General features: G+C 36.8%; 2 protein-coding genes across 7 annotated transcripts; one reads left to right on the forward strand and one right to left on the reverse strand.

Annotated features, from left to right (window-relative positions):
* Positions 1–5,255: 5,255 nt before the first annotated feature.
* Positions 5,256–119,963, reverse strand: PIAS2 (protein inhibitor of activated STAT 2). Of its 6 annotated transcripts, none has more exons than XM_063076605.1 (16): positions 119,813–119,963; positions 111,244–111,332; positions 108,875–108,983; positions 98,437–98,911; positions 81,734–81,818; positions 50,237–50,287; positions 50,019–50,109; positions 41,763–41,897; positions 39,884–39,989; positions 39,214–39,287; positions 31,190–31,350; positions 23,402–23,535; positions 21,694–21,865; positions 14,640–14,779; positions 8,962–8,999; positions 5,256–6,240 (listed from the first exon to the last, which is right to left on the reverse strand). In XM_063076605.1, exons 4-16 carry the CDS (start codon positions 98,906–98,908, stop codon positions 6,058–6,060), a joined length of 1,842 nt encoding a protein of 613 aa, XP_062932675.1. In that variant the 5' UTR covers positions 98,909–98,911; positions 108,875–108,983; positions 111,244–111,332; positions 119,813–119,963; the 3' UTR covers positions 5,256–6,057. The 6 variants fall into 6 exon arrangements, with proteins under 6 accessions (XP_062932675.1, XP_062932671.1, XP_062932673.1 ...); XM_063076601.1 differs by lacking the exon at positions 119,813–119,963 and adding an exon at positions 119,399–119,609; XM_063076603.1 differs by lacking the exon at positions 119,813–119,963 and adding an exon at positions 119,078–119,286.
* LOC134361623 (uncharacterized) lies at positions 119,052–120,874 on the forward strand. Its single transcript, XM_063076638.1, has 3 exons — positions 119,052–119,319; positions 119,352–120,004; positions 120,109–120,874. The coding sequence occupies exons 1-3, from the start codon at positions 119,052–119,054 to the stop codon at positions 120,115–120,117; spliced, it is 930 nt and encodes a 309-aa protein (XP_062932708.1). The 3' UTR covers positions 120,118–120,874.
* Positions 120,875–129,665: the final 8,791 nt, after the last annotated feature.

A 129,665-nucleotide genomic window follows, 5' to 3' on the forward strand; every position in this document is an offset into this window, starting at 1 on the left:
ACTACCATCCCTTGAGGTATGTGGTATGAGAACACAGCCCACACTGGTGAGAGCTGCAAGGGATGGCAGGACCTTGGGTGACAGCCGAATTTGTTACAGCCAAGCAGTGAAGATAAAAATCAAAAGAATGAGATGTAGCCATGCATGGTCTAGGAAGGAGGGAGAGGGTGGGCGATGAGGAGTGAATAGCATGTGCAGAAGGGAGACAAGTAAAGGTGAAATGGATGGCAAGGAAGGTTTATAATTCTTAAAAGACAGCAGGAAAATCAGGGATGAGCCTCAGGGCTGCTTCTTTTCTGAAATCTCATGATTAATACCAAACTCATAACTGTCTCCCCTAAATGACTAAAGTTCATTCTAAATTGCCTCCTGTCTGTAAATAGTACTATTATCCTCCAAGTTACCCAGGCTTGAGAAATGGACTCAGTCCTTACTCCTATATACAGTCACTCAATCTTGAATCTTCCTTTGAAAGGGCTCCAGTATCCCACTCCTTTATTACTGTAGCCATTATCTGAAACAAGATCCCACAATTTTATGTCTAGATTCCTATACCAGTCTCCTAAATAATGTAGATAATTAATATCACTTCAGTTTAGTCAGAGGGCTTTTGAGGTAGGTCTAGGTCAGCTCCCAAGTCCACTAATCATCCACTGTGATTTTGGAAAACATCTCTAAATCTGTTTCTCCATTTGCAAAACAGGGATAATTCCACTTTCCTTTGAAAGGATAGTGCAAGGAATGAGACTTTTTTGGAAAGTTCTAAGCATAATGACTGTTACTAGGTAAGAATTCTTGATTTTTGGAAACTTTATTATAAGCCTGTTGAAGCCTGGAACCAGATCTTTTATACTACTATATCCCACATACACTTAGAAAACATAATAAACGTTTGTTGAATAGTATGATGAAAGCCAAAATAAGAGTTATTTTATAACACAACAACACTCTTCTTAGTAAAAGAGTTAAACTTTGAGGGGGATTGGCCTGTTGGCTCAGTTGGTTAGAGCACGGTGCTGATAACACCAAGGTCCAGTGTTCAATCCCTCCACCAGCTAGCCACCAAAACAAAACAAACAAACAAACAAAAAAACCAAAAAAGAAAAAAGAGTTAAGCTTGGAGAACACAAAGCAACGTTTTAAAACCCATTCAGCAATAAAGATGTTTTGGAAATAATGAATGTTGTATATGCCAATCAAGAAAATGCTACACCTCCAACATCTGAAGATAACAATCAGTTTTTTCTTTCCCCACAGTCACCATTATAAAACCAAGAATAAGATTTCACTGGAAACATAAAATATAAAGTAAAACAGGCAAAACTTGGCCCTCTTTGTTGTTTTAGCCTTACCACTTTTCCAGTTTGGGTTGGACTGCCTTTGGCTCAGTAGATCCTACTGGCATTAGGAAGCTCAGAAAGGCCAAAATGGAGCCTACAGGAAGGGGAGAAAGAGAGCTGGCTACTAAGGGTTGGCCCTAGACAAAAACGGTGGGGGATGAAGGGAAAGGTGTAAGATTTTTGAACTAAAAATGGAAAATGTAGTCTGACAAATATTTGTACTACTACACAGTTAAAATAAAACCATGTGAAAAATCATGTGTCCGTACACAGAACACGGATGTCACATACAAAGCCTGGCAAAATCCCCACCAATTACTTTTAAATCAGCCCAGCTCACCAAGGGCAGAAGGGCAGGACTTAGTGCAGATGCTTGCATAAAGAGAAAATGTGTATTCTTGGAAAATATGACTAGACCACCCTTCTCATACCATCTGGCTGGAATATAAATTAGCATAACCATTTGGCAAAGTGATATGAATCAAGAACTACAAAAGTGTTCATAGCCTTCACCCAGGAATTTCACCTCTAGGAATTTACCCTAGGAAAATAATTTATGCACATAGATTTTCACTGTAGCATTATGAGGTGCAATCTAAAATGTCTATTGGGGAAAGGTTATATGAATCATGGCACATCCATACAATGGAATGTCATGGAACTAATAATAGTTGATGTAGTTCCTAATAACATGGAATAATGCCTGTAAATTGACAGAAAAACCAAGATACAAATTATATTGAGAATGAATGAAACTATGTAAAGACATGCACAAGCAGCAAAAAGACTGGCAAGAAAAAAGCAAAAATATTAAGTGATGCTTTTTTTTCTGGTGATAGAATTATAGGCAATTGTTATTTTTCTTTATACTTCTCTATACTGTCTAAATTTTCCACAATGAGCGTATTCTACTGACATAAACAGAAAAAACAAAAATAAACATTATCCAAACAGGCAAGCATTAAAGAAGAATGTGCATTTTTATATAGCTTTGTTTCCTTTAGGTGCAGTGTGGTTCCTAACCAAAAACAAATAAAAACAAACAAACAAACAAACAAAAAAATGGGGGAGATTACAAACCAGTCATTTATTTGACAAGATCATCAAACTCTTAAAGGCAGAAGAGAAAGTCTTAAATTCCTTTCCACAAGTTCATCATATTCATGTAGAACTGCAGCAGAAAAGATGGTGAATCAGGTTGAATCATCAAACACCGATCTAAATGACAACTCCAAGCTCCCACACCATTATGGAGCCAGGGCCACTAAATCCAATGTCAGACTTAAGTTTAAATGGTGTACTGCTCTATATTTTCTAAGATGGAAACAGCTTGGAAATAATGCATTACGACAGTCCATAAAAATGGAGAAAACCTTACATGAAAAAACTTAATAAAAGTGATTACTAAAATAAAGAATAATACAACAATTAAGTGCTTTTTGTTTACCAACTGGAGGTTAGAGAGAAATGAATGGCATATCTGAAAATTAAACTGATGCTTTGTAAAAACTGACTTTACTTAAAAATACAAATGTCAACTAATAAATACTTTATTGGCCGAAGAAAAAGACAACTTGATTACTAAACAGTGAGTGTCCAGGACTGGTCTGAAAGCAGAATGTCTGAAAGGTCTGAATATCAAAGTCAGAATAGTCTATGTTCAATCTACTTTACCTAAAATCCAACATCATGCCTCTCTTCAAATTCCTTAGGACTACCCTAAGGAAACTTGTTTTATACCAAGATAGGGATCAACTTAATCATACTTGCTATCCCTTACCTATGCATCATATTTTCATTCTAGCTTTTCTGAAACACATTAGATAAATGCCACATACCTAAATTCACCTCATTTTCATTTGGCCTTTACGTTTACCCGTGGACAGATGCCAAGTATTTATAACTTCTGACCAGAAATGGAAATAAAATCCTAAAGTGGTTGACCTAAAGGTCAGAGAGTTAGTAAGTAAAAGTAGACCTTAGGCACGAAGTTATATTCAGCACCAATTATACTGTTAGGAGTTACCAAAGCAAGAAATGTCCTTAATATTTCTAAGAGAAGAAAGAAAAAACAGAGGTTGGCTAAGTGACTGTAAGAAATTAATAAATGCAGTTCCTTTCTTTAAACAAGATACCTCAGATAATCTAAGGAACAGCTAAGGTGACCTCATCTGTAACTCCCTTATACTTGGTTAGGCAGAAATCTGAGCTAGCAAAATAAACTATTAAAAAGTCAGGATGTTGGTAAAAATAACTAGTGATCATATTAAACAAAGGATAATGGCTTCATAATCCTGCTGCTGCCATAAGGCCAAAGGCAAAAAGGAGAAAGTACTCACCTTCCAAAATACATATACAACGTAAGCCCCAATTTTAAGATTATAATTTTAAAAGAGTAGTTTTTAAGATGTTAGTCACCTGTATGATAAATTAAATACTTAGATAGTTTCGGTGTAAAGCACCAAAAATAAACAAACTTTTCACATAAAATTGTAAAAAAGAAACAAATCACAACTAAAAAAGCACAGAGGTATCAGTAACAGAACCAAGTAAATAAACTAATTTCTATTAATATTTTCATTTACTGTATAAAACTCTGTTGATTAAACTGGGGGAAGGGAGTCTCTAAGAATCTATAGGGTAACAAAATGATAACAAATATACATCACTTCTTTATTAACAAATGATAGATACCACACTAATCAGGTTACTTTTTCTATCTGAATACAGAGTCAACAGAAATTGCATCTGTATTTAGAGCAGCAACAGAAAATCTTACTAAGAAGAAATTCTACATCTGGACCAAAAGACTGTAACAAGGACTAGAAATCTAATGACTACAAAGGCAAAACTGACAACTACAGTGTAACTACTCTTGAAAGATTCAGGTGTTATTTTTCCTCCCATGTCTTTAATAATAAACAGCCCTCCCAAAGGATAATACATTAAATAAGGGGATAATGTAGCCAAAGGGATGATGTAGAATACCAGACGAAATTAAATCAGTCCAAAAAGAGCACACAAAGGCCACAAAACCTTGAGAAAGTATAAAACACCAAGTAGGGATAAGTCAGCTCCCTGGAGTTACACGAACCCTAATGTGTCCCTGTTCTAACTAAATTGGAGAGTCCTCATCTGGGCAATTCTGTTTGAGAATCAATTAGATAAGCCATTAAAAAAAAAAAAAAAGTCTGTTTTTAAAGCAGATACAGCCTAGGGAGAGAAAGCTAAACACTAGAAAAGTACTAAATCCTTGAGAACTCAAAAATGATTTAAGAACCCAAATGAAGCAAACTATAAAATTTGGATGAAAATGTTTCTCTAACAGTAAAACTCAGTTTTTGGAGTGATTTAAAATCAAACACTGTTTAGGAGAGTGGTTTTCAAAATGCAGCCAGTAAAACCACAGGGGTTACCTGGAGTGTTTGGTGGTGGCATGGAGTGAGACATGAAGTGGGCTTCAGGCACATCCTCCCTAACCCTTCCCTCACTTTAACTCATACATTTCTAATTTTTTCATCTTTGTGTTTTTAGGAAAGATCTTCTTTTTTAAAAAGGGGAGGTAAGGATCTGATGCTGTCCCCATCGATTGCTATTATTTGTTTTTTTCCCGAAGTTTGAGAATCATTGCTGAGGTTGAAATTAATTGGTAAGAAATATGATCAGAGATCTAAAACAAATGTTCTATTTCAGTGCTACTAAAATATGAAAAGTTTCAAAGATTTTATATATTATTCTATAAAATAAATGAGCAAATTTTGGGGAAGAAACTAAGTTTTGTTATTTCTACCTCCCAAAATCTGTTCTTTTGCTGCCTCCAACCTATCAATATTTCTTAACAGTGTGAGCAAAATTCTAACAAACACCCCAGCTACACTTTACCCCCAAAACATTTCATTCAATGGCTACACAGAATTTCTTTGAGAAGACCCAAATTTATAGAAAACTCTAGAATGAGAATGTACAGTTACCAAAAATAATACATTGTGTCAGGACAGAATCTGCACAGAGTTCCTAAAACATAATCACTAATAAAGAGCAGCCAAATTCTAGAACTTTACTCTGTATCCACTAGCAAACAATGTCAAAGTGATAACTGATAACCAGGGAAAAATGTGTAACATAAAGCCCATTTTTCTTTGATGGGATCATGAAGAAAAGTGGAACTGCAAGAAGAAAAGTGGAACTCCAGCTTTGGCCACTTACAGAAACTTCATTATTTCAACAAAATAGAACAAATCTCCATGGAAAGGACTCATTCGGCAAACATAACTTCTTTCCAAATACTTTTTCCTTCACAGCAGGCTAAACAGAAGTTGGTGTCATTCTAGAATCAGTGATTACATCTTTTTATTTTTTAATTAGAAAAGAGTTTACTTGAATATTTACATAATTTTTATTGCTGTTTATTGTAACAAAAAAAATCTTCAACTGATTTGTAGGATCCATCCAGTAATGTATGAAATTGAAATCCATCTCTTAAGAAGGTACAGTTTTGGCTGAATGTATCCAATGCTCAAAGTACAGCACAAGTAAGAAAAATCCTTCCATGCCATTTGGTTCTTGATGCAGTCATCTGTGTTCTCTCTCAGAAAGCAAAAGAATCCATTTGACATTTCAATAAATACCAAATTGTCAAAAATATAGCTTCCACAAACCAGAAATCCAAGAAAGAGCAATTTTGATGAATGATTCCCAGAATCAAGTGAGTCCTCCTTTAGTCCAACGAGATGATGTCAGGAATGTTACTTCCACTGCTGGTTATGACCCCTGTCTCACTCCTGCTGCTGGATGAGCTAACATGAGTACTGCTCTCATGGGGGCTGGTGGTGGTGACAGACGTACTGCTTGCTGTTAAGGGTGAGGTGAGACTATCCAAAAACATAGGAGGACAGTACTGCTTGAAACAAACAATGATGCTGATGAGGAAGAGACTACATTGATTTTAAATAAAGAGACTAGAAATACTTAGATATGCACAAGCGATAGCCACATATTTAAATCCCACTGGGATTTAAAAGTTTCCCAAAACTTCAGATTTTTGGGTGGAAGGTGGCATGAATTTAGCTATTTTACATTATTTAGTGAATGAAGCATCATCTTGAGTCTCTCAAAACCTGTGGAACTTTTTGTTGATCATATACACAGGTAAAAGTACAAATAATGTCAACAATAACAAGTCCTTTAATACTAAAAATATTGGCCCCACAATTATGACTCATACTTAACTCAGAAAGAATTTGCTCACTAAGTGTATTTAGATAGAATTTAAATCACACCGTAAAAGGCTAATACTTATTTTTAATGGTATTAAGCGAAAATGCTAATGTAAAATTCAACAATCCTTCCAAAATTTCATAACAAACAGACCCCTTTATGAATAAAAGTTTAGACTGACCAGCTTAATGATGGTGTTGGACTCCTTTATACATACACATAACAATACTTGGGTAATTAGAATGACAACCTTCATTCTAAAACAGAGGCTACATGGTAGTTAACTACCATGGAATGCTTAGGACAGAGAATGATCTCATGCAATCACAAAATTTTGGAATAAATCTTAGAGATCTAATCTATCTATCTTGTGATGCTTGCTTGACAACGCTCTCCAAGAGTTCACATTTCAAGTCCCCTTGCCATCCTGGTTGCAGATTCCCAAATAAATGCAAATGTGAGTGTAATACTCAAATATTCACCAAGAGGATAGAGAGAAATAAGAGCTAAAAGCTTTATTTTATACCGCCATAGAATATTTTTTGTGAGAAACAACTGCACAGACTTTAGCAAAATAAGCGAGGTCTACTAATAGACTGCAAGAGATGTCTTGAGTTTATCTTTAGTTCGACTGTATGAAAGATCAGTAAGGATATCTTATTAATATAATCATTCTATATATAATTCAGTTTATCATTAGAGATACTGAATTATGGAAAAGAAATTTTAAATTGAAGTTGTTTAGACTACATGATCTTTAAGGCCCATAAAAAAAATGGGAACAAGAGTCCCAGGTTTAAGCTGCCAGTCAGAGGAAGAGCAACAACTAAAATTCAGGTTGCCTTTCAATAGTTATTTAATGTTCTCAATGAATAACTGTCTTGGTTTATCAATAAAATGAATGCCATCCACAAAGAGATTTAAGGGACATTGATAAGGAAGAGGAGAATTGTTCTTAAAGAACTTGCAGGGACCTCTAAAGACAGTTGAATTGTCAGGTATTAAAATTCCTTTCTAAAATCAAATCAATTTCTAACTTTCCATTAAAACTGGGGGAGAAATCTGGAAAAAAAGACCAGAAACTTACGTTTTCTTCCTGCTACCTCTCGTGCAGTTTTTGACTACCCCATAGGAAAAAGGTACTTAAAGAGTCCTAGATGCTACACTCCTGGCATCAATGGGCTCCAGGCCTTGAATTCCTACAGTATTTGGGGTGCAGCCTAATTTTTACTCCTAATTCTATATTTCTTTCGTACATATAATGAGCACATACCTGCACAAGGATAATAGGGATTAAGGGGCAATATGGAGGTAAAGTAAAAAACCTAATTAAGGACCCTAGGTGGACTGAGGGCACAAGCTCATCCTTCTACTCACTATCAATTAAATTAGCTTATCACCAAGCATGTCAAATAGAGCTATCAAATAAAAACCTCCAGGTTCATTTTTTAAAAAAGAATTGTTGACATAAATCAGTAATCCTTTAAATCTGAAGAATCCATTTCCTAGAAAAAGATACCTTTGTTATAAAATATACTAATGTAACAAAGTCAATTCAGGGTGACAAAAATTCCTCAGTCTGCATATGACCTTGGAACCAAATTTCCAGTGCTGCTTATGCAATTAGAGTACTGAAACAGGAAGCCGATACAAGACCCGTGGTTAGCTGATTCTGAGCGGCCCAGAAAGCAGTGATCCATGGTTCTTCCTCTATCCCTCCTCCCTACTCTCAACACCTTTCAAAACCTTTCTTTCTTTCTCAGTTTCACTCTCCTCATGCCTTATCCTCGAACTCTGTTCTGCCTCTGCTATAAGCAAAGTGGAATCCATGCCCACTGCAAGGTCTTCATGTTGAGACTCTGGGATACTACAGCTTCTTTAACAGAAAAAGCAGGTGTCCTCAAAGTCTGAATCTGATTGTTTTTAAAAACAGTGGAGAATCACTGTTTTTAAAATGAGTCAAGCCTGTTTAATCAGCTTTAGCTATTGATTTTCTACGTATAGAATAGGCGTTGTATCTATAAAATAAAATTTTATTTGTAAAAATTTTAATCTCCAGCCATGTGGCACCACTTCCACTGATTATTTTTTTGTTTTTACACTTATTTTAAATTGAAGCATAACTGATTATAACCACTCAAATGCTTGCTAAAAATGTCGACTGATCAAGCTAAATAAAATATAATTTAAAATTTAGGTATTAAGGACAAAAATATAATAAATTGAAAAACAGCAACTTTATTCCTCCAAATAAAATTGTAAAAAATATATATATTACTTCCTTTCCAACAATGTAAGTAATTGAGAGTTGACTGTCCTGATTTTATGCAACTGGTCATTTTTAGTTAGTATAACATAACCAACAATTTAATACAAATTAGTTGCTTAAATTCAGGATACATACCTGGGGATCAACTGGAATAAGGGAAAGAAAATCCAAACCTAAAACAAAAATGCTTTGTTAATAGTTGTCTCATATTTTGGAGTCCAGAATTATTTCCCCAAATCATACTGTATTTATCATAAGTCACAAAACATTTGAGGTAAGTGCTTACCACACTCTGCCATAGGGAGGTTCTACACAATGATCAGTGACATTTAATGTGTATAAACCGGAAGATGAACATATTCCCTGACAAAACAACTGGAAAAAACACCTCCCAGTGCCTCAAAGGCAGCAGTCCAAAAACTTCTGGAGAAGTGGAACTAGTCAAAGCAAATGCTTCCCCTTTGTCACTGAACTGAATGAGAAGCAATAAAAATAAGATAATGATCTGAATTTGGACCTTTAAAAAAAAAAAAACACTTAGGCTCTTAAGATACTTCACATTTATTTTTCAGAAATACACTACATTAAGGTTCACCTAAAATATCACTTCTTAAACAGATGTCTACTTTATTGATGGCTCTCTGTCCCCCTGGTTCCCACATCAACAGAACTACACAGTCCAAAGCTCTGCACAAAGCAAGCACCTGGTAACTGCTGCTCACTAATAAGCTAACGACTATCAAGGTTTACGGGGTTCTAAGCTAATACAGTTTTCTAAACCAAAGAATAGATTCTCCAATTATGTTTTAGAAACAGGAATGTGGAAAAGGTTGCCCAGTAATATCATTTTCAAGTAGTAAAGGAATAACCATAAATAATAAAAAATTTCATGTCTGAAAAGTCCAGCAATAAATTTCAAAGTCTGTTCCCCTAGACCTCCCCCTCTGTGTGACTAAATTATTTTCAATTACTTCAGAACTTTAAACAAGAAATCACACACTAGGTATAGGTAATTAAGACAGGCCAATTTCTATTCAGTTCCATGAATTTGTATATGTTGGCATTCAATGTCACCCCAATATAATAACTACATAGAGTGAAGGTCTAATACTGCTACTTAAAACAAAGAATATTAGTGGGGATATTTAAAATACTTAATAACCACTATAAATAATAACTCAAAAATGTTAAAGTATATTTATTCCTTTATAATCTCTAAGTAAGAGGTTTATAAAATGCTTACCAAGTGATACAAGCTGTAGCACCAATCATTTGAAAGAAATCATTCAAATGACTAAACACATTTTTTAAAATTACTGCTATATTTTTTCATTTCATAACCGTCACTAGCCATATGATACAGCAGTTTAAACCAACACTGGACAAAGGGAATCACAATGAACTTTTCCAGTGAGTTCCCCATTAAAATGATAATCAATAAGTGACATGAATCAATAAGCAGAGTTTCTCTTGACATCAATGATATTGTTCAATTAACCCTCTCTCTGCTTCTGACAAACAGTAATCCAAAATTTGTCTATCCCTTATAATACCTTCTGGGAGTTTTATATATCCAATATTTGTATTATTGACTAAGCCACAAAAAGTTTATTGGACTGTTAATTGGCTTAATTTAGCAATTTTATTTTGTTTTGCTTCAAACAGTATAATATTTTCTTCATTTTTACAATAGCTTCTACTTTTTTTTTTTTTTTTTTTTTTACCATTTTAATCATTTTTAATTGACACAAAATCAAACATATTTATGGGGAACATTTTTACTGTTTTAGTTTTTCAGTTTCATATGTTCAGTCACTTTGAATGTTGTATCACTCAGTCTATTTTAATAACTGGAAACTCATGTTATAAAACTAAAGAAATTATTGACATTTCTGCTGGGATATTGTGTATTGAAGCCAAATCACTCAAAAACACTTATTTTATAGATGTTCACCATTCCCATTTTATAACTTTAATTAAAAATAAATGCACGGGTTTTATATACTTAGAAACTATTTTTGCAGCTCTATCATTAGTGGATGCCCATCAAGGTCCAAAGACTCTTCCTATTTTCATTATTTCAGTTTCCAGCTCTTCAGATGTATTGTAATTTTCTTTGATGATTTCATGTATGCCAGTAAGTATAAAGTCTATTTAGAAAAGGTTTAAGAGATTTACTTGATATCTTTTGATACCTCATCCACAGATAACTGCATATGGTGACTTATATTAACAACATAATAAAATGGCTAGAAATTTTTCTAAAATTTTCGTTGAAACTCTAATTTGCCTTCCAAGCATCACAAAGTTGCTATCTATATAAAATCCAGTACGGTTTTAATGTAAATATTTCTCACTGAAACCATCTTTTCTCAAACACTAACAGTGAAATTTGATATAGTGTTTCAAATGTTATTCCTTCTAATAAAAAACTAAACTATCAAAGTCTTGCATTTTAAGATTATTAAAACTCCTATGAAACAGATGAAATTCATCCACAGTGATTAAAAATTTTACTGCCTTGTTTTATACGTTTTGCAAAATGCTATTTACTTATTTCACCATAAGTTTCAATTGCCACACATCATACTGATATATTTTTATGCCCTCCGAAGTATTTCATGGTTGAAAATGCTCAATTATTTTTAACTAAAAAGCAGGTAGTGTTAAAAATTCTGATGGTACAATATAAATGCTTTTATTAACACTGATAAAATTGTAATTTTTAAATTTTAAATGTTTCATTATGGGAAACTGACTCATTTAGTTTTTTTCCCTTATTGAACATAACATTTTCTTTACTTGAGCCATAAACTTTAACAAAACATGATTGCTACATGATTAAGTATGTAAATGTTTAGCACTTTCAAATTTTAATGAAACAACTTTTGAGCACCATTCACACCTGACAATATGGCACTAGCAATAAGGCATTCATATTTTTTCTTGAAATAATCAAGCTGTTTTCCATTCCATAAATACAAATTATTTGTTTTATTTTGTATTCATTGTTGCACAGTATCAGAAGATGTTCCAAGCTGCAGTTCATTATTAATATCATTTCTTCTTTGTTCTCCTGCAGATTCAGAAGATTCATGTTTATGATGTTTAAAAGGAATGTTAAGAAATTTATTAAAACTGTCATCTTTCCATTCTTGGTGTTCTATTTAATATTTTATTATAAATTATTAAATTTATCAATACCAAAAGTGCACAGTATGACTAATTACATAAAAATTATGCACAAAAATAAAACCAAAGTAATTGCTAATTACAAAAGAGCACATTAACAATAAAACCAAAGTAAAAACTATTTAGATGTAGTAACTGCTACATAATTCGTAGATGACGATAAGCTAGCAATTCTAAAGCACAACAGATCCTATTCTATTCAATCTACCAACTGGTAAAACAGCTTTTCAACATTTTAACAACCAGTATCACCATCATGGTTTATATTGGCTAAATATCAGCCCTGGATATTATGGATATTATTATTTCCTCAATACCAGATTGAAATGCATTTTAGTAAATATATGGTTCAGACATATTTCCCTGCATTTTTCTCAAATCTGCACATTTTTAAAAAGAAATAGTCTCACTTTTTGCCCAAATTTTGAAATAATGAAAATTGTCCCAAATTAAAAATCCATCCAGGCTCACATAATATGAAAATGAACAGAGCAAGCCATTTATAAATTGTCTATGCTATTGCTAAATGGCCAGGGTCATTTTAATAAGCAAAAATGTTCATTATCTTTTTTTCAGGATTGATTTTTAATTCAAGGTCTTTAGGAAACAAATCCCTTTAGAATGCTTTTTTATAATACATACTGAAATGACATGTGGACACTCTTCAAACTAGCCAAGGTTATAGCAATACACGGCATTTAGGAATGAAGAATCTCTGAATTTCCATCTTCATGATGTGCCACGAAACCTCAACTTGTACCTTAGCATCAGGTTTTGTATACAACCAATACTTTACAACTGGTGCTAGCTGGGTGTGCTAACTTTTAAAAATACCAGCTCCCAAATTACATATGGAGTAAACACATTTAAGAAGCAAAAAGGGGCCGGCCCGTGGCTCACTCGGGAGGAGTGCGGTGCTGATAACACCAAGGCCCTGGGTTCGGATCCCATATACGGATGGCCGGTTCACTCACTGGCTGAGTGTGGTGCTGACTACACCAAGTCAAGGGTTAAGATCCCCTTACCGGTCATCTTAAAAAAAAAAAATTAAAAAAAAAAAAAAAAAAAAAAAGAAGCAAAAAGTATTTTTAAAAAGTTTTTTTGATGGATACTATATTTAGTCTATACTTTTCCACTAAATTTTATTCAAATAAGGTAAATAAATTTCAAGTGGCAAAATTATACTAGGCCAAATAACACAACTATTAATTGTTTCAATAACTCAAACTTTGCCCAGAAGAATAAGTACTGTGCTTAAAATATAGACCTCACTAAGGGGAGAAAGAAAAATAAACCATGGGTCAAAACCAATTTCATAAATCTAGAGAAGAAAATTACAGGAAGAGGGAATTGTATTCTAATAAAAACAGCCCTTCAGGGAGAGGAAAGTCATGAATACTAGAGGCACTGGTTGCAACTAGCTCAAATTCAAGTGACAAAAATGTCCACAAAAACAATGGTGGCTATGGAGAGACAAAAGAGTAAGAAGGGAGATGTTTAAACTTTGTATAATATGACCTTGGTTGCATAACTCCTGGTTAAGGCAATAAGTAACCTTGAGTTTTTTAAGTGTTGAGTTATTTTACAGTAGTCTCCCCCTTATCTGAAATTTCACTTCCCACGGTTTCAGTTTCAGTTACCTGTGTGCCCAACCACAGTTCGAAAATATTAAATGAAAAATCCCAGAAATAAACAATTCACAAGTTTTAAACTGCATGCTGTTCTGTGTAGCATAATAAGATCTCATCCATCCCACTCCATCCCACCCTGGACATGAATCATCCCTTTGTCCAGTATATCCATGTAGTAGCTGACATAGTTATCAGATAGACTGCAGCAATACTGCAGTGCTGTGTTCAAGTAACCCTTACTTTACTTTACTTAATGGCTCCAAAGTGCAAGAGTAGGGATGCCAGTATATTGCCATAATTGTTCTATTTTATTATTAGTTATTGTTATTAATCTTTTACTGTGCCTAATTTATAAATTAAACCTTACCACAGGTATGCACGTACAGGGGAAAAAATAGTATACATAGGGTATGGTACTATCTGCAGTTTCAGGCATCCACTGGGGGTCCTGGAATATATGCCCTGTGGATAAAGGGGGTCTACTGTATATATAAAAGATATACCCAAGTATTAAGCACTGCTCTAGGGACACTGATGGCAGATCCTATCTTTATATGGGGAATAAAATCCACAAGGTAAATGCTGGTAGACAAAATTGGCCCCAAAATACATCAGTATATTCTGAAGATCTGATGCGCTACCAAGAAGAGAATGAGAAAATACTCTCCCTAACCTATGAAGCTTCTATGATAAATAAACCAAAAAAAAGAAGTCTCTGAGTACAAATTCTCTCAAGGGAGAATAAATTCCATAAAATTTTTCTACTATTCTACTTATTTCTTATCATCAGGAAACTATAGATTGCTCTGAAGTTAAAATAACAACTGAATGTTAGATATATTAAAACAGATACAACCTTTACATGAAGGCTTTAAATTTCCTTAGCGCTTCTATTTAAAATTTTAAAACTATATTTGCTCCACCAAGTAAGATTAAAAATAAACAAAAGCTGAGGAAAAAAACAAAAGAAAACAAAAACTCTCCACATACCTGGCAAATCTGATGACATGCTTGATATTGGCGTGTGGTGGAATGGTACTGAGTAGTCTGTTAATGAAGGCGGAATAGCAGCAGGATCAACCGAAGTCACACTGGGCACCCTTACAGAAGATGGCTGATACATGAGAACCCTGTTTTAAATAGCATGGGAAATTACAAACAGTCTGGCTGTTAGTTTGCAGGAGAGAACAGCAGCACCACTGGGCAATCTCAGTCATAGGTTCACTAAGTTTCAGCATAACTATTTGGCAACTACTCACTACACAGTACTCCGTTCTACTCTCCTCTCTCATAACAGCCTTCATTTTAACATGAACGTATTTTGGCTCTCAACAGCAGCTGTGACATAAGAGCAAGTTGACATTAAAACATAACGTATAGTGCTGGAGTAAGACACAACACTTTCATCCACAAATAGAAACATACTTTACATACACTTTTATTAACGTATATATAACATGTATGTGGTTATTAGTAATGTTATCTATAAAAAAAAAATAAAACTAGGGCCGGCCCTGTGGCGCACTCAGGAGAGTGTGGCGCTTGGGAGCACAGCGGGGCTCCCGCCGCGGGTTCGGATCCTATATAGGAATGGCTGGTGCGCTCACTAGCTGAGCGCGGTGCGGACTACACCAAGCCAAGGGTTGCGATCCCCTTACCGGTCACAAAAAAGACAAAAAAATAATAATAATAATAAAAAAAATAAAAATAAAAATAAAATAGAGGACTCCTAAGATTTGATTTAAATCAAGGCACCTTTATGAGTGAAGCTACTTGCCATAGCTCAACTAGAATTTCTTCAATTCTAACATGAATTGCATACATTATTTGCAATCTTATCTGGGAATCATCTGAACAAAGTTAGCTGATCCTAAAGCCAGCCAACTTGACGGCAGTAAGGCCACAATCAGAAATTAGAATAAGATGATTATTCAGGATTGAAGATATAATATCCAGAAATAAAAATACCACATATTCTTAAAAGAGGGTTTATGACTTTGAAATTAGCTGTTCTTGCTACTAAAAATACAAATTAAACACACAAATGAAATACTTTACAATTGGTACTATATAAAAATATATACACACTATATAATTATAACTTTATAATTTCAAGCAGTATAATTAAACATACTTTTGAAAAAGTTCAGATTTAAAGAGATGATTTTGCATTCTTCCTATATAATCTGCATTTTCTCTTAGCCCAAGGTAAACAAATAGCACTTCAGAGAAGAGAAAAACATCTTGAATGAATATAAAAAACTGAGCAACATTACTACTGATGCAATGGTTGATGGTGGCCATCTTGCCAAGAAGTAATGAGATGTGAACAGGGTCAAAACATTAAGGTGTATACATCTCAAATCACTGTCAGACAACTACTGTAAGTTTAATGACTGAGTCACTGAATTCTGTAGCTGGAAGGGACCATTACAAAGATGAAGTAAGTGCAACTTTCATAGAAACTTAAAGTGGGACCATGTTCACAAAGCTTGACTGGAATGACAACTCAAGACTTCTTGGTTTAAAACACTTCCTATTATTGCTCACATTATTAAATATAAAATGATAACATTCGCATGATATTCTTCATATTCTACATAAGTGACAAACTATTACATAACTTCAATTTAATAAATGTCAAACCATTTAAATAAACACAACCTGTTTAGACAGTAGAGTCCTTCCAAAACAGGTTTGCATTATGACATGAGGACCTTGTCTAGCTGTTATTCTGTAGTATTTGTCAAAAATATGGAGCCACTGGTAATGTGAAAAACAAAGTCATCTTGAGAGTACATATATGGTTGTGTTGGCAACTATGTTAGTTTCAGAAAAGTAGATAAATGACATAGGTCAGAGTTTAGAAATATTAAAAACCAATCCATTTAGGAAGTATGTGAAACATAATATGCTCAAAGCTATAACATAAGCCTGTATTTTAAAACATTTTCCAGAGGTAGATGAAAATAAAAAGAAGTCATCTTACAAAGATCGACCTGCTTAGGTTAGAATCAGGAGGTTTCTTGACTCCCAATTCTACCTGAAGACCTAAAAGCACAAGCAGGATGTGAGTGATGTTAGAAATGGCAGACTTGGGGAAGAGAGAACTTGGGATGAAATTAAATAAGTTATGTTGTATCTAAAGCTCATCTCTTTCTGGAGGTTAGAAAACAGTGGTCCTCTACAGGGATGAAAGCAGAGGAACAAGAAATCACCAAGTGTTTTCAAATGACACGCGTCCACCTCCCACAAAGGAATGCATATCAGAAACTGGGGAAGGGACACAGAGGGTAAGAAGGGGAAAGAGACTGGGTATGTGTTAGCGCTGGGAAGGAAGATAAAAAACTGGCTTTGATTATTCTGGCTACCTCACAGTATTAATACCTTAGTCTTACTTTTTTAAACGTTTAAGAGGCAAGCTCTTGAAGACCAATTTATACACAAATATGCAATGAGAGAGACTGAGACTGATTCGTTTATCTTTAAAAGTTCCTATTTAAAAAATACATTTAACCTATCACTTTTTCTCTGGCACTGAAAGAAACTAAAAGAATTGTAGGTTTATAAAAAGTGCCTGTCTTCCTCCTGCCTCTTAATTGCTGCTTATGTCCAGTTCACATAACAACATGAAACTTTAAACAATTAAATAACTATTCCTTTTTTCTCCAATACCAAAATGTTCACTGTCAAAACAAGCGAAAATGCCAAAATCTAATGGGGGTACAAATTATTAAATCAACATCTAAAACCTCAGCAAACATATGAAAAGCTAAACTATCTGGTATTGGTTAAATCCTATTACCTGAACTTTGCAACCACTAACACAAACTCAGTTTTATATAGAATAACTGAAATGAGTCGTTAGTTAGGATTACCAAATTATATACTGGTGGCAGATTTTTGTTTTATCAGAATCTTCACATTCAGAAACATAAAATATCTTTAGAGCCTATGCAAAAAACAAATAGATTTACATAGATGAATAAGAAGTTCCATAAAGAAATATAAATATCTATGTCTGGTGCAATTATGGGTATAACAATGTGATGTTATAAAGTAATAAAAAAATTTTTAAAGCTATTAAAATCTGTTGCTGTCTCCTTACAGAATTGGCAAATACACACACAGGCACATGTACGAATTATTAAGTGTAGATATATATTTTAAATTTTTGTAACTTTATCCACAATATCACAGCACAAAAGTAAATTACTAGAATGCTGCTAGAGAGCAAATATTAGTATTCCAGATTGTGTATTAGATCAGAATTGTATGGAGTTCATATTCAGCCCAGACTTAAATGTCTGAAAATGGGTTGACAATTTTTATTAATAAACCAACCTGACGTTTACTGTGTGCTCCTACTATATGATCATAAAAGTATAAAAAAGATTCAATTTTGCTACCAATTCCTAAAGATTCTTAATCCAGGAACATAAATATTTATCTTTATTCTTTGTTTCTTATCTTTAGAATACCTCCTTATTAACAACAAAGTAACCGTTCAATTTCCAGAGAGTGAGATAGGAACACAATATGTAAAATTCTCTCTGAATACAGAAAAACATCAGGTTTTCTGAACATCTTAGATTAATGTACCAGTTCCTTCTGATTAGGTATTATAATACTAAATTTAAAGATTCCAGTAGGTATTCAAGAAAAGGGGCCAGCTAGAATTGCCATCAAAATATTAACAGTGGATCTCTCTAGGTGAGATGCTTTTTACTTTCTTCTTGGTGCTTTGTAAAATTGTTGATAAGAATAATTTTTACTAAAACAATATACCTCTTAAAAAATAGCTGTTCACATAATTTCTGGACTGTAAGTTAAAATAAGTTTTACTGATTTCTCGTTCTCTATTCTTTCTCATTTGCTTACTATCATTGACCAAGAAGTCATGATAAACTTACATAGCCAAGGAAAACCATAAAAATTCTAGATGCTGAGCCATAAAAGAGGATATATAAAGGATGACCAGGAACAAAACCACAAAAGCCTAAGAGTAGGAAGTGATCACAGAGATGATATAACCAAAGCATGAGCCTCCACTATGACACTGTGACAGGGGGGCATACACTCTAATGCAGAAAATATTGTTTTAGCACAAAAAATCAACTTTCTTAATCTTCAGAAAGCACCAACAGGAAGCTTTTCCATGTATCTTTCCTCCATTGTTCCAAAATCTGCTGAATGTTATGATAAAAAATAGATTTAATCCAGCTAGTCAATGACTTCCTTTTTTTTTTTTTTTGTGACTGGTAAGGGGATCATAACCCTTGGCTTGGTGTTGCCTGCACCGCACTCAGCCAGTGAGCGCACCGGCCATCCCTATATAGGATCCGAACCCGCAGCCTCAGCGCTCCCATCGCCGCACTCTCCCGAGTGAGCCACGGGGTCAGCCCAGTGACTCCCTTTTAAGCACTACAGGTAGCTATCACATATTCTCTTCTCACATAGTCTCTTCTCCTGGCTTAACAGCTTCAATCCTTAAACCCATTTGTCCATCATGCTCAGGTTCCTCTGTAGCTTCCCATTCCTCTCCTCTGGCTTCACTCATTTGTTAATACCCTTCCTGACAATCAGCACTGACTAAAATGCTTTAAGTGAGAGCCACATAACCTAAAATGGGACAAAAATGGCGTGGTATATATCCTGAGCACTGTGATTCTTTTATTAATGCTATCTAAGAACAAATCAGCTTAAGTGGTAAATTCTTCATTAAGTGAATTCTCACATGCCTAAGAGTTTCAATCAGAAATGGCAAGTAATTTATCGAATGCCTTTCTAGCATCTATTGAGATGACTACATAGTTGTCCTTATAAAGATCCATTTTATCAATGCATTTCCTAACATTAAAGCATTTCTAGAATAAACTCTACTTGGTCGTAGTGGACGTAATTTTAATATATAATTAAATGACTTCCTAAAATTAAATCAGAATTTTCATTATCTTCCTATGTGAGCCTGTTTCAAAAGGGTTTTTCTGTATGGGTGTTAATGTGTAACTAGTTTGGGTATTAAGGGTTATGTTGACTTCATGGAATGAGCCAGGTAGCCCCAATTTATACAGACTTTTTAAATCAAAACTTTCATGCGATGTTGGTTTAGGGAGAAATTACCACCTACCAATGTTAGTTTTTGTTTTCTTTGTAACCTAAATAAGAGGCCTTAACACCTATCTCTATAGTAGCTGACCACAGGTATAAACTGACCTGACTCCTCTGCATACTGAAGTCATTTCAGATTTTGTCACCTACTGTATGTGCCATTCCTCCAGTTTCATGTCCTCATCCAGAATAAAAATGTGGTAAAAGACAGAGGGTAAATCCTGTGGCATGCCTCCAAGATCACCTCAATTCATGAGTATCACTACGCATGACCTTTTAACCTGGCGTGAATCCAACTAACTACAGTACTTGCAACCCATGTTTTTCCAGTATATTCTAAAGGGTATCATTAGAGTAAAATCTAGAAATACCACATCTAAACATTCAGTCCCCTGATTCTCCACCCCAGTAAACATTACAAAATTATATTTTCATTTTTTGTTTACCATTTAAATTGCAGAAATGCCAACCAAACTGTGTCAAAGGAGCAATGATAAGTATGCCAGAGGGAAAAAAAAAAGCCCACTCTAAGTACTTTCCTCATTTTCTGTTACACTTAAAAAAACCCCTCATTCTAATTAAATAGGTAAAAGAAAATATATGCCCTTATTATGTATAAATCATATCTGGAAATGCATTTTTTTTTTAACAGTAAAGAAGGCAGCTCTAAGGTTTAATTTTTAAAAGAAACTATAAAAGTAGTTTCAAAGTAACTATAAAAGAACTGTAAAAAAGAATGTTGCAAAAGTACAGAATACAGGGCCGAGCCCGTGGCACACTCGGGAGAGTGCGGCGCTGGGAGCGCCGCGAAGCTCCTGCCGCGGGTTCGGATCCTATATAGGAATTGCCGGTGCACTCACTGGCTGAGTGCTGGTCACGAAAAAGACACACAAAAAAAGTACAGAATACAATTCCATTGATATAAAATGTCCAGAACAGACACACTTACATGAAAATATCAGTGGTTGCCTAGATTCAGGGGTGAATGGGAATAAAACTGCAAACACACACAAGGATAGTATTTTGGGTGTTGGAAATATTCTGCAACTGAAATGCAATGGTGATTGTACAATTCTGAATTTACTAAAATCACTGAATTGTGCTATTATATACTTAAGATGGGTGAATTTTATGCTATGTCAATTATACCTCAATAAAGACTCTGGAAAAATAAGTGAACTGAGAGGCCAAAGAGAGGAGACTTGCCCACCCAAGTTTGAAAAAATGCATTCATGTGCCCTCAAAAGAATCCTGTTACCTCCTTGTGTGATCCAAAATCTCTCTGTGAGAAGAACTTGTTGCTAGATACTTGGACCTGTCTTTTACAATAGGTCAGTAATGGCTTCTGCCAGATAAATCATAAATAATACATGCTAGAATACACCTACTTGCCCGTATTCTGCCCTGGAGAGGGTGTGAGGGAAGGCAATCCATTTTTACTGAGAAACTACCATGTGCCTGACACTGGCTAAGTTCATTCATTATCTCATTGAAACCTGACAATAATCCTATATGGTGGGCATTATTTAACCCCACTTTACAGAACAAAAACAGGAGGTTTAAACAAGGTAAGTATTTCATCCAAGATTACAGAATATGTACTTGTCAGATTCCCAGTCCTATACTCTGTTACACTAGGCTTCCTCATGTCAGTCTGAGATGTCAAATTTCCTTACAAATAGGTTTGAGAAAATAACAAAAGTATTACGTATATGAAATAACTCAAACTTGAACTTCCCAAAGATGTGAATATTTTCATCAAAATTTGCTGTACTATAAACAACATGCTTCCTTCAAAATATTTCAACTGAACAAAGGTAAATTAAAATGGCTTTCTATGGTTATGCAACTTCTCAAAAAGACATTTACACACCTATCCCAAGAACAGTTAGTGCAAATGTAATGAACAGTAGTGAACTAGAAATTAACAAACCCTTTGGTTGGGCTGCTTTGTGTTTCTGACATAAAGATGCATTTCCTTTTGGCAGGAGGGTCTTCCTCTTCATCAGAAGAGCTTTCTATTGTTAGGTCAATAACATCCACTTTCTTCTTGCTTGCCTCACTGGCTACAGTCACTGAACAAGGCTTACTGAGGACACTTGAACCTGCATGTGGGGAAATAGAAGAAGGATAAAAAAAAAATCAAAGGTATATAACACCTATAAAATTTAGCTGTAAAAGTCTTGACTATGTAGTATATCCATAACAATATACAGCCAGTAAAGCCACATACTCCACCCCATGGAAAGAAACCAAGTTCCCAACACCAGGTGTTTGTCTGTAATATGACTGCTTACCTGGGGACATAGGGGAGAGCTCTATTCCCTGACAGAGGGTCAAAAGCCTCCTTCAGACAGCTTGCTCTTAAGTCTCTCTCCAGTAATGTCAATGATCTGTGCAGATCCTGCTGCTTACCCTGTCTTCCCAGGTTAGCAGTCATTTCACAGACAGACATCTGGAGTTAGGTAACTGGTCTCAGGCCATGGGACAAGAGTATGTGGTTTCACTGCTGTGTATTCTTACAGACATGTGGTACAGTTAAGTCAGAATCAGATACTTCCATTCTAGCAATCGCACTCATGTCAAAGAATGTACAAACTAGTTGCCATAAGCCACAACTTCACAAAAAGGTGAAAACCCTAATAAGTGGGAAAAAACCCCAAACGTCTCACTTACTTAAACACTTAAAGACTTTCTTATGAATTATCTACTATGTTCTTTCCATCCACTAAGATAATTTCATACACCATGACAACTCACATTATTACAGAAAAGTATATTATTCTCTGTAATCTATTTAAATAAAATAAACTGTTCATTCATAATGGAAAAACAGCAATAACTAATCAATTAAATCACTCCCCATTTTTCCCAAAGATGAGAGAAACTTTGGTCATTGTACTCTTAGGTTTAGCATCAATCACAGGAAAATAATTAATGCCGGCATAAATCCTTTATATTTCTGCTTTCTTTTTTACTCTGAAAATCTATTATCCATTACACTGTTTGATAGAACTTCAAATACAGTCAGAACAAAACCCAAATACAGTAAGTAGATTGTGTTAGATAAAAATAAACTATGTTCAGTTACTCAAACTGCTCTTAGTTTCCCACTCAGTGTGGACAGGGGCAGGGAACTGAAGGATGAGTATACTTTCTAGGTAAACAAAGCAAAGTAAAACTCCTTCCCACAAAGAGACAGAAGGAAACAATTTGTTCACTTTCCTGGCAGCTACTATGACCGCTTTCCCACCCCCATTCATCAATGGATGATGCTGCCTCTCTAACCACACCTTCACATGGGGTTCAGCCTACAGATACTGTAAAAACAACTATGACAAACTGTTCATTTAAATGTCAATTGTAACTTTTCAGTTTGTAACAAACACTATACATTAAAATGATTTTAGGTGACTGTTTCATTTATTTTACATGTGAAAAATATACCAGGAAAAGGCTGATAAGATGGTATAAACCTTACCGCATTTTTAAAGGGAAGAATAAAAAGCATTTGGGGGGAAATTACATATGTGACAGATGATCAAAAGATAAAGTTAGCAAACTGAGCTCCAAATGTAAGGCTAGTGGCCAGCGCTGCACAAGTCTCATTGCTTTGCTCTCTGCGGCCATTCTGCACATACTTTCTATTTTAGTACACGGTTGGCCGGATACTTTCATAGCTTCTTTCTTCGGTCTCATTGGACACCAAGAACCATCTTCTTGGAATTTGATTTCGTCCACATCAGAACAGTCATTGAGAATTTCCATAAAAAGCCTACAAACCAATTAAGAAGCACATACATGGAATCAATGGCTTTGTTCAAAGGTAAAATAAAAAAAGACACATTACCCTAGAGACAAAAGTAATGCAACCTGATCTTTTTTTTATCTGGTATTTCAGTATTTCATACTTTATAACAACTATTATTGTTCCTTCCTCCTAGGTTTTATATCTCTAACAGGCAACACAAGATTAAGTGACTTACTGACTATCATCTAATATATCAGTGGCTAAACAGATAACAGACACCTGGACGGAGTCTCCTAGCTGGGATTGGCAATAAGAACAACCTCCAACACAGCACATAAAACAAAAATAAGTAGACAAAGGTTATTATATAATAAAATAATTTATAAGCTTTAATAACAACAAAAAATGATCAAGGGGTGGGGGAAGGAGGGAAAAGTATGAACATAAAAGAAATCTCAATAAATTTAAAATAACTCAAAGCATGCAAATTATGTTCAATGACCCAAATGGAATTAAAGTCAGTATGAGAAAATAAACTGGAAAATCCCCAAGTATTTGGAAACTAAACACCCCATGAGACAAAGACAAAATAAAAACAAATGAGACAATATTTTGAACTGAATGAAAATGAAAATGTAATAAAATGTGCGGACTGTAGTTAAAGCAGTACTTAGACAAAAATTTATAGCAATAATCTTCCCTATCAGAATAGGTCTCAAATCAATAAATGAAACTAGAAAAAGAGCCAATTAAAGTGAAAGTAAGAAAGGGAAATAAAAAATAGAACAGGAACAAATGAAATAGAAAAAAAAAAGAAAAACAGATATAAATCAATGAAACCAAAAAGTATGATTCTATGAATAGATCAATAAAACTGATAAACTTCTAGTCAGACTTACTGCAGCTCACTTGAAAAGAAATACATAACCCAAGGAGCCCTATGTCTATTAAAGAAATCGGATTTGTAGTTAATGACTACCACGAAGAAAACCCCAGGCCCAAATGTCTTCACTATGGAATTCTATCAAATATTTGAGGAGAAATAATACCACTACTTCCCAATTCACTGTATAAGGCCAGCACTATTCTGATACTAAACCAGAAAGAGACATCACAAAAAATCTACATACACTATGCCCCATGAATGCAAAGTTAGTTTAATATTGGATAGTCAATCAATGTACTGGCATACCTCATTTTATTACACTTTGCTTTATTGAACTTGGCAGATATTGTGATTTTATAAATTGAATACTTCGTGGCAACCCTGTGCTAAGCAATGATTACAGCCCATCTGTGTACAACATGATTTACTGAATATTTTAAGCCCTCTTGTGAGACCTACTACTCAGAAAAAAAGATTTCTTTCAAAATTTTACTGCTCATCGACAACACACCTAGTCACCCAAGAGCTCTGATGGAGATGTATGAGATTAATGTTTTCATGCATGCCAACATAACATCCATCCTGCAGTCCATGGATCAAGGAGTCATTTCGACTTTCAAGTCATCTTATTTACAAAATACATTTTGTAAGGTTATAGATGCTGCAGATAGTGATTCCTCTGATAGATGTGGGCAAAGTAAATTGAAAATCTTCTGGCAGGGATTTACCACTCTAAATGCTATTAAGAACACTCATCACTCATGGGAGGAGGTCAAAATATTAACATTAACAGGAGTTTGAAAGAAGTTGATTCCAACCCTCATGAATGACTGAGGGGACCAAGACTTCAGTGGAGGAAGTAACAGCAGATGTGGTGGAAACAGCAAGAAAACTAGAATAAGAAGTGGAGCCTCAAGATGTGACTGAATTACTACAATCTCAGGATAAAACTTTAACAGATGAGGAGTTGCTTCTTATGGATGAGCTAAGAAAGTGTTTTCCTCAAATGGAAGATTCTACTCATGGTGAACATGCTATAAAGAATGCTGAGATGACAACAAAGAATTTAAAATATTACATAAACTTAGCTGATAAACCAGCGGCAGGGTTTGAAAGAACCGACTCCAACTTCAAAAGAAGTTCTACTGTGGGTGAAACATCAACACACGGCATCATAAACTACAGTGAAATCTTTGGTGAAAGGAAGAGTCAACTGAAGAGGCAAACTTCATGTTGCCCTATTTTAAGAAATTGTCACAGCCACCCCCGCCTTCAGCATAAATACTATCTATACAGAAAATCCTATGTAATCCACAATAAAGCTACTAGAACTACTGAATGAGTTTAATCAGGTTTTAAGATATGAGAACAATATACAAAAATCAACTATGTTTCTATATACTAGCATCAACCAGAAATTTTTTAAAAAACAAATATCATGTCAATAATACGGAACACTTAAGGATAAACTTGACAAAAGATGTACAAGATAAATTGACAACTATAAAACATTACTGAGACAATTAAATAGAGAGATGTGTCAAGTTCATGGATCAGAAGACTCAATACTGTATGTCACCACAAACTGACCTGCAGAATCAATGCAATACAAATCAAAATCCCAGCAGGTTTTTTTCTAAATGACAAGCTGTTTATAAAATTCACTTAGAAATGCAAAAGATCTACAATAGCCAAGATAATTTTCAGAAAGAACAAAGTTGGAAGATTCACATCACCTGATTCCCAGAGAGTCCAATATTGACACAAATATAGACAGACAAATCAATAGAACAGGGTCCAGAGGTAGATCCCACACACATACAGCAACTGATTTTTGAGAAAGGTGCAAAGGCAATTCAATCAGGAAAAAACAATCTTCTGAGCAAATAAATGGTGGTATAACAGTCACATGACCATGCAAAACAAAAAACAACAACAAAAAAAACCCCATCTTAATCTTTACCTTACACCATACACAAAAATTAACTTGATATAGATAATAGACCTAAACGTAAAAGAAAATTGTAAAACACCTTAAAAAAAAAAAAAAATCTTGGAGAAAATTTCTGTGACCTACAGTAAGGGTGAAATGTCTTAATATGATACCAAAAGTGCAGTCCATAAAAGATAAACTTAATAAATTGGACTTCATCCAAATTAAGCACTTCTGCTATCTGAAAGACACTGGTAGGGCTGTGGCTGGTTAGCAAAGCAGGTTAGAGGGCAGCCTTAAAACACAAAGGTCATGGGTTAGGATCCCCATACTGTCCAGCCACCAAAAAAACCGTAGAAGACATTGTAAAGAGATCAAAAAGATAAAACGGCAGAAAATATTTACAAATCACATATCTGATAACAGATTTGTATCTAGAATATATAAAGAACCATCAAGACTTATAATATGAAAATAAACCCAATTAAAAAATAGGCAAAAGTTTGAAGAGTCATTTTACCAAAGACATACAGATGGAGAATAAACACAGAAAGATGCTCAATATGATTAGTAAAAAGGGAAAGCAAAGTAATCTGCAATGGGGTATCACTATATACCACTAGAATGTTTAAAATTAAAAAGACTAACCACACCAAATGTTGGTGAGAATGCAGAGCAACTGGAACTCTCATAATATTGCTAGTGGAAACATAAAACAGTACAACCACTTTGGAAAACAGTTTGACAGTTTCTTAAAAAGTTAAGCACACACCCAAGCATGTGACCAGGCATTCCACTAACCCTAACCCTAACCCTAACCCAAGATAAATGAAAACACTTATCCACACAAAGACCTGGGCAGGAATGTTCACAGCAGCTCTACTTGCAACAGCCCAAAACCAGAAAAAACCCATCAACATGTGAACTGATAAACTGGCATATCTATCTATACAACAGAAAGTGACTCAGCAATAAAAATGAACTATCAGTACATGTGGCAATATGGAGGCATCTCAAATAAGTATGCTGAGTAAAAAACGCTAGACAAAGGAAGCACGTACTTTATGACTGCATTCATATAAAATTCTAAAAAATCTGAGCTAATCTACAGGAACAGAAAGCATATCAGTGTTTGCCTGAGGACTGAGTGATGGGAAAAAGTAGATACATGAGAAAACACTGGGTGTGATGGATATATTCAATATCTTGATTGGGGTGATGATTTCACAGGTATATACAGATCAAAATTTATCAAATTGTACACTTTACATATGTGCAGTTCTCATAACTCATAAAACTGGTAAAAATAAGTAAAAAGGAAAAAATCCCTCTTCCATGAGAAGATGTTTATTTTCCCCAACTATATTGAAAACTTAGTATAATTCCAAGCAAAATTCAAACATGATAGTTTTGTGTAATTTGAGAACACTTTTACTCAAGTGAAAATGGCAGAATATATTGTAATACAAGTTGAGAAAATTCTGAAAAGAAATGGTCTAAGAAATATTAACATATAATCGAGTAACTAGTTTTGTATTGGCCCACTAATACTTTGATCAACGGAACAAACAGCAGTTCAGAAATTAACACTAGTATCTATCAGACTATATTAGATGATACAGGTAGTATCTCAAGGCCGTGAGAGAAATTATGAAATAAATGTTGTTAAGACTACTGACAACCAATCTGGGTGGTAGGCTTGGGTGATCCCTACCTTAATGGAATCATCTACTCCCTACCCTAAAGTTTCTTCTCCATTCCCAGTTTTCCTCACATAGTCCATTCTTTACCTTCGTAGCATGCAACACTTAATATGCAATTTTTTACTGTTTCCCACACTAGAAATGCTGTGTTCACCATTTTACACTCAGTATCTAAGACATAACAAGTAAGTATTGTTACTGTGCATCAAATGCATCTCCCCAAAGTTCACATACTGGAAACTTGATCTCCATTCTAATGATGTTAAGGGGGTGGGAAATCCAATTATGGTATGTGAAAGGTGGGGCCTTTAAGAGGTGATTAGATTTATGAGGACTGTGCCTTTGTGAATGGATTAACGCATTCATGGAGTAATAGGTGTGACTCTGACGGCTTTATAAGGAGAGCAAGTAAGAAATTTAGTTCTCTTTTGCTCAGGCCATTCTCACCATGTGATACCCTGGTAGTTCAGGACCCTGTAAAGAATTCCCATCAGAAGGCCCTCACCAGATGCACACCCTGGACTGTGAACTTCCCAGTCTCCTAAACTCTAAGAAATAAATTGCATTTCTTTATCAATTACCCAGTTTCAGATATTCTATTATAAGCAAAAGAAATGATCTAATACAATTATGTTGAATGAATTCATGAAGAAATACATAAGAAATGAAGAACTACAGAACTGGAAAAAAAATTATTATAAATGTTTCTGATAAAAAACAAATGAATGTTTATATAAAATCTCTAGGACTTTTAAGGGCAGAAATCCAAAAAGAACAGACACACTTGAAATCAAAATGTAAAGCTTCTGAATGAAAAATGAAAACAAGCCACAATAAATAAAATTAAAAGGCAAACCAACTGTGAAAATACATTTGGCATATGTAGACAAAGAATATCCTCAATATATAAGGAGCATTACACTCAACTTTTAGATGTTGTGTATACTGACTTAATGGAGGAACACACATGAAATTAAGAATTTAACAGCTAAATTTTTTTAATTTATAAATTTACATGAAGAATAATTCACTTTTTTGGTTTTCAATTTTGAGTTTCAAGAAGTGTGTAGACTCATGTAATCACCACAATAATCAAGGTACAGAATAGTTCCATCACCTCCCCAAATTTCCTTGTGCTGTCCTTTTGTAGTCAACTCATCCCAATATCCCTAACCCTTGGCAAACTGTTCTCCATCTCTATAGTTTAGCCTATTCCAGGATGTCAAATAAATTGTAGATTACTGTCTACTGTGCAAATGTACCCAGTTTATTTATCCACTCACCATTTAAAGGCCGTCTGGATTGTTTCTAGTTTTGGATGATTATGAATAAAGCTGCTCTTATATTATGATCATCTGCATATCAAAAACATATTTTTGGGGGGGAAAACTTAATGAAAAATTATCAAAACTGACTCAAGGAAAGTTGATCACTTTAAGGGACCTGTAATCGTTACTAAATACATTAAATTAGTACCATCATCAAAATAAACAGTTGCAAAGAAGAGAGAACCTTGGTACTAAACCTGGACAAGGATAGTAGGATAATAGAAAATCATATGGTAATGTCACTTTTGAATGAATATGAACAAAAAATATTAAATGAAATTAAATTCAGAATTGTTTAAAACCCATATGTCCTGACCAAGTAGGATTTATCCCAGGAATCTGGCACTCAATAGCAGAAGATATATCAATGTAATTGACCACTTATCATATTAAAGGAGAAAATATGTATGATCATCTCAGTAGATGTGGAAAATATTTGATAAAATGCTATACCTTTCATGACTAAAAGAAAATGCTTATCTAACTAGAAATAGAAGAGACCTCTTTTAATCTGCTATAGTGTCATCCAAAAATCTACAATACCATTTTACTTAATGATGAAATTTTAGCAAGATTTCCTCTGAAGTAAAGAACAATAGATGGATGGCTATTACTGCTCTTCTTACATACATTATATTGGAGGTCCTACTCCAAAAACCAAATCAGAGCATTTGGTAAGGCTGCTGTGTACAGCACCAACACAGAAAAATTATTAGCATCTCTAGATACAAATAATAACCTATTAGTCAAGATTTGATATTTGTTGTAATTCCAAAGTTTCAATAGGATTTTCCACAGAACTTAATCTGATTCTAAGATACATACATAAAAGTATAAGTGTGTAAGTAACCAAGATAAATTTGAAAAAGAAGAAAGATAAAAGATCTGCTCCATAGCAACCAAGACCTATTATGAAGTGGGACAATTCACCAAACACCAATCTGTCAAATGGCCAATTTAATGAAGGGCCAGTTTGCCAAAAGCCAATTTCCCAAAAGTTAATTTGCTGAAGGATTAACTCCACAAATGACTTATTCACAGAATTTACAAGATGTACTGAGCAGCCACAAATGTGTGTTAAGAAATATTCTTAGCTTTTAGTTATGCTCTTAGTTAGAATTTTAATCAAGAGTATATTCAACATAATAAATACAGTCAAGGATACATATTCAAGATGATATACTTCAAAGATATATTCCTGATGAATATAACCAATAACTTTATAAGATAGTCTTCATTAACACATTCTTATAAACAACATACACAAGAAAAGATCAAATACATACACGAACACAGTCAAGACTATATTAAATATTCAGGAATATATTCTTCATAATTTAATTTTTGGCAAATATAATATTTATTCAAATGCTGCTAATAAAAAATGCAATTTAGGAAGAACAAAAAAAGAGTTTGGGCTCCAGAGTCAGAAAACCTTGGGCATGAATTCCAGTTTTGATCTTACCAGCTGCAGTAATGTGATTGTATCTACCCTACTTCCTCCAGTTTTTTGCATAGACCCTAATTGCTACTTCAAGAAGTTCTAGGTAACCAAAATGACATCACTAAGCAGACTTTTCCCTCTTTCTCATGTTTTTTTTTTTTTTAAAACACAATCTTGAAAGCAAAAATAAAGAATATACACATCCTCTTGTCCCCAACACAAATCATATCATAAAGATAAAAGGGTCACTAACCACAGTTTAAGATTGAGTATAATTAAGTATAAATAAAATATGCAAACATCTGAACTTCGTGCTAAGTACATTTATATCAGGCTGTATTGAATGAAGACATAGCCAACAGCTGTTAAAAGAGATATACTTACCCATCTAATATTAGACTTTCATAGGCAGCTTTTTTGTCACACACAGGACAAATCCAGGTGGGCTTCTTCTCATTCATTTGTAGATAAAGGGCAGCATCGAAACACTGCAGATGTGTACAAGTCACTGCACGGCACGGGATTGTCAGCCTCATTTTTCCTAACTACAGAACAGAGAACACAACACGGAAAACTGGTTCAGAAAGGAGAACAAAGACTCAAATGGAACAGAGCCAGTCAAAAAAGTCTGAAGAAACCATACAAAAAGATCAAATTGAAAAAGAAACACAAACCAGTGTTTATTTTCATCAATATTACTATATATTTTTATCCATTGCTTTATGATTTCTGAAAGACCATTTCACTTTTGCAAAATAGGTCACGTTTAAATCTATGTTATGTATATATAAAGATATATATATAATGAAAACAAGACTCCTCCTCACCTGTCCTCAGTCTCCCTATTAAGAAGGAATCAGTGTTATTCATCTCTTGCATGTCCTTTCACAGATGTTTTATGCATTAAGTGCATATATTTTCCCAGAAATGGTGGCAAACATTACACACAATTCTTCACCTTACTTGTGTCACATAACTTGGTGACTGCTACACACATACCAGTATATAAAAAGCTACCATTATATGAAGGCATCACAATTTATTTAACCAGTACACCAGTGATGGACTTTTAAATTATTTCAGATCTTTTCTCACTACAAACAACACTGTAATACATGGTCATAGGGTAAATTTCTGGAAGCAGAACTTTTGGGTCAAAGGGAAAGTGCATTTGTGATTTTTGTCACATTGACAAACTACGTTCCACAGAGATTATCTGATTTACACATCACATGTATGAGAATACTTCAAAAAGTTCACGGCAAGATTAGTATTATTTTTTAATTTTATCATTCCACAAACTTTTTGAAGTACCTTCATACACTTAACCTCGTCAGTACGTTATTGAATTCTTTGATCGCTGCCAACTCATAGGACAGAAATACCCTATTATAGCCTGTAAACTACATTTTTCTTACTAAAAGTGGTAACTGAGCCTCTTTTTTTCACTTCTAAGAGTCACTTGTATTTCTAAGAACTGTCTATTCATAACCTTTTCTCACTTTCCATTTGGTTATTAATCTTTTATCTACTTATAGGAGCTTCTTTATATGAGAGAAATCAGCCTCATGTGATAAGAACTACAAATATATTTTTCATTTGTTCATTAAAATTTTTTACTTTTATATTCATATAATCAAATGTGTCAGTCTTTCAATATACTTTTATATAACTACAGTGCTTTGGTTCAATTCTTATTCCAACTGATAAGAGATCTACCAACACCAAACACCCAGACTAGATCATATCAGGTTTTCCTATGAAACTCTTCAAACCTCCCCATACATTTCCTTGACAGAAAATAACCCCTTATTGTATGTTCTCAAATGGGTAGAAGAGAGAAGCTCAAATGCTCTCGGCACAAAGAAATGATGAATTTTTACAATGACGAATATGCTAATTATCTTGTTTTGATAACACATTGTATACATGTACTGAAATATAACTCTGTACCCCATAAACATGTACAATCAATACATGTCAATTACAAAACATATAAAAATATATACAAAAGAGAAAAAGAAAACATCCCCATTTATAACCAGCTCTGTTATTTCGATTGAAAATCTGTTTCTCCTTCTAGACACCAAGCTCCATAAAGGACAGGACCTATTTCTCTGTTCACCACTGTAATCCCACTGTCCTACCACAATACTAGCTTGTACTAGCTTGCAGCATGTGCTTGTTATTTGTTGACCAGACAGAAGAATGCACGGATAAAGACTGGAAAGGGGACAGAGAGAAAGGAAGGGAAGAAAGGAAGGACTTTACATGCACTACAAAGTCTAGAAGAATTCACAGCAAACTTATTTACTCTGCCTGGGTGGTAGAATTTTGAGGATGTTCCTTTTTTTCTCCTTTTTGGTTTATCTATAATTTCTAAGACTTCAAAAATGGACATTTTGTTATTTTGTAACTTAAGAAGAAAATAATCTAGCCAAATCATCAACAGCAGTACCTAAGGCTTATACAGTTCAACCTATGTATAAAGTACAGTGTTGAGTACTTTACATTAATTCCAATAACACTTTTACATTTAAACTTAATTACACTATAAGGATGATACTATCATCCCCATTCTAAATCGAAGAAACTTAGGCACAAAGAAGCTAAATAACCTGACTAACATTACAAAGTTAGAAAATGGCTGAGCTACAGCATCCGGGAAATACAAATCAAAACCACACTGAGATACCACCTAACCCCAGTTAGGATGGCTAAAATCCAAAAGACTCTGAACGATAAATGCTGGCGAGGCTGCGGAGAAAAAGGAACTCTCATGCATTGTTGGTGGGACTGCAAAATGGTGCAGCCTCTATGGAAAATGGTATAGAGGTTCCTCAAACAACTGCAGATAGATCTACCATACGACCCAGCTATCCCACTGTTGGGAATATACCCAGAGGAATGGAAATCATCAAGTCGAAGGTATACCTGTTCCCCAATGTTCATCGCAGCACTCTTTACAATAGCCAAGAGTTGGAACCAGCCCAAATGTCCATCATCAGATGAGTGGATACGGAAAATGTGGTACATCTACACAATGGAATACTACTCAGCTATAAAAACGAATGAAATACTGCCATTTGCAACAACATGGATGGACCTTGAGAGAATTATATTAAGTGAAACAAGTCAGGCACAGAAAGAGAAATACCACATGTTCTCACTTATTGGCGGGAGCTAAAAATTAATATATAAATTCACACACACACACACACACACAAAACCGGGGGGGGGGGGAGAGAAGATATAACAACCACAATTACTTGAAGTTGATACGACAAGCAATCAGAAAGGACATTGTTGGGGGGGAGGGAGAAGGGAGGGAGGTTTTGGTGATGGGGAGCATTAATCAGCCACAATGTATATCGAGAAAAAATAAATAAATAAAATAAATAAATAAATAAATATTTAAAAAAAAAAAAAAAAAAAAAAGAAAATGGCTGAGCTAAGATCTGAACTGAGGAGCTCTGGCTGCAGAGTCCATGCTCATCACTGTGCTATACTGCCTCTACCTAAGTGTTTAACTAGAATTCTAAAAGAGAACTTAGAAGTTATAGTGATTCAAGCAAGTTTGCAGCACAACATAAATCATCATTTAAAACAGAAAACAGTCAGAATAAAATTTGACACAACCTCTCTTATAATGTGTGCTTCTGTACTTTTCCTTCAATAACAAATTATCCCCTTAGTTATCTAGAATCTTTAAAGTATACTAAGAGGTTTTACATAAATCTCAAAAAATCCACATAACAACTCTGACCCCAAAAGAGATAACTATGTTTCTATTCTTAAAATGAAGGTGCTGAAGCTAGAAGAGGCTGAAACCACACACTCACAGAGACACAGGTGGTGGAGCTGCAATGCAAATCCAAATGTTCCTCACCTGACTGATACACTCCTAGTTTCATAACATTAAAATGGGGCTGAGTTGTGAGTTGTGGTTTTAGTTATCCACCTCTTTCTATTTTACTATGAGCTTTTGTTCTATTAGAAATGAATGTTGACTAAATAGCTATTCAGCACCCAATGAGATAATCACAGGTTTTTCCATCCTTTCAATTACAAAATGAATAATTCTAACAGATTTTCTAAAATCAAACTATCCTTGCATTGCTAGGAGGCATCCCCTTGTTATCATATGATTCTTTTCAAATAGCACTGGTATAACTATTGGCTGGCATTTTATTTAGGAATTTTCCATAAATATAAGTGAGTTTTCCTTTTTACACAATCAGTGCTTATGAACAAACTGTAAATAATTACAGAATAGGTTGAAAATAAGTTACACTATACCTATTCAGCAAAATACCTACAGTTATTAAAATAAGACAGAGCTACCCATACAAATATATTTAAGATAGCACAATACTATTTTTCCAGTAAATATACATGTGATTATGAGCAGAGAGCTAAATCTAGAAAGATATATATCATACTATTAGTAATATGGTTACATGTACATAATAGGACTTGGTAACTAAAATTTTCATTTTTTATTATTTCAGTTCTACTTGAACAATTTTATAATTTAGTAAGTATTATTTGTCCATTTTAACAATTTTTTTCTTTAAAATAATGCTCCAACAGCTTACTATGGTTTTCACAGGCTACCAGTTCTGAAACTTTTGGTTTTATAACCCCTTTACACTCCTAAAAATTGAGAACTCCCAACAGTTTTTTATGTATGTGGGCTACGTTTAGTAATATTTATTAGAAATTAAGACAGATATTTTTAAAAGAGTACACAAGTACACATTCCATTAGCCATCAGAGCAAAGACATCATTTCCTGTCAGTAATCCCTGTTAAACATCACAGTATACTCATGAGAGATGAGAGAAATTGTGTTAGTATTACAGTCATGTGCTACACAACAACATTTCAATCAATACTGGATCACATATATGACAGTGATCCCATAATTTTACAATGGCTATACCATATAGACTATGTGTGTAGTAGGCTACACCATCAGGTTTCTGTAAGTACACTCTATGAAATTTGTACAATGACAAAATCATCTAACAATCCATTTCTCAGAACATATGCCCATTGTAAAAAGACATATGAGTGTATTATAAAAATAGTTTTGACTTTGTGGACCTCTTCAAAGAGTCTCAAGGACCCTCAGGTAGTCCAGGGCCATGCTTTGCAAACTAGTTTCTTCTTTTAATGCCATTTTCATCTCTCCTATCACTTCTTTAAAATTTCCACAGCATATAGAATGCACTAATACTAACTAGCAAAATCTGATCTATTTCCAAATACTGATAATAGCATATTAAAAAGAATGTGCTAAATTCTAATTTAATCAGATGACACATTTTGAAACTTATCGTTTTTATGAATGAAACAGCTTCTAAACAATGGCAGTATCTAAATTGATATTTGCTTCACTGTAGACTAATTAGTATCAATCTAAATGAAAAATGGACCAAAGTGGTGGTTTTGAACTTTTTGGCAGAACTTTTTAAAAAACATATTAGGTAGAATTCCCAGAGGTAAAAATCAAACCTAGCTTTCCTTTTATATCTCCCAGTCCACCTCTGCAAGACAGACTGAAAATCACTAGCTGACATCACCAAGGTAAAACTCTAATGTAAAATTCAGATATTGTGTTCAGAAATGTAATTATGCACACTCATTCAGATCTCTTTTCAAAAACAACTGTGAAATGACCTTCTTTAGGTCCCAAGGACAGAGGTCTTAAAACTTACTCCCACTATCCAGACTCATATCTACTCTAAATCATTATACAAACATATTATGAAATACAACAAACATTTCTTCCATCATCCTAGGCTGTAATTTTCTCTCATTTTTGCCAAAGAAACCCAGGGCTCACCTCTTACCCTCCCAAGTGCCAAGGATCCATTCTTTTTTAATTTCCCATTACTGCACCAGATCCCATGTTTTTTCTACAGTTAGCTGGGCAGACTACCTTCTGCTTTCTCCAGCTGACACTACAGCTGCCTCTTCCTCAAAAACTACCTTTATCATCATCTACCTTCTGTCATCTATCCATCAAATCTGATCAAAACACCTGTGTTTGGTAATACCACATATTACAATTTAGCTACCCAACTTTTATGTTAACACTACTACAGCCCAAAGAGTACCATTTACTCTTTCCTGAGAAAGTACTCTGAAAAAACCAGGTAGGATAAACCCTGAGGAAAGGCTCAAGAGATAGTCTCAGAAACAGGCCTGTTGTTACTTAACAAGAGGAGAAATAAAACATTTAATAAAACAGGACAAAAAACTACTTGGCCTGTTATTTCATTTCTTCAAATAACTGATGTTAATTTTCTTAAAACTGTCATGTTTGAAAGGAATTGCTCCCTATTCTTACACAGAAGGAACCCTTATCACCCTGATATATGGTTGAGTATCCCTTATCCAAACTGTTTGAGACCAGAAGTGTTTCACATGTCAGATTTTTTCAAATTTTGGAATATTTGCAGAATACATATTGGCTGAGCATCCCAAATCCGAAAATCCAAAATCTGAAATGCTTCAGTAAGCATTTCCTTTGAGTGTCATGTTGGCCTTCAAAAAGTTCTAGATTTTGGAGTGTCTGGGATTTTGGAATTTTGGATTTGAAATGTTCAACCCATACTACTTGCACTATTTATTGAAAGTCTGAGAATCTTTTAGTATGTTTGGCCACTGTGTTTTGTTTTGGTTGTTCTCATACAGGTGTGGCAGTCTGACAGGGGAAAAAACTGGTTCTAAGAAAAGAGGACTTAGAGAAAAACGGCACTGTGCAACTGTAGAACTTCTTAGGAAAAGCCCTTTTTTCTTGAATAGTCTGACATTGTAAAACACAGAGGTGACATGAGTTCCCTCCTCATACAGTGACTGTACCTAGCCAGAAAGTAATTTTTGTCAATATATTGAGTTCAACCATTAAAAACTGTCAATATCCAACTGTTTTTGACCAGCAAAATGGCAATTTCACTTGTTTCAATCTAATATCAATTTTAATATGAGAAGGAAGAAAAAGGTAACGTGAAGACATTCAAACGAACTCATGTCTGAAGGTCTGCACAGAGCTTGTGAGCAAGGGAGGTTGTGAGTCCAAACACACGCTCTCTAGAGCCTCTGCCACCACCTCAGGGCATTAATGTCCTCCCCTGCTGGGACTGCACAACTTCTCCCTGAGTTTGATAATCATAGGTTCCTAGTTTCTATGCAATGCCCATATCAGAAAATTCTACTCTTTTTCATTAGAGGCAAGTTAATTTTTTTAATGATGATAAAAAAACAAAGCTTTAGAAAGAATGATATCTGCAAATACGGCTTTCCAGGGGACTAGAGATGTGCTCTTATAATCAGGACATTTACATTTTAGCCCAATCTGGCAGCATGGTATACTGGAAACAGAACTGGAACAATGTCTGAAGATTAAAATTTTTATCCTTGTTCTACTACTAACTGTGTGATTTGGGTTAGCCAACCTCTTTCAGTCTCTGTTTTGTCATCTGTAAAATGGGGACAACTCCATACAGATTTGCTAAGACAGTTAAATAAGGAGCACACAGCTGGAACTCACATATCATTCCCTCCTCTCTCTGACACAACTTTCTCTCCATTTAAAAATCTGTACATTTCTCACAATGGTAGGTAGTCATCAAATATGCCCAAAACTACATTATAAATTTGTGATCCCATGACTTTCACATTTGAAAGTCCCCCTCAAACACTAGTGATTTTTAAGAAGCCTTCATCCACTATTCTTGACCTCTCCAATCTCTTCTTTGGTACTCCAATAGTACAATTATATATGGTAAGGACATCATGCTGCTTTTTCATGTGAATTGGTTTTATCTATCAAACTAAATTATAAACTTTATGATAATTTCTTAGGAAGTCCTCAGTATCTTCTACCACCATTTGCTCAGTGCCAAGCACATAAGAGGATCTCAGAGTTTCTGACTGATTTTTCCTCCATAGTCTCTATGTGAAAGGGTATTAAAAAAGTTATTTTGCAATTTAAAAGTACATTACAAAGACATCCTAACTCCTTAACCAAGTCTATCAATTAATAGTTATCATGCCCTAGTCATTTTATTGCTAATTTTCAATACCGTGTATATTCTGATAAAAGGAGGCAGCTCTTATTATGTACTTATTATTAGCTGTGGATTATTTACAGCATTAATTATGACAGATTATTCTGAGCCTAAAGCCATCTTCCCTCTTCAACTCAATATCCCTTTAGGTCTCTTGTTTAGTCATTGCCTGAAGAATACAATGGATTATAATGGCTAATCATGAAGATTCCTAAATGGGAAAAGACAAAAGTTCAAAATTCTATTGTAATAATTCACTTCCACACATACTTTTATAGGAAAATTAATTATTCATATAATTCCCCAGAATGTTTGTTGTTTTACTTACAGGGCACATCAAGGATACCCGAAGGCTAGTTGTGGCAATTTCACTATCAGGATCTGCAGTAAGTTTTTCTTTAACTTTAAAAAGAAAGGGAAAAAAATCAAAAATTTTAAAACTAACAGTGACATATCAACAAAATTATAGAAATATATAGCATGTTTTTAAAAAATTTCCCAAGCGCTTTGAATAGGTCAAAAACTGCAAAAAAAACCAAAAAATGTTAAAATTTAATGTATTGAAACACAATCATATTCCCAGTATTTAGGTTAAAGAATTATGAAGGTGCAAACTCTAGATCACATGTTTAATTGAATTTTTAAAATTTCTTTTTAAAAGTAAAACTGCTTGTAAGAAGGAGTTTCAGAACAGAAAGCTGTTTTAAGATTTAAGAGCAAAATAACAATGAGAGGACGCTGGAAAGAAGTAGCAGCTTGAGCTTCGATGCTTTCTAACCATATTCATTACTGTTTTTAGTAGGCAATATTAGTTGTTTCCAACAATTGTTATATTTGCAAGCAGAAAAGATGTTATTCACCAGGTAATATAAGTTAATGAATATACAAGCTAATAAATATACTAATAAAATAAATATAATAAATATTGATGTGTGAGTTTTTTGTTATTTTCCCCCACGAAAGCGTCTCATACGCTCAGTCTTACATACATTACTTACTTAGTGCTCTGGAATGATCAGGGTTTCTAATACCTTTCATTTTTAATCTCTGTAATAACATGGCTGATGTGAGCTGTCGTACAAGATACACAGACATGGAGTAATTCTACAAGGAAAGATAATCTGTATTAAAAAAGAGATAATATTCTCTTTACATAAAATATTTATTTAAGAAAGTCTGGCTTCTAAAAATAACATTCAAGATAACTTCCACAGGAAGGTCAATGACTAGGGACAAAATCAACTCAGCTACTTCAGAGAAGACAAAAGCTCAATCATTTTAAAGGTATCTCTCAATCACTTATCACTTTAAAACATCCACTGGTATGGTACCATAGCTTAGACCAATGGTTTTCAAACTGTTTCTAATTTAGCAAAAATGGTACCTTAGGGGCCACCATGAAAATGCACCCTCCCATGCCTACTTCTAATGAGAACTGTTCTGTTTTCATCTACTTTATGTAACGGTCTCTCATATCTTCATTTAAAAATGGGTTCCACGCAGAAACAAAGTTCAAACACCAGTAGTCTGAATTAACACTTCAAACCCAGAGTTCCAAAGTTCTAATTCTGACAGAAGAGATCATCTGCTACATGGCTTGAGCAAATCACTTAAATGAATCAGTATCAGGTTTCTTCTGTGGAAAGCTTTGACAAATTAACTCCTGTTCCCAAATAAGTACTTTACTGGGGAAGGGGCAGCTACTGTAGTATATAAGACACATGAAGAAATGATGAAAATCCAAAAGGCAAGGCCAGAAAATAATAGTGTTCAATCCCATACCTCTTTGATCTGACACAAGGGAACTTCATTAGCTAGTTATAGAGTTATGAAGAGATAAAATATAATTTTACCTAAATGCTAAAAAAAAAAAAAGTACCTTACTATTTCACTTTATATATTCATTCAATTGATTCTCCACAAACAAAATATTTTTAATGGTTGCTAAACCAAATATTTTAAATATTCTTTTTAATGTTCTTTTAAGTAAATGCCCAATAAATTCAGTAATTTTAAGACAATTATTTTAATTATAAGGAAAGAATCTTATTCCCATTATATGGCAAAACTGCCAAGTCTTCAATTTCTCCAATCATTTATTCAAAAATCTGTAAGCTATTTCCAACTCTGCAATTACATTGCTGGCAAAACAAAAAATTCATGCTATAAACATGTCTCAATTTCTCCATCCACAAAATAGAAATATTATCCTTTATTTCCATGAAATAGGAACATTTAAGGTGATGTTCAGAAATTAACTGAAATCTCTTTTCCACTCATTATTTCAGTTATATAAATTCCCTCTGTATCAATTGGTAGTTCATAATTGATATAATTCATTTTGAGACTGACAATCTTCAGAAAGCCAGGTCAATTACTTGAAGGTATAGAGGAGATAATATAATTCTAAGTAAATACTTTTATATGAGATGCCCATGTGTTATCTGAAATATCAGCTGTTTATGTTAAGACAGATTATTTCTAACTACAACATGAGTACATTTAACTATTTCTCCCAAAGACTGATAAAGCTTTCAATGCTAATCTTTATACTTATCACCCAAAGTCTCCAGTTTATTACAATACTACCTAAACACACACATGAACACAATTGTGACTAAACCATTACCTTACCTTAAGAAATATAAATATGTTACACATTTCCTTTTCAGGAAAATATAGAGATGATACTCAAGAAATCTTAAAATTTTTAACTTATGAACCTCCACACCACCACCCCCATATTGAAAACTACTGCTTTTTAGAGATTACAAACAGAAAACTGAAAAGGCTGAAGCTAGCAGCCTAAGAAAAATACAAAGTAAGTCAACCCCCAGTGGGGTCACACCCACTCCACCCAGAGGAGAGAATCTTTACCTTTCCAATTTCTGATGCCCAAGAAATGGAAATCTGGTTTGGCACAGCTGAAGATAACCTAACTAAAGATGTAATATTCAAGGGGCGTCCAGGGCGCTTCTGTTCAATCCCATTTTTAGGTGGTGGTGCGTAGCCCTATAACCATAATAAAGAAAAATTATTTTAAATTCTCTGTAGGAGATAACACATTTTCTCCAAGATAGTTATAGGATCTTGACTAATTTCAGCGAGACTGTTATTTTTACCTTAGCTGGGAAATCACACAGTCCTATGGTCATCAATACAAAACAGGAAAATAACCTTTGAAAAATTATAAAATATTTCACAAGTACAAAAGATAGAAAAAAAAAAAAATCCATGTTCCATCATTAAAATTAAAGAAGCTGACATCTTGCAACACTAGTTATGAATCTTTTTCCTTTTTATAAGAAACCAAGCTTTACAGATAAAAGTCACACCTCTCTGTAATGATTCATCTTAGGAGGCCCCATTCAAAACGCATTCACATACCGGGGCTGGGAAAGAGGGAGAGCAAACTTGGGGAATTAAAAAAAGAACAAAATAATAAGTTCCATTCATAAAATCTTAAGATAAAAATGCTCTCCACAAAAAAAAAAAACAAAAAACAAATCCAGGAAGTCAATCACTTCCTTAGATCAATTATTTTTACCTCCTGTATGTGGCTTTATTATGGCCCCAATAACATTCAATTATAATTACTTATTACTGATCTGTCAGTTTCTTGCGGACAAATTCTTGACTTAATTTGTTTGTTTGTTTCTCTAGCACCTGCCACATTACCTGGGACAGAATGGCCACTTAATAAATGTTTGTTCAGTTGGGGAAAAAAAAAAAAAAAAAAAATGCTCTCCACTGCCCTTTCCCTGAGTAAAACAAAAACTGTCATCTTTAAAACCAGGTCAAGTTAAGAAATAAAAATAATCAATATTTTAACTGGCATTAAATTAGCCTGATAGCTATCATGATATTACTATTTATGCTTTAATCCTCTGTTATCTAGTCATGTTTTTTTACTTAATAAAAGAAATACATAAAATGTTATAAATTCATTAAACATAAATTTATAAAAAATATTTAATATTTTTAAATATTTACATATTGAAAGCAGATATATTTCATTAACTCTAATATGCCATTGATGTAATTTAATTACGTACCACCGAGAAGGAAAAAAACACTAAGTTAATGATACAACTTAGTGCATCATTACTTATTTTGGTATATACAGGAAGGAAATACAAGCAAAATGAACTGATTAACGTATTCCTTTTGGACATAAAGAAGAATCTTCCTAATCACTTTTCATTCAGTCTTCAATTCATACATTTTCCCAAATACTCTCCTATACACAAACAAGCTTTAAAGATAAAAGTATATCTTAAAATTGTACTCCATTCTACTAACATCTCTCAGATTGCCTTACAAGTCACTACACTCTTAACTGCATGTGTTAATGCTGATACAATCTGGATCTTATGAGAATGGATCAATGAAGTCTTCAGACAACAGCCAGAATTCATGCTCCTTCCTCAAAATGTCCTTAAATTATTTGTTGACTGAAAAGCAGAGAAGATGCAGCTAACCAATTGTGCCATGGAAATAACACCAAACTTATACAAGTACAGGCAAAGACAATATATCACAGCTGGCAGCTTGTCATCAGCAATTGTAAAACTCTTCTGGACTTCAGCAATGTTAAAATATACACTTAGAAACAAAGAAATACAGTATTAGTAGTATTACACAGCAGAGCTAAGGAACACATCCTGTCTACCACAAATTGGGGACACCCTCACTGTTTCATAGGAGGTAGGGTAGTAATTATTAAATGGGAATCCATGAGATAACTTGTAATGTACAATATGCAACAAAAGTTTGAAAATCATTAAAAACAGTTTGAGTAGGGGAGAGTAAAAGACCAGCACAAGGAATATCAACACTGGTATTTAAGTAATTATGAATGAAACTTTTTTGTTTTGGCTGTTTTGGGCCTGGAAAATAATTCTATCTTCTAGTATGTCTACTTGTAGGTTAACTAAATAAAAACAATGGTACGGGTTCTGCCAAGACAATAAAAATAACTCATGAACAAGATAAATGTGAACTCTGTAAACTCAAATTTGAGACACAAGACAGTTTCGTAACAAAAAAGAGCAGTAGGAGTGAGGAGAGCAACAGCGAATGTGAGAATCAAGTGTCGGCACTCGGAATCCCGTACGGGACTAGTCTCAATCACCTGAAGTGTTCTCAGTCAATTCTCTACCTCATTTGAGTGGTTTGACTTCACTAGTAATTCTGAGTTACCGGTTAACTTGTATTCTCCCTCCAACCATCAGCACCACCCTCACCCAACCACCAATGACCTAGCTATTGAGAAAAGGATATCGTTGGAATTTTGTAAAATATAAATGTTTAGCCTTCGAATATTTCTAACAATTTTCTATATTTAAAGCAAAAATAAAACCAAGTTCATTTGACAGAGGATCTATGGAACAGATCCGCAAGCTTACTAAATAGAGGCTACTGCAGAGCACCAGTGGAAGACTTTATGTAGGTCTTGGCCTAACACTTTACTCAAAAAACTTTTTGTGTTACAAGCTATGATGATATCCTACTCTACTTGCAATTGTGACAGAAGTCCACAATATTATTCCTTTCCCACATGTCACCTCTCCCTCAGGGTGACAGAGATGCAAAAGATTACTCAAAGCACATTTCTCCTGAGCAATGAGAGGCCCAAAGGAGTTAAATCCCAGGAGATGACTTCTTCAAGAGAGAAGGAATTCCTGGGAAATGACCTCAAACTAGGTTTTCTCTCGGTTTTTATTGTCCAGGTAAAAGTTACAGAAAAGAACACAGGTGGTTAATCAGTCATGGTAAAAACATAAACAAACTGGCTACATAACAATTTTCATTAAAGCAGGTGCAACTTAAAAATAGTTTAAGCAATTTACCATCAAAGGAGTTATAAAACTAAGCTATGTGACATACAAAAGAACCAATGAGATAATCGTTATGGCAACACTTAGTTCCCTAGGAAACTTAAAGAAGCAGTTGAAGGTGAAATGTGGAACCAACCATTAATTGGCAGAGTAGCCTTGAAGCTTTCAGTACACATATTTTCCCATAATTAGGTTTAGCTGCCCTTAAAAAAAGCACTTTTGCTGTGTTACAATTTTCATATCCACAGCATAGACTTTTTAGTCCTGTGAAAGTTTTCTGTTTTTTCCCAAACTTAGCATTTCTATGTGCAATACTAAAAGGTTAGGTTATTCCTCAAACTACAAGGCTCTGGCCTTGCTAAAACTATGGGGCGGTGGCCCCACTATCCTACAGCCTAAACTAAAGGGCTTTGGCCCTTCTAACAGCTAAGGACTGTTATCCTACTAAGATAAAGATGCTACTAAGCCTAATCTAAGGACTGTGGTCCTTCTAATCTAAGGGCTGCGGCCCTACTAGGCTAAAGGTTAAGGCCCTGTGAAATACATGCGCTTTATTAATGTCAGTACCCTCCACACCCACATTTTCCAATTAGCACTACTAGTTTAATACTACCAACACAGATTTACTTTTCTACTTCATACTAAGGAAATTTTCAAACATTTACAAAAGTAGAGAGAAAACAAATACCCAACAACCAGCTTCAGTAATTAACAACATGTTGACAAGCTTCTTTCATTTGCCTCTGGCCCCACACCCAACCTGCCCCAAAACACATTTATTTTTGTCCTTGGGTATTTAAATTCAAATTCTAGACATGTCATATCCACAGATAATATACATTTCTAATAAGACTTAACAACAAAAAGTATCAAAACCTTACAAAATTAATCACAACTTTAAAAAAATCATCTAATATCCTGCTTCTATTCAAATTTCCCACCTGCCTCAAAGATGACTTTTCCTTTTATCTCTTTATCATTAAGAATTTCAAACACATACAAAAGTAGAGAAATAAGTATAGTGACCCCCATATACCCATCACTCAGTTCAATAATCTATTTACTCATGAACAATCTTTACACACTCTACCCAACCCCTATCCCAGATAATTTTAAAGCAAATCCCAGACACATTTTCTCTAGACATAGTTTTGTATAGAAGATATCCTTTTATTACAGTTTGAATCAGAATTCAAACTAGAGCCTCACACTGCACTGAATTATGTCTCTGAAGTCTCCTTTATTCTATAAACATCTCTCCCCTCCAACACACATAACACTTTTTTTCCAATGCTCTTGTCCTGTTGGAGAAACCAGGACTTTTGAACTGAAAAATGACTTCATATTCTGGATTATGAGACTGCTTCCTCATGGTATGAAATTTTGTTGCTCTCTCATATGCTTTTTAAATTTGTAATTAGGTATACAAGTTTGATTAAATTCAGGCTCAAATTTTTAGACACAAAAACTTTACAGGCAATGTTGTGTACTTCCTATGGTACCATATCATGAAGTGCATGTGGGTTGTCATGTCAAGACTGATCAGGAGGTTCAGAAGATGTCAGCCTGATCTTTCCATAAAGTTCCTCATCAAGTGATGGCCTAATGGTTTTAGCATCCATTGATGGTTAAATCCATTGTATGATTACAAATTGTGGGATAATGGTTTTCTTATTCTATCACTGTTTTTGATTCTATTAGCTAAAATGTTTCCATAAAGAACAACTTGACCACAGAAGCATCTGAAATGGATGATTTACCCTGAAATGGATGATTCTCTTCCTTTATCAATCTTCAGAGTTGGTGCAACCTCTAGTGGTTTATTTTAGTATAATTATAAACTCATTTATATATTTGATTGTTTTGAGCCCACTATAGTCATTACTCTTTAATTAAGATGCCAAAATTATGCCACTTGGTCACAGGGAACACACATGTGCACGCATATGTATGTGTTTTTGAAAAAAGAAAATGATGAGTCTACATCAGACCAGATTACTGTTAGGAAGACCACTGAGGTGACTAACACATAGCACCAGAAAACAGAAATCCATGAACTCAGAAACAGAATTTATTAGGAGAAGGGGTCAGTACTGGTTATGTCTTCTGGCTGCACAAGAACTATGTACTGGAGATTTCTGCCAGCTGAACTGCAGCACACAGCTTCTCCATTCCTTGGAATCTTTCAAATATTCCTTCCTGTCAACACTTCTTCCCCTTCCACCCTTACAGCTCCACAGGTTTTACAGACATTTCTCACAATTTGTTTAAAAACAAAAATGATTCTGCCTCTCAAAATAACTCCCTACGAAAGAAGGCCTTTTTTTCTCTTCTGTCCATAAAAAGATGGAATTTCTTCATCTGGCTGTCAGTCTGTACATTGATAGCCCTGGAGAAAAAGATGGGAGGGACAGTGTCTTTTACAACTTCTTGTGTCCATCTGCACATCATCATCATCCTGCAAGCCCTGCTATGAGCTGCTTACTGTCTTCCCTGCATCAAGAGAACCTGGAAAATCAACACAGGAAGGTGTTTTGTAGAACTCGTCATTTCAATGCAGGTAAAACAGCACACAAGCTGCTTTCATCAGTATGTGATCCTTAAGAGTCCAAGGACATGTTGCTATTGTCAAAATAATACCATTTCCCATTCAGTTTACTTTGTACGTGCAGTAAGGTGGCCAACTGCCATGGGTCCCTAATGAATGGATATTGCAATAAGGTTATCATACACATAAGGACTTGCTCCAGGACACAGAGAAACTGAAACATATTCAGAGCTCTAAAGGAAAATTACATGACCTTGTCAAGCTTATCCCTCCAGGATCTGTTGCTCAGTAAACCAGGATCATAGGCAACGACACGTCGAACTACTTTGTGGCCTGCTAATGCTTCTTACAATTGGAACAAAGTCCCTGAGGCCCTCCTTCCTTCTTCTGAAGCTGCAGCATACTCACACGATTCTCATAAACTTCAGAATCCTCCTTCATGCTAATGAAGACTCCATATTTCATTACCCCAACCAATAGCAATGTGGATCAAGAGGTGGTTTAAGGAGTTTTTCATCAGTTGCATGTGAATTTATATGAGTTCTTCTATAGGAGTTCACAGGACTGAGGTGAAAAACCCCTTGGGAAAAGCTAGCATTTGATTTTCTTTGGGATGGTCCTATCAGGGTCAGGCAAGTCCTCCCCATTGCCTTGTTTCTGAAATTTATCTTTGCCTTTCTCCCAGTGCTCCATTTCTTCTCCTCCTTCACAACTGCCTCTCAAGTCATTGCAGGCTCCTGGCTCCAGCGGTGAGTGCCGAATTCATCAGACAAAGGGTGCTTTATGCAGTAGCTGATATGTTCATAAACAGCCTAGTGTAAGTACTCAAGGGTTAGTTGGTGCTTTGGGACAGAAACCAGCAATGACTGTCTGAGTAGCAATGTCCCAGATGAAGTGCTCAACTGAATAATTTCCTCTCTCTAAAAAGGACTGGAAGAGTGACAAATTCAGAGTTACCCACAGTGGTGCTGTATGCCTCATACATGAAGATATCATCCCAAAACGTGACACTGGCTGGTCCATCTGGAACTTTTGTGCATAAACATCTGTAGCCACATTTTCTGTAGCAATGTCAGAGAGTTTAGGCAGAGTCTCACACACTGCAGACACAGTCTCATCTTTGGCACAGTCACATGATTATACTGGACAGATCTTCAAGATGAGTCAACACCAAGAAGTCACCACAGTTACATCTTTCTTCCAGGATGGTGGGAGGGGTGAATAGTAATGAGTCAACAGTCAAAGAAATCTCAGCACATCCTGGGCAAAAAAATGGATAGGGAAAGGCCATGGGGAGTGTACACGGAGTCATTCCATTATCTGTGATTTTGCCAGGCTTCCTCTGCCATACATCTGGCACCCACTGGCATCCCTTAGCTACAGTAGGGCTGCTTCTTCCCTTGGTTCAGAACTTTGTACACTCCATCCAGATAAAAGACAGCTCCTGAGAATCCAGTTGCTGGTAGCCGGAAACCTGAGAGGCAAAATGTTCCACCTGGGTTTTGAACGTGAATGGGGCCATGTAAGCAGTCCTCCCTAACTATATCTACTCAGCCCCTGAAATTTCCCCTGTCATCCCCAGAGGACTGTCTCAATTCCTTTTAGTCTCACAGGCATCTTACAAAAAGAGTCTGTCAGGGATGCAGTGTTGTTCAAGCCCTGTATAATTCATGAAACAATTACCTGTCAGGTGTCTAAGTCCACAGGCTGCATATGGGACTCCTGACAACCAAGAAAAGTCAGATCCTTTTGACTACAAGGGTCAGCCTGGGCCATGGGCTATCTTCATTCTGGGGCTCAATTACAAGCACCTGGCTCTGGTAGAACCCAGAGTCCTAAACTGTGTTGTCTGCTCATAGGTGTTGCTCATATACTTATTCCAGAGCCAAGCCTCATGCTCAGCAGGGATGTTAAACAGCTTCCACATCTCCTCAATAGTTGCAATGGTGTCTGCTCTGTTGAAATGGCAACTTGGCATACTGGTGGGTCACTGTTCTCACAGCACTTCAGTTGTAGCAAATACACCTCCACTTTGTAGTGCTTGACAAACAGGCCATGCTCTACTATTTTGGGGGGGGATTACGGTTTTGCTGGCCTTCTACACAACTGTACCAACTTAGTAACATATTCCAGGTCTCAATGGAAACCAATACATAGTGTTAGGCCGTCTATTAGAGCTATCTATTAGGCCAGAAACAGGCTGTATATATCCACATCATATATATCGCAGGTGTTGAATCCATATGCTGTTTCACTGCTTAAACAACAGGTTGTCAATCAAATATCATCGCACACCCCACCCCTAACCCCCAAGCATATGTATCATCAAGGTCCACACTTGGAATTCTTCATTTCTGTGGCCAATCACTCTGAGCAGCCACTGCTTTTAGCAATGTCTCCCACTGGCCAGGCCCAGCTAAGCCAGACACTCACCACCCAACATGCTGTCTAATATATGCAAGTGCTAAATCCTGTCCTGCTACTATGTCATATGATATGACCACAAGAGTCTTTCATAGCTTCCATGATTTTTGGAATAAGATGTCCCAGGTTCACCTTCCTCGTCTCCTCCAAACCTAGAATCAGCAATTTATTTCTCCAAGGAGCCATGGAGCCCTCTAGTGGAAAACAGTATTTAATATGGATGCTAAAACTATTCATTGGTACTGAGTTGCACTGTTTCTAGGCCCTGTCAGTGTTTATATAAAACTTATATGCAAATCTGGTGAATAAAAAGCAACTTACAGGCAAAGGAAACAGCTTCCCATTTACTTTTATACATAGGCTATTGGGATAGTTATCTTCTTGAGGGCAACTTGTTTCTGCCAGGCAAAGTCTGCATTAATAAAAGAAAAACAGTTACTCTGAAATAGTGTACTCAAACATGCTTACATATTTTAAAATTCAGGACTATATGTACACAGCAAGTATAAAATTAAGATAGCAGAAGATTTCAAACTCACCTCAACTGAACTTGGACTGTATAATCTCTCCTACCACCTGGCAAAAAATCCCTGTTGGAAAGAGAAAGAAAACACTTAACATTAAAAAAGCAAAATGAGAATTAACAGGAATATTCTCACCTGAAAAAAAAGCATTTATCCATTACTTTTACTCCTTAAAAGATGAACAGTATCCTACCCATAGCACAAGCCTTAATCAAAACACTGTAATGATGATAACCGCCATTTACTTAACTTTTAGCCAAAATTACCTTTATGGTAATTTTAAGGTATTTCCAATTCACAGGGACTTTGATTATGCAATATTTATTTCAACAGACAACAAATTTGCTTAACATGAAAAAAGCACCCCATGATCTGAAAGTTTAATAAATTAATCTATTTGCATGGTGGTTCTTAACATTAGTTGGGCATTCTCATCACTTGAAGACTATTCTTTTCTTTCTTAATGTAAATGTCTACTCACCAGATAATCTTATTGATCTCCAGCACAGCCTGAGCATTAGTAATTTTTTGAACTACTTAGGTGATTCTAATATAGAACCAATATAAGAAACTAGTGCCTAAAGTCTCAGCATCTCCATACCATGGCAATTTTTAAATTATGTATCCAATTAAAGACACAGAACTTCTTACAATTTCTAAATAACAATCTAATAGAATTGCACATAAAATATCTTTGGTACTGAACTCTCCAAACCCTTACTACTCAAAATGGAGTCCACAGTAGAGCAGCACTGTTATCCTTTAGTAGCTTGTTAGAAACACAGAATCTCAGGTCCACACCTACAGTATTAGAATTTGCATTTTATCAAGAGCCCCGGGTGACAAGTATGCAAATTAGTTTAAGGAGTATTATCCCTAGCCATTATCATAAATCTTAGACTTTGTCAGAGAGAGCTTTAGAGAGTATTCTTTTCTTAAGAAACATAAGGAAGTACATTTAACCCTCACCTTGCTCTAACTAGGTCTTCTGTTTCCAATGCTCTATGTTCACTGGAAAACAGTAAAGCATTGTGGTGAGCAGCCTGAGCTCTATAGTCCCAAGCTGTATAACCCTGGGCAAATTATTTAACCTTCTGTACCTCAGTTTCTACATCTGTTAAAGATGAAAAATTACTCCACCTACCTCGAGTTCCTGTTACAATTAAACACATTCATAATATATATATAAAGTGCCTGGATATAAGATGTGCTCAACAACTGTGAGCAGCTGACTGCTATTATTGTTTCCTCTGTTCCCACCATTTTCCTTACCACCGGTAGTCTCCATCCTTCTCCAATGTCTATTCAAAACACCCCAATATCCTAGACAATACTGACCTCTTCTGAGCAACCCACATCATTCACTCATTTGAATCAAGAAATATTTCACAGTCTGAGTGCTAGAGCTTCAAAGATAATAAAACCCAGTATTATCTTCAAGGACTCATATGCTAGTAGGTAACAGACACAACTAAAATAGAAGGTGATACATGCTATAGTAAAATGTGCTCATACTACACTATAATAAAAATTAAGTGCTACAGAAAAAGAGGAAATCTAATGTGTCTTGAAAGTTCAAGGCAGTTATCACAATTAGTTTAATCAAATTAGAAAATGGGGTTTGTACAGTAGATCTATTTGTTTAGTGGCTCCATTAATAACATCAGTAACTGTGGCTCCACTAGTGCAGTGATTCTCAACAAAAGGAAAGCGTGAAAATCTACCTGAGATACATATCAGAATCTTGTTCGGCTAGTGAACATAACGTGAAAAAAGAGAAACGACATGCATGAGATGAGCCTAGAAAGATGGATGAGAGTATGTTGTAAAAGGTTTTGAACAGCTCACTATGGATTTATACTTTATTCTGGTAGGGGAAATTAACACAAACTGGGAAATGCAATGTGCTAAAAATCTTCACAACATTGTGAGTAATGACTAACCATCTTCTGACATTCACTTTCTGACAGTCTCTGTTCTAGGAACTTTCACATGCTGACCTCATTCATCCACCAGATATAAAGTAAGCACTTACTACATGCTAGGCACTGTGACAGGCATTGAGACTATAAAAAACTATTAAGAAATCTATAAATGCGAGTAGTAAAATAAATACAAAAATGCTTTAATAGAACCTAAGTAAACAGCACAGTGAGAGACAAAGGGTGTGTTTGTGGTAATCTGGAAAGGTGTCAGAGGAGGTAAGACCTTGAAACATGAGGTCTGCCAGGCAGAGTGGGGAGGAAGAGCATAGGCAAAGAGACAGAGATGTGAAGCTGCATGGTTAACTTAGAAAATGCAAACAAGAAAGCCTAGCCAGAATACAGGGTGTTAGATAAGAGTGACAAGAGATAAACAAAAAACAGACAGGCAGAGCAAAATGTTGAAGAGGACTGCCAGGCAATTGTGTGTGAACTTCATGGGGTACCACTACAGGGTTTTTAAGCACAAAAGAGAAGAAACTGAATGGGTTTTAGAAAGATCACATGGCTTGAAAGCTGTTTAAACATAAATACCACTGAGTGATATTTACGCAAAAAAACTGGTAGGGGCTGGCTGATTAGCTCAGTTGATTAGAGCACAGTGATGATATAAAACGAAGGTCAAGAGTTTTCCCCATACAGGCCAGCAGCCAAAAAAGAAAAGATTCTATAAACTGGTAGGACTCAGTGACCAACCAGACATGGGAAGGTAGGATAAGGGAAGGGGGTTTCTAGGATAGTGCACAGGTTTCAGAATGGTGCTATGGGACAGATGATGATGCTGCTCAACAGGATAAGAAGAAGAGGTAGGGCGAGTTATGGCATCAACCTCCCCAACCACCCAGTGAGGTGGTAACTGTTATTCAGTTTTACATACCAGGCAAATAAGACTCAACAAGTCACTTGCTCAGATGTACACAGACCTAAGTGGTTGAGACAGAATTCACTTTCCAGTTGTTATTACTAGCTCCCTCAAAAACAGAGCTGCACAGTTGAGTTTTAAATCTTGAAAGTGACACAGAAGAATCAATGGAGTGTAACAAACTAACAGGATGTGGTAAATGAAGAGTGGGATAATAGAAAGAGACCTCTGTCTAGGCACATCCCAACGCCATCAACGAAATGGGGAATATAAGAATATACCAAGCAAAAATCTCAAGGCCAGTTTGTTTTTCAACTTTGCATCCTTGGTGCCTGGAATATTGTGTGGATCATAGTAGACGGTCAATAAATACATGCTGAATGAATGAAAGAACAAAAAAGCACACAGGTTTGAAAAGAAGTCAAGTTCTATGTTTGATGTGCTTGTACAGTCATCAAACTACAGGCAATGAGAAAGATCTTGGGAGTTGGGTGTTGGTGATTTTGCAGCCCCACCATATGAAAACAACAAAGCACTCATGGAAACTGTCACAGAGTAGCAAGAAAAGAAACACACTGATTCCTGAGAAGTCCAAGTGAGGGACCAAGAGAGTATGATTAGAAAGGCAATACTACCAAATGGAAGGAGTGCTGAAGCCAAGAACAAAGCTGAACCCACTGATCAATCTTTGAAAGAGGTAACAGAAAGAACAAAAAATTTGAACCTGAATGTATTTAAGCCTTTAGTCTAGAATTTGCTACCAATATAAGCAAAGGGGAGGAGCTAGACAAACAGCAGTGGTTCTCAATCTGCTGTATGGTTGAAAACACCTGGGGAGCTTTAAAAACCACTGATGTTTGGACTCTATCCTCAGGGATTCTAATTTAATTGGTACGGAATGAAATCTGGGCATTTAGATTTTTAAAAGCTCCCGAGTTGACAATAGTATGCAGTAAAGTTTGAGAACCATGAGGATATAGGTAGTTAAATGATACCACAAGAAGCAATCATTCAAATCCAGAATGTAATAATATGCTACAGTCAGATAAACCACATTTTTTGAAAGGTAGGGAGTATGATAAAATAAAAGTCCTATGAGAGGAACCAGGGCTCCATGGAGAAGTGATCAATTCCGAGGTAGGGGGAGAGAAAATTCAAAATAAGACTACAGCATCTTACAGTGCCAGAAAGTAAAGAAATTCCTCAAGTACATTATGGCGTGAAAGGGCATATCAAAAAGACATAGGACCAACCTTAAAGAACTCCCAACAGTCAAAAGTAGGACAATTTGACCAACAATATAAATTACTATAACATTAGGGTAAAATCCATAGAGCACCTATTAGTCCACACTGATATAAGTAAATAAGTGAATAAATAAAGAATAAGGCACAGCACTTCCTTACGAAATAATCCCAATGCAAAAAAATTTAAGGGCAAGAGAATATCACCACTAAACGAAAGAGTGTTTTTGAGGCAGGATACAACAGGGATTTGCCCCAAGGAGGCTGCTCAAGCTAAAAACCTGGTAGCAGCAGCTAAACCACCCTACCGATCAGCTTGCTCTTCTTCAGAACCCTGTGGTTTTCTGAGCATGAAACAAAACAACAATCACCAAAACCTCCCTTTTTCCTAGAACAGAGCTTACACTTGCAGGAACACCTAAAACCCCTTTTCCTCCCCCCTTTTCTTGAATATTCCTCCCCTTAGTTAAGACAGAGAAACACCCCATCCCAGAACAACGTATAAGCCCTTCTCTTAAGAGTTCACGGGGCACTCCTCACTTGCAAGGATGCCCGTGTACCCTTCTGTGTGTACTTTCTTTGCTTTGCAATAAACTGAGTGCAAGTATGATTCTGCCCTGTGACCGTGGAGTTATTGTGGGCTCCTGACAGGATTCTTCCTTTGGAAAATCCAAGAACCTGCATCTCCAGCACCTTCTGTGTGTACTTTTGTTGGGGGCCTGAAAGAAAATTTTAGCTAAGGCCCCAGCAGGGTAACTGCACTTCCTGCTTCTGCACAGCTACTTGCTCAAGTCCTTAGCTGGTACAATTTGTGTAACCCTAACCACACTGCTTCCTTCTGTACAGCTGCTTCCTCAAGTCCCCAGTCTATCTCACTCTGCCTAGATACAGGCAGGGCCAATAAGAAAGCCTGTATGCTTCCCTAAGAACAGTATAAAACTGCAACCCTCCCAGCACTCGGAGTCCCAGGATTTAGAATTAGAGTTTGCCTGGGTCCCACTAGCATAATAAACTTCCTAACTCTCCAAACTTCCGAGTGTCTGAAGTTTCCTTGCGGAGTTTGTTCCATAACATTTTGGTGCACTGGCCAGGAATCAAATCAGGCCAGTCCCTTGCTCCACTGGTCTGGGCAGGGCTGCCTGGTGGATTGGTGATGCCACGGAGGACTGAGGAGGTGCCGCCCAGACAGTTTGCTGGGACCTCACTGATACTAGGGAGTGCCTGTCCAACTAGACACAATGGAGGGAAGGACCAGCCAGACCCACACGGCCTTCATAACAGGTAGCCCCCCCCATTCCTTTAGTTCAGTTCAGGCCCGCCTCCAGGCAGAAGCGGAGCTTGATCATCTCCGAAAAGGGTCCCTCTGAGGGCCATCTGAGGACGTCCACCTGGGTAAAGGACTTCAGACTGAGGTCCATTTGTGTGGGACCTTGCAATAAGGTTCATCTGGTTTGGGATCTTGTCACGAGATCCCTCTCTGGTTTGGACGTCCATCTGGGTAACTTAGGTCAGGACTGGGGGAGGGAAAGGTAACCTCTATGGGAGTGTGTGACCAATTGTGAAATATTTGTGGCACCAAGTGGTAAACGTGGTGTCCGAGTGGGTCCCAACCTGTGGTTTCACAGCCACATCGTACAGCATAATGGTGATTTCAGTCCGGAAATGGACTGAACCAGGACTGGGGTTTATACAGGTACACCTTAAGCCAAGATGAACCCAATGGTCCCCATGAGGGGCACGGCACGGCCAGGTGGACACCTGTGTGGTCATCCTCCTCCTCTGGGAGAAGGGGAGCTCCCTTTCTTTGTTTGTTTTGCACCACTGGCACAGGGTGGGATGGGGAGGAAGAGCCACATATTTTGGCAAAATTAGTCCCAAATCTTAAAAGAGCAGGGGTCCTTCCCCTGTACATAAAAGACTGCTAAGAGCCTCATTAATGTCTAAGAGCGAATTTTGTCTCCAAACCCTGGGTCACAAATTTTTCAGAGATTAGTGCAGGACTTCTGCTGTCTCAAACTAAGTTCCTCCTTTCGGTCGTCTTCTGCTGACCTGCCAACTGTCCCTTTTGCTAGGACACAGAGTCAAAGGACTGAAGTCAAGGGGGAATTTCCAACAACTGGTTCCACAGCTGGCTCGAGGACCCTTGCTGGGTCCACCTGCTCTGCCACAAACCTGCTATACCTCCCTTTTACTACACTAGCAGTAGGTATAATGAAGACTACGTCAGAGGGACAGTGGATCTCAGCAACGCCCTAGACCACTTAAATAAAACCCAGAGACCAATAGGACCTCCTCCCTTGCAGGACCTCGCACTCCAAGCCCTCCTACAAGGTCCCAAATTCTTCATTAAGTGGGAGTTGCACTGTTTCCTAGAGTGGAGACATCAATGATACCTAGGTCATAAACAGCTGAAATGGCCTGAAAACCATGGGGAAAAGTCAGTCAAAGACCACCATCCTTGAATGTATGCTAAAATACTTTCCAAAGGGGTACTCCAGGGAATATGGAGTCAAAATGACCCCCAGAAAGCTCTGGACCCTATGTAAGGTAGAATGGTTCAGTTTCAGTGTGGGATGGCCCTCAGAGGGGGACGCTAAGCCTCCCAAAGTTCCAGGTAGTTTATGAAATCATTACTGGAGAGCCAGGCCATCCTGACCAATTCCCGTACATTGATTCCTGGTTAACTGTAGCCATGACTTTGCCACCCTGGGTCTGGGTCCAGTTCTGTGTTCATAAGGGAAAGAGTAAGGTCCTCGCTGCAAAAACAATGCAAAAGTCAGAGGGCAGACACTAGGAAACAAAGAGGCCTATATATCAGGGACCCCCAAAAGAAGAGCTCCTGCTACCACCATATGCTGACCCCATGGGGGCTCGAGTCTTGGCGCTTCACTTGCCAGATAGCCCCCTGGCTTTTGCCCCATCGGTCCCACTGGCATTGCTGCTGGAGAGCCCTGCAAGTCCTGAACCAGTGGGGAGGCAACTCTGCTCATCCTAGCAAGTCATGGCCCTTCACATGCCCCTGCAGGAAGCTCACGGCCCCCAGCAGACCAACCCAGATGGCACTGTGCAGCTGGGTTGCCTCCTCATTTACTACCAACCCTTCACAACTACAGATCTTTTAAACTGGAAGCACCACACTCCTGCATATCTGGAGAAGTGTCAGTCACTCACTGACCTCTTGGAATCAGTCTTCCTCACTCACCAGCCCACCAGGGAAGACTGCCACCAGCTACTCTTCACTTTAGTACAGAAGAAAGGTGACACATTCTGACTGGAGCCAGGCAATAGTTGCAGCAACAAGCACCTGGAGCTATGATGGATCCTGAAGCTTGGGCAAGAGACATGGCACTGGATGCTACCCTAGATTGGGACTTCAATGAAGAAGAGGGGAGAAACCAGCTCCACCGATACTGGGAAGCTCTCCTTCAAGGGCTAAGAGCAGGGGCCAGGAAGCCTACTAATATGTCCAAAACAACCAATGTAACCCAAAAGCCAGACAAGCTGTCTTCAGAGATCTATGAGAAGTTATGTGAAGCCTTCTGAACCTACATGCCATTTGATCCAGAAGCCTCCAAAAGTCAATGAATGGTTAATGCAGGCATTGTGGCTCAGTCCTACACCGACATCCACTGCAAGCTCCAAAAACTGGAAGGCTTCACTGGAATGAATGCAATGCAGCTCCTAGAGGTGGTTACAATGTATTTGTCAACCGAGACCAAGCAGCCTAGAAGGAGGCAGATAAATGCCTGAGGCAAAAGGCAGCATACCTGGCAGTGGCACTCAACCCAGACCAGAGCTCTGCACCAAAGAAAAAGAGGAACCTCTGCCAAGGAGGACAGGTGCCCCTAAAGCCTAATCAGTGCGCGTTCTGCAAACAGTTGGGCAATTGGAAAAATGAATGTCCTGAAAGGGGGAGAAATCCCAAACTGCAGCACAAGACAAGACACAGGCTGGAAGAAAGAAATACAAAAAATATGAACCTGAACCAGTGAGACAAGAGGCCCAGGACCTCATCGACTTTGCAGAGCTGGACTCAGACTAGGAAAGACCGGGCTCCCTATTCCTGGGTCCCCAGAAGCTCATGGTCAAGATGATGATAGGGCGCCAACCTGTGACTTTTATGGTGGACACCAGGGCAGAACATTCTGTAGTCACCAGCCCAGTGGCCCTGTCTCGGGTAAAAAGGCCACCACTATTGGTGCTACAGGGACACAAGCAGACTGGCCGATCTGCAAGGCCAGAACCACCCACCTTAGGGGTCAATGAATTCCTATATTTGCATGATTGTCCGGTACCCTTGCTCGGAAGAGATTTGCTAAGAAAATTAGGAGCACAAACAACCTTCACACCTGGAGAAGCAACTCATTTGTCCCTGAGTAATCAAGAACTCTAATGATGGCTGTAACAGTGACTAAAGGAAAGGAATGGTGCCTATACATCAGGTCTGAAGAAGACTCAAACATGGGACCACTGGATCTCTTAAGAGACTGCTTCTTTAAAGACTTTCTGCCTGTCTGGGCAGCATTGGGACCCGCAGGTATGGCAAAGAACCATGCCCCAATAATAATAGAGCTGAAGCCAGGAACCACACCAGTTAGGGTAAAACAATACCAAGTCCCAAGGAAAGCTCAACTGGGAATCCAGGAACACATCAACTGGTTGCAAGAAGCAGGAATCTTAGTGGAATGCCAATTGCTCTGGAACATACCATTCCAGCTAGTGAAGAAGCCCAATGAAAAAGGGTACTGTCTGGTCCAGGATTTGCAAGCCATGAACAAGGCAGCAGTCACCCTCCACCCCACAGTGCCCAATCCTTACACGCTTCTGAGTCTACTCCCTGTGCAGGCTAAATGTTTCTCCTGCCTTGACCTCAAGGATGCATACTTCTGCCTCCAACTGGCACCTAAAAGTCAGCTGTTGTTTGCCTTTGAATGGGAAAATCCCTGTACAGGAAGGAAAACTCAACTAACCTGGACTAGGCTGCCACAAGGGTTCAAAAACTCACCCACACTCTTTGGAGAGGCTCTAGTCTCAGACCTAGCTGCCTTTCCAGGGAACAGGTTGAATTGCACCCTGCTTCAGTATGTGGATGACATCCTCCTAGCCAGTCCCCACACAGGAAAGCTGCTGGAAATGAACAAGAGCCCTACTAAGTTTGCTTTCCAATTTAGGTTACAGGGTGTCATGGAAACAGGCACAGATATGCCAGCAGAAAGTTAGGTACCTAGGATACCACATCTCTGAAGGACATCGCTTGCTGGGAGTAGAAAGGAAGTGAGTTGTTTGTGCCATACCCCAACCAGACACCAAGAGGCATGTCCAAGAATTCCTTGGGCAGACAAATTCTGTTGAATCTGGATATCCAGATATTCAGAAAAAGCTAAGCTGCTATATGAAACAATCAAGAAAGCTGAAAAGGAGCCTCTACTATGGGGCCCAGAACAAGAGCGTGCGTTCACAGAAATTAAAGCTCTGCTAACTCAGATTCCTGCCATTGGAATTTCAGACACAACTCGGGACTTCAACTTCTTAGCACATGAAAGAGATCATGTGGCTGTGTGAATCCTCACCCAGACTATAGGGCTCTGGCAGAGACGGGTGGCATACCTATCCAAACAATTAGATACCATGGCAGCCACTGGCCACCCTGTCTGCAAGCCCTGGCTGCCACTGTTGCCCTAATACAAGAGGCAGACAAACTTACTTTAGGACAAAACATCCATGTAAAGGTACCACACGCAGTGACCACCCTGATGAACAGTTCGGGGTACAAATGGCTAACCAATGCCAGGATGATGCATTATCAGGGGTTCCTCTGTGAAACCCCCCACGTGGAACTTGAGACCATGCGGACTCTGAATCCAGCCACACTCCTGCCTGTTGAGTCCAGCTCCCTGGACCATGACTGTGAGGAACTGATACATGAAATATACTCCAGCAGGCCAAATTTCACAGGCCTGCTTCTTACCGATCCAGACGTGGAACTGTTCACAAATGAAAGCAGTTACATCGAGGTGGGACAGTGAAAGGCCAGGTATGCAGTAACAACTCATAAAGAGATAATAAAGACAGAGCCGTTACCTCAGGGTTGGTCAGCACAGCACGCAGAGCTATGGGCACTCATTCAGGCACTTAAGACTCTGAAAAGGAGAGCAAGTCAATATTTACAGTGACTTTAAATATCCCTTTGCAACCTTACATACCCATAGGCCTTATGCAAAGAAAGAGGCCTAACTAACAGCAGGAAAGAAAACAATCAAAAAAAAAAAAAGAAATTCTTCAGCTTCTCAAAGCAGTTTGGGAGCCCATCCAAGTGGCTGACATCCATTTCAAAGGTCATCAGAAGGGCTCTGACAGGATTAGCAAAGGAAATCAACTGGCCAACCAGACAGCCAAAAAGGCAGCTGCTCAGGCGGAGCCACCCAAGAGCCTAAAGAAGCTACCAAAATCATGCTGGTACCAGAGACAGCAAAGAAGACAAAGTATACAAAAGAAGAGGCTCAATGGGCAGAAGAGGAAGGTGAAATTAAGACTACTGTAGGATGGTGGAAGCTCCCAGACCACCAATTGATGGTTCCTCAGTGATGAGCCACTGGCTCATCCTGGAGTATCATGAACTGACATATTGGGGGAAAATGACTCTGGAAACCACACTGATTAGCTACTATTTCATCCCAAAGTTAGCCTCTCTTTGCACCCAGGTCAGCTCATGATGCCCAATCTGCATCCACAACAATGCCAAGCAGGGACCACCACGGCCCCTGGAACCCCCCAGTTGGGACTTCACCCTTCTAGGACCTGGTAGTGGGCTTTACCAAAGTAAAGCCAGGCTGAGGCTATAAAGACTTGCTGGTGATGATATGCACCTTCACTGGATGGACTGAGGAATTTCCCACACGGTCTGAACAAGCTCGAGAGGTCACAAAGGCCCATTTAAGGGAAGGGGTCCCTAGATATGGGCTCCCTTTAACTATAGGATCTGACAATGTACCAGCTTTTGTTGCGGAAATTGTCCAAGGACTGGCCAAAATGTTGTGGATAAAATGGAAACTTTATACGGCGTACAGGCCACAAAGTTCAGGGAAAGTGAAGTGCATGAACCAGACCCTAAAAACCACACTGGCCAAGCTCTGTCAGAAAACAGGACTCTCCTGGGTAGATATGCTTCTCTTAGTCTTGTTACGGGTCTGATGTGTGATGGGCCTGACAAGATATTCCGCTTTTGAGGTTATGTATGGAAGGCCACCCCCACTTAGAGCTAAGTTGCAGGGAGACCCCCACCAGCTAGGTGAGAAAGAAATGTCACAATATTTGCAATCAATACCTCAAACCTTCAAACAAATAACTAAGACAGTTTTAGAATGAGCTCGCATCCCTTTCGGGAGTTGTGCCCATCAGTTTCAGCCTGGTGACTCAGTGTGGATAAAGGACTGTAAAAATGCTCCATTAAAGCCAACCTGGGTTGTCAGTGCTCTGCTTTGAGCTACCAGGTGTCCTCCTTTTCCTGATCCTACATCAATGGACATGGACCGTGACTGCAGTACTTGGGTCTCGGTGATGTATATAACAAAAAGACGAGATAAATTTGGAAGAGAAAGACCTGGGGACCAGATGGACTTTGGACTGCCCAGCCTCAGAAACTACTCCCGGCCTGTCCCGCGGCAAGATAGCAGTCTGAAGGCAGCGGCAGCGGTGGAAACTCAAGACTCGGGGACCCCAGGGACTGGAAGAAATCACAGTGCCTACTTCGAAAGAAGAAAAGTTAGCGACTTGCCCCAGCCCAACCCCAGAGCGGGCCCCTAGAAAGGTTGGAGCCGCCGCCACTTGCGGTCAGTGATGGCGCCACTCTGCGCCTGCCTGCGAAAGCAGCAGCGTCAGCAGCGGAGGAACCGACGGCAGCGAAGCCAACGGCAGCAGCAGCAGTGGAGGAACCAGCGGCAGAGGCAGCAGCAGTAGCGGCGCTCTCGACAGCAGCAGCAGCGGTGGAAGTGGCGGCAGCAGCACCGGCAGCAGCGGAGGAGCCAGTGGCAGCGGCAGCGGCATAAGCGGAACCAGCAGTAGTGGCGGCGGTAGCGGCAGCAGCAGCAGCGGGGGAAGCGGCAGCAGTGGCAGAAGCGGCAGAAGCGGGGGAAGCGGCAGCGGCAGGAGCGACACCCTGCAATACTGCCCCGTCACCAAGCAGCCCGGCAGAGTCCAAGCTGACAAGAGAGGTGGCTCCCCAGAGAGGCCCAAGACCCAAGGCAACCACACACGCAAGGCACTAGTGGCCAACTGAGTAGTCACTGAGGTAGCCATACCAAATTGGCAACCAGAGCAACATCCTAGTCAGTCAATAGTGTCAAACCTGTGGACTGTGAAACCCCCTGCCACAATGAATAAACATCAAAGAAAAAATACCAGAAATACAAAAAATCAAGAAAGTACACCACGCAAAGATAATAAATCTCAAGCTCAACATCCTATAGAACACGAAGCCCTTGAAATGACTGACAAGGAATTTCGAGTGATAATTCTAAGGAAACTGAATAAGATACAAGAAAACTCAGCTAGACATCATGACTAAACGAGGAAAAGTATACAGGACCTGAAAGAGGAAATGTACAAGGAAATCAATGTCCTGAAAAAAAATGTAGCAGAACTTGCTGATCTGAAGAAGTTATTCGGCGAAATAAAAAACACAACGGAGAGTTTAACCAGTAGGATTCTGGAAGTTGAAGAGAGAACCTCTGAACTTCAAGATGGGCTGTTTGAAATAACACAAGCAGACAAAAAAAAAAAAAAAAGGAAAGAAAAAAGAATCAAAGGCATTGAAGAAAATCTGAGAGAGATATCACACAACCTTAAGCGCTCAAATATCCGAGTCATGGGTATTCCAGAAGGGGAGGAAAAAGGAGATTGCACTGAAAACACATTAAACAAAATAGTGGAAGAAAACTTCCCAGGTATAGGAAAAATCACAGATCTTCAGATCCAGGAAGCTCAACGATCTCCAAATGTATTCAACCCAGAAAGGTCTTCTCTAAGACATGTTATAGTGAAATTGGCAAAACTCAAAGACAAAGAGAGAATCTTAAAAGCTGCAAGAGAGAAGCGTCAAATCACCTATAAGGGAGCCCCAATCAGGCTAACATCAGACTTTTCATCACAAACCCTAAAAGCTAGAAAGGAATGGGATGATATATTCAAAATACTAAAAGACAGAGATTGTCAACCAAGAATACTATACCCTGCAAGGCTATCCTTCCGAAATGAAGGGCAAATAGTACATTTCTCAGACAAACAAAAACTGCGGGAGTTCACCACCACATGAAGACCCTTACAAGAAATTCTCAAGGGAGTACTGGGTTTGGTTCCTGAAAAATAACTACCACTGCCATAAAAACCCAAGAAAAATCTAAACCCACTAGTATAATAAAAATGGCATTCAGGAAGAGAAAACAAACAAACAAAAAGGCTATCTACAACCTAAGGAACCAACAAACACAGAAAACAAACAGTAAATCAGAAAGCAAGGAATACACAACACCTAAGAGAACCAAACAACAATCAATAAAATGCTAGGAATAAATCAACACTTTTCAATAACAACTCTTAATTTGAAAGGCTTAAATTCCCCAATCAAAAGACACAGACTGGCTGACTGGATTAAAAAGGAGGACCCAACTATATGCTGCCTACAAGAGACCCACCTCACCCATAAAGACTCACACAGACTAAGAGTGAAAGGATGGAAAAAGATTTACCATGCAAACAGAAAAGAAAAACGAGCTGGAGTAGCTATTCTTATATCTGACAAAGTAGACTTTAAACTAAAAACCATAAAAAGAGACAATGAGGGACACTACATAATGATAAACGGATTGATCCATCAAGAAGACATAACAATCATAAATATGTATGCACCCAATGTTGGAGCAGCCAGATTTATAAAACAAACTCTATTAGACCTAAAGAAGGAAATAGACACTAATACCATAATAGCAGGGGACCTGAACACCCCACTGTCAATATTAGACAGATCATCTTGGTAAAGAATCAGCAGAGAAACACAAGATCTAAACAATACTCTAGACCAATTGGACATGGCAGATATCTACAGAACATTCCATCCAACAACCTCAGAATATTCATTCTTCTCATCAGCACATGGATCATTCTCCTGGATAGATCACATATTAGGTCACAAATCAAATCTCAACAAATTCAAAAAAATAGGAATAATCCCATGTATTTTCTCAGACCACAATGGATTAAAACTAGAAATTAATAATAAACGAAACTCTGGAAACTATGCAAACACATGGAAATTAAACAGCATTCTACTTAATGACATATGGGTCCAAGAAGAAATCAAGCAGGAAAGCAAAAAATTTATTGAAACTAATGAAAATAATGATACAACATACCAAAACCTGTGGGATACTGCAAAAGCAGTATTAAGGGGGAAATTTATTGCAGTAAATGCTGACCTCAGAAGAATGGAAAGATGGCAAGTGAACAACCTAACACTTCACCTTAAAGAACTAGAAAAACAAGAACAATCCAAACCTAAAGTTAGCAGACGGAAAGAAATCATTAAGATCAGAGCAGAACTGAATGAAATTGAAACCCAAAAAACAATACAAAAGATCAATGAATCAAAAAGTTGGTTTTTTGAAAAGATAAATAAAATTGACAAACCATTAGCATGGCTAACAAAAAAAAGAAGAGAGAAGATTCAAATAACAAAAATTAGAAATGAAAAAGGTGATATTACAACTGATTCATCTGAAATACAAGAAATCATTCAAGACTACTATAAACAACTATACGCCAAGAAGTTTGAAAATCTGGAGGAAATGGATAAATTTCTGGACACACACAAGCTCCCAAAACGGAGCCATGAAGATGTAGAAAATCTGTAGAGACCAATAACAATAAAGGAGATTGAAGCTGTGATCAGAAATCTCCCAACAAAGAAAAGCCCAGGACCACATGGATTCACAGCAGAATTTTACCAAACATTCAAAGAGGAATTGACACCGATTCTTTACAAACTATTGCAAAAGATTGAAACAGACGCAAATCTCCCAAACTCATTCTATGGAGCAAACATCATCCTGATGCCAAAACCAGGTAAAGATATAACCAAAAAACAAAACCACAGGCCGATATCCTTGATGAATATAGATGCAAAAATCCTCAATAAAATACTATACAACAGAATACAGCAACACATACGTAAAATTATTCACCACGATCAAGTGGGATTCATCCCAGGGATGCAAGGTTGGTTCAACATACGCAAATCAATAAATGTGATACACCATATTAATAAAATCAAACACAAGGACCATATGATCATCTCTATAGATGCTGAAAAAGCATTTGATAAAATTCAACACTCATTCATGACAAAGACCCTCTATAAGTTAGGTATAGACAGAAAGTATCTCAACATAATCAAAGCCATATATGATAAACCCACTGCCAATATCATCCTGAATGGGGAAAAGTTGAAAGCGTTTCCTTTAAGAATAGGAACTAGACAAGGATGCCCACTCTCACCACTCCTATTCAACATAGTGTTGGAAGTACTAGCCAGAGCAATCAGAGAAGACAAGGAAATAAAGGGCATCCAGATTGGAAAAGATGAAGTCAAACTGTCCCTGTTTGCAGATGACATGATCCTATATATCGAACAGCCTAAAGCCTCTACAAAAAAAATTCTTGGAGTTGATAAAGTATTTCAGCACAGTAGCAGGATACAAAATCAACACACAAAAATCAGTAGCATTTCTATTCTCCAATAGTGAACATGCAGAACGAGAAATCAAGAAAGCCTGCCCATTTACAATAGCAAAAAAATAAAATACTTAGGAATTGAGTTAACCAAGGATGTGAAAAATCTCTGCAATGAGAACTACAAACCACTGCTGAGAGAAATTAGAGAGGATACAAGAAGATGGAAAGATATCCCATGCTCATGGATTGGAAGAATCAACATAGTGAAAATGTCCATACTACCCAAAGTGATATACAAATTCAATGCAATCCCCATCAAAATTCCAAAGACATTTTTCTCAGAAATAGAAAGAACTATCCAGATGTTTATATGGAATAACAAAAGACCACACATAGCCAAAGCAATGCTGAGCAAAAAAAATAAAGCTGGAGGCATAACACTACCTGACTTTAAGCTATACTACAAAGCTATAATAACCAAAACAGTATGGTACTGGCATAAAAACAGACACACTGATCAATGGAATAGAATAGAGAATCCAGAAATCAACCCACACACCTACAGCCACCTGGTCTTTGACAAAGGCACCAAGCGTATACACTGGGGAAGACACTGCCTCTTTAGCAAATGGTGCTGGGAGAACTGGATATCAATATGCAGGAGAATGAAACTAGACCCATACTTTTCACCATACACTAAAGTCAACTCAAAATGGATTAAAGAATTAAATATACACCGTGAATCAATAAAATTTCTTGAACAAAACATAGGAGAGACAGTTCAGGAAACAGGACTGGACACAGACTTCATGAATACGACCCCAAAAGCACGGGCAACCAAAGCAAAAATAAACAAATGGGATTATATCAAACTATAGAGCTTCTGCACAGCAAAAGAAACAATTAACAGAGTTAAAAGACAACCAACAGAGTGGGAGAATATATTTGCAAAATATACGTCTGACAAAGGATTAATATCCAGAATATACAAGGAACTCAAACAACTTTACAAGAAAAAAACAAGCAACCCAATTAAAAAATAGGCAAAAGAGCTAAGTAGGCATTTCTGTAAGGAAGATATAGAAATGGCCAACAGACATATGAAAAAATGCTCAACATCACTCAGCCTCCGGGAAATGCAAATCAAAACCACACTGAGATACCATCTCACCCCAGTTAGGATGGCTAAAATCCAAAAGACTCTGAACGATAAATGCTGGCGAGGCTGCGGAGAAAAAGTAACTCTCATACACTGTTGATGGGACTACAAAATGGTGAAGCCTCTATGGGAAATGGCATGGAGGTTCCTCAAACAATTGCAGATAGATTTGCCATATGACCCAGCTATCCCACTGCTGGGAATATACCCAGAGCAATGGAAATCATCAAGTTGAAGGTATACCTGTTCCCCAATGTTCATCGCAGCACTCATTACAATAGCCTAGAGTTGGAACCAGCCCAAATGTCCATCATTAGATGAGTGGATACGGAAAATGTGGTACATCTACACAATGGAATACTACTCAGCTATAAAAACGAATGAAATACTGCCATTTGCAACAACATGGATGGACCTTGAGAGAATTATATTAAGTGAAACAAGTCAGGTACAGAAAGAGAAATACCACATGTTCTCACTTATTGGTGGGAGCTAAAAATAAACAAATAAATTCACACACACACACACACACACACACACACACACACACAAAAACCGGCGGGGGGGGGCGGGGGAAGAAGACATAACAACTACAATTCCTTGAAGTTGATATGACAATGTCCTGTTTAGAAAGGACATTGATGGGTGGGAGGGGGGAGAGGGAGGAGGGAGGAGGGAGGGGGGAGAGGGAGGAGGGAGGGGGTTTCGGCAATGGGCCACAATAATCAACCACATTGTATATCGACAAAATAAAATTAAAAAAAAAAAGAAAATTCTCCTTCAAAATTCTTTAAAAAAAATAAATAAATAAATAAAGCCAACCTGGGTTGGGCCATACATAATTGTACTAATTACCCCACTGCAGTTAAACCTGCAGGACTGACTCCCTGGATCCACCATACAGAGGTGAGGCAGGTAGCCTCCTCAGATGACACCACCTCATGTTCTGTGAAGGCCGATCCCTCCAATCCACTCAAGGTCTGGTTCCAGAAATGTTTCCCCACTAACCGTCAATGCCCTGCTTTGGTCATACCAGAAGCTGACCAATCTATGCAAGTTGAAGCCTGAGGGTCAACAAGCTCTGCTTCAACCACTCCGGAGGCTGGCTTATCCACGCACAGCCAAAGCCTGATGATTTTGTCATCATGGGACATTATAAGTATATCCTACCCCCAGCCTCTAGTTTTTGTTATATTACTTGCTTTGATGCTTGATATTTTTTCCTTATTTCCATAGTGTAAAGCATATTGCCTTCCTTGGTAGTAAGCCCAAGGGTCCCCAAACAGGATATACTCCCCTTCTCCCATAAAACATGGATGATTTTAAGCTACTATTATTCTTAACCCTGATTATATTGGAATCAAAGGGGAGCCTCCCTGAATACCGATGTGCGCTGTCCATTCATACAATGTTCGCACCGCCATCAGGATCATGCTACCAGCCACAGACACCCCAGGAATGTCAGATAAAAATTTCTGGTGGTAGCCTTATTTTGGGAGGTCAAACCCCCGTATAGGTCAATATAACAAGGAGCAAACCAGGATGTGAAGAACTTCCCACTCCATTCTGCTAGTACAGGTCTCGGGAACCGAATGTACAGATATCTCAACTGGAAAGCCCTCTGACCCAACCAAAAGGTCATGCACATGTACAGACTCCCAAAGTAGGACTCAAGAGGTCATGGTCAAGCCTATCACCCTGGCCACCCCAACTAGCCACCAAGACATGGGATTCCTCATCCAACTCAGGGCCTCCATTGAGAAGACCCTAGATTTATCCACAGTTGGTGAGAATCTGTTTATACTACTGGCAGAAAACATAGCCGAAACTTTAAACATATCAAACTGTTGGATATGTGGGAGAGCCCTCATGAGTGAAACCTGGCTATGGAAAGGAACAAGTTTGAAGGTTCGCAAAATTCTCCTATGGAACAAAACCATTACCCTAAGGGCACCCGACCCCCCCCCCCCACACACACACACTCAGCTGGATCTTAATTTCAGAAGCTGTAGGACGAAACTGCCTGAGCAGGAGGGTCCAAAAAGGTTGGAGAAACCCCCTGCCAGCAGGTATACTCCTTAAATGGAACAACTTATTCCTCGTGGCCAAACACCACCGCCCAGTATTGGGCCCAACTGTCAGCCAATATAATGGCTCACAACTGTTCCTGCACCCCAAATACAAAATTCCCTCAGTTATAGAGTTGTGCAGGATCTTGGCCCTTCCAGAAAATTCCCACAATCAACCAGTACTGGAAAAATTTGAATTCACCTGACCCCAAAGTTTGGGGACACCCAAAGGGCTGTTCTCGATGTCTGGGAAAAGGGCTATACCCATCCCCCAGAAAGGTGCAATGGATGTTGCACTCTGGGAATTATTCTGCCAGGATTTTTCTTATTACCCCAGGAGCAGGGCCCACAGTTGGGAGTCCCTCTGTATGATGATTTAAGATCTAAGACAATCTTTCAGTACAACAGACATAGGTGACATAGGAGGAACTCAAATGTGGGGAGAGGATGAATGGCCTCCCCAACAGATGATACAATACTACAGACCAGCCACCTGGGCTCAGGATGGTAGCTGGGGCTACAGAACCCCCATTCATATGCTAAACTGCATCATAAGATTACAAGCAGTAGTAGAGTTAATCACCAATGAAACTGACACAGCACTGGAACTCTTGGCTAAACAAAAATCCCAAATGAAAGCAGCCATTTATCAAAATAGGCCAGCATCAGTTTAGATTACCTTCTAGAAGAAGGAGGAGGAGTTTGAGGAAAATTCTACTCCTCAGACTGATGCCTTCAAATAGATGACAACTATAAAGCAGTCACCGACACAGCCTCACAAATAAGAAACTTAGCTCATGTTCCTGTACAAAAATGGCTGGGACTAAATCTCAAGGGGGTTCAGTGACTGGTTTGAAAAGCTTGGAGGATTCAAAACAGTAATAGGGGCAGTTATATTCATTTTAGGTACTTGTCTGATCTTACCCTGCCTGCTGCCTTGGTTAATGCATAGAATTCATGCCACCATAGAAACTTTGGTTGAAAAGAAAACAGCTAGTAATATCTTAGACCCCGAAAGCTATACTGAATAAAGTTATGCTTATTCAAAAGTTTAAAGAGAGCATAAAACTGGGGAATGTTGGGGGTCTGAAAGAAAATTTTAGCTAAGGCCCCAGCAGGGTAACTGCACTTCCTGCTTCTGCACAGCTGTTTGCTCAAGTCCTTAGCTGAAGCAAATTGTGTAACCCAAACCATACTGCTTGTTTCTGTACAGCTGCTTGCTCAAGTCACCAGTCTGTATGACTCTGCCTGGATACAGGCAGAGCCAATAAGAAAGTTTATATGCCTGTCTAAGAATAGTATAAAACTGCAACCTTCCCTGCACTCAGAGTCCCAGGATTTAGAACGAGAGTTCACCTGGGTCCCGCTAGCATAATAAACTCCCTGACTCTCCAACTCTCTGAGTGAAGTTTCCTTGCTGAGTTCATTCCATAACACATTCACTCTGCAATAGGCTATGAGTGTGAGTGTGACTACTGTGGGAGCTTGAAGTGACTGTGTGTTCCTAATGGGATTCTTCCCTCAGGAAATCCAAGAACCTGCATCTCCAAATCCATTTTTGCTGAAGCAATTGCTGAAGGCAGATTCACAAGTGAATGCTAGATTAGTGGACAAAAGTTGGATGAGAAACAGAATTTGTGCCTAATTTCAAGGTATGCCCTCTAAAATGTTTATCAACAACAAAGGAAAAACTAACTTTACAGTGCAGAAATCTGACAGTACCTTAGATAAGTGATAAAAGTTAACATCACCAAAATTGAGATGTACCAATATTATGCAGTCTCTGATATAATACACTGAGAAGAGCATAGGCATTTTTGCCAAAAATGCATAATCTCAATCTAATCATGGCAAAACATCAGACATGCCCAAATGAGGGACAGTTTACAGAATGCCCAACCAAAATGCCCAACCAGTACTCCTCAAAAATATTAGAAGTCAAGAAAGACAAGGAAAACCTAAGAAAGAAACTGTCACAGACTGAAGGAAACTAGGATGATGTAATTAAATGTGATCTGGGATTGGAGCTAAAAAAAAAAAAGGCAGAAAAACTAGTGAAATCTGAGTCAAGTCTGTAGTTTAGTTAATAGTATTGTCCCAGTGCTAATTTTTTGGTTTTGATCATTGTATTATGGTGATGCAAAATATTAACATTAAAAGAAGTTGGGTTAAGGATATATGCACTATCTTTACAACTTCTCTGTAAATCAAAATTACTTCAAATATAAAGTTAAAAACAATCTTGGGATCCTGGGAGATATAAAAGTCAAAAGTAATACATGGGCCTTGTTTAAATACTGAAACAACAGAAAATATAAACATGAGCTGAGAATTTTTTTATTGAGAAATTATAATTTTTTAGAGTGGCTATGTAAAAAATTAGAGATTCACTTTGAAGTATTTCTGGGTGAAATGATATGACACCAGTGATTTGCTTTAAAATACTTCAGAGGAAAAAAGGTAGGGAGAGGGGAGTCAGATAAAGACTGCTAAAATGTTGACAATTATTGACATTAGATAATGTGTACTAAACTTTTATTTCCATTTATTGGGAAAAAAAAAGGTTTTTACTATCTGATCACACAACTCTGAAAAGGTTGGGGTTTGTATGTTCTTTTGTACATGTGAGGAATTTTTTTTCTTTTGGAGGGAGAAATGCAAACAGCATTATTTTTAAGATTTAAAAAAAACCTTTATGTCAGGGTTAAATATACACAACATAAAATTTACCACTATAACCACTTTTAAGTGTGGAGTTCTGCAGCATTAAATACATTCACACTGTTATGCAACCATCACTACATCCACTCCCAGAACATGACTAAAACTTTTAAATGAAAATAATTATTTAATGGCAGGGCAAGATGACCGACTAAAAGGAGAAATTGGACTAAAAGGAGAAATTGCTCGTTTCTCCCACAAAGACAGAGAATGCATTGAATGCACAACTACACTTACATAAGAAACACTTAAGGAGCGAGCTGGAACACATCAAGGGAGTAGCAGAGATGTTAATGAGTGTAGAAACTCCAGATAGCCACAAAGAGAACAGAAAAATTCTTTGCTAACACTACCCCATTGTCCAATCCAGAGTCGTGGGGATTAAAGAGTTTTTGCCCCTGGGAAGGTGACTGGACCTGCACTCCAACCCACAGGGGAGTCTGCGCTGCCCCTGTGGCTGCACTCTCAGCATCACAAACTGCCACACGCACACGCCCTCAGAAGGGTCTCATAAGCTGCTCCCTGCCCCTGGGTCCAAGACTGCTGCTGCGAACTTGGGAATGGGATCAGCTCAGGCTTCAGCCCTGCACTTGGTAATGGACTGCTCAGTGCAGCAAGGGTGCTACCATGAGGATGGAGAGGGTTGGCGTGTGCACCCTCCAGAACCGAAAAGCAGCTTATTCAGGTCCAGTGCCCATGGCCAAGGACCCTGCCTACACTGGCATGACACCTGAACAATACTTATAGCAGTGAGAAGGGGGAGGAGAAGCCACACACCTCTCTCAGTGGTGGCCTCTGTGAGGATGTGAATACTTCTCAGGCACAGACACACAACTGCAGTATTAGTGAGCCTGCCCAGGGCTGCCTGCCCCAGCAAGGGACCTTCCAAGGGATCCAGCATCTCTCCGGCGGGCACCACAGCCCTCCAACAAGCCCAGTTACCTTGCACAGGCAGCCCAACCCAGCTGAAATATCCAGAGTATCCCAGTAACACTCCTAGGGTCAAAGGGGCCTGTCCAAACCAAAAGGGCCTTGCCCAGCGTGGCCACTAGAGCTGAACAGTTATAGAGGGTCCCAGCATCCCTCTTGGGGGGTGAAAGAACCTACACAAAACTACTAAAACCTCACCCACAGTACCCAACTTCAACAGTGGTGCTGCAGACCATCTGAAAGTCCCTCCTGACAGTACAGGGCCTCACACACAAATCAGGTGACAAATCACATTAACAGCAAAGCTACAGAGTACCTCAACACCTCCCATGGGGGTAGAGGGCTCTGTGCAGAACCCCAATGACACCAGAGTCACTCACTCCAGCTGAAGGGCTGCTGAGCACCCCACTGTCCCCCTCAAAGCCTAAGGTACTAATCTTGATCTCCAGGAACCCCACCCAGGGTCATCCACTTATGCTCAGAACATTCAGATCACCCAAGAGCACCTATCAGGGTCAAAGGACACTAGCCAGGGATCCAGTGAGGCCACTCATGGTGGCCGACTTCAGCCAAGGAGCAAAAGGGCATCCAGGCACTTCTGCCAAGAAACAGAGATCTCACCCAGAACCTTGAAAACCCAACCCAATGTCACTTCAGCAAGTAACTACTGAGCTCCCCACTGCCTATGCCACAAAAAGTCACTCACAGACAACTGCAACCTTGAATACAGTCAAAGTAACCATGCAAAGACTACACTCCAGCACCTACCTGGAACCAAAACTAAAACACCCTACCCAATGGTCAATATAAAACACATCTACAGGAGAGAGTCTCTGTCCTCAAAAGCTATTCCTGAGTATTAGAAGAAGCAACTGCTCAACCACATACCCAGACATCAATTAATGGATACTAGAAATATGGAAAAACAAGAAATTATGACATCACCAAAGGAATACAATAATTCTCTAGTATCAGATCTCACACAACATGAAACAAAATAATTAAAAATAAATTTCAAGAAAAATCTTAAGGAAACTCAATGAGATAGGAGAAAACTCAAATGACACAACGAAATGAAAAAAAACAATCCAGGTTCTGAAGGACAAACTTTATAAAGAGATAAATACCTTAAAAATCAAATGATTCATGGAACTGAAGGATTTCACTCAATGAATTAAAAAGTACAACTGAGCACTTAAGCAACAGGTTATAGCAAGCAGAAGAAAGAATTTCTGACCTTGAAGACAGGCTTTTTTGAAACAAAAAAAGGATGGAGGAGGTTGGTGCAAAAAAATGAAAAAAGAATTTTAAAAACTGAAGAAAGTCTACAAGAGCTGTCATTTAACCATAAGAAGATACACGTCCAAATTACGGGTGTTCCAAAAGAGGAGGAGAAAGGAAAAGCCTTGAAAACCTATTCAATGAAATAATACCAGAAAACTTCCCAGGTATTGAGAGATACAGACTTCCAGATCCTAGAGGCTCAGATCCCCAACCAGATTCAATCCAAAAAGGTCCTGTCCAAGACCCATTATACTCAAACTGCAAAAAGTGAAAGACAAAGAGAAAAACCTAAAAACAGCAAGAGAAGTGTCGAATCACATATAACTGAGTCCCCATCAGACTAACGGATTTTTCCACAGAAACCTTTCAGATCCAGAGAGAATGAGATGATATATTCAAAGTGCTAAAAGAAAAAAATGTGAACCAAGAATACTATACCCAGCAATGCTATTCTTCAGAAATGAAAGAGAAATAGTTGCATCTTCCAGACAACCAAATAATGTGGGAGTTCACCACCACATGACCAGTCCTAAAAGAAATCCTCAAGGGAGTCCTGCATCTGAAATCCAAAAAAAGTTAATCACCACCATAAATACGAGAGAAAGAACAAAACCCACTGGTAGAGCATAAGATATGCAAATGAGAAAGAGAAAGAAACTATGACTTACCACTTCAAAAAACCATAAACAACCAACAAACACTGAAGACAGATAATAAAAGGTAAAGAAGAGGGCTGGCCCGTGGCTCACTTGGGAGAGCATGGTGCTGACAACACCAAGTCAAGTGTAAAGATCCCCTTACTGGTCATCTTCAAAAAAAAAACAAAAGGGAAAGAAAGGAATAAAAGATATTTAAAACAACCACATAAATATCAATAAAATGCCAGGAGTAAGATAATACCTGTCAATAACAACCCTAAATACACATAGTTGAATTCCCCACTCAAAAGACAGAGACTGAAAAAACTAGATCCAACTACATGGTGCCTATGATAAACTCATCTCACCTGTAAAGACTCAAACAGACTAATAGTGAAGGGATGGAAAAAGACATACCACACAAATGGAAACCAAAAGTGAGCAGAAGTAGCTATCCTAATATCAGATAAAATAGACTTTAAACCAAAAACTATAAAAAGAGACAAAGAAGGTCATTACTTAGTGATAAAGAGATCTATCCAGCAAAAGGATTTAACAATCATAAATACATACACACCAACACCAAAGAACCCAAATATATAAAGCAATTATTATTAGACCTAAAGGGAGAGATAGACCCCAATACAATAGCTGGGGACCTCACCACTCCTCTCTCAACAGTGGACAAATCATCTAGGCAACAAATCAACAGATAAACACAAGATTTGGACTTGGCAGACAACTACAGAACATTTCATCCAACAACTACATTTTCATCAGCACAAAGAACATTCTCCAGGATAGACCACGTATTAGACCACAAATCAAGTCTCAACAAATTTTGAAAATTCAAATCATTTCAAGTATCTTTTCATACCACAAGAGATTAACACTAGAAATTGGTAAGAAACAAAACTTCAGATACTGTACAAATACATGGAAATTAAACAACATAGTCCTAAATGACCTATGGGTCAAAAAAGAAATGAAACAGAAAATCAAAATATTTCTTGAAACCAATGAAAATAAAGACATATCATACCAAAACCTATGGGATAATACAAAAGCAGTACTAAGAAGGAAATTCACCACAATAAATGCTTACATCAAAAGAATACAAAGACTTCAAATAAGCAACCTAACATTAGGCCTCAAAGAACTAGAACAAGAACTATACAACCACAAAGTAGTAGATGGAAGGAAATAATAGAGATCAGAGCAGATCTAAATGAAATAGACAACAAAAACACAATACAAAAGATCAATGAAACAAAAAGTTGGTTTTGTTGAGAAGATAAAATAGACAAAGCATTAAATAGACTAACAAAAAAGAAAAAAACCCCAAATAACAAAATCAGAATGAAAAAGGAGACATTACAACTGATACCAAAGAAATACAAAGAATCATTGGAGACTATTATGAACTATACACCAACGAATTTGAAAACCTGGAGGAAGTGGATAAATTTCTGGATACATACAACCTACCAAGACTGAACCAGGAAGAAACAGAAAACCTAAACAGACCAGTAATAAGCAATGAAACTGAAGTAGTAATCAGCAGTCTCCCAACAAAGAAAAGCCTAGGAATGAATGGCTTCACTGCTGAATTTTACCAAACCTTTAAGAATTAATATCAATTCTTTTCAAACTATTCCAAAAACTGAAACAAAGGTCATTACCTTGAGGCCAACATCATCATTCTGAGACCAAAATCAGACAAAGATAGAACAAAAAAAGAAAACTACAGGCCAATATCTATGATGAACATAGATGCAAAAATCTTTAACAAAATTTTAGCAAACAGAATACAACAACACATCAGAAAGATTATACATCATGATCAAGTGGGATTCATCCCAGAGATGCAAGTATGGTTCAACATACACAAATCAATAAATGTGATACACCACATTAACAAAATAAAGTACAAAAAAATCATATGATCATCTCAATAGATGAAAAAGCATTTGACGAAATTCAATATCCCTTCATGATAAAGACTCTCAACACGTTAGGTATAGAAGCAAAGTATCTCAACCCATAAGAACAGGAACAAGACAAGGATATCCACTCTCACCACTATTTAAGATAGTATTGGAAGTATTTTAGCGGAAACAATCAGGCAAGAGAAAGAAATAAAGTGAATCCAGATTGGAAAACAAGAAGCGAAACTGTCCTTGTTTGCCGATGGCACGGTCCCATATATAAAAAATCTTAAAGACTCACAGGAAACTCTTAGTGCTCATAAGCAAATTCAGTAAAACCACAGGATACAAAATCAATCCTCAAAAATCAGTAGCATTTTTATACTCCAACAATAAACTAGCAGAAAAAAAAAAAATCAAGAAAGCAAGCTCAATTACAATAGTCACCAAAAAAATAAAATACCCAAGAATCATTTTAACCAAGGAGGTGAGAGATCTCCACAATGAGAACTACAAATCACTGCTGAAAGAAATTAAAGAGGACACAAAAAGAAGGAAAGACATTCCATGTTCATGGACTGGAAGAATTAATATTTTAAAAATGTCCATACTACCAAAAGCAATCTGCAGATTCAATGTGATCCCCATGAAAATACCAATGACATTCTTCACAGAAATAGAAAAAACAATCCTAATATTCATATGGAACAACAAAGTACCCCAAAATAGCCAAAGTGACCCTGAGAAAAAAAGAAATAAAGCCAGAGACATCACACTACCTGACTTCAAATTATACTACAAAGCTACAGTAATCAAAACAACGTGGTACTGGCACAAAAACAGACACATGGACCAATGCAACAGAACAGAGAACCCAGAAATCAATCCATACACTTACAGCCAACTCTGATCTTCAATAAAGGCACCAAGAACATACCCAGAACAAAGGTCAGCCCCTTTGGTGAATGGTGCTGGGGAAACTGGATATCCATGTGCAGGAGAATGAAACTAGATCCATACCTCTCACCATATACCAAAATCAACTCAAAATGGATAAAAGACTTACATATAAAACCTGAAACGACAAAAGTCCTAAAAGAAAACATAGGGGAAACATTTCAGGATGTAGGACTTGGCAAGACTCTATGAATAAGACCCCAAAGTACAGGCAATAAAAGAAAAAATAAAGAAAAGGCATTATATCAAACTAAATAGCTTCTGCACAGCTAAAGAAAGTTAACAGAGTGAAAAGACAACCTACAGAGTAGGTGAAAATATTTGCAAACTATGCATCCAACAAGGGATAAATATCCAGAATACACTAGGACTCATACAATTTAACAGTAAAAAAAACCAAATAATCCATTTAAAAAATGGGCAAAGGAGATGAACAGACATTTCTCAAAGGAAGACATACAAATAGCCAACAGGCATATGAAAAAATGCTCAGCATCATTAATCATCAGGGAAATGCAAATCAAAACCACAATGAGATATCATCTCACCCTAGTTAGACTGGTGTTTTAGTCCATTTTGTGTTACTATAACAGAAATACCTGAGACTGGGTAATTTATAAAGTAAAGAGGTTTATTTGGCTTATGATTCTGGGAAAGCGGCATCTGGCGTGGGCCTCAGGCTGCTTCTACCCATGGCGGAAAGTGGCAGGCAGCGGGCGGGTACAAGCAGATCACATGGCGAGAGGAAGCAACAGAGAGGAAGCAAGAGAGAGAGAGAAGGTGCCAGGGTCTTTTTAAGCAATGATCTCTCACGGGAACTAATAGAGGAAGAACTCACTCATTAATCCCCTCTCCTCCATGGAGAGCATTAATCCATTCATGAAGGATCTGCCCCCATGACTCAATCAGTTTCCAACACTGCCACATTGGAGATCAAATTTCCACATGAGTTTTGGAGGGGACAACACATCCAAACGCCATCAACTGGCTACTATCAAAATGACAGAGAACGACAAATGCTGGCAAGGATAAGGAGAAAGGGGAACTCTTCTATACTGTTGGTGGGACTGTAAATCAGTACAGCCATTATGGAAAACAGTATGGTGATTTCTGAAATAACCATAGTTACAACTACCCTATTATCCCACAATCCCACTACTGGGTATACACCCAGTATAGGAATGGAAATCATCATGGCAAAGGGATATTTGCACTCACATGTTTATCACAGCCGTACTTACAACAGCCAAGATATGGAACCAACCTAAATGTCCATCAACAGACAACTAGATAAGGAAAAGGTGGTATATATACACAGTGGAATACTACTCAGCCATAAAAAAGAATGAATTTCTGCCATTTACAGCATCTTGGAGGGGTTTGGAGAAAATAATGTTAAGTGAAATAAACCAGGCACTGAAAAAGAAATACTGCATGTCCTCACTCATAAGTGGGAGCTAAAAAATAAATAAATAAAAAAGAAAAGAAAAGAACCAATAATCACAATAGGTTGAACTTTCAGAAGAGAACAGAACTGTGGTTACTAGAGGTGAGAAAGGGGGAGGGAAAGGGAATTAAAGAGAAATTAGTTAAAGGACACAAAGAATGCTTACATTCTATAATAACGAATACACTAATTATCCAGATTTGATCATATATTGTACATTAGTACTATATTCAACTCAATACCCCACAAATATCTATAATAGATTGTGTTTAAACAAAATAAGAAAACAAGTATTTAAATTTTAGTCATTTATTTCTTGCCCAGTTAATATACTCATATAGTTCCAACTTCAAAAAGATACAAAAAAGAATATAAAGTGAAAAGGCTAACCCCAACTCTGCCCCCAGCCACCCAGTTCTTTCCAGAAGCTGTTAATCTTATTTGTCCAGGAGTATTTATGCACTTAAGCAAATTATGCACATATGCATCCCCACCTTTTTAAGACAACTGGTCGCTTATTAGTCACAATTCTCTCCCTCACTTTGTTCATTTAAAAAATTTCCCTTGAAATCTTTTTTTTTTTTTTTTTTTTTTTAAAAAGATGACCGGTAAGGGGATCTTAACCCTTGACTTGGTGTTGTCAGCACCACACTCAGCCAGTGAGCGAACCGGCCATCCGTATATGGGATCCGAACCCGGGGCCTTGGTGTTATCAGCACCACACTCTCCCGAGTGAGCCACGGGCTGGCCCCTCCCTTGAAATCTACTTACTTACTCTAACCTCCTTCCTTCAAAAACCTACACAATATCCCAGTGAAGCTATCCCAGACCACCAAGGTTAATAGTGGTCTCCCCCTCCTATAAATCAATTCTTTGTCATTACTGAATTAACTCTGTTCATACAACACCCTGCAATGCCAACACGAGCTGGCAACTTGTAGAAAGCAATCATATAACACAGTGACTTATATGCAATAAACACTTAGTAAACAACCTCAAGAAAGGAATTATCATTGAAAAACAAACAAAACTAATAACTAATGATATGGCTTGGGGATATAAAATATAATTTTTAATTTATTCTATTTTCATTATTTATTTGTTAGTTGGTTTATACTATTTCCAAGACCCCTACAAGCTAGTCTATCTATATATGCCTTACCCTTTGAGAGGTCAAACGTTACATGGTCAGATTATAAAACCATTTTGAGATTTTTGCTAAGATATACAATTTTAATAAAAGTGACATGGTTAGTCAAAGAATCTAAAGCTGTGACCCAGAGTCTTACACGTAACAGTAGTGTATCTTCAAGATGTTTGAAAGAATAGGATGGTCCATAAATTCAGATCCAACATCGCAGGAGACGGACAATGCACACAAACACACTTACAACTCTGAAAAGTCTAGCTGCATGTGTATGTAATTATGTTAAAGAGTTTCCCAAACTTACTTAATCTCAGCACCATTACTTTTTAAAAACTCTCAATATCTTGAGGAAGTGTTCTAATGAATAGTTGAAAGGAGGCAAATATCTCTAACTTGCTCAACTCTTTGCTCTACTTTTAACTCAATAGTCCCAGAAAATTATTCAATCTCCAGGAGCCTCAGTTTTCTTATGCTGAATCTTTTAAGAATACAATTTTAAACAGTCATATAAATAATGTATTGTTAAGACAAAAGACATTAATAATAATGTTTTCATTGGAAAAGTATATGCTACAGATTTCCTTCTTTCCTCTTATACCTCCTAGATCATTTGGTCTTACAAATGTCTACTTTAAGTTTCTTCTATTTTTCTAAATAGCAAGGCTAACAGCACTTTTCATAATTGTCTTCGGGTTTCTACTAATTTTCTGGTCAGGGTGACTACATAGATCACTCTGCCCAGAACTGTCCCAGTTTATGTTCTTAGCCCAGAATAATTATTAATATATGTTCTAAAGCATGCCTCAGTTCAGAATGATGTTTACAGTTACCCTATCTTAGACTGTTATCACAAATTCTCTATGTTGCTATATTTGGAATAAATTTTTCATCTAAAAAACTATTGCCCAATGTGATAAAAAGTAATTTAAAAGGTAGTCTGAGGTTTTATTCCAAGGTTAAATTTTTTTCTAATACACAGTAGTCATTAAATATTTGGCTAACCTTAGTCAAACTATACTACCCTTACTTACAGAGAAATAGTCCTACTGTTATAGAATGAACTGTGCACTCCCCCAAATTCATACGTTGAAGTCCTAACCCCCAATGCAACCGTATTTGGAGTTAAGGTTAAATGATACCATAAGGGTGGGTCCCTATTCCAATATAACCGGTATCTTTATAAGAGAAGGAAAAGACACCAGGGAGGAACTGAGCAGAGAAAAAGCATGTGAGGACACAGTGAAATGTGCAAGCCAAAGAGAAAGGCTTTGAGAGAAAAAAACCTGCCAACACCTTGACCTAGGACAGAAGCCTCCAAAAATTTTGAGAAATAAATTTCTATTAAGCCAATCAGTCTGTGGTATGGCAGCCCTAAGACACCAACATTCATGAAGAGACATATTCCAAACAGTCTTCTTACCTGGATATGCATATCTCTCTAACTTGTTGAGGTGTCAAAGCAAAAATAAAAAACTTTTCTTGAAATCGTTGAATACTGCTTTGAACTGGGAAGAAAAAAAAGAAAGATAATATTTCAATAACAAATCCAAGGATATAAGCCCCTGTAATAACCAGACACTTCTGATAAAGTGTCTACCAAGTTCTGAAATTTTTATATTCCAAAATCAAGAAGTACTAAGCTGCATTCATCTTGTAATCATGAGTAAAGTTATTCCAAAGGGATTTCTTTAACTTTAAGCTTTTAGTCATTCTTTATTCTAAAACATTAATTATTATATGTAGTCAAAATATAACAAAACCCTTCAATATTACATTTCATCCTTGACCCCAGCAGCACCTAATGAAAATCTGCAGAAGTCCAAAACTCTCCCCAAGAGAACTCTTTCCAAGAATTATTTGTTTCCTTCTTTGTTTGCTTTATTATTTAATTGCATAGAGCATTAATAAAAAATTTTAAATTTCCAAACTTCTAATAGTTATTAAGATACATAATAATTTGCATACAAGATTACTTCCTTAAAAAAAGATAACCTAGTAAGATCATCCTTCCTAAGTATATTATTAAAAACAGATTTATTTTTTACTTCACAAAGAACTGTAACAGATTAATTCTAATGAATTATTCAGTGATATTCTAGCGTGCATTGAAACAAAACAAGCTAATATAAGGCTGGCCAGTTTGCTCAGTTGGTTAGTGTGTGGTGTTATAACACCAAGGTCAAGAGCTTGGATCCCAATACTGGCCAGGTGCCAAAAGCAAACGAACAAACAAACAAAACAAAACAAACAAAAAAATCCAGCTAATATAGAAGCCTCAAGTCTTCTGCTTCCTAACAAGTACTTCAGTACACCCAAGAAAAACAAAATGACTCTTGTGTTATTGCTCAGTTTTCCTGATGCATGAAGATAAACAAGATGCCAGCTGAATATCTAATGTCAGAGGACTTCAACCACAAGTCATACCACCAAATCAAGAAAAATATTAACTCCCTGGGTCAAAAACAGGCAGTTTATTGCAGCAATTATGCTCCTAGAAATCATGTCATAATGTAATTCTTTTATTTTCATAACATTTATAAAAAGGAGGAAAGAGATGAATGCTGTTTATGATGAAGGCTTAAAAATGAAACAAAACTTTAGGTTATAAACATAATAATGGGGCATAAAACACAAAAGACATAAGTATAGCTGTAACTCTCTCCATTTCTTCAGTTCTATTCTCTCCTCAACATTTTCTTTCTCGTATGGATTCTAATTTCCACTCTTTATCTGTGGCTAAGGTCACCAATAGCCTCTTAATTGTCAAATTCAATAACCTATATTTTAAGATTTTAAGTGAACACACTGAATTTTCAGTCTTAGTTACTGGCATGAGCACAGTCTCTCCAGCCAAAAGCCTCCAAAGGTCTAACATATGTACAAATGGAGTTCCAAAGGAAAAGAGTGAAAATGGGGAATTAAAAAAATACTTGCAGAAATAATGAAAGACTTATCCATAACTTTGAGGAAGGGGGGAAAGGGTTTACAGATTAAACCCCAAGCAAAATACTACAAAAAAAACTACCTCATCACATCATAATCAAACTACTGAAAACCAATGTCTATAAAATCTTGAAATGAAACAGAGAAAAAAGAAACATTACATACAGGGGAACAACAATGTAAGTTTAGGCTGACTTCTCATCATAAGCAAGGTACACCTTAAGACATCTGTAAATTGGTGACAGGAAAAAACAGCCAAACAAAAATTTAATACTATTCATAAACAGAGAAATAATAACTTCCCAGATAAAAGAGAACTTGTTGACAGCAGACATGCATTACTAGAAATGTAAAAAGAAAATTACCAGGATTAAAAAATGCAAATTCAAAACTAGATCTCTGGGAATAAAAATCACCACAAACAGCAAGTAAGTGGTAAATGTAAAATAATATGCTCTTTTTTTCTTGTGATTTCCTTAAGAAGATAACTGTTAAAAGTAAAAGTAATGGCACGGAAAGGCAGAGTCTATAACGTAAGAATAAGTAAAGATATGACAGCAGTAAAAATGATGCAGGAGGTGGAAAAATAAAATTATCTGCTCAATAACTGTGTTTCTAGCTTCATTCTGGTAAGTGTGATTAAGATAAATCTCCATAGAGATAGATACCTACCTAAAAATGGTAGGTATTTCTATACCTCCAAAGCTGAGCACAAGACCCATGGTGAATTCACCAGGATAAACAGCAATATTTGAGGCCCTGTCTGCACGGCTGGAGCTAACCTACCCAGAAATGTTCCCACAAAACATGAACTGAAGTGCTTCCATAATCAGCATATGCACCATATATATACAATTTGTAGAACTTGCAGCTTAATGTTAATAGCTTATATCATAATACACATATTTTTGCTGTTTTCTGACATACTTTTGGCTTTACCTATCATTTATTTGCTGCCAAATTCCAGACTATAATCCCAAACAACTACCTTGTTTCTATGGAATACTGAATGTTTCATCACTATATCCCATAACTGGACTCTAGGAACTTACAGCAAACAAAAAATACTGCATATGCTAATAAGACCTAATTTGTATTGATGCGTACTGACAATTTTTAGATAAGTCAATTTTATGATATAATAGAAGCCAAAAGTACACTATTCTTTTTTTTTTTTTTTTTTGTCTTTTTTTTTTGTGACCGGCACTCAGCCAGTGAGTGCACTGGCCATTCCTATATATGATCCGAACCCGCGGTGGGAGCGTCGCTGAGCTCCCAGTGCCGCACTCTCCCGAGTACGCCACGGGGTCGGCCCAAAAGTACACCATTCTTAATGTAAGCTATGTCAATTAGTTAAACTGTCACTTTAATACAGATGACAAGAAAAAATGGCAGGATGTAAAGTAGAAACATGAAGGTTTCTCCCCATTAGTGTCTATAGTTTCGGATCAGAAAACCAACTTTGCACAGAATGCTTTTATGTTAACAACAGCAAATGAAAGTGTGGAGTATACTAACATTTATAAAGCAAACGTATTTCATAGGACCTAGACGTAATCCTTTGTGTCTCCATCACCCCGTGTGAGGCAAAGCATCATGAAAGGAAAAAGACCAGGACTCAAGAACATAAATTAAATATGGCTTTATTCAAACCCTTTCCTTTTTCAACAACCCTTCATAATGTAGATACTGTTCTCCAAATATTGTTGCTTTGCCTCCCACGGATTTGTCACCCCTTTTCCCCTGGGTGCCAAAGGTGCCAAAGATTACTCAAAGCCCATCTCTTCTGAGCAGTGAGAAGCCCCGAAAAGGGGTTAATCTCCCAGAACCCTCAAGATAGAGGCATTCCTTCCATTTGGGAAATTAACCACGAATTGGGGTTCTCTTCTCAGGAAGTTACAGTAAGAGAACATAGGTGGTGTTTCTGCTAAGTATAGTTTACAAAGTTTAACAATAGGCATTCCATAATGCAATTTTCAAGAAGTAAAGTTGATCCACCAACAAAAGCTTGATCTTAGCAAACATTCTCTTCTTACAGCAATTTCCCAGTATTTTTACCTATCAATCAGTAAGCTGTCTGTCTTTGAGCCAGCCACCTTGCTGTGTTACAAATCTTACAACAGAAACTAAATTTCCTGTCCTTTGCAAGGTCAATATTTGAAACTGCAAGGCTTTGGAAAACCAGGCCCGGTGAAGTACATTTGCTTTATTCACAAATATGGCCACAATATCTCCTATCATGTCCTTTTTATAATGTAACCTGGACACTCTTCCAATTGAGTAGTGAAAACTTCCCTTTGAACCCAAATGGCCCCCTGTGACTGCTTCAACCAAGAGGGTATGGTGTGATGCTATACAACTTGCAAGGCTACATCACAGAAGTGCTATGCACATCTTCCTTGCTCTATGAGGACTCACACTTGGAACCCAGATCTCTCCAAACCAGACCAAATGAAGAAGCCACATATAGGTATTCCAGACAACAGCTGAGTCCAAGACATCAGGTGGCATAGCTGCTAGACATGTCAGTGAAGACACCTCCAAGTGATCCAAGCTTCTAGCCATCAACTCACCCCCAGCATTTAAGTCTTCTCAGCTAAGATCCAGGACATCTTTGGATACAGACAAGCCATCCATAGTCTGCCCTTCCACATTCCTGACCCAGAGAATCAACAGGCATAATAAAATGACTGTTTACACCTGTAGGTTTTGAAATAGCATATTATGCAGCAATAGTAGGTAAAACAATGCTATAATTTCATGAAGTAATTTTAGCATAATTAATTTTATAAATTCCAAATTATAAATAATTAGATTCAGATTCATTTATAATTACTAACTGATGAGACCTGCTGGTATGATATTATGGTTATGACTACTCTAGATTTGTGAATGAATGTTAATTCTCTTTTATCTTTTTATTAATTTTTAAACTTAACTGGACCAGAGTATAATATTCGTGTATCTTAGCCTTAGCCCTACTGATAACTCTCCAAGTTATTCAGAAAATTCAGATACGATTTCCAACACTTTCTTTACTCCTCAATTAAAATGGGAATAATACTTTCCTCATTTGACTTTTTAAGACTGTTTTGTTGATCAAATGCACTAACATGTGAAAGCATTCTGAAAACATCGACATTATTCATATGTACTATATTTTCAGTTCCAGAAGTCCTCATCAAGTCTTTTAACAAAAATATCAAAATTTCAGAGGACAAATGTAATACAGTCCAGCAGATTCATTTTGGTACCTATTTTATAATAATGATTTTGTTTTCATAAAAAGACATTTAGGTAGAAAATTAATATTTTAATATGCCTAAATGTTAAATATTAATAAAACATGAAACGTGCCAAGTCCCCTCACCCTCTGGAGGTATTATATTGACACTTTTTGATAAACTGGTTAATATTTTGGTCAAGAATACTTCCTAGCAGTTAGTGGCTAGGTTAACAGTGGTTTGCTTATAACATGACCAACTCAGGAAAGAGATAAACCAAGAGGTTTTATAGGTAGCTTTGTGGATTACCATGAGTCAGCCTACTCTGATATACACTAATTCACAAAGTGACAATGAATGAAACAGTTTATCACTGCATATCTAGGACCCTGAGCTATTTGGTTCTCATCACCTACCAATTACTGAATCACCACCAACAAAAGAATACTCTATATTATTCCTTCTTCCGTTTTATCCCTACTTCACAAAGGGAGTGAGGTGGGGACAGAACTCCTAAAACTCAACAACAAAAAAACAAACAACCTGATTAAAAAATGAGGAAAAAAACTTGAATAGAAATATACAGTCATCCCTCAGTATCCACGGGGGATCAGTTCTAGACCGCCCTGCTCCAAATTTGGATGCTCAAGTCTCATATATAAAATGGTGTAGTATTTGTATATAACGTAAGCATACCCTCCCATATACTTTAAGTCATTTCTAGACTACTTCTAATACCTAATACAATGTAAATGCTATGTAAATATTTGTTATACTGTATTGTTAAGGGAATAATGACAATTGAAATAAAGTCTGTACATGTTCAATACAGATGCAACTTTTTTTTCCCAAATATTTTCCATCTGCAATCGGTTGAGTCCACGGATGAGGAACCCATGGATACGGTGGTCCTACTGTTTACAAATGGCCAATAAGCACACAAAAAGATGCTCATCATCATTAAACATTAGAAAAATGCAAATCAAAACTACAATGAGACACCACTTCACACCCATCAGGATGGCTACTATCAAAAAAACCAAAGTGTTACCTAGGATATGGAGAAACTGGAACACTTGTGCACTGCTAGTGGGAATGAAAAACGGTGCAGCTGCTGTGGAAAACAGTACGATACTTCCTCAAAAAATTAAAAACAAAACTAACATGTAACCCAGCAATTCCACTTCTAGGTATAAACTCAAAAGAATTAAAAACATCATCTTGAAGAAAGATTTGTACACTACTGTTCATGGCACATTATTCACAAAAGCTAAGACACAGAAGGAACCCAAGTGTCCATCTATGGATAAATGGATAATCAAAATGTGGCATACACAGACAACAGAATATCACTCAGCCTTACAAAAGAAGGAAATTCTGACATATGTGTCTTGATGACATTATGCTAATTGAAATAAGCTAGTCAGAAAAAGACAAATACTATATGACTTAACTTATATAAGGTGCTTTTACCAAAATCATAGAGACAGAAAGTAGAATGGTGGTTGCCAGGAGCTGGGGGGAGGGGGAATGGAGAGTTGGTGTTTAAATGGGTATAGAGCTTTGGTTCTGCAACATAAAAAGAGTTCTAGAGATGGATAATGATGATGGTTGCACAATATGAATATATTTTTTTTCATAACTCAATTACAAAATTAATCCATATTTATAAATACAAATAAACAAAACGACGTAATCCAGTCCCCACGTGTGTGTGCTTTCTCCAGGCTTTTCTCGAGCTTGGAGACTAGGAGACGTCACCAGCCCTACAGCTGAGGATGCCAACTTTGTAGGAGAGATTCCCAGTCCCAGCTCCCCTGTTTACCAGCTGTATGGTCCTGAGTGAGTCATCCTCTCTCTCTGGGACTCTGCTTTCTCTTCTGGAAAGTGGCAGCAATAGCAGCACTTTTTTAATAAATGTTTTGTTGTTCTTGTTGTTATTAAAAGGGAAATTATTTAATGGACATACATACATTAATAAAAAAGAAAGATCTCAGATCAACAGTCACCTTTGCATCTTGGGAAACTAGAAAACGAAGAGCAAACCAAGCCCAGACCTAGCAGAGTGAGTACATAAGAAAAATAAGAGCACAGATAAAAGAAACAGAAAATAGAAAAAAAATAGAGGAAATCAATGAAACCAAAAGTTGGTACTTTGATGAGATCTACAAAATTGACAAATCTCTGCCTAGGTGAAATAAGAAAAAAGAGAGAAGATTCAAATAACTAAAACCAGAAATGAAAGAGGGGTCATTACAATCAAATTTACAGAAATCAAAAGGGTTATAAGAGAATACTATGAATAACTGTTGGTCAACACATCAGATCATCTAGATGAAATGAATAAATTTCTAGAAACACACCATCTACCAAGACTGAATAATGACAAAAACAGAAAGTTTGATAGCTGGTAAGATGAGTGATTACCATTTTTCAGTTTCTTTATGCGAGACTCACTTGAGGATTTCTTGCAAGGCTGGTCATGTGGTGATGAACTCGCACAGTTTTTGTTTGTTTCAAAAATGTATACTATTTTCCTTCATTTCTGAAGGATGGACTTGCTGGGTACAGGATCCTTGGCTGGCAAGCAGTTTCTTTCTCTTGTATTTTGAATATATCATCCCGTTTTCTACTGGCCTGTACAGTTTCTGTTGAGAAGTCTGCTGTTAGTCTGATAGGGGCTCCCTCATAGGTGACTTGATGTTTTTCTCTTGCTTCTCTTAAGATTCTGTCTTTTGAGTTTTGCCAGTTTTACTATAATGTGTCATAATAGAGAGGATCTTTTGGGGTTGAATCTGTTTGGGGATCTTTGAATCTCCTGTATCTGAATGTCTGTGTCTCTCGCTATACTAGAGAAGTTTTTGGTTATTATTTCATTGAATGGGTTTTCCATGCCTTTTCCTTTCTCCTTCCCTTCTGGAACACCCATGATATGAATGTTTGTGTGCTTAAGATTATCTGCTACCTTAGATTTTCATTTTTTAAAACTCTTTTTTCCATTTTTTTGTCCACCTGGGTTATTTCGAGAAGACTATCTTCAAGATCAGAAATTCTTTCTTCTGCTTGCTCTAGCCTACTTCTTAAGCCCTCAGTTGTGTTTTTTATTTTGTTGAGTGAATCTTTCAATTCCATGAGCTCTGCCACATTCTTTTTTAAGGTATTAATCTCTTTGTAAATTTCCTTCATATCCTGGATTTTTTTTCTTGTTTCTTTATGTTGTCCAACTGTGTCTTCTCATATCTCAGTGAGTTTCCTTAAGATTGTTGCTTGGAATTCCTTTTCAATCATTTCAAGGGTTTCCTGCTCTGTAGGATCTGGTACTTGACAATTACTGTATTCTTCCAGTGATGTCATATTTTCTTGAGTTTTCATGTTTCTAGTATCTCTACATTGATGTCTGGTCATCTGGTAGAGCAGTTGCTTCTTCTATTACTATGGAGAGGGGTTTGAGGAGAAAGAGGTCCTCTTCTGTTTCCAGTTTCTGCTGGTGGCACTCCTTGTGTCAAGGAGTGTCTGGTGGGCCACCTGCACAGTGGCTGTGGCTACTGCTGTGGTGTCAAGACACTTTTGTGGCAGCTGTGGCTGTGGTGGGCCACCCACACAGAAGTGGTGTTTTCATTGTGCTCCTTGCCTGCTTCCAGGTGGGGGATGCTGCCCTCAGCTCCTACCTAGGCCCCCTAGGCCTGCTCTGCTGCTTGCCTGCTTCCAGGCAGAGCAATATGAATATACTTAATATCACTGAACTTAAAAATGGTCCAGCTGGTACGTTTTATGTTATGTGTATTTTACCACAATTAAAAAAAAAATTGTGGAAAAAATAACATTTTAAATTTTTAAAATGTTTAAAGTAAAAGAGGAGTTGACTCTCAAACATGAATAATTAAAAATATACAAAAAGCTAACATTCTTATACAGTTATAATAGAATAAATAAATACAGGCTCCTTTCTACATTAGCAAACTGGTACATTTTTGAAAATGTGTTTCTTGACACCTTGGAACTAATAAGCACACAGAATGCTTTCAAAAACACTTGACTGAATTGTATCTATATAGCACTATTCAATTGTTTACAAGTATAGTTATCACTGAACACTGCCTTATGTGAACATTTTTAAAAATTATAATCTTCCTGTACACACACCAAGGTTTTTCTAATTTAATGACATTTAAACTGAATATAGCAAACCTAAGCTATTTGAAGGAATTTCACCTATACAGAAGTCATCACCATATAATCACCAGTGATGTTTAATACTAAAACCCCTTTTTTTTACACAGCAAAGATCATTTGGGGAGGGCAGAGTACCATGGTTTCATGCTTCTCATAAAACAGTTAACTATAATTATGAAAAAGGAGAATAGTTACCAACTGTCCAATCACTAGACCATTTATTTTCTTCACCTCAGTCCTCTTCTTAATCCCCCATATATACACACAATTAGTCATTAAGTCCTGTTTTCTAAAATTTTCTTATCTGCTGCTTCCTCTCCATTTTCACTACCATCATCCTATTTAAAGCCTATTATTACCTTTTACAAATGAAGTAGCAGCCATGCCCCTCTGCCAGTCTTACACCAGAACGCGTGTGGAGTCTGTCTTCTTTAGCATCACTTTCACAGACGTGATCCTTTCTCAAAAAGGCTCAACAGTGTCCTACCTCTGAATGATCCAAGTCTAACTCCTTATCTACACGATCCTCTGTAACAATGGCCTCACCTCTTTCCTAGCAAACCTACATTTCTCAAGCCTACCCAGGGCTTACTCTATTCAAAGCAGTTTCTTCTTTGTCAGGTCCCACAATTGTACCATTTCAATTTCTACTGCTGTGACTACTTCACAATACTCCCCTTATTTCTTCTCCTATGAACTCCACCAATCCAAAGGAGGCTCATTCAAGGCTGGACAGTTAGCTCAGGTGCTTAGAGTGTGGTGGTTAAAACACCAAGGTCCAGGGTTAGATTCTTGTACCAGACAGCCACCAAAAAAACAAAACAAAACCAAAGTAGGCACATTCATTCTTCAAAGCTCCCTCCAAGTCTCACTACAAGAAACTTTGACTGACTTCCCCATTCATTAGGCCAATGCAATATTTGAACTTTATATGCACAATATAGTGCCAATCATACAAGCACATACCCGCTTACTATTTTTTCCTAACGTTAACATTACCTCCTTAACTAGATAGCAAACTCCCTAAAGCCCATCTCATACTTCTCGCTTCTCCACAATTAGATTACATGGTCATATCCAAATTAAGTCCTCATCATATGCTTATTAACTGAGTTAATAAAAATAATACATATTTTGCCTGAATTTATCCAAATTCTTTAGAAGATTCTATTTTAATGGCTTTAACATTAATGTGCATATCACTTTAAACCTGTTTAATTGTATCTAGAAGTTTAACGAGTACATCCTAATATTCAGGAATTCAAGGATATGAATAGGAACTGAACTTCATTAATTCTTCACCTTTAAGATTAGCAAAGATTAAAAGACCAATAATACAAAGCTGATGACAGTATAGGGAACAATACACTACTGGAATATAAATTGATACAATGCTTTCAAAGCTACTGACGAATTTCCCTCCAAAAGTTAAATATAAAAATATTAAATATTCTTATTCTTTGACCCAACTTCACATCTAGAAGCTTATCCTTCATAAATGTGTGCATAAGTATTCATAAACATATGCAAAGATGCTCACAGCTGCAATCAATATCTGCAAGACTGCAAGAATGGTGCCTGACACATACTATACACTAAAATACTTTGGAATGAATAATAAAAAACCAAAAACATACATCAACAGAATACTGATTTAGTTATGGTACATCAACGAGATAACAGATCTACTATAATCTAAAAATCTGCAATATATTTCCAAGAAGTACCGTTAACAAAGATTGTGATGGTGCAAAACTCTAGAAGGCACTATTTACAGAGATTACAAGTAGAACAGTGACCCTTTCCTTCCACCAGAAAGGTGACACAGCAGCTCTATGGCTGGAAAAGTCTTTTTAAATAAGAAGAGAAAAAAATGACGATATATGCAGAGAAACAGTTAACTATTGATATGACTCAAAGTAATAAAAGAAATTATGGACTTTCTATTATACTTCTATGATGTTTGAATTTTCAATTACAAGCATTGATTACTTTTGTAAACTGAAAAGAACAATGAAGAAATTAAGGAATCAAAGGCTCACAGAACTCTGAAGATATTTCACAGAACACCAAATAGCTAGGCATATCAACATTTATGATAAATATAAACAGTGAACAAAATGAGCTAGCACAGAATACATATATAGAAAGAATATCACTACATCAATTTCAAAAGCAAGCCAACTAAACCTTTTTTACAAATATACATACATGGTAAAACAAGCAAAGGAGAGGAACACAAAATTCAGGATTAAAGATTTAACTCAGAAAGGAGAAAGCAAGGAGATGGCTTTAAAGACACGGCAGTGTTCCTTTTTCTGCAACTGGGTAGTAGTTTCACAGTATCGTTCCTTTGAAATTCTTTATAACTTAATGTGTTTTATATACACATTGTTTTGTACGAATAGAATACAGATAAATTTTTAAAACAGAAAATTCCCAAAGAATTTCACATTTAAAAGAAATTATCTTGAAAAAAAAATTGAAGAGAAAAAGACTGCCTGTGCAAGCAAATCATAATAGCTATTTAAGGGAGGAGACTAGAAAAGAGATTCTTGTTAGTTTGTTTTTAGATTAGGGGATTATTCATTAGTTACAGTAAAACCTTAGCTACAGATTATCACATACACCCATGTTTTCTAGATATTAGCTTGCCATTTCAAATGCCAAAAATTTTTAAAATTATTTTGAATAGGAATAATTCCATACTGCAAAACCACATAATAATGCATCTTCTTAAGCAGAATATACTTATCATGATTTTGGGGGTTTTTTTTAGAACAATAAATGTGCTACGCTTTACCAGCAATTCTCTCAACAATGGAGAGTTATATAGGGCTCTAATAGGTTTTGAAATTCCAACAGGTTTTGGAATGACACTTTATAAGCCCATGTCTGATTTTCCTACCATAGCTCTTCCAGTTTCTCCCTTCTTGTCAATTAATTCCTATTCAACAATATGTTGATGGCTTAGAAATCATCTAATCAACTGTATATAAATCAAGAATTCACAGCCTGGCCTGAAAATGTTAAGAATATATACTTGGAAACATAGATTTGGTAATATCTCTTTTGACTCCTGAGGATTTTTGGTTCTCAGTTCCCAAATGTAAACAGTTTCTCCATAGCAGTATTCTAAATAAATGTATTATCACTGAATTTTTATTTTAAAAATATTTTCAACACCATAATACCAAATCATTTAAAAATAAAGAAACTTCTGAATGTAATTACATTGTCTTAGATGTTGTGACCCTAAAAATATTCAATTAAAGGTCCATGGAAATAATTACATTTTTTCCACTTTTACTTAGCAAACTATATGATATTTTACTAATGTTTTAACTTTCTACCTCAAAGTCTAAGAGATAATTTCTTAGATCATTTTTTAATCAATCTGACATCATATAAGATTTTACACACTAAGGAAATCATTTCTTTTTCTCTTTAGGGAAGGCAAGATAAGGAAATGTTTATAAAAAACAGTGATAGGTGTGACTCCTGAAAAACATATTAATAGTTTTCAGTTCAAGAGTAAAAGTTTAAAAGCCATGAGGCTACGTGTATTTCCACACAAATAGTTTTTAGTTCAAGGGTAAAAAGTTTATAAGCCATGAGGCTACGTGTATTTCTTGCCTTCTAATTTAAACTATGAGAAAAATGCAGGTTTTCTTAGCCACTCTTCGCACAAAATACCTCTGGTATTATTTTACCTAAGCCAAATGAGACAGTTATCTGAACACCAAATATAAAAGTTTTATTTTAGTAAATTTATAAACAGCATACTACAGTCCTTTAACCCCATTTAGGTTAATGAAAGAGAAACTCTATGATGAATATGGGAAAGCAAGAATATTCTTATTTCTATTTCTGACCTAACCAGGAAAGTAAGGAAAGAAAAGCATGAGGCCGCTCCAGAGTTTACCTCTTGGAGCACCACTGATGCTAAGGCATAGAGAAAAGACACATTGCTGCATCTTCTCTAGGTCCCAAGTCATCTTTCCAGGCAGTCAACCATTTCTCTGAAATACTTTCCTCTGTAACCACTACCCTACAGACTTTCTTATCCTCTCTGTCCTCTACTTAGCCAAATTCCTTAGGAGTCCCATGAGGTAGGGTTACCTAAGCATATCACTAGCCTGAATTTTTCTCAAAATATATGCAAGAGAAAAACTTGCAGTAATTGCTGAGAAACATGTAAATGAACCATGATACTGTGCATTGACTGGGTATAATCAAAAACCATGATAACAGAGATAACAAAATAAATTATGGAAATATTTTAACCACATTAACAGGCCTGTTTTAAAAAGGTTAAAGATGAAAGTAAAACCATAAAAGAAAAACAACTGGGTAAAATAAACATTGAAAATATTTGCTCCTGTTACTATTAATCTTAAAAATGAAAAATTTAAACTGGTAGAAGTTTTAACCTAAAAATGCAAAGATTCATTTTTTTTTTTTTTTTTGTCGTTTTTTCGTGACCGGCACTCAGCCAGTGAGTGCACCGGTCAGTCCTATATAGGATCCGAACCCGCGGCGGGAGCGTCGCCGCGCTCCCAGCGCAGCACTCTACCAAGTGCGCCACGGGCTCGGCCCCAAAGATTCATTTTTAATACCAATGAATAAAGGCAAAACGTAAAGTTCAATGAGAAAGACATTCTCTCACTTTGCTTGTGGAATTTAAACCGGCAATCTATTCTGAAAGCTAGTTTGGTATTATATTACCAAGAGTCAAAAATGATCTTACTCCTTGATCTAATAATTCTATTCATAGGACTCTGTACAAACAAATAATAAATTGTGAACAAATAGAATCCTTATTTCAGAATGAATGTAATGAAGTGATAAAATGCATTACTCTACTTGCTTGGTTCAGTTTTGCTAAAACATAAATAAAAAAAAAATAGCCACCTTGGCCTGCCACATATCAGGCCATACTGACCCCCATTAAACAGTCTTGTCCCTTACATCTTCCTTCTGACTCAACCAAGACAAATACGGCATGATCCTATATGAAAGGAAAAAAGCACATTGATATATTTCAGGAAGTTTTCAAATGACTTGAAACAAAAAGGGTTTTCTGAAGACAGAAAGGAAAACAATACTCCAGATTAACTATGAAATGCTATTTCCCAAATAATTTATTTTATCAAGAAAACCAAATACCTCTCTAAATTATTTCATTAGGAAATAAGAATTGTGCCATAACAACCCAGAAGTCATCAAGCTAGGTAAAAATGTGTCACATGTATCAATTTTCAAATTTCTTAAATTTTCTGAGCAGGTGATGGATGTTAAACATATGTCAAATGCCCCATGCCACTTTAGAAAAAAATTAAGTTTAAAAGCTATGCTAAACCGAAACCAAGTATCTTTGTAGAAGTATTAAAATTATCAAAACACAAAATCACAGGCAATAAATAAGATTTGTCTGTCGCCATTCACACAAAAGCAACCTGAGTTCTAATCCACAAGAAGAATGCTCAAGGACACTCTAACCAGAGCAATTACACAAGAAAAAGAAATAAAAGGCATACAAATTGGAAAAAAATAAAATTATCTCTGTTGGCAGAAAATATGATCTTCTATGTAGTAAGTCCTAAAAGTTCCACAGAAAAAACTGTTAGTACTAACAAATGAATTCAGGAAAGTAGCAGGATATGAACTCAACATGCAAAAATCAGTTGTATTTCTATATACTAATGATGAACAATGCAAAATGGAAATTATAAAAACAATTGTATTTACAATAACATCAAAAAGAATGAAATATTTCAGAATTAACTTAATCAAGGAGGTGAAGACTTGTACAATGAAAACTACAAAACAATGCTGAAAAAACTTAAAGATATTTTAAAAATGGAAATACATCCCATGTTCACGGACTGAAAGACTTCATGTTGTTAAAATGTCAATACCACCCAAAGTAATCTATAGATTCAGTGCAATCCATCTCAAAGTCACAATATTTTGTTTTTCCAGAGACAGAAAAGCCCATTCTAAAATTCATATCGAGTCTCAAAAGACCCTGAACAGCCAAAACAATCCTTAAAAAGAACAAAGCCAGAGAACTCACACTTCCTGCTTTCAAAACTCACTACATAGCTACAGTAATCAAAACAGTGCAGCACCAGCATAAAGACAGACATCTATCTAAACCAATGGAATAGAAAAGAGAGCCCAGAAATAAACCCTGCATTTAGGGTCAAATGATTTTTGACAAGGGTACCATTTCAATGAAAAAAGGATAGTCTTTTCAACAAATGGTGCTGGAAAAATTGGATATCCACACACAGAAGAATAAAGGCGGACCTTTACCCTAACACCATATACAAAAATTAACTCAAAATAGATCAGACCTAAATGTAAGACCTAAAACTATAAAACTCTTAGAGGAAAACACAGGGCAAAAGCTTCACAACACAGGATTTGGCAATGATTTGGTATATGACATGAAAGGCACAGGCAACAAAAGAAAAAATAGACAAACTGGACTTCATAAAAATGTTTTTAATTTTACATCAGAAAACACTATCAACAGAGTAAAAAAGGCAACCCACAAAATGGGAGAAAATATTTGCAAATCATATATCTGATAAGGGATTATATCCAGAATATATAGAGAACTACTAAAACTCAACGACAAAAAACCCGATTCAAAAACAGGCAAAGGACTTAGACATTTTTCCAAAGATATACAAATGATGAATAAGCACAAGAAGATGCTCAACATCCCAATCACTACAGAAAAACAAATCAAAACTACCTCACACCCACTAGGATGGCTACTTTCGAAAACAAAAACAAAAAAAGAAACAAAAAATAACGTGTTGGTGAGGATGTGGAGAAACTGGAACCACTGTGCCCCGCTGGTGGAAATGTAAAATGGTGCAGCTGCTATGGAAAACTGTGTGATCATTCCTCAAAATATTAAAAGTAGAATTATCATGTAATCCAGCAATTTCACTTCTAGGTATACATCCAGAAGAATTAAAAGCAGGGTGTCAAAGAAATATTTATACACCCATGCTCATGGCAGTATTACTTACAACAGCTAAAATGTGGAAGCAACCCAAGTGTCCGCTGATGGATGTACTGTACTATACCACAGAAACGTGGAACTAAGTATCAGAAAAAAAACAGCTAAAATAATTCTGGTTGTTGCCTCTAGGAAGTGAGACTGAAGGGTGGGTAGTGGAGTGGGGTAAGAGACTACTGCTTTTCTTTTAAATGTATAGCCTTGAAAACAAAGGAAATTCTGACATAAGTTACAACATAGAAGAACCTTGAGAACATTACACCAGGTGAAATAAGCCAGTCACAAAACCATAAATACTACATGATTCCACTTATATGAGGTACTTAGAGAAGTCAAATTCATAGACACAGAAAGTAGAATGGGGATTACCAGGGGACAGGGGGAGGGGGATTGGGGAGTCACAGTTTGAAAGATGAAGAGTTCTGGAGATGGATGGTGGTGATGGCTGCACAACACAATGAATGTATTTAATACCACTGAACCATATGCTTAAGAATGGCCAAGATGGTAGATTTTATGTCATGTGTGTTTTACTACAATAAAGAAATTGGAGAAAAAGAACACTTGAATGATGTGAAATAAGTTTTAAATTAGATTTTAGTCATGGTTGCCAAGTTTTTTTTATATTCACATTTAAACATTTGGCATTAATGCCTCAATTTTGTAATATTAATAGCAAATCATTAGTCAACAGATTAAGGCCTCTTGCTTTATTTACTCTCTTGTCCAGAAGAAACTTACCTAAACTTGTGGGCTTGATGAGAACATCAAGGACGTCATAAAAGGGCAGGTTTTTTAACTGCACATCAGGATGGACAGGAGGAATTGGGGGAGATGGCTGCTGCATCTCAAATGTGGGCTTAGTATCCTGAAGCAGCACAGTACCAACAGGAGAGGACGGTGAGTGAGGTGTAATTGAAGTGGAAGGCAACGAGTGGATTCCAGCCACAGCCAAGTCAGGCTCTACTGGTGATGAGCCACCATCCAGACTGAAAACTGATGATTTGATTGCAGACAAGTCAGAAAGGCCTTCCAGAGTCCGTGGATATCGGCGTCTATACAATTCTCGGATTTTAATCTGAACCGCAGGGCTGCAGCCACTCTTCAATAAATGCAGCGCCCTCATCAGGAGGTCATGCTTGCGTCCACTTTTATTCCGTCCAGCAAAGCCTAGTAACACTTGCAGTTCAGAAACCCTAAAACTAGAAACCATATTCTAAAAGGAAAGGAAAAAAAACATATAAGCCAATAGTTACCACCCTCCAGCATATAAAAATCCTCGCTAAAATATTTAGCAAAAAATCTGATTTTTCCACCACATCAACTGGCATGTGGTAGTAACCACCATTTTCACATACCACTTAGAACTGTTACTATTCATAAGGTCATCCCCCCATAAAAACTACATTCAAGTTATGGTGTTAATTACATTTTGTTGCAGTCATAATTTTGGTGATCTATAGCATATTGGTTTCTATTAACCACTTCATTATCTGATTACCTACCCATAATTGTTTCATGACTATAAAATCTATAACCAATGAAAATGTTCCTTTTTAAAACTATGCCCTCCCAATACACAACATGTTTATTACAAAATTATCAATTAACCAAACAAAAAATTAGATTTTTACGTCGTTACATGCATAACTTCTGATGCTCAGTAGTAAATCTACAAAATCAAAAAAGAACTGTGATCCAAAATCCAATGAATTTTTGACCCCAACTCAAACATGAAAGAACACACAACATAACAAGAAAATAAAGATATTTTAACATATTAAAGGTAAAAAACCAGGTACATCTTATCTAGCTATTGGTCAAACTCCTAAAATGATTTAAATTCTCCATGGGTATCCAAATGAGAAAAAGACCTTTGAAGAGCAAGGAAACAGGTAGTCATAAATCTTAATAGGCAAGATTCCCTCCACATCTCTCTTCTGACTTACTCTTGGGTGTAAAATGAAGGTTATAAGCAGTTATTGCTTCACATGTTATCTTCTGTTTACTTAACAAAAGCTAATAAATTCTTTTAACCCCTTGCTGCCTCATGAATCCACCTAATTAGTGATTTTCAGTCACTTCTGAACTCTAAACCACACGGGTCAAATTTACCCAAGCCACATGTGCATCATCTAGCAAAACAGAGGAGGAAGACCTGGAGCTCACCAAAGCCTTTCAGAAACAACCCTCAGGAAACCTACTCTCAGGATACCATCCTGTTATTCTGGCTTGGGGTTTCCACATCCCTCCTCCTCAGTGCTGCACACTCCACAGGCTCCTAGGATTCCTCTTCAAATTAGTGTAGTGGCAATGCAGGTAGTGCCTATAGCTGGCACTGAGCCATAAGTCTGCACAGTGATAGCCCAGAAGCAATTGTTTAAAACCTTGTATACTAGCTGGCCTGTTAGCTCAGTTGGTTAGAGCGTGGTTCTGATAACACCAAGGTCCAGGGTTCAATCCCTATACTGGCCAGCAGCAAAAAAGAAAAAGAAAACAGAAAGGAAAACACTACCTTTAACAGCTGTTGGGAATACTTGCTAGTTTCTAAAATACTAACAAATTTAAATAAGTAATCTGTAAATGCTGGATCATAATTTTCTTGTACTCTATGTCTTTGTATTTCATACTGTACAAGTCAGAGAATATTAAATTGGTAATCTTAGCACTCATTTTATACTCTATCAGTGCTGTCCAACAGAAATATAATAAAAGCCACATATGTAATTCTAAATTTTTTCGTAGTGACATTAACTTAATAAATTTAAATTAATTTTAATAATATATTTAAACTAGTAGATAAAAAGCACTGTCATTTCAACATGGATTTTGTGATTTAAAAAAATTAAAATAAAAATAATCAATTTTTTTTAAGTGTCAATGAGATATTTTTTCATACTAAGTCTTCAAAATCTGGTGTGTACTCACAACACAACTCAATTTGGACTACCCAGATTTCAGGTGCTTAAGAACCACATGTAGTCAGTAGCTTTAATACTGGACAGTACAGCTCTAAATCATACGATAATAGCAGTATATGTCACAATGCCATGGCCATCATATTTAAACTCACATCATTTCCTCCAAATGCAAGATGAAGATTTTATTTATGTCCCTATACTGTGGGCAACAGAGATGCAAAACAAGAAAATTTCTGGCCTATCTAATGATACTCCAGCTTACTCATGTTTTCATACATTAAAAAGTATGACAACACAGCTTTTTAGGAAGTGTTTTCCCAGGTAAGAAATGTGATGAACCTTTCCTGAAGTTACCTATCTTAATAAATATTTTAATTGAGTGTAGAACACTAATGCCAAGAAAGGCAGTCACACAGACACAAGATATGTGTGATTCTTTCTAAAGAGGGACAGCTAGCTCAGAATTCATTACTTTGCTTCACTCCTTACACTTATTTTCAGATATTCTTCATTTGAACTTGTTTTACAGAAATGACAAAATACAGCAAGAAGTCACCATGCCTAAGCTTGGCTCTCAAAAAGGAATTTTTGGCTTGTTTCAATTAACATAATTTTCTCTAAGTTCATCCATGTTCCAGGCACAGAAAGGGAAATACCACATGTCCTCACCCATAAGTGGAAGCTAAAAGGAAGGAAGGAAGAAAAGGATGGATGGAAAGATGGAAGGATAGAAGAATGGGAGGAAGGAAGGAAGGACAATCACAATAATACGTTGAACTTTCAAAAGAAGAGAATGGAACTGAGGTTGGGTGGGGAGGTGTTAGCAAGAAACTGGTGAAGGTTGTGAAAAATGATTACATTGTATAATGTTGAAGATACTAAGTACCCTGGTTTGAGCACCGCATATTGCACACATGTACTGATATTGAGCACCCCACAGATACGTACAATTATGTTTCAATTAAAAAAAAAAGCAGGTGGGGAGACTTCTGGGAGGTCTCATATCACATATTTACAGTGGTAACATTATTTGGCAAAGAATGCTAATGTAATTTGTTCCACTGGCAGTTGTAAATATACAAACAAAAAAGAAGAAAGAATCGCTGGACTGTGAACAACAGATGGGACAGTCTATGCATTGCAAGATGTTGCAAAGATAAAGTACTGCCAGACACACAGCCAAAAACAATGCCTTTGAGAATCCACAGGGACCTGTGCAAAACTTCACCTCACAATCAATAGTTGTAGGTCAAGTCCTGGCAGCAAGACTTAAGACCTGGGAAAGTCACTTCATTGCTTTGGTCATCAATTTCTACTTAAAAACAGTAACAACAAAAAAACCTCTCCCCTTTATTTAAGATAATCTCTAAGGAGCTTACTAAGTAAAATTCAATAATGTGTTTTCCTGAAAACCTTGCTGGATCCCATTTTTTCTTATAAGTGATAACACTTTTTTCAACTTAGTCTTCAACCAAGTTTCAGGTCCTTCCCCCAGTGTGGGTATGATGAATAGGAACGGACATCAGAGCCCTCACTGGGTAAGGTTAGCCTGCTATGAATACTATCGAGAATTGTTTTCAGCTGTCTTTCTCCATCAACCTCTGACATCTATATCTTCAGTCAAATTTTTTTCAAGCAGATTTTTTTCACTCCACCCTGCAGCCTCCCAAAGGCCCCCAAAGTCTGCCCTCCACTACTTCAATTAACTGCTATGTACTGTACACAGAGGAATCACTGTATACCGAAATATGCTGGCATGATTAATTTTTTAATATACACAATACACAATCTGATTTCTAAAGAAAAGCCAATAAAAATATGACTAAGACTTTAAATCAGCATTATTTCTTTATCAAATTTAAATAAATAAAAACAAAAGTTTTTAGGGCTGGGATGTAACTGAAACATTACATATAAGAATGAAGGCAAGTTGAAGGTGCTACATTTAGAAAACACTTCATCAAAAGGGTAAATAGGATAGTTACATGTAACCACCAGTGAAGAAAAATATTTTCCTGAGACTGCTCTTCAACTCTTAAACATGAGATGAAAATTGCAAAAACAGCCTGGAATGTGGGTGGGGAAGCTCTAGTAGGGTTAGATATCATGATGAAGATCAATACAAACTTTGTAGATTTGCCATCTGCTATGATGAGGGGATAGGAGGAACAGCTGCTGAGGGAAACTGATAAATCACATTATCAATACTGCCCATTCCAGCTATAATATTAAGACAACCTACACCTTCATTCATAAGTAAGAATAAAGACAAAACACCAGATTAACATAACCAATACATCAATAAGTGACCAAGCAAATGCCGCAAGAGAAACTATGTGGCAAGCCAGGAAGACACCCCAATTCCTAAGTACTACCCATTTAAGAGGTCATAGGAGGCCCTGGTTCCTGGTCCTGTATTCCTATTGAAATCATATATTCCCTTTAACTAAATCTTCTTTTACTTGAGAGACCTTAAATGAAGCACTTCCTTATAATACAATGATTACTATAACTTCTAGGCTAAAGAAATTAAAATTGACAGCTACCTTTTACAGATACAATAAAGAAAATACCGCATTTCAAAATCTATAAAAAATAAACCACTGTTTGGGAGAACATCTCCCTAAATGCTTCTACAGTAAAAATAAAATAAAAATTTATGCAATGGGGCCGAGCCCGTGGCGCACTTGGTAGAGTGCTGCGCTGGCAGCGCGGCTACACTCCCGCCGCGGGTTCGGATCCTATATAGGACTGACCAGTGCACTCACTGGCTGAGTGCTGGTCACGAAAAAAACGACAAAAAAAAAAAAAAAAAAAAAATTTATGCAATAAAAATTTCAAATAAAGTAGTCAATTCAATTAGCAAAAAAGTAACAACAAAATAAACTAAAAATGAGATTTGGGGAAGGGGAGGATTAAAGGGTAAAGCAAAAGAAAATTAATTAGAAAGCAAAATACAGTCTATAAAGGCAGACACAAAAAAGGGAAAGCAAACAAATGTAGTCTTAACAATAAGCAAAGGAACACAAAGATCACCAATACTAAGCAAATTTCTATAAACTAAGAGAAAAGTACACATATCTATATCTTAAGAACTTTTTTCTTTCTTTTCTTTTTTTTTTTTTTTTGCAGATGGCAGGTCCCGGTATTGAACCCTGGCCTAAGAACTTATAGAGACAAAAATGATTTCCTAGAATACAAATTATTCCATCTGATTAATGAGGTAAATTATCTCTTATATGAACCACCCTCTCCCCAATCCAAAAACATCTACCCAGACAAGACAGCTTGATGAATAAATTCTACCAAGCCTTCAAGGAAAAGATGAAATCCTGTTCCTTACCTGTTTAAGAGAATAAAAACCAGAGAATCAAATACATTTATTAGAAGACAAACATAGAAACATATTGAACACAAAACCACAAAACTCAAAAAATATGTAAATTATTGGTTTTCAAACTTCAGCAGGTGGGTGTACCCAATCCAACCAAAGTTTTAAGTGAAAGCCTGATGAAACAGGCAGCCTAGTATACCCTCTACTCTTTCTCATTTCCCAAGATGGACCATAAGAAGTCTTTGTGTAATGTAATTTATAAACCAATATTAGCACATCAATGTTCCCTGTGAATGTAGACATAAAAGTCCAATATGTACCCAATACAGTTTAATCTAGGAATATAAGAAGGGCTTAACATAAATTTAGCAGATTATTTGGTTAAGATAATCTCTATGTTTGTCTTATAGTCACATACTAAATTTTTATGTATAAAATTATACAATATATGGGATTTCCTTTCAAATAATTTGGGGAGAGTAGGTAGAGACATAAATGAAAAAAGACTGGAGTTGATATATACTAAAGCTAGGTATTGGTTACATGGGGAATATAAGAATGTTTCCATAATTAAAAGTTTACTTAAACAGGGAGAAATGGGTGTAGGGTATATAGGGTCTCTGTCCGTACTATCTCCCTAACTTTTCTATAAATCTAAAAGTAGTCAAGATTTCACTAAACAAAAAATGTTAGTTTATTAATTTGTTTGTAGGTGGGGAAACAAGAGACTGTGGTCTAAATATCATTTCCCATAAAAGAAACCCACACCATCCTTGCTTAAATGGCTGATTGCTGGTCCAGGGTAGAAAATGCACAAGATGAACCTAGAACATTTTGTCATACCAAAAAGCAAAGAAGCTACCAGAGACCACTGGGATCTTGTCTGAAGGGCATAGAAAACATCTAGAATGGGCTCTTAGTAGCCCAAGATGAGACAATTTGAGCATCAATAACTGCAATGGATTCAAACACATCAAACATAACAAAATTTCATTTGTTCATAATGATACTTTGAAAAACTCACTGATCTCCTATACAGGATATTAGTGAACCAACTCATTATTATTCTGAAAATTGAAAATGGGAAACAATACAAGAAGATTTATTAGTTCAAGAAGAAAAGCCATATGATTACCTGGATAAATGGTGAAACAGCATTTGATAAAACTTCTTAATAAACAGGAATAGAAAGAAACTTTATTAACATGATAAATTACATCTATCAAAAATCAATATCATATATACTAAAGAAAGAACACTAGATCATAAAGATCTATGAAATGTACATTATGTTTTGTCATTCAACATTACTTCAAAGAGTCTAGATAATACAAGACAAAAAAATTTTAAGTAACATTTTCTATTTACAAATGCCAGGACTCTCTATACTATAAAAGAATCCACTTAAATCAACAAAATTTTTGTCAAATGTCCCACACATCAAATAGATTTTCGAATGACTGATAAGGAAAAACAACATTTTGGAAAACAAATCTAAGTAACATAAATGTATAAAATGCAAAGGAATATATCTTAAAATTTTGCAAGAGCTACATAAAAAACCCACAAGATATAAAAGAAGCCTTGAATAAATTAAGGATTATATCACGTTACTAGATAAAAATAATTAATACTAAAGATGTCAATTCTTCCCAACTTAAGTTATAAATATAATAAAATTGCAATGAATAAGTTGGACATCTTAAAAGACCAAAACTTACAATAAAGAATTAAATAAAATATGTAATATGGCAGATGGTGAGGAATAAAATGAATAATAAAAAAGGGAAAGGAAACAGGGAGTGAGGATGTAGAGGATTTGCAATTTTAAAGGGCGAAGGCCTCACTGAAAAGGCAACTGAATAAATAACTGAAGAAGTAAGAAAGCACCCAATGGATATCTGAGGAAAAGCGTTCCAAGGCAAAAGACAGCAGAAGCAAAAGTCTTCAAGAGGCAAGCAGGCCTATCACACGAGCAAAGTAAAAAGCCCACAACTACCCAACCAGAGTAATGCAGAAGAATGAGTATTAAGAGAGCAGAATGATAAGCAAAGAAAAAACAACAAGTCTGGGGAGGGAAGAGTTTAGCCTAAATATTTACCATAGAAAATAATGTCAAATGTTCGAGGTTAAGAAAAGACAGAATGAAAATGCTGAGCTATGATGGAATATACGTCGGTAGGGTGGGGAGCATCTGAAAGTGTTCTATAGGTGAGAAAGGAAAACATAGTAATTTCAGATTTACAAACCCATATTAAAATTTCAAGAGAAATTTCAAGAGTCTGTGAGAAAGTAATGTGTAATTCACAGCTAGTAAAGTGGGAAAACCATGAGAAAGAGAGAAGAAATAAAACCCAGTAGAAGGCAAGAAAACAGGTAGAGAGAAAAACACAAAAAAGTAGGATAGCACAAACTAAAATGAAGGAATTAAAAATAAATGCAAACACATTAATAATCTCATCAAATAAAAAGGAAATAAACTCTCCAGTAAAAGAACAACACTAGAGGACATCACTACAGAATCTGCAGACATCAAAAAGAACACAGGAATACTAAAAACAACTCTACTTACATAAATTTGTCAACTTAGGTGAAATGGACCAATTCCTTGAAAACACACAAACTACCAAAATTCACTCAGTATGAAACAGATAATTTGAATATCCTTCTAACTATTAAAGAAATCTAATTAATAACTTTAAAACTCCCAAAAAAGGAATCTTGGTCCCATATGATTTTAAAGGAGAATTCTACAAAACATTAAAAGAATTAACACCAATTCTATATACTTTCTTCCAGGAAAAAAGATAGAACACTTCCAAATTCATTTTATGAACCCGGTATTACCATGACACCAAAACAAGACAAAGATAGTATAAAAAATAAAACTACACAACAATATCCCTTACAGATACAGATGTTAAAATGCTTAACAAAACAGGAGCAAGTAAAATTCAGCAATATATAAAATGAATTACACACCACGACCAAGTGGGGTTTATTCCAAGGATACAAGGCTGATTCAACGTTTGAAATCAATGTAGTATGCCATATGTGTTACCAGCTAAAAAAGAAAAATGATCTAATCAATCAATGCAGAAAACGCATTTAACAAATTCAACAACCATTCATGATAGAAACTCTCAGCAAAGCAGAAATAGAAGGGAACTTCCTCGACTTGATAAATAGCATCTTCAAAAAAATCTAGGGCTAACATTATACTAAATGGTGAAAGACTGAATATTTTCACCCTACTATCAGGAATGAGGCAAGAACGCCTACTCATCATTCATCCAACATAGTGCTAAAAGTTCTAGCTAGTAGAAAAGGACAGGAAAAGGAAATAAAAAGTATAATGGGTTGGAAAGAAAAAACTGTCAGTGCAGTCAGCCCTCTGCATCCATGGGATTCATGGATTCAACAAACCTTGGATCAAAAATATTTGGGGAAAAAAACTGCATCCTGTACATGTACAGGTTTTTTTTTCCCCCTTTTCATTATTCCCCAAACAATACAGTATGACAACTATTTACATAGCATTTACATTGTAGTAGGTATTAAAGTTAATATAGAGATGATTTAAAGTACATGGGAGAGCGAGCATAGGTTATATGCAAATACTACATCATTTTACATAAGGGACTTGAGCATCTGAGGATTTCGATATTTGGTATCCTTGCGACCAATCCCCCCCAGATATCACATATATTGACAGATGATTCTATTTGCAGATGGCATGATTGTTTATATAGAAAATCTCAATGAATCTACGAAACAACTAAGTCAGTTCAGTAAGGTTATAGGATACCAACACACAGAAACAATTACATCATCACAGCTTTATATACTAACAATGAACATGTGGAAACAAGTTAAAAACACAACACCATTTATAATCACTCCAAAGAAAATTAAAATACATAGATAAAAAATCTAACAAACATGTACAGGACTTGTATAACTGAAAACTATAAAACATTGATGAAATCTAAGAAGATCTAAATAAATGGATTCTTCGTGGATTAGAAGACTCAACATAGTAAAGATGTCAATTTTCCCCAAACTGATAAATAAGTTTAACACAATTCCTATCCAAATCCCAGCAAAGCTTTTTGTAGATATAGATGAGACTATTCTAAAATTTATATGGAAAGGCAAAGGAACAAGAAGAGCCAAAGCAATTTTAAAAAGAACAGAGGAAGAGGAATCAGTCTATCTTATTTCACAACTTAGCTACAGTAACCTAGACTGTGTGGTATTAGTGGAAGGGCAAACACATAGATCAATGGATCAGAATAGAGAACCCAGAAATAGACCTACACAATAACGCCCAAATAATTTCTCACAAATGTATAAAAGTAACTCAATGGAGGAAAGAGAGTCCTTCAACAAATGGTGCTGGAGCAACTGGACAATCATAGACAAAAAAAAAAAAATGAAATTCCACCTAAGTCTCTCACCTTAGACAAAAATTAAGTCCACATGGATTATAGACTTACACGTAAAAATAAAAACATTAAAAAATAACAAAAAAAGGAAAATCTTCAGGATCTAAGGCTAGGCAAAGAGTTCTTAGATTTCACATTAAAAGCAAGACCCATAAAAGGAAAAATGATATACTTTAAAATTAAAATTAAAAAATTAAAACATATTCTGCAAAAAAAAAAACCCTTTATAAAGGGATGAAAAGATAATAGACTTAGAAAAAATATTTGCACAGTACATATCTGACAAAGGACTAGTATCTAGAAATATCTAGAACTCTCAAAACTCAACAGAAAAAAAAATCCAATTAATAAAAGGACAGAAGACATGAAGAGACATTTCATCAATGGGCAAATAAGCACATAAAAATATGTTCAGCATCATTAGCCATTAGGGAAATGCAAATCGAAACCTCACTGAGATATCTCTAGATACCTACCAGAATGGCTAAAATGAAAAACAGTGATAACACCAAATGCTGGTGAGGATGCAGAGAAACTGGATCACTCCGTACATTGCTGGTAGGAATGTAAAATGGTACAGCCACTCTGGAAAACAGTTTAGCAAGTTCTTAAAAAACTATACATACAACCACCATATGACCCAACAATTGCATTCCTGGGCATTTACTCCACAGAAATGAAGACTTATGTTCACAAAAAAATTTATGCATAAATCTTTATAGCACTTTTATTCATAACAGCCAAAAACTGTAAACAACCCAGATGTCCCTCAACAGGTTAATGGTTACAGAAACTATAAGGCCATACCATGGAATACTACTCAGTAATAAAAAGGGACAAACTATACACATAACCTAAATTTTCAGAGGATTATTCTGAATGAAAAAGGCCAAACCCAAATGTTACATATTGTGTGATTCAATTTATGTAACACTTTTGAAGACAAAAATCATAGAAATGAAAAAGAGATTAGTGGGTGCCAGAGATCGGGGAGGATGGGGGGAGTGGAGTGGACAGGAGGGAAGAAGGTGTGGCTACAAAATGACAATATGAGGGATGCTTGTGGTGATAAAAACAGTCTGCACCTTAATTGTGTCAATGTCAATAACCTGGTTGTGATACTATACTACCGTTTACAAGAAGATACTGTACTATAGTTTTCCCACTAGGGGAAATGGGATAAAGAGTACATAACATGTCTTTATATTATTTCTTACAACTGCAAGTGAATTGACAATTATCTCCAGTAAAAGTTTAAAATTACACAAACCAAGACTATCAAACCAGGTTTTAAAAATTCTTTTAATTCAAAAGCATGATATTCACAAGAGCCAAAGTTAAAATAAAAGAACACAAAAATGCAGGAGGAGGGAGAATTTAAAAAAACATATCAGGCAAAATTAACTGACCAAGAAAAATTCATCTAGGTATGTTAACATCAATAATAGTATTTAATACAAAAAGCATTTCTTTATATAGTCCACTACACAGAGTAAAAGTTTCAATCAGCAGGAAAATGTATTAAATTTTAACTACTAACAAGTTTAAAACATATTTTAAAAAACTGATAGAACTAAAAGAAAAAAACCTGGAAAAAAAAAAAAAACCCACCATTCAACTAAAAGATTAACATACCTCTGCTCTCTAAAAAATAAAAATAAATATATAAGATTTGAACAACATAATTAACAAGTCTAACTAGTGAACTTATATAAACTTTGCACCAACAACCAGAAGATACACACTCCCTTCAATTACAAACAAAAATTATAAAAACTGACCACATAGTCTCAACAGATTTCAAAGAACTGACACCATTCTGACGAACCACATTGCAATTACAAATCAATCATCAGATTAACTAAAGGAATTCCCACATATTGAGAAATTAAATTTTTAAATAACTCATACATTAAAGAATGCATAGTGGAAAATACAAAAATGCAAGTGAAAAAAATGAAAATGCCACACATCAAAACTTGTGTGATGCAGGAAACGCAATACATAGACATTTACGGTCTTAAATGTCTGTATTAAAATGCTGTAAATTAATGATAGGTATCCAACTTAAGAAATCAGAAAAAAAACAACAGAAAGAAACCCAAAGGTAGTATAAGAAAAGAAATTAAGAGCAGAAATTAGTGAAGTGGGGGAAGGATATATTTGCAGACTATCAGCTAAAAATGATCAAGAAAAAAAGGCATTTAAAAAAAAGAGGGGATAGTAACTACAACTACTACAAATAAGAGATTAACGACTAAATGGTGTAAATTCAAGAATATGGATGAAATGAAGAACTTTCTATAAAAGCACAACCTACCAAAATAGATTTGAAAATTGAAAAAATGAACAATGGTATAACCACAGCAATTGAATCAATGGTTAAAGAAGTGTGCCTCAAAGAAAATAGCAACAATTTTACAAGGAAGTTCTACCATTTAAGAAACAGCTCATTCTAATCTTACCTAAAGACTTGCAGAAGAAACAGGAAAGGTATTTTTAAATTATAAGTCAATATTACTCATTATTAAAAGCAAAAACCCTAAATTATCTTTAAACTGAATCCAATAACGGGAATAAAAAAAAAAAAGAGACAGATAGATCAAGGTTGAATTTATTCTTGAAACACAAGGTTGGTTTAAATATTTGAAAAATAGACCAATATAATTCATGTGTTAGATTACAGAAGACAAAATATATGATCTTCTCAAAAGATGCAGAAAAAAACCTTTGATGAAATACAACATCCATTTATGATTTTTTAAAAATTAGCAAACAAAGAAAGGAACATCCTTAACCTGAAAAGATTATCTACAATAAACCTACAGCAAGCATCATACTTAACTGTGAAACTTTGAAAGCATTCCCTTTAAAATCAGGAACAAGATCAGGATGCCCCCATCACAGCTTCTATGCAACATTGTACTGGAGATCCTAGCCAGCACATTAGGACAAGAAAAAGAAAGAAAAAAAAGCGTAAGAATTGAAAAGGAGAAAACAAAGAGGTCATTATTCACAGAAAGGACTGTATGCATAGAAAAATCCAAAAGAAATCTATAGATACTTATCACAATCAGGAGTACAGCAAGGTTGTTATGCAAAGTCAAATTGTATTTCTGTATACCAGCAAAGTAGAAAATATAATCATAAGAAGATAACATTTATGATTTGCTACAAAAATAAGGTGCCTAGAAATAAATCTAACAAAATATTTGCAATACTTTAATTGAAAATTATAAAACTTTATTGAAAGACATTGCAAAAGACCTAAACAGAGATTACAATGCTCATGGTTAAAAAAACTTAACAACAAAATGTAGTTCTCTCAAAACCCCAACAGAATATGAGTGTATCTATATCACTTGAAAAGATGATTCTAAAATTATACACAGGAGAAAAGAGCCAAGAAATTCTTTGTGGAACAACTCCAAGATGGGAGGGCTTGTAATAATTCTGTGGCCCTCAATGATCAACTAGACGGCTGTTTCAGACCAACCCTCCCTGTGAGAACTCAACAACTGAACATAATATAAAAAACACTGGTTTGAAAGCATGAAACACTTGTACAAAGACAGCAAGGACACGAGAGGTGACTTTGGAAGGACGGGAAGCCCCCAAAGTTGAGTCCCTTAATGCCTCTTTTCTCCTGGAGATATTTGCCAATAGCAAAAGGACAATGGAGAGGTTGAGAAGTCAAGCAGAACTTTAAACAGACTCATAGGGCTGGGGAAACAAGAGAAGATATTTGCAAAGCATAACCAGCAAGAGATGGTATCCAGGATATATAATGAACTCCTACAAATCAGTAGGAGAAAGACAGATGGCCCAATGTAAATATGAGCAAAAAACTTGGCAAGCCACACAAAAGATATCCAAATAGCCAAAAAATATATTTAAAGGGGCTAACGTCATTACTCATTCAGGAAATACAAATTAAAACCACGACACACTCACTAGAATGTCTAAAATTAAAAGGACGGATAAGGATGTGGAGCAACTGGAACTCTACTATTATCACTATTGAAAGGGAATGAACAAATACTACATGCAACAATAAGGATGGATCTCGCAAACAAAACTGAGGAAAAAAAGCCAGAAGCAATAGAATATATACTCATACTACATTATACAAATACAGAAATTCTACATTCATACTACATTATACAATTCCATTTATATAATGTTCAAAAACAGGCAAAACTAAATATCTTTTTGGATAATGAGGTTAGCCACTGGGAAGGGACTCTACGGTGCTGATAGTGTTCTTTTTCTTGACCTGCATGATGATTATATCGAGAAAATTCATTCGGCTGTTTTCTCATGAGCTGTGTACTTTCTATGTGTATGCTATATATCAAAAGAAGTCTGTTTTGATAGAAATTGTTACAAAGTTACAGTATTTCAAATAATGTGACCATGCTGTTAACATGTAAACAGATTAACAAACTGTAGTCCGGAGCCAAGATATAGACAGACAGACAGATAGATAAACAGACAGAAAGACAAGACATATGATGGCATCCGGATCAGTGGGGAAAAAATCTAGTGCACAAAAGGTGATGGGACAATTTGTTCTGGATCATCACTTCACACTATATACAAAATCAATTCCAAGTGGATTAAATCTTAAGTTAGAAACGCAAAAAACTATGCAACTTTTATAATATGATGAAAAGTATCTTCAAACACTCTATTGAAAAATTTCTCCAACTAGATTCAAAAGCACTATCCATAAAAACTGATAAACCCAACAACATTGAGAACGTCTCCTCATCAAAAGACACATAAAATGACAAAAAAGTGAGCCAAATTGACAGGAGAAATCTGTACCACATATACTCAATTATAGAACTAATACAAATCAGGGCCGAGCCCGTGGCGCACTCGGGAGAGTGCGGCGACACTCCCGCCGCGGGTTCGGATCCTATATAGGAATGGCCGGTGCACTCACTGGCTGAGTGTCGGTCACGAAAAAGACCAAAAAAAAAAAAAAGAACTAATACAAATCAGTTAAAAACACATTTTTTAAAAAAAATCTAGCACAAACATGAGCAAAAGACATGAATAGGAATCTCAGAAGAGGGAAGAAGAGTGGCCATTCAGCATAGTAAGAGATGCTCAAATTTATAAACAAAAAGAAAAGAAAACTAAGAGGTGGAATTTTATATTGACTGGCAAAAACTTTTGAAGTCTGACATAACTGTTAGCAAGAAAGCTGAGGAATGAAAACTTTTACACTGCTGGAGGGAGCACATAGTGATACAATCTTCTTTAGAAAACAGACTGGCCTTATCCGGTATTGTTGAATATGCACATACTCTTAAGTATCTTAGTAATTCTATTCCTAGACGTAAAAAAATAATCTAAGTGATTCATTTTCAGAAATAATTCAGGCCCAGGCCAAAAGTTGTCTGACTGGTCCAGCTCATTCCTGGGGGGCGTCCCCTGAATATGGTAATGAGTTACTAGCCCTTAACTGTTTACTTCAAATGGATAAAGTTATCCTTGAAATAGTAATGAGTTAATAGCCCTTTACTGTTCTCTTCAGTTCTTAAAGTTTCTCCTTGCACAGGGTTTTGGGTGGGCCTTTTTTGCAGGCTTGTCCTGAGGCCTCAGACAAAGAAATTTCCTACAAGGGGGTAGTAAATTGGGGTACTTTCAGATGTCATCCGGGAAGACTGTAAACCCCGGGAAGACTGTAAACTCTGTAGTACTCTCAGCCAATGAGGAGGTGGGGGCAGGGACTTGCGCACTAGGAAATAAATTGCTTGTTACAGCCCTTTTCTGTGTGCCTGCCCATCAGACACCTGAACCTAGCAAGGCCATAATTAAAGTCTCTCTTCACTGTACCTTGTGTCTACGTGTCCATCCTTTGGCCTTGGATGGGTGAGGATGTTTCTCACACTAGAATTTCTACAGTGAAACATATATTCACATTAAGTGAGATCAACAATGGTTACAAATAGCCTCATATCAGTGCAGACCAGGATTTTTCCACAAGTTTGCTGAAAATTTACAATTTTTTCCCCCCATTTCCAGGGCTTTTTGGATTTCAGAAGTGTGGATAAGGGATTTGGGGACCTGTAAGAAGAGAGAGAGAAAACAAAAAAAGGAAACTATACAAATTTCCACCAAGAGAATGAATAAACAGATATATTCATACAATGGGAAATCAAAAACAATGGTAAACAAAAAAAGACCCCAAATATATACACTATTATTTAATTTATACAAAATCTTAAAACATAAATAATATTTATATTTACCTATGCTAAAAAGCATGACACAGGCATGATGAATACAAAATTCAGCACAGCAGCTACCCTCATTGGTGAAGGTGGGCGTGGTCATAGTAGATGTGTTCAGGGAAGGGCACCCTGCTGAACTATTCAGTTGGGTGGTCAATACATGTATGTTTATTTACTTAAATTGTACCTATTATAATCTTTTGTACTATCAAATAACTTAAATACTCACAAAATTAAAATGAGTGTCATACACCTACATACACAAACCACTATTACAATGACCAATTCAGAGAACTGTCTCAAGAGAAGTTTTTAAAGAAGTTAGCATCCGCAGAAATAATCCCCCATAAATCAAGGACAGTTGCTATTTTTAAAAGAAGAAAACCAAAAAAGAGGATAGAGCTCCTACAAATTAAAAATGTAATTACTAAAATAAATTCTATATAAGAGTTCACAAAGTCAAGAAAATCTTCCAGAAGGTAAACAAATAAAATGTCAATATTCCAATACTGAGCTCTCCAATATTCACCCATCAAGAGACTCCGAGAAAAGAGAAATGGAAAGGGAAAAATTATCAAAGAAAGAGAAGGTAATTCCCTAGATTTGAAGACTCTTAGAACTGAAAAGGCACCCACCAGGAGGAATGAAAACAGGCCTACCACAAAACATTTCACAACACCAAGTATACAGAGACCATCATAAAGACTGTAAATGAAGTTACTAGAAAAGAATAACCATCAGATCTGCAATGGACCTCTTATTAGCAACACTGGGTATTTTAAATTCTTTCGGGAAAGCCTTTAAAGTTCTGAGGAGAAAAACTGTATTATCAACTTATAATTCTATGTCTAAACTTTGAATCAGGAACAAAGCTAAGTCATTTTCAAACATTCAAGAACTTAGAAAGTTTATCACCTGCATATCCTTCCTGAAACAATTTACTCAAGACTGTAGCCCAGTAAAATAAAAAAGGCATATAAAAAGAGAAAGACGGGCCAGCCCGTGGCTCACTTGGGAGAGTGCGGTGCTGATAACACCAAGGTCCCGGGTTCGGATCCCATATACGGATGGCCGGTTCGCTCACTGGGTGAGCGTGGTGCTGACCACACCAAGTCAAGGGTTAAGATCCCCTAACCGGTCATCTTTTAAAAAAAAAAAAAAAGAGAGAAAGACATGGGAATCAAACAACAGACCTAACTAGGAGTACAATGTAAAGTAATCCCAGGATGACAGCTAAAAAACAGGTCTAGAAAGCAACCTGCCCAAATTAGAAAGGAAGCCCAAGATTCCAGAAAGTCTATCAAGAAAAGCTGAATGGTTACAAGATGAAAACACAATATAATACTAAATTTTAAAAATAATTTCAATGAGCTCTCCTCACTCAAGCAGGACTTTGTTATATTTTTCCTTTAAGGAGCACAGATTTAATAACACAGAAGTAAAGTTCCTCTATGGCTCCTCACTACTTGGTTCTACAGTGACTAAAACTTTATCAACATACATATTTAAAAGGCTGATTATTCTCAATTTCTGGAATCTCCCTATAGCATTATTCATACTAGCAAAAAAAGTGGAAACAACTATCAATTCATGAGTTGATAAACAAAATGTGGTATATCCACACAACGGAATATTATTTGGCCATAAAAAGGACTGATGTACTGACACATGCTACAACATGGATGAATCCTGAAAACAGAACTTCCCCCTTCCTTTCCCTTAACCCATCAGGATGACCTCTAGAGTCCAGTTTGTATGACGGGACTCTAACCCCTGGCTATAGATGATTAGAAGTGGACCCTGACCTAAGCTCGGCCCATCAGATTCACTCTCTCCAAAGAACCGGAAGAGAGGTGGGCTGCTATTCTACTGGTCAGTTGGACTGAAAGGCAGCAAAGTGTAGGGCTGACGTATTTTGCCATGACCAGACAAGATCTCTGATACTAGCTCACATGGCAGTCTCAAAAACTGAAAACTGTCAGGAAACCCCTTAAGGTTCTCATCAAGTAATACCCCCAAGCCGAAAAAGCAAAGGCACAAGAGTCACTAAACCCCACTGAGGATGACCTTTCCCATAAGTCACAACCTCGAGTACAGATGCAGCACCAGCCAGATGTCAACTGCTCTTGTTGTCTGGGTGCACGTCCATAGGGAGTACTCCTGAAGAGCAATGGAAATTCTTTCAGCAACAATATCAGCAGCCAAATATGTGACATCCAGATTGGCTGACCATTTCCTCTACTGCTAAGAAGTTAGCCATAAAACTAATGCCCATAATCTTCCCTGGTCCTATAATTTACTTGACTATCACTGTGACCACCATTTTGAGAGCCCTAGATACTTCTCCCCCTTTCTTCCTTTCTAATTATTTTTCAATCAGTTGTCCTGATTTCCTTCCCCTATTACATGTCACATAAGGGTGTTATCATTTAATTTAGTCTATAGACTGCAGGATGATGGCCACGAGCTCCACCTAGGCTCAAAGCTACCTGAACAAAGCAGTACAGCTTGGGCTCTGAAGAGCACAGACTCTAAAGCTAGATCTCTAAAGTTAAAAACCCCAGCTTTTCCAGTCTCAGGCTATGTGATCTAGGTCAGGTTAATTTCTCTGTGCCTCAATTTCTTCACAGAAGTTTGAGAATTAAGTATGTATAGATGAAGTGCTCAGACCAGAGCCAGGCATGTAATAAGCACTATATTATAATGAGCACATGCCACCATCATCATAATCACTGTTTGCAATTGGGGGAGTAGGGTACAGTTCCTCTTCATACGTAGGGTAACACGGGTCTGCACTGAGCAGCTAAAGCAAAGACAATGGATAAATCCAGCATCTGCCCAGCCAGTACCCTCCCCTCCTCTGAAAGCTCTTCCCAGTTAGTCACCGTTGGTCACCTGATGTGAAATGTGGGAAGAGGGGGCCATCTTCTATCAAGTGCCAGGAGAAGCAAAGACATTTGATTTACAAGAAAAGATGATAAAGCCGACTCACAAAACAAAACGTAAAGAGAGAGAAGGAGGAAGGCAGAAAAACAGAAAGAGAAAAAAAAAAAAAAAACCTTTGGTTTCCACCACTTTCCAGTTTCTGGTTCCACTCCAACCTGAGCACTGACGGCCCTTTCTGCCCTACACCGGCAAGTAAATTCTCTGCTTTGTATTAAGCTTTGACCAACAATTATAAAAGTCTAATCCAAGTCCTGGAAAAGTTTTCATCAACAAAAAAAAACATGGAAGAGGAAAAATTGTATACATCTGTTACTACACAAAAATTAAGACTATATTGCAGGCAAAAATAAATTTAACTTCAAAGTTCTGTCTTCTCAACCCACTCTAACGTATGACTTGATGGAAGTGAGGCTTGGGCCTGGTTCTTTCAAAAGCTCCACAGGTGAAAAAAGCTCTACAGCTGGGTTTCTGAACCACAAAAATCCTTACTTATCAAATACGAACACACTTTTACCTCCTATCACGGTTCTCTGTATAAACTAATATGGGGTATAACATGAATTAATATACATTTCTCTTTACTAAAACTTAAATAACTCTTCTTGAAACAGAAGGAGGGAAAATGGCAGACAGTGTGCAAACTAACACTACCCCTTTAGAGCGGAACACAGATTCTTTTGCTGATGTCCACTGAAATACCAGGTGAGGAGCCAACATCCATCCCTAGCCTAAAAACAATAAACATAAAAAACTAAATCTTTTACCGGATTCCTCTTCCTTCTTATTCGAAAACATAACCCTAACATCGTTAAGTCTATGGTGTGCAAACTGTGTGGAGTTAATTTCAAGTTCACACTTCTACTTTAAAATACATTAAAAAAACAAAAAAACAAAAAACCTCAGGGTTTCCGTCCACAAATATCCCATTTATATTGCCAGTAATTCTGCGAACCATACAAAATAAATCTGCCTCATTTATCAGTTTTGTTTCAGTTAAGGACTCTCTGAAGGTTATCAAACTGGAGGCAAAATCTTTCCCCTTCTACCCCCACCCCCCCATTTCAAACCTATACTATACAAAGGTATCAACGATAAAGTTACGATCTTGTTCCAAGGCTAAGAAGAAAAAATCTTTCCTCTCAAGCAGAGTGCAGACAGACAAACCTCAAGACAACACGGACTTCGCGGATCATGGCACTGAGAACATATCAAGGTTTAAAGCCGATTACTGACGGCAGGGTTCCCAAAGGACCACGCTTCTCTCGAAGATGTTAGGAAGCACTGGTGGGGGGAAGGGGCCTTTTCTCGTGACAGACCTGACTAAACGGTAGCATCAGCCATAAGAGGAGCAGAGAGAAAAATTTCTAAACGCAACTTCACGTTTAAGAAAACAGTCTTCCACCAAGTGAGTAGCATGTAGACTTCTGAAGCGCCATGGACACGTACAACCCCTGCGAAGATGGAAAATCAAAGGCTGCTGCCCACCTCGGCCCTCAAGATGAACAGGGAAGTCGGCTTCCACGTGCCCCTCTTCGGGGGTGCTCCGGACCCCCGCGCCAGGTGTGCGGACGGCGGGCAGCAAGGACCGGCCGCTAGCCCGAGGCCCAGGCCCGCCGCCCCCACGCCGCCCGGCCGGCCTGGTCGGCTCGCTCCTCTCCCCCGCGCCAGCCGGGACTCCGGGCTCCGCCAACCGGCCCCCGCGGAACAAGAAGGCGGCGGCCAGCGACGTTGCGGCTTCTCTGCTGCCCCTCCCCTCTAGTCCCCTCCCCCGCGGCCTCCGCTCTCCACTCCCGCGCCCCCGCTTACCCTCAACTCTTCGAAATCCGCCATTTTATATCACCCGCGGGCGCCGCCGCTGCTGCCGCCACCGCACCCCCTCCCACTGCCACCAACGACGCCGCCGCCACCACGGCCGCCGCCTCCAGCACCATCCTGCACTGGGCGCCGCTTAAGACGCCGCGGCCGCTACCGCTGCCGCCGCTGCCGCCGCCGCCGGCCCGTCATGTGACCAGCGCGGGAGCCCCGCCCCTCGCTGTGCCCCCTGCCCACGCGCGCGCGGCCGCCTTGCGCCCGCCCGCTCCTGCGCCGGCCCGTGCCGCGCACGCCTCCGCCGTCCAGGGCTGCGGCCTGGCCTCGCTCAGCTCGCGTTGTGCCTCCCCTCCCCGCGCCGAGGCCGGTGCCGACTCCCTCCCTGAGGCGCCGTCGCGACTGCGGCATTACCCGCGGGCCTGGAGGAGGGCCTGGCCTCGCGAAGCGGCGGAGAAGAAGAGGAGGCGACTGGGACTCGTGGCAGGAGCATGCGGGAAGATTCTTACGGTGCCCTCCACACGGTGGCTGTGGATGGAGGAGCAGCCGCAAACAAAACCATCCCCCAGAGTAGTTGTGGCGGAACAATCTAAATATAAGTGTTGGGTAAGCCGTTGTTCTGATCTAATGGTGCAGGATGGGTGAGAGATCTCTTTGAATTGCTAATGCCCTCTGAGTATTAACCTGGCTCATTCTTTCTGACTTTGCAGGGCAGCTGAATGTCAAGGACGGTGTCGAAACAGTTGGGGGGTGGGGCTGGGGGAAATGTGAAATAAGAACGTTCAGAAGAGCCCTGATAAAAAAGTCGAGGGGTCAGGGAAATCTAATAGCTAGGAAAGAATGAAATACGAGGAAGAGTAGGTGGAAGGAAGCTTCATGGCTCCCCAGACGTGCTGATAAAGGATGAGAGAAGATGCTGAGTCAAGCTGCTCCAAAACATCGCGGGAAGGAGTCGGGTGTCAGGTTTCCTAAAGAGGTGGGTGGAACCCTCCCGTGAAAACTTTAAAACAATGTAACTTACACGGCCCCGTTTAATATGGCTCCTATCTAATATCTCTTCCCACTGCCCTTCGTTCCCCAACACTGCAGTTCTTCCAGTTCCTCCTTCAAATTTCCCTTCCACCCCTCCCCCTCCAAGCTTTAAGACCTCTAAATGTTGCTCTTTGGCCCAAGAATAATTTCCCACCCGCCTGTAACTCCCTGTTCATCCTTCAAGTCTCACTTTAACTGTCACTTCTTCAGATTTTCCCTCGCCCACATCCCCCATTCTCATTCAAACCCCTCTCATGACTTTTCATAGGACCTTGAACTTTTCCTTCATAACATGTCACCATGTTAATTATGTAGGTATTTGTATGATTATTATATATAATTAAAATTAGGGTTGAAAAATTTATCTTAAAAAAATTTAAACCCACTAAAATGTACCGACTGATAAATGCCTGACAAATAGTTGTTTAATGAATAAAGGAATGAATAGTGTCTAGACTAAGCTTGGCTCGTTCTTGCTCTTAGTTTATTCTCCTTAGGGCTCCCTTTATACTTAGTAGAATTTGACATTGTTTAACCAACATCAAGTGAATGCCACTGGGCTAGGAGCATTGTGGTAACAAAAAGATGACTGAAATACTATACAGCTGTATTGCCAAGGAGCTTATACCCACGAGGGAACAACATAAACACAAAACTGAAAGAGAAGCAAGACCCCGCTGAGACTTGTTTGTAATGTTCATTTTAGTTGCTTTCTAGCAAACATTTCGCCCTTCCCTCAAAGTGTTGCAGCGTCCCTCAAAGTGTTGCAGCGGATGGGTTTGAATGCAAGGAGTGTTAGGTGCTACCCCAGAATGGTGCTAAGCCAATAAGACCTGTTATATTCTCCTGGCCACAGTGATTAGATCAGAGCGGGATATGTAAATCCAATTACTACTGGGTGTTTCCAGACCTTGTCAGTTAGATCAAAAATGGGCCCATGCCCCAAGGCAGGCCAGTCAGAGGGAAGTCTGGGACATTGATTCAGTATTAGAGAAGAGACTTTCTGGCATGTGGAACACTAGCCGTTTTGCTACAGTGAGGAGCCATCCTGAGGACCAACCCTTCTCATGAGCAAAAATCACGTAAAAAATCAGAATTGATTTCGACACTCACCCTACCTTCATACTCATGTTTTCTTAGTTTAGAAAGTTTAGACTGCTTTAGATAGTTTAAGTTAGATTTTCTATTAGTTGCAACCAAAAGAATTCTGAAATAGGGTGCTAGTTTGTCTCCCCAGAGCAGATTATTAATTTGGCATCTTTTCCAAACTATAATAGTCATTCAATATTTGTTTAAAGGAAAGACTGAGTGGTAAAGGGTGTAAAGGACACCTCCACTATTGTGAGCAATTCAGCTCTGGTCCAGATTTATATAATCTACTCATCAAAAAGAAATCCCTGCACTCACTTGGATCCAACTTCCTCATAATAGGGAATAATATACCCTTGGAGGAGAGTGGGGAAGGATGGAGTTGCAGTAGTCTTGCCACCCATGATATCAAAGTACCACTTCCGGACACAGAACTCTAGGAATTCCACTAAATACATTTTTTCTCCTCATTACATTTACAATAATAAAATGTTTTAACAGTCATTGTGAATTGAGCCTCCAGGCAATTACCTGGCTAGACCACCACCTTAAAATGGCTCGCATTAGAACACTCATAAGTACTGAGAGTAAAGCATCCTAAGATTATACTACGTAAAGTCAAAAGTCTCAGGAGTGGCTTTTCCATTTACTAGCTGTATAACTTTAGCAAAGTTTCAACCTAATTTTTCTAATCTGTAAAGCAGAAATGATTGTACCTCATATCAGTTTGTTGGAGGATTAAATGAAATAAGGTATGTGAGTATACTTTGTAAACTTACAAAGTGAAAGATTATACAATTTTTGTATCTAAACAGCTGATAAACAGACCAAAAATAAATTTAAGAAGCATTACTAAGGCCCATGTGATATATCCTAATAACTTTAAAAAAGAGTATTCAGCCTAGTTGGACCACGCATGAAATATTGAGTTTAATTCCAAGCACCTGTCTTCTTAAATCTTTCCCTTGTTCTCTCTGAACCTGTCACAACTTAGTGATTTTAACATCATTTTTTTTCCTTTCCACTGATTACTTCCTTTCTCCCTGTAACCATGCTCTAGCTTCCCAGATGTCTTTTCAAGCCACTTTTCTTCTTTTGCCAAGTATACATCTATTTCTTATAATACACTCTTACACTTTGCAGGTAGTGTTTGGTCTTAACCTTTATTGAAACTAGTATCAAAGAAACTGAACAATGAATTTGTAAAGTTTTATTCCCCAACATTTTATTCTGGTAAGTTTAAACAAAAATTGAAATCATAGTACATTGGGTATCTGTATACATTCCAACTACATTCAATAATATTTTGAGCAATAATTTTTATTAAAGTACAATTTACACATAGTAAAATCCTCATAGCTTAAGTAAACTCTTAATCTTTAGAAAAAATGCTTATTAAGATACAGAACATTTCCATCACCCCCAGAAAGATCCCTGCTGCCCCTTCCCAGTCAATCCTCTCACCAGAAACAAACTGATCTTATTTGTAATACTACACCTTAGTTTTTCTTATTTTAACATTTCATGTAAGTGGACTCATACAGTATGTACTCTTCTGTTTGGCTTCTTCATTCATCATACCACATTTGAGATTGATGTGTTACACATATCAATTCATTTCTTTTTATTGCTGAATAGTATTCCATTGTATGACTAGACACCAATTTATTTACCCATTCTTCTGTTGATGGACATCTAAATGCTTCCAGGTTTTGACTATTACAAATAAAGTTCCTATAAACATTGTTGAACAAGGCATTTTGTATGCATATGATTTTATTTCTCTCAAATATCTGATGGAACTTCTGGGACAAAGGAAAGATGTATGTTTAACTTTTTTATGAAACTGCCAAATACTTATTCATCTTTTCAAACTCACCAGCAGTGTGTATTGTTAATAACTTTTTAATAGTCACATATTTTTACTCTGCATTTTTAACCTTGAAATTATTTGGTAATATTGAATATCAGCCCTTCTTTGAAATGTTTGTTCTTGACTTCCATGATAGAAGATTGTTCTTACATCTTCTTTCTGTTTTGTCATCATCTTTATATGCCTTTTTTTGCATATATCTACTGCATTCACTTGCAAATCTCTTTCATTCTGATAATTTAACCTCTCACTGCTATTAAAATTTAGATTATGAGTCAAATGACCTAGATTCCAGAACCTTCCTCACGTTAGCTTTATGACAGGTTCAACAACATAAACTAGTAGGATGAAGTTCAATCTGTTTTTACAGGGAAATGTGTATCTAATGAATAAAGTTAGAAAAAGCAAAACAAGGTAACACAAATATAAAGGTAGAATGAAAGAAATAAAGATAACAGTAGAAGATAATGAAATGAAAAATTAATACAATAAAGAAGACTGGCAAAATATTGCATTTGAAAAAAATTATAAAATAGGTAAATCTCTGGCAAGAATTTTCAAGGAAAAAAAACAAGATACAAACAAAATTTACATTTATGAAACAGCCATGATTATATATCCCACAGGGATTTTGAAAGAACGTTTTAAATAGTTTTATCCCAATTTCACCACATATCAAAATGCTATTATCTTGATGTCAAAACCAGACAAATGTTAGTTTTCTTATCTCACTGATAAACAGCAGGGGCTGGCTGGTTAGCTCTGTTGGTTAGAGCTTGGTGCTGATAATGCCAGGGTCCAGGGTTCAATCCCTGTACTGGACAGCCACCGAAAATAAAAATAAAATATCAACTGGTTAGAGTTTGGTGTTATAACACCAAGGTCAAGGGTTTGGATCCCTGTACTGGCCAACTGCAGGAAGAAAGAGACAGAAAGAAAGGAAGTGAAATGAAATGAAGTAAACAGCAAATTTTACCCCAGGAATGCAAGGATGATTTTATATCAACATATATAATATACAACATGGTAATGTGAGCCAACTTACCAGCTGAGGACACCAAAAAAGCTGGATTTAAAAAACAAACAGTACCTAATATAAGGAATTAGCCAGCCAAAATCTAGATGACAATATTCCAGGGAGTTAAGCCAAACATTTTTCCTGATGGAATTTGTCAGCGCAAAAGCAAAATCAATAAACTGAGCTATGATTTTTACAAGATTGCAAAGCAAGTGAAAAAGAAGTCTAATTCTAGTATCCATAGAAGGTGGAAAATCTAATAAATACACCCCATATTTAATATAAAACCCCATAGGGTAAAGAGAAGCCAGAATTAAATCAGCATTTCCACAAATTGCAGACTGGTTTTATGGTAATCAGGAACTCTCAAATCTTGAATGCTGAAAAAACTGGTTATAGAGTAGCAATCCATGAACACTGGTCAGAAACAAAAATCCTCTCCTGATGAAGATATCATTAGCTTAAACCTCAAAATATTCTACAAATATTCAAAAAAAAAAAAAAAAATGACCAGTACGCAGTCAAAAATTACCAGAGTATACATGGAAACAAACATTATGAATGGAAACTAATGGAAATAACACAAAAAGAAACGTCAGAGCAATCAGAAAAAGGATGCAATAAAAGCATACTCACACACACACAGACCCCCCCACACACACACACTTGAAAAAATAACCTTATAGAAACTCTGGATATAATAGGTTTAAGAACTCAATGTATAGGTTTAATAGTATCATGCACAGTTTAAGAGAGAATTAATTACCAGAGCATATATTGGAAGACTATTTAAAATAAAGCACAGAGATATAAAAAGATAGAAAATGAATAAGAAAATATTCAAGATAGATATTGGAGACATAGAAATACCATTGAAAAGGTCTAAAAGATGTTTAATTGGAGTCCTCAATGGACAAAGAAAAGAAAACAGAATGGGGAAGAAGTAATATATGAGGAGATAAAGTGTGAGATTTTTCTAGTCTGATGGAAAACACTATGGGTAAACTATTAACAAACGCTTTCCCATTTTCCGTGAGAATTTTATTTTCAGTTAACTTTTTAGCTCTTTACCTAGAAACCTGATGGAAGTTTATAATAAAATTGATCCTCTGGACTAGGAAGAACTATATTTTTAAATTTAAATTTAGATTTTATTTTTATTTTTTGGCAGCTGATTGGTAAGGGAATCTAAACACTTGACCTTGGTGATATAACAATACCCTCTAACCAATGGACTAGGAGGAACTTTAAATAAACTATAAATACCTGATGGGAAGACACAGTTGGGGCTTCCTTGAGTGACTTCAGTTAAACATAACAGTTTAAATTTGTGTGCACCTAATGACATGGACTCAATGTATCACATAGAACTATAATGAGAAACAGACAAAATCCACAAGTATTGTGAACATTTTACCATACCTGTCTCAGTAATTGATCCAAAAAGAAAACAAAAAACCATTAAAGATATAGATTTTTGGAATAACATGATTAACAAACTTGACCCAATGTGTTTAAATAATGTACACAAATGCGTTATTTCAAGCACATATTGTACATTTACAAAAACTGGACATACACTGAAAACAGAGCAAGAATCCATAACTTTTAAAGAATTGAAATCATACATGGTATGGTCTGTGCACAAGTAAGCTAGAAATCAATAATGAATTAGTAACTAGAAAATCAACATATATTTAGGGATTAGGAAATACTCTTCCAAATAACCTATGAGTCAAAGAAGAAATCACAATGAAAAATTTAAAACTACTTACCTGAATGACAATGAAAATATTTCACATAAAATTTTGTGGATTTTACCTAAAGCTATGGTTACAGGGAAATTTAAACCCTTAAATTTCTGTTAGAAAAGAAAAGACTGGCAAAAATTGACCTAAACAACTTATAAAAACAGAACAGAAAAAAAAAAAAATGAGAGGAAAGAAATATTAAACATAAGAGAATTAATGAAAGGGAAGACTAACACATAATTCATACACAATGCTTGGCATTCACTCAAATATTACCAGACATGGCGGAACCCAAGATTAAATGACTAAAAATCAACCTGAGAGATTTGTGAGGAACCGCTACAAATCTGTTTCTCATTCACCAACAGGGAGGCTGGGAGGCTGTTGTGAGACAATTTTTCATCACCTCCCAGGTTCTGATGAGGTGTTAGCCATGATAATAACATGGACCCTTGATAAGATGTAATGAGAATGGCACTTTGTGGTCATCCTCTCAAAATCCCATAACTCCAGTTTTTTATGAGAAAATCATATACAAATTCCAACTGAGGGACATTCTACAAAATACCTGGCCAGTACTCCTCAAAAGTGTGAAGGTCATTAAAAAGTAAAGTGAGGGAAACCATCATAGCCAAGAAGAGACTATGGAGATGTAATTTCTAAATGTGATGTGGTATCCTGGCTAAAATGCTGAAACAGAACATTAGAAATAAACTAAGAAAATCTGAATAAAGTATGGACTTTAGTTAATAATAATGTATAAACATTTGTTCATTGTGACAAATATACCATAATAATATACATTGTTAATAGGGAAACTGGGTGTGGGGTATATGGGAACTCTGCACTATCTGCACAACTGGAATTTAAAACCTATTTTATTTATTGTAAGAAATTTTAAAATTATATTTTCCAAGGATAGAAAAGGAATGTCTATTAGATTTTTAAAATATAATTTCAACAAAGGTCGCTGTACCAACATGTTGAAAAATAAATAAAATATAATTTCAACTCTTAAATGGTTGTAAAAATGGTTTTATACTCTTTCAATGCTTGCTTGAATAAGATTTCTTGTCAATTATCTATCAAGAATTTAAAGACATTGCTATTAAAATGTCTTGATTATGAAGTAATATAGACATTTCAAGCATTAAATCTGCTCATGAAAGTGCACTCAATCTTTTCATTAAAACTTCTGAAATTTTTATTTAGAAGTTTTATACAAATTTAATATTTTATTTTTTCCATAATATCTTAGTATTACATTTTTGTCGTCATAATTATAAGGGAAAAATAATAATAGTTTTTACCAAGCCCCATATAGATGCTCCTAAATGACCTCCAGTTTACCAACATGCCACACAAATTTTATCATTTGTGAAGCTTGAGAAACTCCTATACAGGAACGTGTGCACTAAGAGACATATACAAGGATATTTATTACATCACTGTTTGTTGTAGTGAAAAATTGAAAACAACTGAACTTGTCCATCAACAAGAGTGGATGTATAATTGTGATATATTCCTGCAAAAGAATTTTATGTATAGCATAAGAAAAAAGTGAATAAACCAGAGCTGCATATGAAAACACAGACAAATCTCAAAAATAATGTTAATTGTTGGAAAAAGTTAACTAATCTTTATATAAATTTTTCAAAAATTATCATTACTGTATACTTATGGATATACACATATGTGATAAAAATTCAAAAACAGAGATGTGAATAATGAATGTCAAAACCAGGGCAGCAGGTACCTCTGAGGGGAAGGAGATGAATCTGTAAGGGCTATTCTGTGGGCTTCCACTATATTTATAAAAATTAAAAAAAAAAAGATTTAAAGCAAATATGGCAAAATGTTAGGATCTAACAGACCTGGAAGGTGGATATACCAATGTATTACTCTGCACACTTGTATGCTTGAAACATTTTACAGTAAAATAAAACAAAATATATGCTGAATATGATCATTTTTCAATACTTCTACTGCTACTGCCACCATTTGCTCTAGATGACTGCAGTAGCTTCTTGTCTTACCTCCTTGCTTTCTATCTTGTTTCTCTACAATCATTCTTGATCCTACAGTAACAGCCAGAATGAGCTTCTATAAATATAAATCAGATCTCACCATCCCCCTATTCAAAGCCTTTCAATAGTTTTGCATCACTCTAAAAATAAGAATTAAACTCCTTGTCACAGTCCACATGTCCTTATTTCATCTCCTGCCTTTAGCCCTTGTTCACTTAGTATCACTGTCCTTCCTCCAACATCATTATCTATCCTCTCAAACTGCTTTATTTTCCTCACAGAACTTCTCGCTACCTCAAATTACATTGATTCTTTCATTATAGGTACAATAATTCCCTGTATCCCCAGTCTCCACTAGAATATAAGTTCCCTGAAGGCAGGGACTTTGTTCTCTACTGTATTCCCATTGCCAAGAACATTGTTTGACTCATTTTGAGTGCAAAATAAATATTTTCTGAATGAAGGAATCAATGAATGATTTTATTTTCATTCAAGAAGTGAAAGGATGTCATTTTGGTAGTAAAATATGGCATGATCAAACATATGGAGGCTGAAAATTACAATTACTCTATCAACAATACCGACAATAGCTAAGACCCATTAAGCACTCACTATGTGCTAGGCATTTCTAAGCACTGGAACAACCTTCTTCTTGGGGTTTATGTCAGCCTCACTCCTCTTCTCAAAGGCCCTGCAGACCTATTTGTATCGTGAGGTCCTGTACCCTAGCCACAGCTGATTCAATTTGGAAGCAACACTGAGAAAACCCATCTGCCCGCCAAGGGAAGCAACCATTCTTTTTCTTGCAAGTTTGTGCTGAGTGATGTGTACGCTAATGAAATCAGAAGATGAGTCATGCTAATGGCAGGACAATTTTGAGTGAAAGGAACAGCTGCTGAGGTCCTGAAACTGCACTGGTCTTTGCTGTTTCTGAACTTTGTTGCTCAATGTTTCCTTGGCTCCATGACATACGTTACTCTGCTATCCTTCCCGTAAAATATACCTCCCTTTATTTTTAAAACTAATAGAAGTAGGTCTCTTTGTTTTGTTGATTATTCCTTCTCCTCAAAACAAAAAAGCAAACCATCTCTTAAGGAAACTTGACTAAGGCTGTCCTTAAATTGTCTCATTTAATCCTTGCAACACTATGAGAGCGTATTACTGTTCCCATTTTACAGATGAATAAACAAGGTTTGAACAAGTCCAATACCTTTCCTAAAATTACAGAGCAGTAAGTGATCGGGCAAGATTCTAACCCTAGCCTTCACGACTCTAGAGGGGAGCTCTGAACCGCTACATGTGGCTGCAGGAAGGGCAGCACCGGGACTGTTGAGGAGATGAAGTTAAGAGGATAGGGCAAACATTTTGGTACCATTTAGGGTAAATTAGAAAATGACACAGTGAGGGCTGGCCAGTTAGCTCACTTGATTAGAGTGCAGTTTTGTCACCCCAAGGTCAAGGGTTCAGATACTCATAC

Source organism: Cynocephalus volans, chromosome 13, assembly GCF_027409185.1.
Source record: "Cynocephalus volans isolate mCynVol1 chromosome 13, mCynVol1.pri, whole genome shotgun sequence".
NCBI lineage: Eukaryota > Metazoa > Chordata > Mammalia > Dermoptera > Cynocephalidae > Cynocephalus > Cynocephalus volans.

Coding starts and splice junctions, on each gene's coding strand:
- PIAS2 (XM_063076606.1), bottom strand. CDS start 98,908: ATGGTTTCTAGTTTTAGGGTTTCTGAACTGCAAGTGTTACTAGGCTTT. Junction 41,898..50,018: donor GGAAGCTGTTTCCTTTGCCT/GTAAGTTGCTTT, acceptor TTATGGTTATAG/GGCTACGCACCACCACCTAA. Junction 31,351..39,213: donor GGGTATCCTTGATGTGCCCT/GTAAGTAAAACA, acceptor TCTGTTCTGTAG/TTAGGAAAAATGAGGCTGAC.
- LOC134361623 (XM_063076638.1), top strand. CDS start 119,052: ATGGAAAATCAAAGGCTGCTGCCCACCTCGGCCCTCAAGATGAACAGG. Junction 119,320..119,351: donor AGAAGGCGGCGGCCAGCGAC/GTTGCGGCTTCT, acceptor CCTCCCCTCTAG/TCCCCTCCCCCGCGGCCTCC.